At 40.5% G+C, this 121,896-nt stretch overlaps 4 protein-coding genes across 4 annotated transcripts; 2 read left to right on the top strand and 2 right to left on the bottom strand.

The window, feature by feature from the left end:
* Positions 1-249: 249 nt before the first annotated feature.
* Positions 250-18,696, bottom strand: LOC135463670 (uncharacterized). The gene is made up of 3 exons (XM_064741051.1): positions 18,094-18,696; positions 6,645-6,739; positions 250-1,817 (listed from the first exon to the last, which is right to left on the bottom strand). Exons 1-3 carry the CDS (start codon positions 18,229-18,231, stop codon positions 1,616-1,618), a joined length of 435 nt encoding a protein of 144 aa, XP_064597121.1. The 5' UTR covers positions 18,232-18,696; the 3' UTR covers positions 250-1,615.
* A 15,601-nt stretch (positions 18,697-34,297) lies between these two features.
* On the top strand, positions 34,298-44,256 carry LOC135463752 (uncharacterized). The gene is made up of 9 exons (XM_064741174.1): positions 34,298-35,217; positions 35,682-35,979; positions 39,030-39,140; positions 39,370-39,567; positions 40,177-40,443; positions 40,909-41,144; positions 42,080-42,213; positions 42,547-42,607; positions 43,155-44,256. The coding sequence occupies exons 1-9, from the start codon at positions 34,393-34,395 to the stop codon at positions 43,248-43,250; spliced, it is 2,226 nt and encodes a 741-aa protein (XP_064597244.1). The 5' UTR covers positions 34,298-34,392; the 3' UTR covers positions 43,251-44,256.
* A 1,708-nt stretch (positions 44,257-45,964) lies between these two features.
* On the bottom strand, positions 45,965-85,315 carry LOC135463763 (uncharacterized). Its single transcript, XM_064741191.1, has 11 exons — positions 85,095-85,315; positions 77,845-77,901; positions 76,577-76,636; positions 69,070-74,206; positions 65,837-65,959; positions 63,033-63,097; positions 57,874-58,002; positions 56,018-56,253; positions 49,270-51,312; positions 48,215-48,322; positions 45,965-47,940 (listed from the first exon to the last, which is right to left on the bottom strand). The coding sequence occupies exons 1-11, from the start codon at positions 85,132-85,134 to the stop codon at positions 47,500-47,502; spliced, it is 8,439 nt and encodes a 2,812-aa protein (XP_064597261.1). The 5' UTR covers positions 85,135-85,315; the 3' UTR covers positions 45,965-47,499.
* A 3,280-nt stretch (positions 85,316-88,595) lies between these two features.
* Positions 88,596-90,792, top strand: LOC135464128 (protein usf-like). Its single transcript, XM_064741620.1, has 2 exons — positions 88,596-88,715; positions 90,022-90,792. The coding sequence occupies exons 1-2, from the start codon at positions 88,642-88,644 to the stop codon at positions 90,713-90,715; spliced, it is 768 nt and encodes a 255-aa protein (XP_064597690.1). The 5' UTR covers positions 88,596-88,641; the 3' UTR covers positions 90,716-90,792.
* The last annotated feature ends 31,104 nt before the right edge of the window (positions 90,793-121,896 follow it).

Genomic DNA, 121,896 nt, shown 5'->3' with positions numbered 1-121,896 from the left:
TCTCTTAGTGGTGTGCATTTTGTACCGCACTGATTCTTCCAACTCCATGCGATCTTGACTTATACCGGGTATGTCATCATGTTTATGCAAGATTGGAGATAACTGGAGTGTCTGCCTGCAGTGCCATTGGCAGGCAATATCTCTGGTTTACCCCGGGCAGTCCAATTTTATTTAAGTGACAACTTCTTCAGTATGAATAAGTAAAATTGAGATAAAGGCGATAAAAGCAATACATTTATATATTGTATCGAAAATGTTTATTGCATAAAGTAAGGACTCTACCGTACACGTATTTACAATCCCCCAAACAAAAGCATGTGACAAGCAAAGCAAACGCGGTCAAATTCAAAATCTTTGGAAGATATGGCGTAGGTTGCCTATGTTGCCTATGCAATGGAATTCTGATATACTGCGCATGCACGTAAGTCACATGGATTAGGATTAAACAGGAACAGACTTAACCCCTTACAGCGCATGCGTCGCTCTCTATGTTCACTTTACATCACTGCCACCAATAGACAAGCTTGACCTTTGGAGCCGGTGCGACGCACGTGGGCTTTGTTTAGTCTTAACCTCATCACTGGTGTACATGCGCGGAACTGTTTAATCAGCATTCATTCATAAATTTGTTTCAGGAGTTGGTTGGAATCATTTTGTACACACTTTAGAGAAAAGGAATGCATGTGTGTATTGTATTATTATAAGCAAGGGCCAGAGTTTGTACTACCTGTACAAAATTTATTATTGGTGGCAGTGATGTAAAGGGAACGTACAGAGCGACGCGTGCACTGTAAGGAGCATGGTTCAATATTCGATCATCCAGACCATTTGAAATTGGGGCAATATGATTGGTCAAAAAAAAAAAGACCATCTGAGACAGTTATTAGTTGTTTAGGATAGGCATCATCTGCTGGTGGGGAAAACAACCCAGTGATGCTTGTTGAGAAAAGGCGAATGTACCGCAGTAATAACCACGAATAGATATGGTTTATTACCAAATCTCAAATACATGAATCAGATGATTAGAGACATAAAAAAGGCACACATTTTGGTGTTCGTCCAAAGAAACTTAAAAAAAAAAAAAAAAAACAGTGGATTTAATAGTTACTGGGCATTTTGCGCGGGGTCGTATACTGGCGTGTTCTTTCATAAACCTAGCATAATTTCTGACAGAGTATTCATGCACCTCAATAAAACGATTATATTTCCAGGAAGATCCACAGATAAATTCAGACTGTGCATTGTATATAGTTACAAAAGGTTTTATTCCCGTCTGAGATAGGGAATGCACGAGGTGATTTGGCATAGTAAATAATGTCACAATTAGGCAAATGAGGGATGGTCATGGATGATGTTAAAACACGTGTTTTGACAGACGGATATGTTCAGGCAGTGAGGTGAAGAACGAATAAATGCTTGAAATTATCCCACTCTTGGAAACAGCACACGTAGAGAAACGACGAATTCCATTGGTCATGGTATATGATATCATGTGAAGCGCCGCCAAGCACTTCCGGTATTGCAACAACCGTTATTCTGAAAACTGGAAGAAGATTATCCGAAGCGGTAATCCCGTTGTAAATCTCGCTGTTGTTTCGAACGCTCTCCGGAGGTATCAAATGTTCAACTGAACACGCAGAAAGTCCGGGAACCATATTTTACCATCCTTGTTAGCGTCTAGTTTTTCGAGGTTCTCTTTCAGCTCCCCTTCTATTGGCACGCCCAGTTCCCCTAAACCGTTGATCACATCCTTTTTGGAGGCCCAGCCGGTTTGATCGTGATCAAAAATGTCGAATATCTGTTTCATCTGCCGAATCCTGAAAAATAATGTCATTCCAAATACAGTAGTGTCACGGTTGATACTGAGGAAATAGGACTTATCTGAAAGATAAGTTATACCACAGTTAATATCACTGTTAATTATCTGGCAGTTGAACTTTAGCACTTACGGGAAAATATATACATTTCTTCACATGTAACACGTTCAAGTGAAACGTACTGGTACGTATACTGACCATCAACCCAACTCAAACCCGCACTGACGAGAACTGAATGCCGAACCTTTTCAGACATGTCAAAGAGGGTTCAATACACTTTAATGACGGATGCCCGATTTACATGTGGATTAAGACGATAGGAAACCTATGGGAAACCGATGGGAAACCGAATATAAACCACCAGATACATCATGCCAGTTACCTGACACACTTTCAGACTTAAGTCGCTGTGGGACGTACAAGCGGGAGCTGGTCTCGAACTGACGATTTGATCGGTTAAATTAAGACCGGTCGTCAACAGCGAGAGCGACGCATTAGATCGCCGAACCACCACGTAGAGTCAGACCGCGCTATCTGATCCGGCGTGTCCAGGGCCCGTATTTATCAAGCATCTAATGACTTAAGTCATAAATTGCAAGACCTTAAAAAGCCAATCTGACAACACCAACAAATTCAAATTGTGGTTGGTACATTGTTTTGCAGTAAAGAATCAGTCAAACTTCTTATTTTAAAATTCCTAGAGCAAAACATGTTAATTGTAATTGTACTTGACTTTTTGACTTAAGTCTTATGACGTTGAATAAATGCAGGCCCTGGGCATGTGGTATTTGTCAGGGCTCCGGATCACGAAGCTGTCTTGGACTTAAGTCTTATGACGTTGGGTAAATACAGGCCCTGGGCATGTGGTATCTGTTAGGATCACGAAGCTGTCTTGGACTTAAATCTTATGAGCGTTGGGTAAATACAGGCCTTGAACATGTGGTATTTGTCAGAGCTCAGGATCACGAAGCTGTTTTGGGCTGAAGTCTGATGACGTTGGGTAAATACAGGCCCTGGGCATGTGGTATTTGTCAGGGCTCAGGATCAAGAAGCTGTCTTGGACTTAAGTCTTATGACGTTTCGTAAATACAGGCCCTGGGCATGTGGTATTTGTTAGGGCTCCGGATCACGAAGCTGTTTTGGGCTGAAGTCTTAACTTCCAAATATTTTGATGCGCAGAAATTATGACTTTTACATTGGATTTTTAATCGTAATACAACGATTATGACATGAACTGTCATGGAAATCGTACGAACTGGCATTTTAATTAAAACATGAATTCAGGAATAATACAACAGCTAGGACCTAAAATCAAACCAAAGTCTAAGAAAGCTTCGCGATCCAGGGACCAGAATCGTTGACAATCCCCTGTGTTCAAAGATGATGCCGTATGTAAATGTTACAGTGCATGTGGCAGGGAACTCCACATCGACCGTCTGCACGTACCATGCAGACACTGCATAGCTGTGGCCGTGAAAACTGGAGTCACTCGCGTGGAATAATTGTTACTGTAAGCAGATAAAAGTTAAGACATCTTCCTAAACATTTAATATATCACACCACCAAAACACGTCTCTTTTAGATGCATTCATATACAGTTTCTTAGTTAATTTGTGGTTTACTTGTTAATTAATTTGGACTTTTTCACCCACCATAACGCTGGCCGTCGTCGTATGACCGAAATATTCCTGAGTACGGCATAAAATTAATTAATTTAAGCATGTTGCAACGGTAAATGTGACCGACTTAACAAAGGTTTCTCTGACTTAAAGGGGCTATCACGAAGCGATCACGAAGCCGTTAAAATTTTAATCAGTAAACTTTGTATGTTCCTTTCCGTTAGTTTAGCTGAATTTTGCTTTACAATGACTTACTCAGAATTTACGTTGTCAAGCAATATTTTGATCTTGTTACGTAAGAAATAACAATTTTAATTTGATTTGAAATTTTGACTTAAGTCAAAGAACGCTACGTGATCCTAGGGACTGGAATCATATTCAGTCGAAAATTTTGCTATTAGAATAGCCCAAGCAATTACATTTCAGAAAATACCAGCCTCATCTGTGCACATGCTACCGTTTAAAATTGGTAATAAAGTTCTTAACTTTTTTCAGTCGTTTTAGTACAATAGATTGTAAAGATACGAGTCTGATATTTACTGAAAGGCAATGATATGTGTTTTTCTCTATAATAACAGAAAAAGCTGATTTAACTAGAGGATATGGATTCGGTACCAAATCACCCAAGTCAAAACTTAAAAGTTTGATATAGTGCGCAGTTAAGCGTCTCGTATTGTGATATGCACGTGCATGCATTTGTCCTGACAAATTACTTACGTGGGAACAACCTGCGGATGGTCGTGGGTTTCCCCCGGGCTCTGCTCGGTTTCCTCCCACCATAATGCTGGCCGCCGTCGTATAAGTGAAATATTCTTGAGTACGGCATAAAACACCAGTCAAATAAATAAATCAAATCACAAATTACTCGTGTCAGGTATTCCCGCTTTTAACTCATAAGGTATACCGAAAGGGTTCTATTCACATTTTCAAAATTTTCTCTTCCTGCAGTTAAAACTGGCTTTGAGGAATCGGCCTCTGGTTTCAATGGCGTTTTATTCAGTGCCTGCTTTGCATAATATATGCTTTGCATAAACAGGCTCGTTACGCGGCCCCCAGGGAATGATAAACTGAAATAGCAGCTGTGCCATCCGTCGCCATTCATTACATGTGTGTACAAACAAGAACAAGGTACATGTGTGATTCTTTCTGTTCTGAAATTTTCTATTTTGTTATTATTAAAAGCTAGTGAAAGAAGGCCAAGGGAAAATACATTCAAATTTACCGTTAGTTTATATTTTGAGTTTTTTGTGTTACTGAATAAAATGTAGTCGGTCGTATGAAGTCTAAGCGAGGCCGACGTGTAAGCTTGAAGCCGTGTTTACCCAGTGCGATTTATTCTCGTACAGATTCCTCGAATTCAGTTAGTGGCATGAAAGTTTTTCGCAGTCACACAATGCGATTTAGCGAAAGTTACAGTTCGTATAATTAAACCACATTTAACACGATGCGTTTTATCGGAATCTCCAGTTCGTATGAATTAAAACCACATTTAATACGGTGCAATTTAACGAAAGCTACATTACGTATAAATTAAAACCGCATTTAACACGGTGCGATTTAGCGAAACCTACAGTTCGTATAAATTAAAACCCCATTTAACACGGTGCAATTTAGCGAGAGCTACAGTTCGTATAAATTAAACCACATTTAACACGGTTCGTTTTAACGAAATCTACAGTTCGCATAAATTAAACCACATTTAACACGGTTCGTTTTAACGAAATCTACAGTTCGCATAAATTAAACCACACTTAACATGGTGCGATTTAGCGAAAGATACAGTTCGTATAAATTAAAACCACATTTAACACGGTTCGTTTTAACGAAATCTACAGTTCGCATAAATTAAACCACATTTAACATGGTGCGATTTAGCGAAAGCTACAGTTCGTATAAATTAAACCACATTTAACATGTTGCGATTTAGCGAAAGATACAGTTCGTATAAATTAAAACACATTTAACACGGTTCGTTTTAACGAAATCTACAGTTTGCATAAATTAAACCACACTTAACATGGTGCGATTAAGCGAAAGATACAGTTCGTATAAATTAAAACCACATTTAACACGGTTCGTTTTAACGAAATCTACAGTTCGTATAAATTAAACCACATTTAACATGGTGCGATTTAGCGAAAGATACAGTTCGTACAAATTAAACCACATTTAACATGTTGCGATTTAGCGAAAGATACAGTTCGTATAAATTAAACCACACTTAACATGGTGCGATTTAGGATAGTTGAACGGAAAATTAGACAAAACATTATTTCATATAATTTGCAGAATTCGACAAATACCACATTAACGGGCTTTGTGAAACATCGTATTGTTCTGGTTTGTCCAAAAGTCAAATTAAAACATATTTTCCCATTAGCTATTTTCATCGACTAGTCGAATTCGACGAGTCCACATGACAAACTGCTCCGCACCAATGCGACTATAACGCTTGACCTATTTTCATTCCCCTTGTTGAAGTTCATTTTACAAGTCTCTTCGCGTGAACGGGACTATAGAGCATGTCCTATTTTCATTCGACTAGTCGAATTCGATTCGTCCATATGACAAATCGGCTTCATGTGTCAATGCCTACAGAAACCTGTTCTTTTTTTTACCACAAAAAGCGTATTTAATGTTGGTGTGGTTAGTTTAGTACTTTTCACTATAAACAACTTCACATCACTGGTATCAAACATCACCCAGATCGTCCATTAAGTTCTTCCTTGAATTCAATTATTTGACTTTGACTGCATTCAATTTAGGGGAAAAATCTAATAAAATCTGGCTTTTATTTCTTTTATTTTGTTTCACTTCAAGCAAAATGCAGCCATACATATCAGAGAACATAGAGTGTCAAAAGGAATACTTTCACAAATCTCCACACCATGAAATTTGGGGCGTTAGCACAAAACATCCGAAGACAAGATTTCAGTGCAATTAAAACCATTTTCAAAGTATGGATAATGGTTTTGAAGAAAAACAAACTAGCGACCAAAATGGCATCGTTATTTACTCAGTCACCACACTGTAGGAAGTCAGACTTTTGGTAACTGTTTCGAAAATGACGTTGACTACACGTGTATAGGTTAAAACGCTGTGCGGTGACGTCATCCTGACGTACCAGAGAAGTTCTAAAAAAGAATGCGGGCCCAGAGCTGGAACCCCTCCAGAAAAAAAGGCTGCAATCTTACTTAATAGAACTTACTGTGTTGTTGGAACGCTCAGTTGCTTTATCGCCTGGAAGTATTCCTGTTGGGTGACCACAGCGTCTCCGTTCTTATTGATCTGCCGAAGCACTGCCTACAAACATAACAAAACAAGAGTAAAATGTTAGTGAGCTGCCCGTGATATAGTAGATATAGGCACTTGCCTTTCAATCTCTAGGAGACACAGGTAGCGGGTTCAAAGCGGGCCTTGGACACGGAATTTGTAGAAAAGCGGTCGTGTGGTCATTTGCGCAGTGTAATCTTCCTTGAAGATAACTTGTTGTCCACCAGTATATGGCGCAACGCTATGTGTCAAACTCTTTCGTTGAGTGGGATACTCTTTCATTGGGTGGGATACTCTTTCGTTGAGGGAGATACTTTTTCGTTGAATGGGATACTCTTTCGTGGGGTGAGATACTTTTTCGATGGGTGGGATACTTTTGTTGGGTGGGATACTTTTTGTTTGGTGGTCAACTCTTTCGTTTGGTGGGATACTCTTTTGTTTGGCGGGAAACTTTCGTTTCGTGAGATACTCTTTCGTTGGGTGGGATACTCTTTCGTGTCTTGAGATACTCTTTCGTTGGGTGGGAAACTCTTTCGTTTCGTGAGATACTCTTTCATTGAGTAGGATACTCTTTCGATGTTTACATTTCACATAATAGCTAACAGATATAATTTTCCGAAAGAACAATGTCATGTAAACAAATGAATGCACGTTTATTTATTTTTTATTTGATTGGCGTTTTACGCCGTACTCAAGAATATTTCACTTATACGAAGACGGAGGCCAGCATAATGGTCTGAGGAATGCGCCCAGAGCCCAGGAGAAACCCACAACCATCCGCAGGTTTCTGCAAGACCTTCCCACATTCGATCGGAGAGGAAGTTAGCATGAGCTGAACTTGAGCGACAACATTAGTGAGAGGCTCTTGGATGATTGTACCGCGCTGGCAAGCTAAACATCTCGGCCACGGGGGCTCCGACTGTGAATTGTAAAGTGACCTGATTGCTGCATGTTCGATGTTTACAACAAGCACTGTTCACAGTGATGGAATAACACTGATATGAAGATTAAATTTACGTTCATTAACCTTCGTTAAAAACATAGTTTTGTTCATTTTTTCAAAACGTTAACTTAAAACGTAGCTGAATTTGAAATCCAACACAACTTTTGGAAATTAAAACTATGCATATATATCCTAAAAAGTAAACAGTTAAAATTTATTTATTTATTTATTTATTTGATTGATCCGTTACGCCGTACTCAAGAATATTTCACTTATACGACGACGGCCAGCATTATGGTGGAAGGAAACCGGGCAGAGCTCGGGGAAAACCCACGACCATCCGTAGGTTTCTGACAGACCTCAGTTAAAATTAACATACTATTAATGTTAGAATAGATTATGTGATGCAGTTACACATAATGTATTATGGACAACACAATACTCCATTACAAGTACACTAAAAAAAGTATTCTGTTGGAATAATAGAACAAATCTTTCACAGAACACTTAAAAGTTTGTAACAATAACATAATCTATTATAATAATAAATAAAAAAAAAAGAAAAATAATATTCTGTCAGTTTAACATGTTTTTTAGATTTTAGAGAGCACCTAAAATCGAATGTTTTATTACATAACAGGTATCAGCAAGACTGAGTCCGACAAATACTTGCATATAATTATCTATCATGAATATCATAGAGGGCTATTTACTGTATGGTTACTTGTCAAGATAGGTAGATAATTGTGAAATGAACATTACGGTGCCACCATTGTAGGGTTACACAGGGCACACATTACATGTTCTGTCGTGCGAACAGTTGAGAAATGGTTCGTTAGCTCAAAAGAAAAGGGAACAAACTTCCTGTATTTCAGGAATACCGGTAAAACCGTGCAATGTTATTGTACGGAACATGTGAAGATAAAACGATATTGGATTGTTAGCTCGGTTTAATGTAACATGATATCAATAAACAATGAATCACACAGACAGCTGCTTGTTACAGGGTATGCAACACATACCAGATGCTTCAAAACAACCACTTGACATTATTGCAACCCTTTTCAAAATGAACAAAATCAATGTTCGTGTATTGACATAGTCTGTGATGAAAAAATAATGTTAAATAAAATAAAGTTAAATCAGCTTAAATGATCCGATACCAAAAAGGAAAAAAAATAAACAATTAGCACCAGCATTCGAAACAATAAAAGCTTGTCGTAGGGTGCCGTACTCCATTTGCAGTTTTTAAAATGTTACTTACATAAATAGTGGGCTTAATAACTGATCTTTCCCTTATTTCATGCTGAGCAAGTTTATGGGGGAATGAAGTCTGGGTTCCTGAAGTACGCAACTTAACTTTACTTTTTTGAAGGAACAGGTACCGGAGCTCCATTGCTCTAACCAGCATAAAGGTCTTGTCAATCAACAGTGTTATATAACTCGTAACCAAAACTTCCATCTCATCCCAAGTTTAATTTTAGTTTGTCGAAATGGCTGTTCTTAAGTATTAAGCAACTTGACCGAAACTTCGAATAGAATACACACTAAAAAATTAATATGATAAATTTAACAGAAAATCTGTTGTCTGGATGATGTTAGAAGGTATTCTGTTATTGTAACACAATATTCTGTCATTTTCAATACAATATCCTGTTAGTGTAATAGAATAGGTATTTTGAATTAATAGAAGATGTGTGTTATATTTAACAGCATAATCTGCTGCAATAGGAGAATTCACCACTCAAATAACAGACATTCTGTTAAATTTAACAGATAATTTTTAGTGTAGGTTTCACATGCGCAAGTGGGCTGACGATTTGCCTCCAAACTGAAGAGTACTGGGGCACTGATTGGGATATATCGCCACACAGATATTATAGGTTGGTGACACGGTGTAAAATTATGTACTGTTAGTTTGCTCTCAGAGAGAAACGAAACATCAGAATTTTTACCTTTAGCGGATATGTAAATGTTTAGAGCTGAAACTTTCTACATAAATTCTGAGACAAATCAATACGCTCATGTAATATACGGTTATAACGCCCAAAAATGGCTTAGACATGCACTTATGTGTGACAGCTGTATACACAACTGTGACAAACTCAAAACAGTTATTTGTAATGCTGTAGATGTGCAGGACCTGTAGTGTGTACTCGTCAGAAAGATATGATATCTTTTAGAGGGTACTTATACTTTGCTATACGGGCACAATCGCACGTGTACAGTAGGAGTCCGTTGCTTGAGTACAGCGTAAAACACCATTCAAAATAGATGAATAAATGGATACGCGATATTCGAATTCCGCGGAAATCACGCGAGAACCATGGGATTTAGCGTGAATAGGACGATATATTGCGGGATGGTCTGGTCGATTAATTGCTCTCAGAATTCCGGAAGTTCTGTAGAAAGGTAAAGACACTGGCGAAATAGAGACTTATACTCAGGGAACTTCCGAAACTTGTGTATTTCACCGCACCGAGTGCCCTGAAAAACAGTGCCGTGTAAAAACACGAATGCACATACGTTTATTTATTTATTTATTTAATTGGGGCTTTACGCCGCACTCAAGAATATTTCACTTATACGACGGCGGCCAGCATTATGGTAAGAGGAAGCCGGGAGAAGCCCACAATCATTGGCAAGTTTGAAAGGTAAAACATTATTACTACCGTGTGTATCTACAAAGTATCTGAGGGCGCTTAATGACGGAATGCGTATGTTTTAGTGCGCATAAATATCAACACAAATAGTTAAAATGCATTTTCATAGCGAAAAGCTCCGCCACATCTGAATTTGAAAATTCTCTCACTATAGAGACAAAGCATTTGCGCCCTATCTATCTCAATGATAATGAATCGTTTAATAAATTTCTGAAGCTGGATTATGATCAAAATGGTTTCATTCTTAACCCAAGGTCATCCAGATACCCACCAAAATATAACTTACGTAAGTTGTTGACGGACAGACAGACAAACACATTGATTTATTTATTTGATTGGTGTTTTTTGCGCCGTACTCAAGAATATTTCACTTCTACAATGGCGACCACCATTATGGTGGGAGAAAACCGGGCAGAGCCCTTTGGAAACCCATGATCATCCGCAAGTTGCTGGAAGACCTTCCCACGTACGGCCGGACAGACAGACACATAAACGCCGGATAAATATAACCATTTGACGGCGACAATGATAAAAAAGTGGAATTGTCGTCCATGCAGAATCTCGTGGATCTCGCGAGATTTCCTTGACAGTCGAATATACGGCTTATTGAGTGTAGACCTGAGTCGTTGGAGAGTACTTCTACATTCATTTGTTCCGCTATATATATATACGTTTTCAGCCAGCGTTATGATGGGAGAAAACCGGGTGTTAAGAAGAAAGCCTATGTATACAATTGTCAGTGTGACACCCTAAATCTAGGTCTGCATCTCTCGTCTCTCCAATCGAGTACACGGGTCCTGCTTGAAAATCGACTATTATATATGGCCGAGTCAATGATAAACGTTCACTGTGTATGTTTCGCTTTTAAATAATGTAGAAATTTCCAACAGACAATATCCATTGAGCAAGCTGTGGTAACATTGCTCGCAAGTGTCCTACAATTGTATAAATAGCTTTCCGTGTAAATTTAACTTACCTAGTTCCTCTAAAACGTTTGTATCCAGTTAAGATGGCAAAATGACCCTGTTGCATCGGACAGAGGGGTGCACCTTGTAACAGGGCTTACAGGTATTCTATTTATTTATTTGATTGGACTTTTACGTCGTACTCAAGAATATTTCCGTTTTTACGACAGCTGCCAGCATTATGGTGGGAGAAAATACAGGCATAAGGTAGTACATACGTATACATCCTTGGCAGGTTTGAAAATGGCAAATGTTTTACACGCATACCATGGGTTCAATGAAAAAAATTCTCCCACTAAAATAATTTCTAAACAAATTACTGCCTCTAAAAAGTTTTTGTCAATTTAACATAACAAAAATTACACTTCTGCATACTGACACCCCGCCAGATGTCGCCACCCACAGCCCGTGTGCCATATGCACAGGTTCGTCTGACACATGTTTCAACCAAGACGGGATTATCAAGTGTAAACCGGGATTAAATGATATTTCCGAGCTTTATCGTATTATTGATGCCAGCACGTGTTGAGTGCTATTAATAGAGGTAATATATACGTGTTTACCCGGTGATTCATCGTATCACAATGACCCGCGATCGTTGACGGGTTCGACCCTTACGCAGTCCCAATCTGAACATAAGCAAGATATACAGTATCCCAAACAATAGAAGATATTCTATAGAAATGAGCCCCAACAATTAATATTTTGTATTTTTAATAAAATAAACGTTTTTTTTTCTCAATAACACGGAGATATCTGATGGAGAAATCAATATATTTATTTATTTATTTATTTGTTTGGTGTTTTACGCTGTACTCAAAGATATTTCACTTATACGACGGCGGCCAGCATTATGGTGGGTGGAAACCAGGCACAGCTCGGGGGAAACCCACGACTATCCACAGGCTGCAGGACGATCTTCCCACGTACGGCCGGAGAGGAAGCCAGCTCACAGCGACCGCATTGGTGAGGGGCTCCTGGGTCATTACGCTGCGCTAGCGCGCTGACCGACTGAGCCACGGAGGCCCCCAGAAATCAATATACGTACAAGTTTTAGTCATATTGCAATCGATCAGATGCATTGGAATCTGATGACGAGTTAGAATGCAACTTTCGTCACGTCACACATCGATCAGATTCAGGGGGCTTTCGTGCGATGGTTAACGTCCCAAGAGCCTTTCACCAATGCGGTCATCGTGCATTCAAGTCCAGCTCATACTGGCTTCCTCTCCGGTCATACGTGCGAAGGACTGGCAGCAACCTGCGGATGGTGGTTTCCTCCTACCATAATCCGGGCCGCCGCCGTATAAAGTGGAATATCCTCGAGTACGTCGTGAAACACCAATCAAATAAATGAATAAATAAATAACTGCTTCAAAGACTGAAATAAAACTTTACATATCATGTTCTGAAATACAAAGCATTAACGAATGCAACAAATCAATAAAGCAGAGAGTGATAAATACTGTGGTATCACTTGTGGTTACAGAAGCAGCTTTGAAAATACCATTGATTCATTCGCCGTCCGATGAATGTCTGCTGTCTCTCTGATTGTCTGATTGGTTCTGATTAAGATGTAACAGATGGTGCAATATGCAATTTATCGGAACTATCTGAATCGATACGAAAAGACTCCACAGTCCACAGTCAATTGTGCCTGTGAAGACATATATCATCAAACTAATTTAGACAGAATGTAAAACGGACTTGTGGAAAACGACTTGATTAATAGCTTGGGCCTAAAATGATTGATTGAATGACTGACATATTGATTTGACCTATAGTTTAACGTTATGTTCAAACGTGTCATACTTAAGCGATGAGGGGGCCCTCCGTGGCCGTGGGGATAAGGACGCCAGCGCGGCGCAATGACCAGGAGACTTCACCAATGCTGTTGCTGTGAGTTCAAGTCCAGCTCATGTTGGCTTCCTCTCTTGCCCTAGGTGGAAAGGTCTGCCAACAACCTGCGGATGGTTGTGCATTTTCCCCGGTCTCCGCCCGGTTTCCTCCCACCATAATGCTGGCCGCCGTCGTATAAGTGACACATTCTTCAGTACCGCGGAAAACAGCAATCAAATAAACCAATAAATAAATAAATAAGTTTTGGATGGTGTGAAGAGTGGTGTCCAACGAAAACGACCGGCCTTTGGTAAGTAACTGACCGACTTTACCCATATATATGATATTCGATAAGGTCAATTTGTGTTTTATGCGTCTGCTGGATTTACTGTTTAACATCGTATATACCCAAGAGTCCTTCACTTATGCAAGTATTGGTATTATATATGAGCGGTCGAGTCAGTCCAGTTATTTCTTTAACCAACATCACACCAATTGTATTTCAACTGTAAAACAGCCTATGTCATTTTCGTATAAAATTTACAGCCGACGTAACAGGTTAAATTCGCGTGGATCAGTTCCCAGGTGCACAGCAGTTGTAATATCAATTGTTCCAGAATCCACGATCCCTGTAATGCAGCGCCGGCTTTATCGCTTTATCGCGTGTTATCAGGGGAGATAACAACGGAATATTGCGTCGTGACAAAGGGCTGCATTCCACATGCTGTCCGGGGCTCTTTCAATGTCAAAGGAAGAGTATAAACGCGAGATATCGATCCAGTGTTGTTTTCATTTTAAATTGTAAACGTTCAGCTGCTGTGGTGAGATGAAATGAAAGAAAATGAAGAAAAAATGTTCCAGTTCTCAAACAGACTGGTGACTCATCCATATATAAGAATAGGCTTGTACTGCGATTACATTTGGCGTCAAATGTGTACACAGTAAGTGAGTGCTTTGAACAGAAAGACAACCGAGGCATTTCCAGAAGTCTAAAGCATCTGTGAATATTGACTACGTCCTTCACAATGTCACCATCGTATTGTGTTTGCGGACAATTTTGTATTTAACTTCATCTGCCGTATGTTTATTTCTTTATTTGACTGATTGCCGTCACTGGCCCAAATATGGTCAGAAAAGGCCACCGTAGAATACAAAGTTTCAAATGTACTTTACTTGATCCTGCGAAAAAAAAAATTCTAAAAAAATAAATCAAACTACTTTTGTGGACAGAGTTTAATGGTCATTCTCATGAAATACACTTCAAATCAATGTTTTTGTTGCCTTTTAACCTGTGCAACGGCGGTCAGCGTTATGGTAGGAGGAAACCGGGCCTATCCAAGGTGAACGTCTGCTTCAAGGGCTCATGTTAGAGTCCCGCACTTTTAGACGTAAACAGAATCACATATTCTATATAAATATCGTATTGATTTCTCCATGTGATTATACGTGCCAAGTTTACAGAGTATGTTTACCGAAACTCGTCCATGTAGTAAATAAATCATACTCACTAGTTACATTCAACTTTTAGAGGCGTGCAAAAACTCCATCCTTTAAGCAAATGGTTTGTGACTGAAGGTGAAAATTTGGGATGTAGAATTAAAGAAATGAGACAGTTAATTTACATTATAGGCCTACATTCGACATTAAGGGACGTTACACGTTATAAGGCACAGATGAACTTCGCACAAGCAAATCAATAGGGTCGTTTGAACTAGGTCGGACAGACCCTAAGGCAAACTATAGCTTAGAGTCAAGCCACTGAGTACAAATCAAACAAAGTAGGACTTTGACCTCGTTAGGCTGTGCTTTCTAAGTGCCTTTACTTATGTTAAAAAATCGCAACTGCTAATTGTCTGCTGTACTGCCGAATGGATAACGACGAATAAGATTAAAATTGCGCCTCATCAATCAAGTAAATAAATCAAATAAAACCGAGTCTCAGCGAAACCAAACACGACAAGCCCTTGTCAATTCGATGCAGGTTGAAAGAAAATGAATGGACTTTTGCGTTTATTTTTTTAACAAGATTTAAGAAAAATATTCATAAATACAATGTAGGCATACCAGCTTTCTTCATAAGCTGCAGATGTGGCGTTAAGCCATAAACACGCATCCATTCATACGCTTTCTATATGGTCTCATACATGGATAGAGTTTTCTACTCAGACGCTGTCCATATCGCACAAGTGTCAAATGTGGACGGATGGGAAAAGCGCCCACTCATACGCTGTCCATATCGCACAGGCGTGTCAAATGTGGATCCACTTGCGGACAGACACATATAAGGGCAAAAAAGCGTCTATATTCACACGCTGTCCATATCGTACACGCGTGTCCGATGTGGATCCACTTGTGAAAAGACTCATACATGGACATAAAAGCGTCTATATTCGCACGCTGTCCATATCGTACACGCTTGTCCGATGTGGATCCACTTGTGAAAAGACTCATACATGGACATAAAAGCGTCTATATTCGCACGCTGTCCATATCGTACACGCGTGTCCGATGTGGATCCACTTGTGAAAAGACTCATACATGGACATAAAAGCGTCTATATTCGCACGCAGTCCATATCGTTCACGCGTGTCCGATGTGGATCCACTTGTGAAAAGACTCATACATGGACATAAAAGCGTCTATATTCGCACGCAGTCCATATCGTTCACGCGTGTCCGATGTGGATCCACTTGTGAAAAGACTCAGACATGGACATAAAAAGCGTCTACATTCAAACACTATCAATATCGTACACGCGTTTCATATGTGGACCCACATAAGAGAACAGATTCCACCATGTATTACATGTTACATCTGCACTGTGATAATAACGACGGCCCCTCGTAAACAATCCGTTACGAAAACAACTGTTAGGTGCATCGTTTTGCTGGTCCACAAAATGGCGTCCATCTGCCCGCAGGGGACGGGAAGCTCCAGAGACGCGCATTTAATTACCATTCTCATTAACACACAGCTAGATTCCCATTTTTTTTTTCGTCACAAACTCTATTTACCGGGAATTATTTTCCCGTTGGCCTGCAACAGTACGTCGCCTATACAGTCTCTGTAAATTCACAAAGCTCCGTCCAAAATGACACTATAGACGGCACTGACCGTATTAAACAGTTTATCGTTACCCCCAAATTATTCCACTAATGCCATAACATGCATGGTACTGTTATGATGAAAAACATCAGTAAAAAATATCTAATAGAAAATAAAGAAAATCGGACTGTGTACAACTGGACGTATACAGCAGAACTGGAGGTGTACAGCAGAACAAGCCAGGTTTGGGTTTTCTGCAATTCGGTATTAACTAAATATTTGAAGCTAAACAAACTTCCCAAATAACAACTTTGAAATTAGATTGCAAATTGGAATCTTCTCAATCTTTTGCATATAATTCAACCTTCACAGCCCCCCCCCCATCCCCCTCCACCCCCTTCCCCCATCCACCCCCTCCCTCAACCCCCCCCCCCCCCCCCCATCCACCAACCCGACCACCCAAAGGTAAAAAGTTGAACGATATTTTTGTCTTCTGTCAATACGTCGTTATGATATGGCTGAAATACTGCCAGTGTTGCTCTAAGATTCGTACATTCCTTCATTCATTCATTCACTATTCATCTACTCTGTTACATTTTTATTTAAAATTTCGGCTAATTTCCACCATGTAGCTTCACTACTATTTATACGCAGGCCTAACTGTCTGTGTCCCAAGCACGACGTCCATTAACCGAATGAGTTCCAAGGCCGCATCGCATCCAGTGAAATATACTAATGTCCACTCTTCTTGTTGAAACACATGTATCAGCTGATGGTGTAAATATACACTTCGTTTAACCGCACCGAGAATACAATGGAGGAAAATGCCCTGAGGTTTACACAGCTTAATAAGCCAGAGAATATGGGTCACATCGCTTACTGAAGTCACTCTAACAACACATACAACTAGTAAGATACCGGTACCTGCATGTCCCTAAACACGATGAAAAATGAAAACGGTTGCTGAACTGCACACAGCAATAATTATATTTCCCCGGGATGTTTTCTGGGGAGAAGTAATACACATACGTCCATGCAGTTTATCTATCCCCTAAACCTTGGAACACTTATAATTGTACAGCTCGCGTGCACCTTCCGTGGTCTGTTCAACGTCGTATACAAGTATTTATATATAATTAATAAACACCATTGGTTTGTCAATATTTTTTGCACATATCACAGTGACAGGCTTTTTATTTGCTATCCATGTAACCGATGTCACAATGTGCAAATTATCGGAACAATCTAAATTGATACGAAGAGCCTGATTCTACAGTTCTGTATGTGCTGGCCTACTGCTTAAAACCTATGGAAGTGCAGAGTATAGAGTGTTTGACGCAGGTATTACGTATGCAAATTAGGCAGTAGTTTTACGATTTGGCATCCATAATTTTCCAGACGGTAGAATGAGTACTGCACAAAGTACTTATCCAATCGACTTCACACATGCCAGGTATTGGCTTGACTGAGAACAAATGAAAGTGCAGAGTACCGGTACAGAGTATTTGACGTACATGTGGGGAAACCCACGGCCAACCACAGGTTGCTGCAAAATCTTCCCACATACACCCTATAGACACACGATCCGCTACAGCTTATTAAAGACCTGATTCTTTCTCTCATCGCTTATGCGTACAGCTGTTAATGTTGACCTAGAATCTGATAATTATGGATTTATAAAAACACGTATTAAATCGAACATAAAATATGTAAAAAAAACACAGCCTCAATGAATCATTTATTACTGCCTCTAGTACCCAGACATATGTTATACACTGATATTTGACATATACGTATAGCTGTCATTCAGATTGATGCAAATCTAAATAAATGTTTGGAGTTCTCACTCAGACCTGTGGCTTCCCTTTATAACGTTTAAAATTAACCCCCCGAAAAATACACAAAAATAAAACAAAACGAGTTTCTCACCCTGGCCCGATCGGCACCTCCTGGAACGCCAAGAACTACCATCAACCGAATAAACTCGCCGGTATTTAACGTCCCGTCCTTGTTTTTATCTCCAGCCTCGAAAGCCGCTAAGAAATCCGCAACGTCTTGGTCCGCCATGTTGGTAATGTCCAAAAATTCCGCACTCTCTGGATCGTTCCAGTGAACAGATTTGGGACGCTCCGATTGCTGGCGATGTCCGCCTGTCTTTGCAGGACTGGATGCAGCCCATTGGTTAGCCACGGTAAGTATATCGGCGTCAAAAATCACTAAAATCCGGTCTCCTACCACGTTACCATAACAACCGAACCATCTGCAGCTCTCCAGTCACGCCCCCTGGTGTTCGGCGAATATTGACCTGTGATTCGTTCCGTCACTAACTCGCATCAGCCAGACACAATCCTGACTTTACAGTTGAGATGCTATTGTAACTGACAGAATAATACCTTCCTTTAACCGCTAGACTGGAACAGTCACGTGATGTGTGTCAGCTGGACAGCCAGTAGAGCGTACCTTGATAACGATGAACCAAATAACACAGACCTAGGCTATATATAGGCCTTACTTCAGGCCTACGATCTAAAACCACGAACCTCATGGGAAGGTCTGGTTTCCCCTGGGCCCTGCCGGGCTTCATCCCACTATATAATCCTAACCGACGTTGTGTAAGTGAAATATTTTTGAGTACGGCGTAAAACACCAATCAATCACACACATATATAAGTATATTCCCCGGGCAGAGCCCGCGTGAAACCCACAACCATCCGCAGGTTTGCGACGGATATCCCCACATACGGTCGGAGAGGAAGAGAATACATGTATGACATGTATGGTACAAACCTAGTGAAAAGACAGATCCTTTACCTTGAAATAAGAATTCGTTGCAGGTTGTGAACTCATGCCGGTAACACCCATGTTAAGTTACAACCTCCTAAAGATCAACCTGGATGGCCGTATGTCTTAAGCTTGCGTGGCTGATTCTCATTTCTGGCTGATAGCCTTATTACATCAGCAGTGATTACTGTCCATGTTTGTAGCTCTAACAGGAAACTGGATATCCTCAATTTGCGCGTTAAGATTAATTTTTCGATACAGGGAGCCTAGATGAACTGTGAAAAAAATTGAAGAAAGGGCTTCAAAACATGTAAAAGACTTTCTAATAGACTGCATTGGCAGGTAACTGCTTTGAATGTGTAATTTACAATACAAAGTGACAGTAGGCTATCTGGGGAGTACGGTGATTTATTTTCTCCACGTTCTATACCTGGTTTGATTTACCCATAAAACTGAAGGACACAATATAAGTGAGCAATTTTTATGTACGGCACAAAAAACAAAAAGTGCATAATTAGTTACAAAAGAATTTAACTTTAAGTACTGCATAAATCTCTGGATGTGCATAACATATGCATTTTTCAAAAAAAGATTTTATTTTTTAAGTTATAACTACTTGTGTAAAATAATTATTTGTTATTTGATTTCAAAATTTGTAATGTATATGGCTGATAAAATTAAACAAACAAAAAAACAAAATCTGGGAAATGAAAACAAGTTTATTATGAAATGAAATACATTATTTATAGTGATTGTATAATGGGTGTATTTGATTTATTTATTTATTTATTTACATGTATTATGATTGGCCAACACATGTGGAAATGCAGATTCTAAATTCTCTTTCATAACCCGCATTTCACCTCCTGCCTGAAATGTCATTTAAACGTCACTTGCTGTATTATGCATTATTCGTTGTAGAACTGAATGTACTCATGTACCCTACTTTTTCGGATAACTATTTACTCATTTTATCAATCGAGTGTGATGTAGTTGAAGTAAATTGCTAATGAGATATAAGGTCATTGACAACACGGACAGAGTAAAAATGACTAAACAATTCGATTTTTGTACCATTCTTTTTTATTTTTTTTTAAGCCTACCGATCATGCCGCCGATGGGATGAGAGGCCTATGAGAGCCTATGCCTGTGTGGTGCATAAATATGGAAAAGTGGTGTTTAAATCTGAAAAGGGGTGTTTAGATATTGAAAGTGGTGTTTAAATATGAAAAGTGGATGATTTAAATATGGAAATTGATGACTTAAACATGGACAGTGGTGTTTTAAATACATGGAAAACTGTTCAATGTATGGAAGTTTTTGGACGAATCCTTTGTTTTCATTGAGTATGTTTCAGATGTGCTTGTACAGGGTTTAAAACTTTTCTGCTAGGTTAAAAACTTTAAACGTTCTAAAGTTCACTTGTGTACATGTATATATATATATATATATATATATATATATATATATATATATATGTATATATATATATATATACGTTTACAGGCAGCTATAGGCTACTATACATGGCTATGAGTGGACAATGCAGTTTAAGCTCAGATATATAGGCCGATGTAACCGACATTTTCTTTGGGGTCATATATGTCGATCTAATGACAGCTATAACATTATAGGGCCTACCACATACACACGTACATGCTGAAGATGGCGGCCGTACTAGACAGAATACAACATCTGGCATTCAGCAAATAATGTGAGGGCGCCTCTGTGAGAAGTTTGGAGATATGTCCCAAAGTTTGAGTGACGGAGACTTTCACTCTGAGGAGTATGGAACTATGAGAATTTCTGTATTGGTAGTCGAAACCTTCCTATGTGAGGAGTACGTCCGAAAATTGAGCGCTTGAAACCTGCACTGTATGAAGTATGTCCGAGAATTTCAGTGGCTACGTCCGAAAGCTTTCGTGGTTGAAACATGCACTGTGAGGAGTACGGAAATACGTCCAAAAATTTCAGTGGCTGAAGCCTGTCCTGTGAGTTTTAGTCTATGAAACATGCACTGGGGGGGGGGGGGGGGGGGGGGGGGAGTATGTAAATACATCCGAAAATTCGAGTGAATGAAGCCTGTACTGGAGGGAGTATGGAAGTACGTCCGAAAGTTTTCAGTGGTTGAAACATGCACTGTGAGGAGTATGGGAGTACGTTCGAAAGATTTAGTCGTTGAAACATGCACTGGGGGAGTATGTAAAATACATCCGAAAATTCGAGTGAATGAAGCCTGTACTGGAAGGAGTATGGAAGTACGTCCGAAAGTTTCAGTGGTTGAAACATGCACTGTGAGGAGTATGGGAGTACGTTCGAAAGTTTTAGTCGTTGAAACATGCACCGGGGGAGTATGTAAATACATCCGAAAATTCGAGTGAATGAAGCCTGTACTGGAAGGAGTATGGAAGTACGTCCGAAAGTTTCAGTGGTTGAAACATGCACTGTGGGGAGTATGGGAGTACGTTCGAAAGTTTCAGTGGTTGAAACATGCACTGTGAGGAGTATGGAAATACATCCGAAAATTTCAGTGGCTGAAGTCTGTACTAGGAAGAGTATGGAAGTATGTCCAAAAATTCGAGTGGTTGAAACCTGTACGGGGAGGAGTATGGATATATGTCCGAAAATTTCAGTGGCTGTAGCCTGTCCTGTGAGTTTTAATCTATGAAACATGCACTGGGGGAGTATGTAAATACATCCGAAAATTTCAGTGGCTGTAGCCTGTGCAGAAAAAAGCCCCCCAAAAACAGGAAAATGTCAGTGGAAGTTAATCTCATTGTGAGGAAAATGGAAATATGACCGATAATTGTACTTGTTGAAAAAACTGGGCATCATTGAAACCTGCATGTTTTTCGAGTATGGGAGTGTGTCCGAAATTTGCATGGATAGAAACAAACGAGTAAATGGAAGATAGAATAAAGATAAAGATGAATATGTAAATGTGGGCGAAAATTGAACTGACGAGTTTGGCACTGTGCTCCAAAACTGTAGTTGTTAAAAATGGACAGAAAAAAACGGATGGAAAGACATGCAAAGGCAATAAAATTCGATACGGTACAATAAACTGCTGACTGTTCTTGTCTGTTTATCTTCTGTCACCGCGGCTTTTGTTTCTTGGTTATGTTAACGCGCATGATATTGCCGTTTTAACAAAGAAAACTCTTTCTTTTCTGCCTTGAACAATGTGGTTGCGGGTTCGAATCCAGCTCTCGCTGTTTCGGAAGAGGCTTTAAATCAGGAGGTTTGTCAGGTACCTAGAGAAGAGCGGTGGTTTAGCCTACTCCTGGTACACTGACTCCTCCACACAGTAACATGGTTGCCATCACATGAAAAATATTGACAAATAAAAATGGAATAAATAAATAAACAAAAAAGTGAAGAACGGTCCATCTGTGAGGGCCTTCTTTAATTCACTCTTCTCAAGACATGAGCTTAATTAAGTGTCATCCGTGTGACGTTTCCATTTCGTATGATAACTTATCATTCCTATATTTACTATATTCTGTCCCCATCTGCCCCAGATATGAGTTTGTACCCCCATGTGTGACATATGTTCATGTAGGCCACGCACAACAGCACGTCACGCCCAGTTTCTGTACCAATTGTTTCACTTCTGTCAAAACTAAATTATCCGTAATTATATTTCCGGATGTCAAAATCCCTGCCTATTCCATTTACTCCCATATATACACAAATACACAAACAGCGTAGTCAAGAAAAACAGTTATGGCATGTAGATAAATCGTTAAATAATTTCATGTTAAATGTTTTTATTTGTGCCATGTCGTCAATTTAAATACATGTCACGTCATTTGCGTACAGATCTTAGGCAAATACTGTGCACAGGTGCTTGTTAAATTGGATGAATCATTGCATTCAGGGTAATCATGGCAATAAATAAGACGAAATTTCACAGCGCATGTGCATGCGTGACGTCACTCTGCTTCTTGATATATCGTGTCCTAGGAATATGTTACAAGTTTTCTCAAAGAATCCTTTACCGGCCATGTTTGAAAAAAAAGGTATATATTTACTAACCAAATCTCTATTTAGCAATATTTATAGTGTTAAAGTGCTTCCTAAGTGCGACCCTTTTTATAAGTTTTAAGGACTATATTTTCGATTTTGGACTGTGACATAGAAGAGGCTGACATTTTCTTATATTTGGGTGACCGCCGTCGTTTAATTGAAATATTCTTGAGTGCGCCGGAAATCACCGTTAAAATAAAGAAATTTTTCGGGATATTATAAAATAATAGCATTGTGCCAGATATCTCCAGTATATAGGCTCATAACATCTTTAATCTTGATATCCAAAATGGTATTAAAAAGTAAGAGCAGCTACTTTCTCATGTCTGATTGGACCCCAGCTCCAAAATATATCAATGCCCATAGCGTTTGATGCATATGATATACTGGCTTTGCTATTGGCTCAGTGAATCAACTGGGCTGACTACAATAGTAACAATAGACCTCAAAAAAATTATCATTTTAGTAATGCAAAAAGTGCAGAGTTTTATGAAATTTTTACATCTTGAAGGGTGAGATAAAATATGTCAGAGTTAACATTTTCTTTAAAAAAAATTCCCTGGTTGCTATGGACTGTTTATTGGTAACTATTCCTAACTGGAAAGGTTTTTTGCCTTCAATTTTTTTTTTCATTTATCAGCAAATTTAGACTGGGGTTTAACTTTAACCAGCTACTAGGATCTGTTGGAAATGTCGGAACATGTGGCTACCGTTTTTACCATCTGAGCCAACAGGATTCCCAAAGGTAAAACCCATTAAATGGCTGCTCAGTAAATGGCTGCTCGGTAAATGGCTGCTCGGTAAATGGATGCTCAGTAAATGGCTTCTCGATAAATGGCTGCTCAGTAAATGGCTGCTCAGTAAATGGATGCTCGGTAAATGGCTGCTCAGTAAATGGCTGCTCGGTAAATAGCTGCTCAGTAAATGGCTGCTCAGTAAATGGCTGCTCGGTAAATGGATGCTCAGTAAATGGATGCTCAGTAAATGGATGCTCAGTAAATGCCTACAATACAGTATGTTTAATTCGAATTCGGACCTGCCGTTTCTTGCAGTCACAGCGTACATCCAGCATTACAGGGTCACGCTCACCTCACCTCTTATCAATGTCATCTGTATACTCTGACATTTAACCTTTTCAGGATGCTGAGTGATTTCTCGACACTTATCTTTATGCGCGTCGGATTTCCCGTCACAAGGTCCGCTGTCACACAATTCGACAATCCGCGAGTTTGCTGACTGATCTCCACAGAGAGGAATAACAAGTTTTGATAACGTTTCGTGTTACACAACAAAGGATGCGTGACCTCTTGTAACACGAGACGTTCTTGCAGCACGTGACATTATACTCCGGAAGGCGAGGGTCAAATGGCATGTTCATATACGACTGTCATTGTCACGTGGCGCTTGTGGTTGAGAGGGGAGGAATGTGGAGGACGTGTGAGGGTGCAGGATTATGGTCGTATTTACTAAGATACGAAGTATAAACCTGGGGATGGCCGTGGATTTCCCTGGGGTTCTGCCCGGTTTCCTCAAACTATAATACTAGCCACAGTGGTATGTGAAATATTCTTGAGTGCGGCGTAAACACCAGTCAAATAAATAAATAAATAAATAGATAAATAAATAAATAAATAAATAAAAAATAAATAAATACATGTATTGATAACATATATATACATAGCAATATTTTCACGTTTGACGAACAGGAACCAATATACAGGCAACGTCACTGATAATGATAACATTGGTTTGTAAGATGAAATTAATTATTTACTGTTCCAAACATCAAAAACGTTGTATAATAAAGATTTTGATAACGAAAACAAAAATGATAAAAAAAGGCATGGACATAATTTGTCTGATCAACTTCCGAAAGTTAACAAAATCAGTATGTGAGACGTATCATTTAGCATAAGTAGATATGTTTACATTTCCTACCAAATAAAGTCTGTCCAGTTTCTATTCGAAAATCGTTGCTTTCGACAACAAATGAAACAGGCAAGGCCGTTGGTACATGCACTAATGTGGAAGTAGGCTTACGAGCACTGCCCATGACAGCATGGAAGCAGACACTAATGTGAATTTCTGAACACAGACACCATTATGAATGTATGAACACAAACTGTATAATATGAAGGATTGGATGGAGAAGCTTGCATGAAATATATGGGGAGAATTAATGAACACAGACTCCAGTATGGAAGCATGCATGAACGCAGGCGCTATAAGGAGAATTAATGAGCATAAACTCCAGTATGGAAGCATGAACACAGACGCTACAGGCAGAATTAATGAACATAGACTCCAGTATGGAATCATGAACGCAGAGGCTACAGGCAGAATTAATGAACACAGTCTCCAGTATGGAAGCATGAATGAACGCAGGCGCTATAAGGAGAATTAATGAGCATAAACTCCAGTATAGAAGCATGAACACAGACGCTACAGGGAGAATTAATGAACACAGTCTCCAGTATGGAAGCATGAACGCACACGCTGTAGGGAGAATTAATGAACACAGTCTCCAGTATGGAAGCATGAACGCACACGCTATAGGGAGAATTAATGAACACAGACTCCAGTATGGAAGCATGAACACAGACGCTACAGGGAGAATTAATGAACACAGTCTCCAGTATGGAAGTATAAACGCAGACGCTATAGGGAGAATTAATGAATACAGACTCCAGTATGGAAGCATGCATGAGCGCAGACGCTGTAGGGAGAATTAATGAACACAGTCTCCAGTATGGAAGCATGAACACAGACGCTACAGGGAGAATTAATGAACACAGACTCCAGTATAGAAGCATGAACACAGACGCTACAGGGAGAATTAATGAACACAGTCTCCAGTATGGAAGTATAAACGCAGACGCTATAGGGAAAATTAATGAACACAGACTCCAGTATGGAAGCATGAACGCAGAGGCTACAGGCAGAATTAATGAACACAGTCTCCAGTATGGAAGTATAAACGCAGACGCTATAGGGAGAATTAATGAATACAGACTCCAGTATGGAAGCATGCATGAGCGCAGACGCTGTAGGGAGAATTAATGAACACAGTCTCCAGTATGGAAGCATGAACACAGACGCTACAGGGAGAATTAATGAACACAGACTCCAGTATAGAAGCATGAACACAGACGCTACAGGGAGAATTAATGAACACAGACTCCAGTATGGAAGCATGAACACAGACGCTACAGGGAGAATTAATGAACACAGACTCCAGTATAGAAGCATGAACACAGACGCTACAGGGAGAATTAATGAACATAGTCTCCAGTATGGAAGTATAAACGCAGACGCTATAGGGAGAATTAATGAACACAGACTCCAGTATGGAAGCATGAACGCAGAGACTACAGGCAGAATTAATGAACACAGTCTCCAGTATGGAAGTATAAACGCAGACGCTATAGGGAGAATTAATGAATACAGACTCCAGTATGGAAGCATGCATGAGCGCAGACGCTGTAGGGAGAATTAATGGGGAGAATTAATGAACACAGACCCCAGTATGGAAGCATGAACGCAGACGCTATAGTATGAAAGTAGGCTGTGGATGTTAGCAGATGAGAAATGATAGTTTGAAAATATGAAAGCTGACGATAATATGAAAGTATGGGCGCAGATGCCAAAATGAAAGAATGAACCCAGATGGTGATACAAAACTACGGGCGCAGGCGCCAGTAGGAGAGTACGTGTATGAGCGCGAACGCTAGTATGAAAGTTTGAAGCACATGACAGCATGAAATTATGGGTGCTGGTCGATGCATGTACATCTAGTATAAAAGCAACAATCCAGTGTCTTCTCAGGCCGTACATGAGAAGGTCTGTCAGCTACCTGCGGATGGTCGTGGGTTTCGTCGTATGAGTAAAATATTCATGAGTACGTCGTAAAAACACCAATCAATTAAATAATCCAGTGAAAATGATATGCTAGACAATGCACGACTGGATACGTTAGAAACACATCGGTACTATAGTCACACGCTGCATGTGTGGACCTCTACCGTTGATGCCTTTACATTTGGTGGAGGTATATTCACTTAGCCGGCAGAGAAAGCACATGAGTAGCCCAGCCATCTGGCTTTATGCTAACATACAGAACGCACAATGTAGTTCTACAATAACATTAATACTTTGAGTGGGAAATGAACACATCCATGACCTAGTTTCCATGGAGATCCGATTATATGTTTTCCACAGGTGTTTGTCACGTGCGCAGGTAACATAGATTATTTGTGAATATATTCACACATTGACCCTTACTCACCTGAATGACCAGGATGAAGTAGGTCACAGTCTAGTAATGAAGTATCCCAAAGGTATCGACACTGTAAAAACTAACTGGTTAATTTACTTGAGAGAATTCTGACTGATGGCAAAATAGATAATGTTATGGCTACACACTATAGTGCTACACTATTGTTAGGGTGACGAGGTATTATGTGATCGAGGCCTCTCTGGCCTAGGTGGTTGGCATGCCGCAATGACCCAGGAGCCTCTCACCAATGCAGTCGCCGTGAGTTCAAGTCCAGCTCATGCTGTCTCCTCTCCGGCTGTATATGGCCAGGTCTGTCAACAACCTGCAGATGGTCGTAGGTTCCACCTGGCTCTATTCGGTTTCCACCCACCATAATGCTGGCCGTAATATAAATATATATTTTTTTTATTTGAGTGACATTTTACGCCGTACTCAAGAATATTTCACTTATACGGCGGCAGCGAGCATTATGGTGGGAGGAAACCGGGAAGACCATCCGCAGATTGCTGCCAGACCTTCCCACGTACGGCCGGAATAAATAAATAAAGGGTGACCAATAACAAAATATTATGTAGCCTCAAGATAATGTATTCCGGCATGCATTACCCAGAAGACATAACATTATGCTAATTTTATTAAAAAGATAGGTTTCTAGAGTGTACGGATGCATTCCTACATGAGTTATTGCCATTTGATTGGTGTTTGACGCCTTGCTAAGGCTTTTTTCACTTATATAACGGTTGATGGGATGAAACGTGAGTGTTCGGAATAAACCACATTAACGGATACATTAATAGATCATTAATTAACGTGACAACGTGTATGAACATGTATCAATTTGACTCTTAGAAACTGTTGAATAATGTTGATGATGGATACATTAATTGATTCTCTTACTCTGACCCGCTTCGGTGGCCTAATGGTTAGAATATCTGCTCCGATATCAGAAGATCTCTGGATCAAAGCCTGGTTGGATCTTACCGAAGAAATACTACTTGGTTCTGCCTCGCATGGCATTCAGCACTGAAAGGTTAGAACAAGGAAACATGACTGGTTGGTCCAGTGTCAGTATAATGTGTCATGTCTGGTGTCTTCGACATGATACTTTAGTGGCATTGACTCGCCCTGCAACCAAAAGACACGATATATATATATATATATATATATATATATATATATATATATATATATATATATATATATACACACCCCTAGTAAGTCCTGGTCGTCATATGATTGAAAAACTGCTAAGCCCGACGATGAACCCCAAACATATATACATACAATCACACACTGTGACCAGCTATATTATTCTTGCCACCAAGAGTTGTCGTTCTTGTTTGGTCTCCCTCCGTGGAGTTCCCAGTTTTCGCTTATATATGTATAAAATCAACTGAAGTGAACATTGTGATGTTCATGTATTAAAATCACCTTAAAAAGGATATTTATTACTTTTAGATAAATGTCAACACCCTTATATCACACGAAGGCGTGGTAAACACTTGGGTATATTTTATAACTATCAGTGAGCGGTTGATATATACGTACTGACAATTTGGTCAGCACATATATTTTGACGTGTCAAGCGCCCGGCAGCAGAACTTTGACGTCATTTTACTGATGTCAAATGTTCCTTTCCCGACTCATCATGATGACGTCACATACAACAGACTACGACGATACAACAGAAACTGAAACATTGTAACGGCGTAGACGCTACGTTACAATCCGTTCTTGACGTATCAATGGCTCGAAGTCCTGCTTCATACTAGCGCAGAGTTACTCCTCTTTGTTCATCGTATAAATGCTGTAATTGTCGGCTCGATAAAAATTACATACCCTATTTCTTCTAAAATTTGGGACACCTGGTCTGCTCATAGTTGATAATATGTATGTATCTCTAACAGGAATATTTAGTTCCTTTTTTATCATGTGGTTAGACTGTCTAATGAACAACATACTCATATCTTTACTTTTCCAAAAACCTGTTATAGAAATGTAATATTTTACTTTCAACACTACTACTATCTGTCTCAAATTTTAGAAGAATTTGCAATTTTCCAGTTGCTGAGATGGTACGGGCCTTATTTCCTGTTTTGTTCATCTCCCCAAATTTACCTTTTATCCACCTACACACACATCAGGCAGAAAAACACCAGAACTTGTCCTACACAATGACACTGAACGAACGAAAGAAAATGTCAAAATAAAGACTTGAGCGAGATAGAGCCATTGCATAAAGTGATATTAGAAGTGTGTATAAACAATCTTCTATTCATATTAGCTGGAATACAAGGCATCGAAGAAAGAAATGGTTAATACTTTCTTTCTTTCTTTCTTTCTTTATTTATTTATTTATTTATTTACAAGAGTTCGATGCCATACTAAAGAATTTTCCATTTAAATGACGGCGGTCAATTTTAAGGGTGGAGGGAATCACCGAGATTTAGCCACATGTATCTTGCAGATATGTATAAAAAAATGTTCTGCCCAATGTCGGAATTGAACCCGCACCACGTGTTTTCTAACGATTGAAAAAACATACATCGTGATAACCACAAAAATTACAATGTTCATAGGGCCTGTACTAACCACATTCTGCAAACGCCCCTAAGATAGCGGTGTGAGCACGTCGTGTAGTGTAGGGACTGTACTGGCCAATTCTGAATGCGGCCATAAGGTAACGCTGTGAACAGAGTAGGTCGTGTAGTGTAGGGTCTGCACTGGCCAAACTCTGAATACGGCCCTAAGGTAACGCTGTGGACAGAGTACGTCGTGTAGTGTAGGGTCTGCACTGGCCAAACTCTGAATACGGCCGTAAGGTAACGCTGTGAACAGAGTACGTCGTGTAGTGTAGGGTCTGTATTGACCACGTTTTGAATACAGCCGTAAGGTAACGCTGTGAACAGAGTACGTAGTGTAGTGTAGGGTCTCTACTGACCACGTTCTGAATACGGCCCTAAGGTAACGCTGTGAACAGAGTACGTCCTGTAGTGTAGGGTCTGCACTGATCACATTCTGAATACGGCCCTAAGGTAACGCTGTGAGCAGAGTACGTCGTGTAGTGTAGGGTCTGTACTGACCACATTCTGAATACGGTCCTAAGGTAGTGATAATGAGCTTGGTTTTTTTGTAAAGCATGTACTGGGTGACATGTTCACTGAAGACGGTGTGTAAATTCATGATATGGCCGTTTGTCTTTTATCTCTGTACACGCTTAAATGATCTTAGCCCACTTATACAAACCACACTGTAACATGGGTCGATCGGGACTATAGAAAAACGCATTGGTCGGCAGTTTTATTGTGTACTTTTCTGCAGTCAATATACATACACTTGTAAGCAAAGTACTGTGCAATGAAAAAAGAAGCATAACAACACAACAGTCACACGATATTACCTATGGTCGAATAGCCTTGCATTGAGATAGCTAGTAGCGCTTCGGTCGGCGTTGCCAGGGACGCCTCGTTCGATATCTAGGTCATGCTATTTCGGATTGATCTCTCACCAATAGAACATATAGTGCCTACATGGCAAATGTTGAAGACAGCATTCAGACATGTGCATTTTGTTTACCTTGTACTAGCTATATACTACCTTGTTTTCTCGTTTGATCATTTCCTCTGGAGCTCAAATGACCTTTCAAATTTGCGGTGCCCGCTTGTGGTAAACTGAAAGAGGCAGGGTACGTATTCTCTGCTACATAGATGAATGATTCACGACGATCAGGTAAAAAAGGTAAGGTTATTACGATTAAACACAACATATATGTTATGAATTTGTTTTATTCATTTAATTATTTCATCCTTTCTAAAAAAAATGACCATACATAAGAATTTTTCATCTATTCGATGATCTTTTGTTTTGGCGGAGGAGTGTCCGGTGTAAACCACTGAACTTGAGCAGGTAACTGACGAAATTTCCTACGTATAGGCACTACATCAATAGACGGCAAGTCGTCTTCAAAGATCTTTGGACTACGGAGAGATGTCCTCATCAGACTGCCTATTGTCACCAAGTTCAGTGTGAGCTATTGAATTCACATAGGCTATTCTTTGTCCAAGGCCAGGTTTGAACCAGGGCCTTGCTTTACCTTGTCATTGGAAGACAAGTATCTTAATCACCAGGCCCTGGCCCACTCCTAAGAATTCTTATTAAAATGCTTTGTAAGGAATACTGTTTTTCCACTTAACTATTTACCTACACTGAACGAAATACTCATTGATGGAAACTCGAAGTCTGCATGTGTTGAACGTGTAGGCCTATATATACTCGAATTTCGTGGATTTCTGTATAAACAAATATTTATTGAGTCACTGTATATTTATACTTAAGTGTAAACACAAGTATCAATTAGTCACCAGGGCTACTCACCGTGACATGATGTACGTGTTTGCATAGCCACGCTGACTTCACTGCTTGGTTTCTTTTGTGTACACAAGATTTGCACATCGATTTTAAGGTGAACAGGAAACGGAAAGAAGAAGCATGAGTTTAGTGTTAAGTGTGATTACTCTGGCGATATGATATGTCACCGGTTTTGACCCTACAAAGGGAGTTTACTGCCAGCTTTAAGCAGCTGTAAAACAAATCCATAGTTTCGCTGATCTCTACCAGACCGCACTGTAACTTAACAAAACTCGTCCAGCTCTTACCTGTTACCTGAGAGGATATTTCCCACGGGGTTTTACCACCGACCTTACCCCCCCCCCCCACACCCCACACCCCACCCCACCTCTCATTCACATCCACACACATATGCTGTATGCACGTTGTACGTACCTGCATGCAAAATGAATAATAAATAAAGGATGGGTATAGCCCTTACCTTTTTAGTTCACAGAGAACAGGGACCAGAATTGGCTTATGTGAAATACCCGTATATAAACGCGTGGCGAAGTTTTGTGGAATGCCTGCATAGACTTCTTCACTTCAGAGAAAAAGTTATATTTATCAGAATGTTTCTTTTATGAAAGTCATCATTAACATGAAATAAATGATAGCCCTGTTATCCCTCGACATAGCACTGGCATTTACCGACTGATGACCACCAATTTACGGTGCACCCTGACAATTCCCACGTGGCCTGAGTTGTGGGGTATACCGCACATAAGCCACTGTTTGGAATAATCGTGGTATATAAATGAGCACCGTGTCGCTTTTAAAATGGTACTTACTGCTGCATAGCCCGCTTGGCGCTCGGCATTGATTGCAAGGAAACATGACTGGTTGACCCGGTGTCAGTTTAATGTAACTGGGTGGGGTGTCATGTCTGGTGTCTTCGGCATGAATCTTCAGTGACGGCAGCATTTTGGCAGCATGGACTCGCCCTGCCACACAAAGACACATTATATGCACACGCACCTAATGTCTAATGGTCGTCACATGACTGAAAAGTTGTATAATTAAAAAAGACATCTTATCACAGTGCTTATTTGTGGGTTCTATACGTTGAAATTTTGACAAATTTATCTTAAGATGACATCCCCCAAAAGAAGCCCTGAAAATTGCATTTGAAATTTTGACTTAAGTCAGAAATGGCTATGTGGAACCGTTCCCTAGTCATACTACTATACGTGTACTGCACATATAAAAGGCCGGAGGCAAAGAAGGGCCCAAAGCTTATTTTTAGTTTTACACTCATCAGTGCTTCGTGCAGTCTCATGCCGCCAACAGTCTACGGGAATTATCTACTATGCGGATAGAATCCATCAAAATATCAGCATTTAGATTAGTTTCTTATTTCCTGCCTAGTCTCATGCCTCCTGCCTCATTATGGGACTAAGATGACATTATGGGATAGAGTAGACACAAAAGAAGACGTGTACATTTGGGGTAAGGACATACCCCCGCCCCTCCCTCCCCGGCCATTTTCCACTCCGGACATTTCCCCCCTCCCTATATGTGAATATATATGATAAAATCTTCTGTGGTCCGTCCTCCATTATCCATAGTCAAGGATGGATCTTAATCGTTAAAGATTCAAAACATTTACAAACTGAAAAGTTTTGGCAAATTTGCAGCAGTTTTTTTTCCATATGTGGCGTCCAATTCAATTAAATCAACACTTTGTAAGACAATCAGTCGGTACAACGTAGGCCTAATATGAGAAAAGGACTGTAGATAAAATAAACGGAAAGCTTATTCATGACAAATAGATGTTTTATTATTTGCAACAACAGACAGGCGATTATTGTCTCTGAAGGGTAATCCAGCAATGCAAATAAAATGACTGTAGCCAGTATACCTGGCTTTTGGGTTAATCCCAGAGATCTGATTGGCCTAAGCGTAAAGATTAATGACTTTTACACAGCTTACTCAAAATTCTAGAGAACACAGGTCTATTCATAAGCTTTTACCACAATACTGTTTTGTTACAGAATTATTATGGGAAGTTCCACTTTGTTTATCAACATAATATCTTCACCATATGAAGACAACTGCCTGAATTTTGTTAACATATAAAAATAAAATAACGACTGTTTTGACCCCCTCATCGGCTACAGAGGCCTTAAAATCTTCACCACATGAAGACAAATACCTGAATTTTGTGAATATGTCAAAACTACTTATTTTGATCCATGGGCTATTCATTAGAAAACACCTCACTTAGAAGATCATATTTATATTTCCCACTGATCATATATACATGCATAGGGAGGGGTAATTTTCGGGGGGGGGGATGCCCAGGAGGGGAAAATGTCCAGAGGAGAAAATGTCAGGGAGGGGAAAATGTCCAGAGGGGAAAATACATGGGGGGAGAATGTCAGGGGGGGGGATGTCGGGGGGGGGGTCCGGGGGGGAGGGGATTTCCTACATTCGTATATTATGTATATGCTAGGCCCTATATATAATATAATTATATAGGTATAGCATAGAGAGTAAAACCATAGCAGCAACGACAGTGTTATCAGGGCCTAAGTCAGGGTTTTATTCTAGCTGTTCATGTAAATGCATAAATAGTAGCAATTTACACGCCCTCTAGCACCATGTCTTAAGCAGAATTTTATATCATAAGTTATGATTTTGATGATATCTTCTGACCTGTGCTTTTGGTGTTAAAATGTTTCAGTTTTGTTGTGCTCGGAACGACAACTCCGTAAAGTCAGTGATGAGCTCCTACATGGCATTGGATAACTGACATGGGATCGTCCCCTTCAGTACAGAAAGGTTTGCGTCAAAAGCAAACAAGTATAAATAAATCCAAAGATCCAGGAGAAAACAGTGATAAATTTTTGCACAATTCCAGTCTTAATAGAGATGACAAAGAAGTACAAAATGTCGAACGTGTTAGTCAGGAGTTAAAAGGAACAGCATACTTAAAGCTTCTTTCCAACATGGCGGAAACCGCAGATCAGAATGAGGCGTTAGAATCTCGCAAAATCTCACAAAAGAACGTGGACTACGAGAAACTACGAGCAAAAGATAAAGAAATGACATCACCGAAGGCAAACTCTGAAAGGGCCCTGGATGAAGAATCTGAGCTTTCTGAAAGTATAAAAAGTGAAATGCTATGCGTTGAAGTCAAGCGACCGAAAGAGAAATGCTTGCAGGTCATACGGTTGTTGAAGTCGGCCTTTGAGAAAGAGGATGAAGATCGCTCTTCTGTTGTCAGGCTGTTGCATGAATTAAGCAAAGCTTACATCGGCATCGAAACTCTGAGACCAGATATTTATCGGGTGGTTGGCAACAGCATCATGGATTTCCTGATTGACAACAACGTCGATGATTACATCTATGAAATGGCCATAGAGATTTTACCGAAGGCATGCAAACGAAAGAGTAAATCCAAAGTCTCACAAATAGACCGCGTTAGCCTGATTGTTATTTTTAACTCCCTGATAAACTTCACTGACGTCAGCGATAGAATCTGCTCAAGAGTGTGCGAGAAAACAGAATTCCTAGAAGTAATGACAGAGTCATTGGCTTACCACGCCGTTGTCATGGGAACCTGGGACACTAATGATGTGAGTAATTATTATTAATTATTATTAACTGTGTTCATCGGTCACCATTTGCCAGCTATCACACCGATGTGGTCATTTATACTATATTCTTTCTAAAGGTCGTTATTTAAGAGATTGTAACTTACAAACAAAATACAATATAAGGTTTAAATATTTGCTTTATTTTGCTGTCACAATGCATATTTTGGTTGTAGACTTCACCATCGGCTAGAACCAAATCTAAGAAAACAAAAGGGCAATATCACCGTTAAAGCTCTGGCCTCGGGATCAGGAAGCAATCTTAGACTAAAGTCAAAACGTCAGTCATTAAATTTTGCATGTTTCTTTCCGTAATTTGTTGTACAATAACTTAACCAGAATTTTCCTTGTCAAGCAACATTTTGACCTTGTAACATTAGAAACAACAATTTTAACGTGATTTGAAATTTTGACTTCGGCCTCAAAAGTTTTCCATTTTATTCTAGGGATCGTTCACAAATAATGTCTTAGGAGTGTTATACAACTGTAGTTGCTGGTACGCCAACCGGCAACATTTACGAGACGCCGGCCTCATCTGGATACTCAAACGAATTATTGACCTGGATGACTTGGATATGAAATTGACAGCTACGTTAGCCCTGGCAGGAATACTGGATGAAGAGGAAAGCAAGTTTTTTAAAAGTGAAACCCAAGCAATGGAGGAAATGTCGAAGTTATTGGGACTGGCTATGCAGGAACCGGAAAGACGTTGCGAGGGATGGTCAGCTCAGGAATTAGCCGCCGGTAAGCGTCCTACGACAGACGTTTTTTCGAAAGTCAGATATAGGCCATTATACAATAACTCCACTGTAGACCGTCTGATTTGAAAGGGCTGAAGACGATCATGTGACATCCGCTAATTTTTAATAGTGAACGATCTCGTGCTAATAGTGAACGATCTCGTGCTAATAGTTAACGATTGCGTGCTAACAGTGAACGATCTCGTGCTAATAGTGAACGATCTTGTGCTAACAGTTACTGATCTCGTGCTAATAGTGAACGATCTTGTGCTAATATTGAGCAATCTTATGCTAACAGTGACCGATCTCTTGCTAATATTGAATGATCTCGTGGTAATATTAAACGATCTTGTGCTAACAGTGAACAATCTCGTGCTAATAGTGAACGATCTTGTGCTAATATTGAGCAATCTTATGCTAACAGTGACCGATCTCGTGTTAATATTGAACGATCTTGTGCTAACAGTGACCGATCTCGTGCTAATAGTTAACGATCTCGTGCTAACATTGAGCGATCTTATGCTTATAGTGAACGATCTCGTGCTAAAAGTGACCGATCTCGTGCTTATAGTGAACGATCTCGTGCTAATAGTGACCGATCTCGTGTTAAAAGTTAACGATCTCGTGCTAACAGTTAACGATCTGGTGCTAACAGTTAACGTTCGCATACAGCGCGCTCAGAGCCAGGATATCGCGCTAATACATTTAGCCAGGAGTCTGGTGCATTTATGCTGCTGCAGTTATTTCCCTTGTTCGTTCTGTTTGGTTTTAAAGCAAATAATCAGGCGAGTCGTGTTCCTTGCAGCCCTTTACTCACTGCAAAAACTAGCAAATTTTGTACAGAAATCTTGCCTAACACCGAGGTCAATGGTGTCACAGTGGTGAGGCAGGAAGGGATGTCAGAATTTACAAAATCCCTGTTTCAACTTTTTTTGTCTCTCAGCCTAATACTTGATGCCCATGCCTTCTTTTTATCTAAAGCATGTTCAACATTATTCTAACGCCTAAACGAACCCACGTGCGTGTCGCACAAGCTCCAAAGGTCATACTCCTTACAGCGCATGCGTCAGCCTATATCTTTCGCTTTACATCACTGTCACTACTAGTAAATTTTGTACCCATACCTTGAACAACGCCGAGGTTATTGGGGTCATGGTGATGAAGCAGGAAGTGATGTCAGAAAACACAAAGAATCCGTCCCAACCTTTGTCTGTAATAATACTTTATACACATGCACTCTATTTATCTAGAGAATGTAAAACATGATTCTAACCAAAACCTGAAGCAATTTTATTGATGAATGTTGATTAAATAGCTCCGAGGGAGGAGACAAGTGATGAGGTTAAGCCTAAACAAGCCCACGTGTGTCTCACAGGCTCCAAAGGTCAAGCTTGCCTGTTAGTGGCACCGATGTAAAGCGAAAGGTGGAGATCGGCGCATGCGCTGGGGAGGAGTATGTCCAAAGATCATGTTTGCCTCGTTTTGGCAGTGATGTTAAGTGAGCATAGAGAGCGGCACGTGCGCTGTAAGAAGTTTGCGGGTGATGACAGTCCAGCTGGCGAAGTTCAAGTTAAGTGACTGGAAGTGCATGTGCAATTATAATTAAAGACATAGAGCATAGAGAGTAAAACAAGGGCAGTGAAGACAGTGTGACAGCTGGCAAATGGTCACACATAATCAGTGAAATACGGCCTCTTGTCAGTTTAGCCGTCACTAGCTATTCATAAATACAGTGGCCATTTACAACACCCCCTAGCACAATGGTTTAAGTAGAATTAGGTAAAAAAAAATGCAGTGATGTTAATTGCAATTTATTATATGTCACTGGTCTAGAATTACTAAAAATGTTGCCTTATCGTCACATTTAACCTACAATCACATTAAGACAAAAAGACACCAAGTACAACTGTTTTTCTGTATGATGAAACAGGAGATGCGTATTTAGGCGTGCATTACCACAATTTGTTACATGCGGCTCTCCTTAGCATTATACAAAAGAATGGATACTAAGAAAAAACTGCGACGTCGCATTTTTGACGAGTCATTATTTTGTTTTAAGTTTTATTTGTTACTTTCAGGACAAAATTCACAAGTAGCTGGTATATATACACATTTCAGGCGCACAAACTTTTTACGTATCCTGGAAATGACAAATAAAACTTGTAGAAATATTGAAACGTCAAAAATGCGACATTGCAGTTTTTTCGGAGTATCTATGCTTTTGCATTATGGCAAGCTTATTGGTGAATCAACACATTTTTGTTATCTCTCGATAGGTGATATTCAACTCGTGGTTCGCATTCTTTAAGTATCTCCTATATCTTGAATAGCGACTCGGGTTTCCCTGGGTTTTGCCCGGTTTCCTCCCACCATGCTAGCCGCCGTCGTACATATCCTGGAGTACAGCCCAGAGCCAATCAAATAAATGAATTGCAAATCGTGATATTGCACTCCCAAACATGCCATTTTATCTTTATAGTGTAACGCCAATAAAAAAAAATATGTGTGACAGTATAAAGCTCATTCGTTCATTTCGTTAAAGCGTTCTTCTCCGACAGCCGATTAGCTTCTCAGTAATGACGTCCCAAGTTCGAATCCAGCTCTCGATGGTTAGAATGGCAACACAAAGCCACAACGTGTATTAATTTGGCCAATGCATGAAGAACCGTGGTGATTTACACTTGCCACTGTGGTTTTCTCCGTCCACTAAACATTGGTATATAAAACAATAGGTCTAATCAAATGAAGGTGTGCGGGACGTGACCGAGTTCATAGTTCGACGGAGAGGAAGCCATCATGAACAGCTTGGAGGTCAACTCACAAGCAATTTGATTTTCGCTGCCACTAGTTTAAATGGACGTGCAATCAATATTTCTGATATCGTTGGCATGAAACAAAGCGTTTTTACGGTTGTTATATACCCTTCCACCCTCACAATGCGCCCATCACACCTCCACCACGCGCCCACCACACGCCCACCACATCCCCATACCCACCCCATCGGTCCCTTCCCTTATGACGGAGTTTGAAGTGCTAATCTGTCTTTGTTTTCAGCATGCAGTCGACTTGCCGGGAATGACGTCAACAAGGCACTTCTTGTCAACGCTGGTATTCTGGATCACTTGGCAGAAATGTGCGAGTCTGGTAACGAGCAGGAAAAAACTGGTACGAAATCATAAAAGTAGATTTAAAGCATGTATTAGCGAAAGACTGTTATTGTGATATAGGCCTAAACAACATGTAACGTCACGAGTTTTATGGCCATTTTGAAGACATTAAATTCACTTACATGAATGGTATAAGACTAAAAACGCTGATGTCGTCTGGTGTCATGTTGAGGTCTCTTTAATATGGGCCTATATATGTATATTGTTCGCATGCTTGTCTTCTGCAGAGGCGCTTGGGGCCATCTGGGCACTGGCATTTGACGAGACGAACCGAGACAAAATGGTGGAGGAAGGAACCGTAGTTGAGCTGATCATTAAATTGAAGGATTCCACTGCCGAGAGTGTGCGGACACAGGCGGGGAACATTCTGTGGACTTTGAGAGAGGAACTGGCGGAGTCATCCAACAAGCTGTTCCAGCAGACAGGTGTGCTTGTGGTTCCTCTCTTACAAATCTGCATGGCAGAACGCTGAGTCAAAAAGCAGTTACCATCGTGCATACATTACCACTGTATAATTTGCTCATTGAAGATAAAATACCACAGGGTTAGCGCGCAAGCGCGGTGAAATGACTCAGGAGCCTCTTACCAATGCGATCGCTATGAGTTCAGGTCTAGCTGATGCTTGCTTCTTCTCCGACCGGCCTGCCAACAATCTGCGGTCAGTCTGGAGTGTGAGGGGAATTCTGTGACTGTTTTCAATGGCAGACCTGAGGTTATTTTGGCAGGTGAAAATAATTCTCCGGCCGCTTGCAGAAAACGATCGTAGGCTAAGTTAATCGTAACCACATGGCCACACATACACGTCTGTCAAAGAGATATGTAACCATGGTAGTCAGAGTGTCCACCGATTTATGGGCTTTCATTTCACTCATTGATATTAAACAGTCAAAGAAGTTAATGTAAAGAGGCACACAACGAAGTGGTTTATTTTGTCTTTTCATACGTTTCTGTTAGACCCTCACTCCAATCCCCCAACCCTTTTAATCTTTTTATTGTGTAATTTTTTCATATACATTATGCAAATGCTATTTCAGCCAATGAAGTCGTTCCGAAAATTTCCCATTCCTCCGAAGAGTTGTCCTCCAACACGAAACACGTGATGATCAGCTACAACTGGGGGTCAAAGGTCACGGTGTTCAAAATCCACGAAGGCTTGGAGAGAAACGGCTTCCGAGTGTGGATAGACAGGAACGAGATGAAGGGTTCGATCGTGGATTCCATCGCCGAAGGCGTGGAAAATGCCGAGGTTCTTCTCATGTGTGTGTCTCCTAAATACAAGAACAGCAAGTACTGCAGAGCAGGTGAGTGGAATGTGCGCATGCGCGGCCGATTATGTGCATATATGGTTTTCCGCCTAATGCGGTTACCGGATTCGGTGTCCGCATGTCGGATTTTTTAACCATTCTTCACCATTGACATGTAGGACAGAAAAGCAGAGTATTGTTCCGTCGTCTGTAGTAGATGAATTTATATATTTAGCAGTGACAGCGGTTTGCTTTCGGACAGTTTGTCTGTAGTGGTGAACTTATGCATTTAGCAGTGACACGTGTTTGCTCTCCGACAGTGCCATCAAGTTTTGTGTGTGACGTTATTGTAACAAGCACTAGAAGCTAGTCGAGTGCAGTGTCACAAATGGTGAAAATGGTGAGGCAGCAACAAGCACCATTTTTTAAATCTTTGGTACTACCCAACCTGGGTTTGATCCCAGGTCTGCTGACTTTCATTACATGAATTAATAATACTTCTTGGATTGTGTTGAATTTCAGAAGCGGAGTACGCTTTCACAAATGACATCGATATTGTGCCATTGCTACTAGAATCCGAGTACAAGGCTGACGGCTGGTTGGGTCTCATTAAGGGGGCAAAGAAACACTTTGACTTCAGTAATGATGACTACTTCAGCGGTACATTCCAGGCGCTGGTAAAGGACTTAGGAATCAGAGGGAAAGCGAAGATTAAAATGGAACCCCAAATTATACCGGAAATTAGCCCAGTTCTACAGGTACGCAGAATCTTCAGTAGAAATGGTATCGATGGGTAACAATTATGCCGTCCTGTGACAACAAATACTAGCAACAAATTGGTCACAGATGACAAAACATGACATTTGTGAACCTTTTATATAACCGTGAACAGATTCTCTTCCTTTTTCTAATCCACACCCCAGGACAAACATAACGACAGTGTAATATGTCTGCACAGGCAGAGCTTCAGGATGTAGTGATTTTTGGTCCAATTATCACCACTTTTTAGGATTTTGCTGTTGTCACTTGCGTTCTTCTGTCAGAGGAGGGCAGAGTTTGTCCCTACAACTATTCACAGGTTTGTAATCATTGAGTCTGATTAAATCGTTAATTTCTGAGTGCCATTAGCATCTTGAAAATGACATAATCGCCGTGATATTATCCTCATAGAGGTTGAAGGGGGGGGGGGATATAACGCATTTAGGGAGAATGAACGAATGAGTGAATGAATGATTAAGCTTTGTCAGTATTGTTGTCAAATTTGTATTTTAGGATATGATTTTCGATGCGATAATGAGAATATTAACGTTCAAACAAAAATAAATGGACAGATATAAAAACGCAAAACCCCCAAAACAGATAGATTTTTTGAAACTGTATTATCCGCAAAACTGTGTATAAAACGCGTGAATGTGAGGTTGTGAATTGCTCTTTGATTTTTTTGCTTTGAAAAAGCGGTATTTTTTCATGCGAATTGACTCAGTGTATATATGTGTGTTGAAAGAGGCTTTGAATAATGTGGCCATAGATTCAGATATATGTGCATTTAGATAATTCTGTTCCAAAAATGCAAATCCTGAAACCTTGGTAATACTTTGTATATCGATCTGCCGGACGACTACTAGGTTTGTCCAATAAGCGTATACTATATGTCGTCATGAACTCGTCCCTATCCCTGTATGTACACCTGCAGACAAACCCTCCGGCTTTCTCCGGTGACGTCATCGACAGTGGCCACGGCATCAGAGTGAGCCGTCCGATCAGTCAGGTGGCGGAATGGTCATGTGACCAGGTCCAGAAATGGCTTCAAGATAACCAGTGTCGTGGGTAAGACGAAACCAACGTGATAATTGCTCTTGAAATACATCCTATTTTCTGCAGATAAGTATTGATCAGGTTTTAATGTAATAAACCACGGCACTTCACTAGGTACCCGAGAAACCTCCTGACGTAAAGCCTCAGCGGAACCAACGAGAGCTAAGTTTGAACCCGCGACCAGAGGTTCAGCTTTTCGGGGACTAATTAGCTGTGGTGACAAAATCATTTGAAGTAAAAATCAATGTATAGGCCTATATACATCTACGAACACCAACTGAACAGCCTTAATATCCACGGTGCATGTTCACAAACATTTATGTTCGCTTGTAATCACTTTTTCAGACCATCACTCAAAAATTTCACAGGAACGGAATTGCTGTTTCTCAAATCTCTCCGGGATGAGGTGAGTTGATGTGTCGGCAGCTTGGATCCCTCATAATTTGACTGTTTTCTCTCCTTTTATTGACCTTCACCCAATTAAAAGAAACATGCTGTAATGTGCACTGGACAACAAAATACAAAGACATAATCCCGTTTTATTGCGATGTACTGTTTTACAGGGTACGCGATAGATATGGCTAGGATACAAGGTTGATGACTTCTTTTTAGCCAATAATATTGCCTCATTTCTTGAATCTTCTGAATGACGGCGCGAGTTTCCTATTTTCAGCATTTGGGCGAAATTACTTCAGACCAATCGACAGTATCTCACTCATCTCAATGGCTGCTCCCATGACTGTTGAAGGCAAAAACGAGTTCGTTTACTAGCGATTATCTCCCTTTATTCGTTGGCTTCCGATTGTAAACATTATTCTTATTTATATACCAATATCTTCGAATCATTCAAAGTTATGGCTATTTTTTTTCTTTATACGTAAATTTCCAACAGTAATAATTTCTTGGTAATACATTTAATTGTTTTTTTGTTGTTGTTGTTTATTTTCAAACAGGCCCCAGAATATTTCTATAACTACCTGGACACGAAACTTCGAATCAGGGATCTCAAACAACTTTCCAAGTTGGTGGAGGCATTGAAGCGATTGTGACAACAATTTGATGGAGCTAGTGAAGGCGTTGAGGAGATTGTGACAATTTGACTGAGCTAGTGAAGACGCTGAAGCGATTGAGACAGCAATTTGATGGAGCTAGTGGGTGCGCGGAAGCTATTGCGACAACAATTTAATGGAGTTAGTGGAGGCGTTCAGGAGATTGTGACAATTTGATGGAGCTAGTGGAGGCGCTGAAGATATTGAGACAACAATTTGATGGAGCTAGTGAAGGCGCTGAAGCGATTGCGACTACAATTTGATGGAGTTAGTAGAGGCGCTGAAGTGGTTGAGACAACAATTTGATGGAGCTAGTGTAGGCGCTAAAGCTATTGCGACAACAATTTGATGGAGTTGGTGGAGGCACTGAAGCGATTGAGACAACAGTTTGATGGAGCTAGTGGCGGCGTTGAAACGATCGTGAGAACAGTTTGATGGAACTGATGGAGGAATTGAAGCGATGGTGACAATTTAACTGTGTCATAAGAACAGCTGTTTTGGACACTTTAAAAGTGCAACATAGCTAGTGATTTTTAATTCTATTGGCGTTCTCTCCATAGTGCTTTAAAGTTAAAGAAGAAGTAAATGTTTTAGTGTTTCAATAATTATTTAAAGTGTTGTTTAAAGTTATTTTAATCTTTTTTCTTTCTTTCCTTTTAACCGAACGCAGTTCATATTCATGTAGTTTTAAATGTTTGAATTCCTAAATGAACTTTAAGGGTCAGTTCAAAAAGGTTTTTCATTTCAAGCCCGGTGGTTGGTGTTCAAATAGATCGCTTTATGCATGAGAAGAGATTTCATTAATTGTTCACAAAAATTTCTTTCAAAGGTGAAAATAATGGGATTTGCATGGGCACTTATGCAGCAAACTCCTAACTGTGCATTTAGCTGTTAATGAGGTAATCTGAATGCGCCATTATACTTCTTCAGACTAGGAAAATGTACACTCAGTCAACACCTTTTAACTGCGCACTCAATAGACACCTTTTAACTGCGCACTCAATAAACACCTTTTAACTGCGCACTCAATAGACACCTAATTGCGTACCGATTAGACAACATACATTCTAGCCGGTCATTTAATAGAGATGTCCATGTAACTAAACTTGCAATAAACACTCAATAGACTATCTGCCCACTCAACAGGCACCTGATTGGGTTGATTCTTGGAATGTCTCATAAAATATGTCCACGTGAATGTGCACCAAGAATTCATACACGTAATGTGAAGTTCATTTTGTATGAAAGCATCAATCGAAAAACTGCAAAACATGTTTGGAATATCTAACTTGCTCTGGAGTAAAGAGATGATTTCTTCCTTTAAAGATTTGTGTTTTCATTCTATAATCAAATTATTTTAAACAAACGAGAAGAAATATCTCATGCAAGCATTTTAAGGTAATAACATATTTTTTTGTCACAGCGCCAGAGTATTGATTTATTTTTTTATCCGATTGGTGTTTACTTTTAAGCAATAGCTACAGACAGCTTAGCGAATATTTACGAACTCAAACTCGTCACTCTCTTTTTCCTTTCACCGACAGTGGACGAAGGTAACATTGTCACGATAAAGGTTGGTTGGACATCGGACAAGACGGTCGCTGATTGGCCTAAAATCCATGACATGTGCGTTGAAGAAAAAGGGCAACATCAAACAGGGCGGATTTTTTTCTTGATACAGTTAAACCTAACATCTTCATCTATCCGTTAGTCGTGTAAAACGATACCAAAGGAACCTTATTCCAAGTAGCATTCCGATCCAGCTAAGTATCCGAATGATCGAGGCTGCGACCACAGAACGAGTCAGAGCTGATTGTTGTTTAATGCATTTATTGTTGTCAACCAAAAAAAAAAAAAAAAAAAACAGGCGCTTTTCAACAAGTATAAATATATGAAGAGTAAGCAACAACACATAATACAAACTATTTACAGTTTCGCGATGACAACAGCTCCAACTTCTTAAAGAAAACAGAAAATCAGAGACAAACCTTAGTATCTGTCGCTGGCAATGAACGATTTTGCCCTCACTGAAAATCAACCGTTCATCGAAACTACACACAAAAAAACGACATTTTCCGACTAAGGCCTAAACTTAAAACGCAAATACACTATAAAAATTATTCTGTTAATTTTAACAGAAAGTCTGTTGTCTTAGTGACGCCATATTGTATTCTGTTATTATAACAGAATATTGTGTGATATTCAACATAATATTATGGTAATCTACTGGAGTCCTTATGTTGAATTAGTAGAATTATGGTGGGAGGAAACCTGTTAGAGCCCGGAGGAAACCTGTAAGAGCCCCGGGGAAACCTGTTAGAGCCCGAGAGAAACAGTGTTTCACTTTAAAGCATAGGAATTCTGACACATATAATAAATTGCTTCGTGAGAAATTTTGGACAGGTAATAGATACAGAACACAGGAAATGTCTTGTCATTGCTATAAATATATAAAATACCTGGTACAGAAAGCCATATTTCTTCTTAGAGACATACAGTTGATGAAACAAACTGGCAGATGGCAAAAGTCTCTAACCAAAGTACATAGTTACACCATGCCTTTCTTCATGACGTCCATTTCAGGGTGGGTGGGGGTTGGGGGTTGAGTGGGGGGGGGTCACCCACTCAACTGTTTCCAAAAGCAGACACTTTTGTTTGACAAACCCATAAACTCAATAATTCCCCCCCCCCCTCCTTTTCCCACCCTTACCCTTTGGAACTGTTTTCGGTGTCCCCGTATTGTAATACACAGTGATAATATCAGACTTGAAAGCCGATATAACTAAGTAGGGAAATAACTAAGTAGAGTGGTGGGACACCCAAGCGAGGCCGTTACAAGAGAAGGCGCAGTTCACAGAAACATGCCCACCATTTAGTACAATTTCTAATTCAGTTAGAAAATGTCAGATATGTGTGTAAGTTATCAACCGGTGGTCGAATAGTGGTATCCAAATATCTCCAGCATATGTATGTGTACCTATACGCAAAAGTAAAAAGTCACTTTGATGGTTCCCCTTCTAAAACATACATGTAGGCTACGTTTACCCAAAGCTTGGTCAAAGCCCATTTTACAAAATTAACATCTGAAATATCCAAACAAGGCACATGCGCAGGCATCATATCACTGATAACAGGTAAACTAGCGGACTTCATAACCGTAACAACAACAACAATACTAGCAAGGCCTCGTGCAACATTGTAATGGTCGTTTTGATGTAAGAAGCTTGAGGTGGTGCTTGAGTAAGGAATAAGCTGAAACACGGCCATCATGCTCTCCGAACTGAGTTGGGCATGACAGCCAAAAGATCTTTTGCAACAGTAAAAAAAAAACCCACTACGCTCGTTACATGACATAGTGTTTGCTCATCCAATGGACAAAAACACGTAACACAATTCTGTACACTTCCGGTCTTGTTATAAGCTAGACAATTTCGGTAAATTTACTTGTTGAGAACAAAATAAATCAGTTTTGGTCATGAAAAAAGCATAAAACCTGGGCAGGGCTGAGGAACTCATTACCTAGCCTTTGAAGGGTTTTAAGAGCAACGGGTACGTTGAATAATGAGGTTTCCGTCAAATATCTCAAAACTGCACTTACCGGTGCACCAATGATCGAAATATTATTGTGTACTATTTAAGAGTCTACGTGGGAAGGTGTGGCGGCATCCTGCGGATGGTCGTGGGTTTCCTCCAGGCTTTACCCAGTTTCCTCCCACCATAATGTTGGCAGCCGTCCCGTACGTGAAATATTTTTTGTGTATGGCGGAAAACACCAATCGAATAAAGAAATAAATAAATAAATAAATATTTAGGGACCGGGGCCGGGTTGTTCAAAAGTGTTTTAAGACTTAATACCAGATTTAACTTTAAGCCAAGTCTTCAACTGAGTAGTTATCCGAAACAAAATTGCGCAAAAGTATATTAAATATAAAGTAAAACTGCTGTTGTCACAGTTAGAATAGTTTAAAATTTGGACAACTGCATTGATCGATGAACAACTTTCAGCAAACTGGGCCTGGTTCTTCGACTGGAACTAAACCATGACGACATAACCCTTTCAGTAGATATCGCTATGGTAACCATAACTAAGTAACAATATGAGCAATTGGACATTTTAGAGTAAACACCAATGAAATAATGTCGGAAACAAAGGTGATCATCGATGTGTGGAAATGTGGGTTGGTTCACTGTCGTTTGGTTCTCCTGTTGGTGCAGGCGTAGTCAATAGCTTACCGAGATGATCAATATCTCATGCACTGCTGGTCGCTTGAATAAAGTCACCACAACCATGTTGTAAAGTCGAATCACCACTGTCTTTTCGACTTGAATCCTGCCGCGAACTTCCGGTATCAGCTGGTTCAGTAGCACTAATGACATCACAGACTGCTTCTTTAACAACGGACATGTTTTTTTCGCCAAATGGCGAAGTTTTTTCTTCTAAAACGGATTTCCGTTCAACCACTCTAGATTTCAAGCGAGTTGCCTTCGAGTCGACAGCACTGACTCGCTGGCCACAACGAGGCTTACAGGAAGCGGGTGGCGCTGCGCTAGTTTCCGTTACTGTGGACTCAGACGTCGACTTTCCGTCAACTGGTAAATGCGTACCCCTGGACTGGTTCTGGTGATGGGTTTTGAGATCGTCCGCTCTGGCAAACGTGTCTCCGCAATGCCCACACACGTAAGGTCTCTCCTACACAAAACAAAAAACAACAACACATATTAATCCACGGGGTTAACTCGACACCCTCTCCACTGTTCTTCCCAGGTCACCGATCACAAATGGCTGGAACAGTACACTAACTGTTAGACTGCTGAGAGTTGACCAAACCTTATTAATAAAGTCATGTTTGCACCTTAAAAATTATAGCTGTGAAGCTCATTGGTATCTCTATAAATGTTACATGTCACATAGCCCTCGCTTCATTCAAAGAGACCCGCACATAATGGATAAGAGCTGTACTTACCCGCTTATGAGTCTGCAGGTGTATCTTCAGGGACTGGCCATTCGTAAACCCAGCGTCACAGTACTCACAGACGTAAGGTCTTAACTCCGCGTGGGTGATCAAATGGGTCTGGGGACAAAGAAAAAAAATAATAAATCAAATAAAACGTCAGAGCAATGCCTGGTTTACGTGACCTCGTTTTAGTAACAACAATTATGGAGACAATACGACGTTTATTAAAATTTTGAAAAGCCCCTACCCGGGTTTCATCCCGGGGTCTCCCGACTTAGAGGCGAACGCTCTACCCATTAGGCCACCAAAGTGATCATTGCTACACGTATTTTTATTTATTTTTTTATTTGATTGGTGTTTTACGCGGTACTCAAGACTACTTCACTTATACGACGGCGGCCATCATTGTGGTGGGAGGAAGAGCCCGGGGGAAAAACCACGACTAGCCCTATCCAGGTTACTGGCAGACTTTCCCACGAGGAAGCCAGAATGAGCTGGACTTGAACTCGCAGCGACTGCATTGGTGATTGCTATTTTGTAAATGATACATGTATGCAAGAAAATTTACACGGTATATACACTGTAACAGGTAATATTCTCCAGGTCATTACATATATTGGCTCTTCCTGTCTTCTCCATGCTCCCAGTGTCTTCTGGATACATCTATCACTTTCAAATACGTCCATTTACATTCTTTCAAACAGGGCTAAAATGGAAGCTAGAAGTGATCATTTGGCTCTAACTGATTCGGCGTTTACTGGGCTCTGCCCTGTATCTTTCCCAACACACAAAACATTGTACAATCAATCACGTGTAATATGACATTTATATAGGCTGTGTTTGTTTGTAGATCTTTTTCATTACTTTGAATGAAATATTATCGATCAATTTATCAAACCACCAAATATCCATCCAACTAACCAGTCAATGAACCAAATATCCAACCCACCAAACTGTCGATGTATCAAATATCTAAACCACCATCCAGACAATCCACCAAATACATAAATACAATAAAGTGGTGACATTTTTTAGAGCTGCATACGAATCTAAAGTAGACTCACATTGAGAAAGTCCAGAGTCTTGAAGCCCTGTCGACAGATTCCACATTTGTGAGGGCGATCAGGGGCTGGGTTGATCTGGCTGGTGAATCTTGGTGAGGCAGAGCGCCCACACACCTCTCCTTCACGGCCCTTCTCTAGATCACTGCCGGTGCCGTAGCGGGACGGGGTCGAGCTTCCAGTTCCCATCTCCACGAAATCCCACTTCTCGGGCTTTATTTCAACCGTGACTTTGTCGTTGGAAGCCGCCTTGAACTTCTCGTAAGGAGACCGGTTAGGGATGTTGAAGTGCTCTCCAAGGGGGCTAACAGCCATGGAGGACATGCAGGTTTCACCAGAACTGGCGTTGCTTTCAACGATCATCAAGCCGCCTTCATCCTCGTTTTCGGAATCGTCTAAGGCCTCGTAGTCCATGGCACTACCACCCTCACCTTGATCCTGCGATGCTGTTCTGGGAATGCTTTCAATATGATGAAGAGTTGCTGCATTCGCAGCGTCAACCATCTGGTGCAAGCTCTCTAGCGTTCGTTCGCAATTCGAGGCATCAATCTCATTCAGGCTTCCTTTTTCGATCTGCGCGTAAGTTCCTGATGGCAGTTTTCCTACCTTTTCCAGCATGGTAATGTGCATTTTGGACCTCAAATGCTTGGCCAGATGCCCGTGGTTACGGAAGGCAACTTTGCAGTCAGAACATTTAAACGGTCTCGGGTTATCCGTGGTAGGAACACCAAAATGTGTGTTGATGCTCTGCTTTGCCAAATGGCTATCTGAGCGATAGTGCTTCAGCAGATGACCCTTTGTTCTGAAGGACACACCGCAGTCCTCGCAACGGAACCGACGCTCGAAGTAATGAATGTTTTTGTGAAGAGTGAGCTGATGTTGTTGTTGAAAAGTCTTCTTACAGATGGTGCAGACGTAGCGTCCGTCCACCATGAATGCCGTATTTTCGTTCACTTTGAAAGCAGTCGGCGTTGCTCCCACTTGAGCAGAACTGCTGTCTGCCTTCACATAAATGACGTGAGCCTGACCCTCTGGATTCTGCAGAAATTTGGATAGCATGATGGGTGACACAGTAGTAAGGCGTGAAGATCCTGCATCACCAGATGTTAATGATTGATTGGTTACTGGAACGGTATCTTGCTTACTCAAAGGAGTTTTGGCTGTGTCAGCAGAGCTTGCAGAGACAAGAGCTGATACTATCAAAGGATGGCTGCTCCTTCCAGGCAAACTCATCACAGCTGGGCTGCCAAGGGAATTGCTGGGAGAAAACACTGGTGTGGTCACCCCAACTCCAACACCTTCTTTGGAGATCGAAGCCACTGGAGAGGTTGGTTGGCTTTCCGTGACAGCGTTCGTCAAGGAGCAAGGAATGGGAATAAGCAGGGACTGTCCTTGAGATGCACCCTGGAAGAGAATGTGTTGAGTGCTGGGGGACCCATTATCTGCCGAGCCTCCTGCAACATTGATGATGTGCCCAACCAGGGAGCCAATGGATGTTCCTTGCGGAGTTTGAGCTTGGTCACTGCTTCTTGCCTGGGACTGCACAAGATGTAGAATGTTTTGACCCATCTTTGTTGGTGAGATCATCAGCAACTGGTCCTGTAAAACGCAGCTAGGTTCGGTCTTGGGCATACCAGAATGCCCCCCACTCACTAGAGGGAGCGTCAGTTTTGTTCTGTCTATCGGGGTACAGTCCTCACCAGGAAAGGGATGAGTGAACTGGAAAGGGGGGACAACTCCAGCCAAAAAACTGCCTGCAGCACCGCCAGATGTAACAGCTATTTTGATTGGTTCCTGTCTTATTAACTGCCCAATGATTGGTCCAACTGAGGCAATTGAGGTGGAGATGGAGTTTTTTGTGCTGTGAGAAGTGGATGAGGCTAAAGCTGAGCCTGCAAAGCCAGGTTTTAAGCTGTCCGAATTTTGTCTCTTCACAGTTGTTTCTCTGGAAAGAACAGTCTTCGGCGCATGTAATCCTAGAATGTTGGGCCTGCTTGAGAATTTCTTCCCAACAGGGTGAATTGGGACATTGCGGCCTTTCACATTCTGCAACACAGTAGAAAATAATAATGAATCACATGTATTACAACATTCTGATAATGTGGTATTACATCAACTGATAATGTGGTATTACATCATCTGATAATGTGGTATGACATAATCTGATAATGTGGAATGACATCAACTGATAATGTGGTATTACATCATCTGATAATGTGGTATTACATCAACTGATAATGTGGTATTACATCATCTGATAATGTGGTATTACATCATCTGATAATGTGGTATTACATCATCTGATAATGTGGTATTACATCAACTGATAATGTGATATTACATCATCTGATAATGTGGTATTACAACATCTGGTAATGTGGTATTACATCATCTGGTAATGTGGTATTACATCATCTGATAATGTGGTATTACATCAACTAATAATGTGGTATTACATCAACTGATAATGTGGCATTACAACATCTGATAATGTGGTATTACATCAACTGATAATGTGGTATTACAACATCTGGTAATGTGGTATTACATCATCTGATAATGTGGTATTACATCAACTGATAATGTGGTATTACAACATCTGATAATGTGGTATTACATCATCTGATAATGTGGTTTTACAACATCTCATAACAGGGTTTTAAATGAAATCCTTTATTGTCCTTTAAAACCATACTCAAGAATTTTCACTTAAACAAGGACGGGGCCTCCGTGGCTCAGTTGGTTAGCGCGCTAGTGCAGCTTAATGACCCAGGAGCCTCTCACCAATTCAGTCGCTGTGAGTTCAAGTCCAGGTCATGCTGGCTTCCTCTCCAGCCGTACGTGGGAAAGTCTGTCAGCAACCTGCGGATGGTCCTGGGTTTCCCCTGGGCTCTTCCCGGTTGCCACCCACCATAATGCTGGCCGCCGTCATATAAGTGAAATATTCTTGAGTATGGTGTAAAACACCAATCAAATAAATAAATAAATAAATAGATAAACAAGGGCTGCTTATTCACTTAAACAAGGGCTGCTTATTCACTTAAACAAGGACTGCATTAAAGTGAATGAAGAACAGAATTCAACACATCAACTGACATCTTAATTACATGCAATACTCAATCATATTTCAGTTTTTTTTTATTTTAGATGGTTTTCAGAGGTATTTGAATCTTCTTTCTCAAGGGATAGTGCCTTTGTACATCAACTTATTTATTTCACCTCCGCTGGATTTGGCTCAGTCCATTTCGTGGTATCATATTCATGTGAAACAAACTCAGGACTGATGATCGATCAAAGGTGAGACAGGGTGACGAAAATCTAACCCTGTCAAGATATGCCCAGGAGTTCATTTGTGAAGCTTCAATGAAGTTGCTTACATAGTTTTGGGGCAAAAGAAGGAAAGTATCTGTGCAATGGCAGGCCGAGGGGACCATCCATCATGTTTTACTGGCGTGCCCGCGGTGCACCAGGACCACCCATCAAGTTTTACTGGAGGTGTCCGCAGTGCACCAAGACCATCCATCACGTTTTACTGGCGTGCACGCGGTTCACCGAGACCATCCATCATGTTTTACTGGCATACCCGCGAAGCACAGAGACTATCCATCACTTTTTACTGGCGTGCCTGCGGTGCACCGAGACCATCCATCACGTTTTACTGGTGTGCCCACGGTGCACCGAGACCATCCATCACGTTTTACTGGCGTGCACGCGGTTCACCGAGGCCATCCATCATGTTTTACTGGCGTGCCTGCAGTGCACTGAGACCATCCATCATGTTTTACTGGCGTACCTGCAGTGCACCGATATCATCCATCACATTTTACTGGTGTGCCTGCAGTGCACCAAGACCATCCATCACATTTTACTGGCGTGCCCGCGGTGCACCGAGACCATCCATAATGTTTTACTGGCGTATCTGTAGTGCACCAAGACCATCCATCACGTTTTACTGGCGAGTTTGCAGTGCAACGAGACCATCCATCACGTTTTACTGGTGTGCCAGCGTTGCACTGAGACCATCCATCACGTTTTACTGGCGTGTCCGCGGTGCACCGAGGCCACCCATCACGTTTTACTGGCGTGCCTGCAGTGCACCGAGACCATCCATCAAGTTTTACTGGCGTGCCTGCAGTGCACCAAGACCATCCATCACGTTTTACTAGCGTGCCTGCAGTGCAACGAGACCATCCATCACGTTTTATTGGCGTGCCTGCAGTGCACTGAGACCATCCATCAAGTTTTACTGGCGTGCCTGCAGTGCACTAAGACCATCCATCACGTTTTACTAGCGTGCCTGCAGTGCAACGAGACCATCCATCACGTTTTATTGGCGTGCCTGCAGTGCACCGAGACCATCCATCACATTTTACAGGCGTGTCCGTGGTGCACCGAGGCCATCCATCATGTTTTACTGGCATGCCTGCAGTGCACCAAGACCATCCATCACGTTTTACTGGTGTGCCCACGGTGCACCGAGACCATCCATCATGTTTTACTGGCGTGTCTGTAGTGCACCAAGACCATCCATCACGTTTTACTGGCGTGTCTGCAGTGCAACGAGACCATCCATCACGTTTTACTGGTGTGCCAGCGTTGCACTGAGACCATCCATCACGTTTTACTGGTGTGTCTGCGGTGCACCAAGACCATCCATCACGTTTTACTGGCGTGCTCGTGGTGCACCAAGACCATCCATCACATTTTACTCGCGTGTCCGTGGTGCACGGAGACCATCCATCACATTTTACTGGCGTGTCCGCGGTGCACCGAGGCCACCCATCACATTTTACTGGCGTGCCTGCAGTGCACTGAGACCATCCATCACGTTTTACTGGCGTGCCTGCAGTGCACTGAGACCATCCATCACGTTTTACTGGTGTGCCTGCAGTGCACCGAGACCATCCATCACGTTTTACTGGCATGTCTGCAGTGCGAGACCATCCATCACGTTTTACTGGTGTGCCAGTGTTGCACTGAGACCATCCATCACGTTTTACTGGCCTGTCTGCGGTGCACCGAGACCATCCATCAAGTTTTACTAGTGTGTCTGCAGTGCACCAAGACCATCCGTCACGTTTTACTGGTGTGCCAGTGTTGCACTGAGACCATCCATCACATTTTACTGGCCTGTCTGCGGTGCACCGAGACCATCCATCAAGTTTTACTAGTGTGTCTGCAGTGCACCAAGACCATCCATCACGTTTCACTGGCGTGCCTGCAGTGCACCAGGACCATCCATCATGTTTTACTAGCGTGCCTGCAGTGCATCGACACCATCCATCACGTTTTACTGGCATGTCCGCGGTGCACCGAGACCATCTATCACATTTTACTGGCGTGTCCGCGGTGCACTGCTCAAAGACAAAATATTCCTTCCTAATTTTGCAGACATTGGAATTGTTAACCCTGAGGATCCTGCTTTGTGCACTGCAAAATGCAAGTTTAGTTTTTAAAGCTGTGGGGAATTATTTATGTAGGATCCACAGATTTTAGGCCATATTATTCTGGCTTTAGTTCCCTATGGATTGACCACTGTTGATTAGAGCAGCCTAAATCCCTGAAACACATCTTACTGCCTTGGTGCATATCATTCCATGGAATGTATTGTTTTAGGCCGTACTCAAGAATATTTGACTTATACAACGGTGGCCAGCATAATGATGGGAGGAAACCGGGCAGAGCCCAGCGGAAAACCCATGACCATCTGCAGGTTGCTGTCAGACCTTCACACTTACCGCCAGAGAGGAGGCCTGCATGAGCTGGGCTTGAACTCACAGTGACCTCATTGGTGAGAGGCTTTCGCGTCATCACGCTGCACTAGCGTGTTAACCAACCGAGCCATGGAGGCCCCTCCATGGAATGGTGTCGCCATGGTAACTAATTTTTTATGTGTTTAAAAAGGAAAGTAATTTGGCATATTTCAATAAAGGGACATAACTCAGAAACATCGTCCCGCAGTGCTCGCGTCTCATAGACTTTCAACTCATAAATTATGGCCACTAAAATTTTATAAATGAACATTATGTTATATTAACCCCGAGACAGATGTCACCACAACTATACTACGCTCAGACCAATCCTGGTTGAGATGAGAAGAAACATCTTGTTGAAGCCAAAGAAAGGTATGTACTATACACAAGTGAGCATTAATTTAGCAGTGATAACGGGCAGGACCATTCAATATGTTAACACCTTCACAAGCAGCGTCCAAGATGCGTTAAAACATACCACTAGCTGCTGATTCGCGGCAGCGCTTCTGTTCGAGCTCTCTGCCTTACCAGCACAAGTTTACAGAAACTCCGCGTGATGTATTACAGTAAAGAACAAAAGAGCACATTGCCTGGACAGACTTGATTTAGGTAGGCAATTTCTGATTACTGGGGATATTTGTTCATTTATTTGATTGCTGTTTTAGTGTAATACTCTGGCTTACATGTGTACAATGATGGCTGGTATTATGAGCGGCGGAAACCAGATTGTGTAAATTTAATCACAAACCAGTGGCACATTCCTGACAAAATTTCCCACATCTGATGCATGGGTATGCATCCATACGGGTAACAGAGAGGTGGTCACCGTTTCAAAGAACGTTACACTGTGGAAACTGCCACAGACGTGTTGTTGACCACTGTTGTTACCAAGGCCCCATGAAGAGCGAGAGCAGAGGACCATACAAATTCATTACCCGATGGCCGGGATTGATCCCACACCTAGTGATGGGAATATTTAACATAGACTGGTGACTTACCCTTGGGACATCATCACCAGAACTGGACTTGTCTTCTGAGTCACTGTCTATGGTGATCACTTGAACAGGCTCTGCAGCCTTCTTCATTGGCTGCCTCACTGTGCCTTGAGCTGGGACTAGAGTATGCTTTTGTAAGTCCCCAGCTGATTGGTCAGATGAACACATGGCTGTGGTTGGTTGAGCCCTACTGGTGGTCCTTGTCATCAAAGCTCCAATCAAAGAGTCTAACCTTCCTCCTGTTATCATACAGAAAAACAAGCAAATTCCGCAAAATTTACTTCCCATGCTAAATATGCAAAGGTTAGGCACAGATCAAGTTATTCCATAGAAAACAACGACCAATCAGAATCACAAAATCCTTTAAAATATGCAAAACTCATTCAAGTACTGATCGTGCTGGTTTTCAAGCCTGATCAGGGTCTCCATAAAGAGAATGTGAACATAAAATAACATCAAAATACAGAAATATTTGCAGGAGTTGTAGTGCGGTAAACAAAGTCGAAAATGTCAGCTGGAAATATGAATGGACAAACTTGACTGTCAGATCATCATTAACAACCTTCACCCTGCACAAAAGCGTCCCATAAGTAAGGTTAAAACTATCAGTTTTAGAGTTCAAACAAAAAACCAAGGTAAAAACATCAGCACAGGAAAATTGAGGCACAATATCTCTCCCACCCCTCAAAAGATTTTACAGTTTGGATGCATTTCAGATTACTAACATCTTACAAGCACCCAGAGTCAAGGTTTAAACATGTTTTTAAATCACTACTTTCAATCTCTGAATTTTTTCTTTTTGGTCTCAATTTTGCTAGGGTGTAAAATTCATGTAAAATATGGTTAACAGAAGCCATGCAGTTGAGACTAGCTCTGTAAAAGTGTAGCCCTGGCGTAAATATATGAATGTACTTTGGTAAGTTATGCAGGCAAACTCTTTCACATGTCGGGGCCTCCGTGGCTCAGTCAGTTAGCCCGCTAGTGCAGTGCAATGACCCAGAAGTCTCTCACCAATGCTGTCGCTATGAGTTCAAGTCCAGGTCATGCTGGCTTCCTCTCCGGCCATACGTGGGGAGGTCTGCCAGCAAACCTGCAGATGGTCATGGGTTTCCCCTGGGCTCTGCCCTGGTTCCTCCCACCATAATGCCGGCCGCCGTCATATAAGTGAAATATTGTTGAGTACGGCGTAAAACACCGATCAAATAAATAAATAAATCATTTACATGTCACATGTCAGAAGCCAAGTGGTCAACAGCAACCTGCATGTAAGACTACACGAAAGGGCACCATGGACAACACTAAGCAATGGTGAACTCATACACCTCCTTCTGGTCTGGATCAAGAAGAAGCAAAGCTGTGAACTCACTTGTTCTGTCCTTTATTACAGTGTTTGCATGCCTCTACAATATATAAGTACAGGCAAGTTAGAGAGGTCCAGCAGACTACATGCAATCTCATTAGCTGTGAACTCACTTGCTCCGTCCTTTATTACAGTGTATGCATGCCTCTATAATATATAAGTACAAGCAAGTTAGAGAGGTCCAGCAGACTACAGGCAATCTCATCAGCTGTGAACTCACTTGTTCCGTCCTTTATTACAGTGTATGCATGCCTCTATAATATATAAGTACAAGCAAGTTAGAGAGGTCCAGCAGACTACATGCAATCTCATCAGCTGTGAACTCACTTGTTCCGTCCTTTATTACAGTGTATGCATGCCTCTATAATATACATGTATATGAAGTACAACCAATGGAACAACCTACAATCAACTAATCAAGAACCAGTAAATTTTAATACACATGTTAAAGAAGAAGATATTGATAGTGTTCCATACATACTGCCCCAAAATATCTTACCTTTACCAGGTGTGTCATCTGGAGATGATACTTTGTTCGACTCAGTCTCTGACATCTGCTTAGAGAGGTCCAGCAGACTGCGTGCAATCTCATCGTCATTCGTTAAGGAATCTTGAGTCTTATCCCCACCTACAATGTAAAAACAAGGTAACTGCTTTGAAGGATCCAGCGTAGTGTTTGCTAGCTCATCGTCAGAATCTCAAGTCAACTTTTACCCCCAACAGCAAAACCAGAACAAAGATCTGCCTTCTTGAGGTTCAAGTAAAATTATGCACTATGTTCATTCATTTGTCAATATATGTGCTGAGAAAAGCTTGTTACTCTATGAATAGTCTCATTGGAAAAAATATATTTTTCCAGTATAAGACACAACAATTTAAATTGCAGAATAATTTTTTTTTCAATGTCAGAAGATGGTATAAAAATAAAATTAAAACTTGAAAAATCATCTAATTTGTGGAAATTTCGAATATCCCAGCAGTTTTTCCTGCGATGAAGACGTATTTACAAGATCGGAAAGCCTTGACAAACAGGAAATCACAAAAACAATAAGATAGGACCAAAGATCGGATTGGTTTATTTTATCCCTTTTTTTTTTTGTTTATTTCTCATTAATTCTTGCCCCAAAAAATCATGAATGAATTGGTGTCGCCTGTGACATCAATTCATCCGACACATTACATGTTACCTTCCAAGCAAAACTCAAAACATATTTTCCATGTTCAACAGAAGCCTCAGAATCTGGCAAAATTTTGCATCTTAGACATGGGTGAAAGTTCCTCACTTATTTTCAATGATCTTTTTTCTAACATTAAATTTTTAAATTATTTATATGTAATTGTCTCATTAGAGAATGTGACACATACATGGGTGGTCATCTTGCCGATAATAACACCGGATAGCTGTTTCCGCGCGCGTGCGCATGGTTGAGATTTCATCGCTGCTGTACAAAGAAATCGCTGTCTTTCGACATTATGACCCTCGGCAGTCAGACACAGCTCCGCAAAATCCATGTATTTCATTCCAATCATTGTGACATCTGAGAGCTTACATGGTTTCAAGGCCAGTTTCAAGTCAAAAACTTTCAAAACTACACTTGAAGAAATTGGACTGGAGTTGAATTATGGGCCATCCATAGGTATAAATGTTGTAATGTTGTACCACAGGTATAAATGTTGTAATGTTGTACCACAGGTATAAATGATCATCTGAAGGCTGTAATGTTGTACCACAGGTATAAATGATCATCTGAAGGCTGTAATGTACCATAGGTATAAATGATCATGTGAAGGCTGTAATGTTGTACCACAGGTATAAATGATCATCTGAAGGATGTAATGTTGTTCCATAGGTATCAATGATCATGTAAAGGCTGTAATGTTGTTCCACAGGTATAAATGATCATGTGAAGGCTGTAATGTTGTACCATAGATATAAATGATCATGTGAAGGCTGTATTGCTGTACCACAGGTATAAATGATCATCTGAAGGCTGTAATATTGTACCACAGGTATCAATGATCATGTGAAGTCTGTAATGTTGTACCATAGGTATAAATGATCATGTGAAGGCTGTAATGTTGTACCACAGGTATAAATGATCATGTGAAGGCTGTAATGTTGTACCACAGGTATAAATGATCATGCGAAGGCTGTAATGTTGTACCACAGGTATAAATGATCATGTGAAGGCTGTAATGTTGTACCACAGGTATAAATGATCATGTGAAGGCTGTAATGTTGTACCATAGGTATAAATGATCATGTGAAGGCTGTAATGTTGTTCCATAGGTATTAATGATCATGTGAAGGCTGTAATGTTGTACCATAGGTATTAATGATCATCTGAAGGCTGTAATGTTGTACCACAGGTATAAATGATCATGTGAAGGCTGTAATGTTGTACCATAGGTATAAATGATCATGTGAAGGCTGTAATGTTGTACCACAGGTATAAATGATCATGTGAAGGCTGTAATGTTGTTCCATAGGTATAAATGATCATGCGAAGGCTGTAATGTTGTACCACAGGTATAAATGATCATGTGAAGGCTGTAATGTTGTACCACAGGTATAAATGACCATGTGAAGGCTGTAATGTTGTACCACAGGTATAAATGATCATGTGAAGGCTGTAATGTTGTACCATAGGTATAAATGATCATGTGAAGGCTGTAATGTTGTACCATAGGTATAAATGATCATGTGAAGGCTGTAATGTTGTTCCATAGGTATTAATGATCATGTGAAGGCTGTAATGTTTTACCATAGGTATTAATGATCATGTGAAGGCTGTAATGTTGTACCACAGGTATAAATGATCATGTGAAGGCTGTAATGTTGTACCACAGGTATAAATGATCATGTGAAGGTTGTAATGTTGTACCACAGGTATAAATGATCATGTGAAGGCTGTAATGTTGTTCCATAGGTATTAATGATCATGTGAAGGCTGTAATGTTGTCCCATAGGTATTAATGATCATGTGAAGGCTGTAATGTTGTACCACAGGTATAAATGATCATGTGAAGGCTGTAATGTTGTACCACAGGTATAAATGATCATGTGAAGGCTGTAATGTACCACAGGTATAAATGATCATGTGAAGGCTGTAATGTTGTACCACAGGTATAAATGATCATGTGAAGGCTGTAATGTTGTACCATAGGTATAAATGATCATGTGAAGGCTGTAATGTTGTACCACAGGTATAAATGATCATGTGAAGGCTGTAATGTTGTACCATAGGTATAAATGATCATGTGAAGGCTGTAATGTTGTACCACAGGTATAAATGATCATGTGAAGGCTGTAATGTTGTACCACAGGTATAAATGATCATGTGAAGGCTGTAATGTTGTACCATAGGTATAAATGATCATGTGAAGGCTGTTATGTTGTACCATAGGTATAAATGATCATGTGAAGGCTGTAATGTTGTTCCATAGGTATTAATGATCATGTGAAGGCTGTAATGTTGTACCATAGGTATTAATGATCATGTGAAGGCTGTAATGTTGTACCACAGGTATAAATGATCATGTGAAGGCTGTAATGTTGTACCACAGGTATAAATGATCATGTGAAGGCTGTAATGTTGTACCACAGGTAAAAATGATCATGTGAAGGCTGTAATGTTGTACCATAGGTATAAATGATCATGTGAAGGCTGTAATGTTGTACCACAGGTATAAATGATCATGTGAAGGCTGTAATGTTGTACCATAGGTATAAATGATCATGTGAAGGCTGTAATGTTGTATCACAGGTATTAATGATCATGTGAAGGCTGTAATGTTGTACCACAGGTATAAATGCTCATGTGAATATAAGCGTCAAGTCCGACATTCCTAAACCATTTGTAGTCCGTAAAGGGCGTTCCAAGTCGATAATCGCAAGATCCATTTCCACAACAACGTTTAACACTAACTCCCGAAGACAAAGGTATGTAAGAAATTATACAAATAAGACATAAAGCCGGTAACACACAAGAGAGAAGCGATCATCAGGTTTCAATGATGCCGGGCAGACAATGAATATTCCAGGCATGAATTCCATATCAAAGTTCAAATTCGTAGTCCATGAATGAGTTCCATATCAAATAACAGCTAAACAAGTATCTCAGTCGCGCTTTCACTGCAACTGTTCATAAAGGCATCATGCTGATGTAATTAGCATGGCTACATTTACGGCCCCTAGCCTCAGGTTAAGCGGTATTAGATACAGTTTGAAGGCTGTAATGTTGTTTCATAGGTATAAATGATCATGTGAAGGCTGTAACATTGTACCACAGGTATAAATGATCATGTGAGGGCTGTAATGTTGTACCACAGGTATAAATGATCATCTGAAGGCTGTAATGTTGTACCACAGGTATAAATGATCATGTGAAGGCTGTAATGTTGCACCACAGGTATAAATGATCATGTGAAGGCTGTAATGTTGTACCACAGGTATAAATGATCATGTGAAGGCTGTAATGTTGTACCACAGGTATAAATGATCATGTGAAGGCTGCAATGTTGTACCACAGGTATAAATGATCATGTGAAGGCTGTAATGTACCACAGGTATAAATGATCATGTGAAGGCTGTAATGTACCACAGGTATAAATGATCATGTGAAGGCTGTAATGTACCACAGGTATAAATGATCATGTGAAGGCTGTAATGTTGTACCACAGGTATAAATGATCATGTGAAGGCTGTAATGTTGTACCACAGGTATAAATGATCATGTGAAGGCTGTAATGTTGTACCACAGGTATAAATGATCATGTGAAGGCTGTAATGTACCACAGGTATAAATGATCATCTGAAGGATGTAATGTTGTACCACAGGTATAAATGATCATGTGAAGGCTGTAATGTTGTACCACAGGTATAAATGATCATGTGAAGGCTGTAATGTTGTGCCACAGGTATAAATGATCATGTGAAGGCTGTAATGTTGTACCATAGGTATAAATGATCATGTGAAGGCTGTAATGTTGTACCACAGGTATAAATGATCATGTGAAGGCTGTAATGTTGTACCACAGGTATAAATCATCATCTGAAAGCTGTAATGTTGTACCACAGGTATAAATGATCATCTGAAGGCTGTAATGTTGTACCATAGGTATAAATGATCATGCGAAGGCTGTAATGATGTACCACAGGTATAAATGATCATGTGAAGGCTGTAATGTTGTACCATAGGTATAAATGATCATCTGAAGGCTGTAATGATGTACCACAGGTATAAATGATCATGTGAAGGCTGTAATGTACCACAGGTATAAATGATCAACTGAAGGCTGTAATGTTGTACCACAGGTATAAATGATCATGTGAAGGCTGTAACGTTGTACCACAGGTATAAATGATCATGTGAAGGCTGTAATGTTGTACCACAGGTATAAATGATCATGTGAAGGCTGTAACGTTGTACCACAGGTATAAATGATCATGTGAAGGCTGTAACGTTGTACCACAGGTATAAATGATCATGTGAAGGCTGTAATGTTGTACCACAGGTATAAATGATCATGTACTTTTGATCATACCTCATATAACACATTATGCACATTCACACTGAAGCACCAAACAGCTATCTGGCTCACAGAGCCACAAACTCAAAAATAAAAATGACTAAAACAGTTCTAGTGGAGACAAACCTTGTGGCTGACTTGCAGACCTGGTTTTGGTGGCCTTGCTCGGGAAACCATACACAGTGCCCAGGCTGCAAGTAAAGCAAAGCTATCATGATACAATACACACAGCAGTACAAGCTGGGGGCATTCACCGCCTTTCTGCAGCTACAAGTATTTGTTTATTTAATTATGTGATTGGTGCATTACGCCGTACTCAAGAATATTTCACTTATACGACGACGGCCAGTATTATGGTGGGAGGAAAGCGGGCAGAGCCCAGGGGAAACCCATAATCATCAATAGGTTGATGAAAAACCTTGCCAGTTATGGCCGGAGAGGAAGCCAGCATGAGCTGGACTTGAACTCACAGCGACCGCATTGGTGAGAGGCTCAAGTAATGAAGGGATTATTCTTCCAATCTCAAGTAATAAAGCAATTATTCATCACTTTGAGGCAGCCCTAATTTTATTTTCATTTGGTTTTCATTTTGAATATTTCACTTATACGCCGGCCAGCATTATGGCGGGAGGAAACCGGGCAGAACCTGGGGGAACCCACGACCATCCGTTGGCAGGTGGCTGGCAAACTTTCCCACGTACGGGCAGAGAGGAAGACAGCACAGGCTGAATTTTATTTTGTATTTTATGGGCAAGCTGACAATAAAAAAATCCAAAAATAAAACTGAAAATCGACGTTTCTATTTTGTCTGATCTTGATGTTTTTTATAATTTGCATGATTTTTCATGGCATTTGGATCATGTAGATATACACGTCTTCTACTGCCACAAATTAATCCGGTAGTCCACATATCCCACAAATGAGGTGATTTTCAAGTTTTATTTTTATATGTGATATTGAAAAAAAGCTTACTTCGCTCGTTAAACATCAACTTATGAAATTGGTGTGGCCTTGATCACCATTTCTTGCACTGTACATGTTGTAAAAATATTATGATAACATGCAAGTTTACATAGGTAGGTATAAAACTGTCCTAAACATGTTTAGCGGCACCCAGTCATTGCCCCACAAAGCCCTTCCCCAGAACCACCACATAGGTACTCTCTGTTTGTTACCTATGACAGTTCTTTTAAAATGAGTAATTTTACACAAACTTTGTTACTGATAACATAGAACTAAAGAATTTATTACCTGGACTGTCAAACTCACACAACCGTACACTACACAGTGTGTTCTCAAAAATGTTTATTGCTATGTGTCTATCTATACCCAAAGTCAAATGTCTGTCTCATTAACTTCTTAATGTGATACATTTTTAAATTTTTTTTTTTTTTTTTTGCTTTTTTCAGTTAGCGCTGGACGTACCACTGGGCATTTATTGTCCGTTGACCACAAATTTTAAATCTCACCCTTAAATTACCACAAGGTCTGGGTTATAGGGTTAGGTAGGGTTACATCAGCTATTTTGGAAACATTGTTATAACAATCTTTGTGTATCTATATATGTATACAATGTTCCAATATTACAACTGTAGGGAAACACTAATCAACTTCAGCACTGAATTTATTTTTTTATTTGTCATGATGAACAATATTTTCAGTAGGATGATGCACTGTGTCTGTATGAAATGAAGATGCCTTGGCTCTGGTGTACTACAAGATTTGTCTCCCTTTTTAAACAACCACTGAAGCATGTTGCAGAACATGCTAATAGCTATGAAAACTAAAATTCATGTTCAAGTGTATTGAGATTAGTTTAATCTTTGTATCGAACATCAGGTTTGGATCTGTACTGGATTATCTCCCTTCGAACATCAAGCCCAGCTGTTCGAAAGTGCCTTATGTATGTATGTATGGTTGGGGTTAAACGGCGTACTTTAAAAATTTTCATTTAAATCGTTAAATTGTCATTCAACGACGAGGAGTCATTAGGTATGTGTACATATACCATGTCTTCTTATAGCACAGCAAATCCATACCGCCAAAGTGCAGCCACCACTGAAGCATCATGCCGAAGACACCAAACATGACATTTCACCAAGCCACATTATACTGACACCAGACCAACCAGTCATGTTCCCTTGCTCTAACATCTCACTGATGAACCCCACACGAGGCAGCAACAAATGACGTTTATTAAGTTTTTGGTATGACCTGACTCGGTTTGATTCCAGTTCTCCTCATTTTGAGGAAGACGCTCTAATCGGTAGGCCACCAAAACGGTCCGAAAGTGTACTAGCTAATGCTGGTGTTAAGCCATATTTTATATTGAAAATTTTAGCCAACCACAGCAGCCAATGCAGTTGTTCAAAGTAAAAATAGAACAGCACCAGATGTAAGTTCATATCAATTACATGAGGGCTAAGTACAAAATTGAAAACATGGCTAAAGTTACACTGTAATTCTGGTATTAAGACTTTTAGATCAACCATGCCCAGGGGTTCTTGAGTTATTTTCAAGACACAAACACTAAACCTATAAACCTTATACCGTGAATCAAAAAATATGTGTAAATTCCTGCCTGATGAAAATATTGAAAAATTCCAGTACGCAGTGAGATATATACCTCCAAAATATACAAGTAAAAAACTGATAACCATCATATGAGTGAAAATTCTTGAGTAAGGCATTCAGCAATAATCAAATAAATAAAATTTACTGTAAGCAATGACTTTTTTATTTGACCTATATCCCTTGGTACTGGCCTAAATGGCTCACTGCAGTATTCTTCAGTAATGCTTCAAAACATCAATCAAACGAATGCATAAATAAAAGTGTAAGTTTGAGTGATCATGTGTAAATTTACTATTACCAAAAATAAAAACCCCCCAAAAAAAACCCCCAAAAAACAACGCACCATATACACCCACCTTTTTCCTATTGGAAACTCTTTGCTGCTTTGGATCTGTACAAAAGCAGGGTTATCTCCCTTGGAAGACTGGACAGCCACAAATGATGGGGTGGTCCCAGAATGGACGGGTGCTGTACAAGATCTTAAGATAAAAGAAAAAACAATATATTTGTACCTGTATCAGGTAGGCATAAAAAAATGTGCCATACTTTGACACTCAATATTTCCGAAACCCTCTTACTTCTGCTTCTAAAAAATTACACACTCAAAAACCATTATGTCCTAAGTATACAGACCAAATTTCAATTTCATCCTTTAAGATTTCTGTCCATGGGACCAAAATCACGACAGAGTCAAAACACATGTTCCGGACATTTCAAAATGATGTTCTACCTTGTTTTATTTGAAAAGGTGATCAATTCCTTGTCCCCTGCAGAGAAAGCCATCTTGATTCAGCAAAACGTGTGCCCATCTGGCTGAAGGGTTTCTCTGGCACTAGAGGCGAACAATTTTTCCAGACGACACTTGATCGACGCGTGTCACGTAGGTGCAGCGCGCGCTCTGCTCATGACACTTGACAGGTGATGCAATGTAGGTCACCAGAACGTGCGTTTTTGAGGCTATGTTTTCATTTTAACCCTGTGTACAGACTACTCTAGCTATGACCTTGAAAACTGGTCAGTATATTAACAAAATCATGCAATTTGAATGTCTAAAGTTTGCCAGGGTTTGAACAAAGGATAATGGAGCAATGCAGCATCAAAGTACGACCCTTTTTTTTTTTATATCTACCCGATATGTATCTAGGGATGTTGAAGTGATACAACATGCACATAGCATGGGAATGAGCGCGACTAGCTACTGAACACAAAAACAAACGGTGAATGCTAAATTCAAGAAATAAAGCATGAATCAGTGTGGCTTAAAGGTGGAGAAAATACCAGGTGAACTTTAAGTCACAGTGAAAAGGTTATTTGGAACTATAATCTTGAATATAATTTTTCCTTTTTCTTTACAGGGAAAAGGACATTTGAAAATAATTTTTATGGTACATGTTTGGTTAATAAAGCTCTAAATGATTTTTTTTTTTTTCACTCAACAACTATGTTGAAGGTGGAGAAAACATAAAACGAATGACAGATGAAAGAGTGCGAAAAGTTATTCCTAAACGTGGTCTTCAATATTTTTTAGCAACATTTCCTTAAGGACAAAAAGACACTTCAAAACAATTTTAGTATGGTGGGTATTTGGGAACACCTTTTGGTATTTATAGTTTTTGTTTAATAATGTCAACAATGAGGATGTAACACAGGTTTTATAAATACTTTTGCACTAGAATTTGTTTTTTCCAGCTAACAAATGTATTAAACCTCAATTTGGATCATATTTATATTTTTAATGTGTCCATAAATATTATCATAATTTAGGGTAAATGCATATGTTCGGATATAAACAACAAATTTACATTCAAATAAATTTATTAGACAAGCATCACATAGTTATTTAGAACATTATTATGCAACAATGATAAATACTAAAATTTGGTCCCAAATACCTGCCATACAAAAATATTTTCAAATACCCTTTTCTCGTGAAAAAAAATCCAAAAAAATATTAAAGTTCATATTTGCAAATAAATTTTGATGCTCTTTCATCTGTTTCTGGGAACATTTTTATGTTTTCTTCTCCTTTAAACCACAGTTTTAATCACATTTATAGTTTCAATATGTTATACACATTGCCATGATTTACATTAAACCACGTGTTTGGATATGTAACAAATTTACTTTCAAATAAATTCATTAGACTTGCACCACACCACATTATTTAGATTTGATTTTTGATTTTGATTGATGATTTACGCCATACTCAAGAATATTTCACCTATACGACGGCGGCCAGCATTATGGTGGGAGGAAATCTGGCAGAGCCCGGGGGAAACCCACGACCATCTGCAGGTTGCTAGCAGACCTTCCCACGTACGGCCGGAGTGGAAGCCAGCATGAGCTGGACTTGAACTCACAGAGACCGCATTGATGAGAGACTCCTGGGTCATAACGCTGCGCTAACCAACTGAGCCACGGAGGCCCCCCACATTACTTAGAAAGTTACTCTGCAAAGACAGTATGTACCAACAGACGGTCCCAAATACAAACAATACTTTCAAATACCCTTTTGTCCTGAAGAAAAAATTCATCACAGAACTAAAGATCATATTTAAATATAACTTTTTTGCGCACATTCATCTGAAACTTGCATCATTTGTGTGTTTTCGTCTCCTTTAACACCATACTGAGAGTATTACAGCCTTATCCAACACAGAAATGGAGTAGAATGAATTGTCATTATCTGTCTCAAAGCAAAACATGTGGGATTTATTTGTTTGTTTATTTATTTATTTATTTCTTTATTTAAACAGTTTATGTTTCATGGTGTACAGTACATTCATGGGTTTGGCATGGTTATATCTAGAGCCATTTTAGTTTCACAAAATGTTTGACTTCCCAAACTCCTGGGGGCCTAAACTAACAAAGTTATATTTATAAAACTATTTAGGATATTCTTATTCTTTGTGTGGAGACAAATTTCTTAAGGTCTATTTAATTTTTCCTGAATAAGGCAAAATCTGAATTATTTCAATTTTAAAAAAACGGTATTTCTGTTCAAATGACATTTAGCTCAATGCAAAGTAATCCTGAATGCACCTTCTGACTTTTTGTGGTTATGGTTTTATTTATTTATTTCTTTGAACAGTGTTTTACAATGTACTTAAGAATATTTCACTTATATGACTATGGCCAGCATTATGGTGGAAGAAAACCGGGCAGGGCCTAGGGGAAACCCACAGCGAGATCTGACAGAATACTGCAGTGGAAGCCAGCATGAGTTGGACTTGAACTCACAACCACCGCATTGGTGGGAAGTAAATTATTCCACACTTCCTGATCTGCAGAACAAAAAATCTATCTCTTCTATTATGAAACCAGAAATGGCACCATGCCCAAGACACCAGACATGACACATTACTCAGTAAAGTTAAACTGACACCAGACACGACACCATACAAGTTACAGTACGTTCATCGCAGACCAATCAGTCCTAAGTTTCAACATATTAAATTTAGACCCCCAACGATGCAACATCATCATCAACAAAATCATCAACCATCCATCAATACATTGTAAAGCTCACGTAATCACAAACACCTAATGCCTAAAGCAAATCACAATACAAACTGTCTTAACTACTTACAGGTTTTCCTTTGCTGACATTTTGCTTGTCCCTTCAAGCACAGCCTTCTCTTGCAGTTCTGGTTTCAAGAGGATATTTGCCTCTTTGTTAGTATCTTGATCCGTTTCCATGGCAGTCCCTTCTACATCTTCCTCAGGATCCTCGTCTTCATTTTCCTCCTCTTCATCGTCGTCCTCATCTCCTCCCAGAGAGCTGTTGTCATCTTCCAGGATCTTGGCTTTCTTAGATATGGCTGTTTGCCTTGCCAAGGCTTCTTCGTCAATCTGTGAGTCATCAACAGTGGTAGGAACCGGTAAAATGCCCAGCTCCAGGCACTTCTTCAAATGTGCCTTGGATTTCATGTGTTTAGTCAAGTTTCCTTTAGTTTTGAAGGAAAAATTGCAGTGTTTACAGTAGTAAGGTCGGAAATCCGTGTGAGTGCGGATGTGCTTCTTTAACATGCTTGGTTTCTTGCATCGAATCCCGCATTCTTCACACACAAACTTTCCCCGTCCTCTTCCCCGGATGTAGGTGTAATCCTCGTTTGACTTGAACCCTCCTTGAAATACCTGCACCTTTACCACATCCTTGGAATCAGAGCTGTTCGTCTCATTGTTGTCATGGTTCTCAACAGTTGCCGTTTCTTCCGTTCTGGCCACGCCGGAATCTATGATAGAAGGAAATAAGGATGTCTGTCTCACATACGTTTGCTCTTTGATGCCATGTTTGGAATAGAAATCCCAGTAAGTGCTGTGAGTGAGAATTCCACTGTTAAACTCAGGTGACACAGACTCCTTGTACACAGGGTTGCTGGTGTACCTCGACGCATACAGATTAAGCAGCATCTTTGGCGTCAAACCAAACGGATTTGAATTCTGGGGTGCAACTCTCCAGTTCGAGTACATGGAGATTTTCTTGTTCGTCCCCTGACGCACGTACATTGGCTGTAGCCGCTGAATACAACAATAGGTGGCGTGAGTGCTCCCTCTCAAGGATGGAAACGAGTGGCCATACAGATACAACGGTGTGACGGGTTTTTCCTGGGTAGATGAGGACAACCCTGAACTTGTTGAGGTTGGTGTTACCACTGTCATTGTTGCAGTACTACCTGATGAGCTGGCAACAGTTTGTGCATCCCTCCCTTGATCGGCTGACAAATCAGCCACACTGTTTATTCCAAAAATTCCCTTGGGCGACACGGGGGTTTTTAAGACTGGAATTTTAGCTGGAGAACCAGGTACGATGGATTTCCCGAAACAGGATGACAAGTTATTGGCTTTCATGTGAAGATGATGTGTGGATGGTCCTATTGTTGCTGGACCAGAAATAGCGGGCAGCGTTATACAAAACCCGGGGAACGGTTCCAGAGATATGGTGGTAGCAATGATTCCACACAGAGGTGCTCTAGTCAATGGTCGTAAAAGAACGCTGCTCAGCTGAACGGGATTTATTACAAGTTGAGCTTTTACAACTGGCACAGAAACTGACTCTGTCTTATTACTAAGTTCCAACCCTGGTTTCATCTCACCATCTCCAACTATCGCTTCGCAATCTCCTTTTTCAGAAATTTGCTTACCGCTGGATTTCGATTCTCGGAAAAGCAAGTCAGAAGCATCACCTCTTTCCCCAATAGGAACACAAGGAGCAGACTCTGTGCGCAGAAGAAGGGGCCTTTTGTCAACAGCGTTCAGCAAACCAGCCTCCTTCAACCTCCGTTTTTTCAACGGCGCCCTTTTATCTTCAGAACAGTTATCACCGGTCTCTGTAGGTCTGTTAGCCGCTACTGACGGAGTTAAGCCTGTATCCATATGCCATGGGGAAGTCGTTCCAGCTTTCACAGGGGAGTTATTTCCCCTTTCCTGCGACAGCATTCTCTCAACTGACATGGATCGTTTCATTAATAGTTTTCCTTTCAGCTTCAACTTTAGTAGGCAAGTACTGGAGTTTGGGGTTCCTGGGGTTTGAGGAGTCTGTGGGGTCCCAGATGTGGACATTGGGGTCATAATAGGGGAGCTTGTGGCGGCGGCTGCAGCAGCAATGGCTGTGTTCAGACGCAGCTCTTTGCCATGCTCTCCACGGCGCTTTATAGAAACAAATGGCTGTCCAATTTTAACTGCATCCATTTGAGTAGTTGAAGGACCAGCAGCCTGGAACTGTTCACCAAAAGGTGCCCTTGTTTGTTGCAGACTTGCAAGAAGTACCGGATTCGCAGCACTAGTCAAAGACACTGACACTGGATTTCCTGTTTTGCTATCTGTCACAGATTCTATCTTGGTTTTATCATGTGAATGCATGTGGCTCAAAGTCTCCTTTACAGTATCCTTTGAGAGACTTCTCGACAACTTGCGCTTCAAAGTCCTATGTGGATCCTTGCTGTCCTTTTTGCCAACAGAGGCACCATCTTCAGAAACGTTACTACTTGGTGGGAAGTATTTAGCAATTATTTCCTCACGTAATGTAGATTCTACCAAAACGGGATTTTCTGCAGAGTCTGAATTTGGCTTTTCGGATATACTTAAATTCCTGCAGTAGCACAATTTGTGCAGAGACAGTGTCTGTGCCATTTTGAAGGACACAGAACACTTGTCACACTGGAACGGTCCATACTGGTCAGGAGCTTGGACTGGGTCACCTACTTGTCCCTTCTCTGGTTCAATTTCTGCATCTGACGTGAATCTGCTTTGGTCCACTGAACTGCTTCTAGCTACCAGGGCTGGAGACATTATTGGTCCCTTTGCAAGCAAGTTTTTGATAATGCTCCCTTCATTTGAGGTAATGATTTGAAAGGTTGAGGTGGCTGAAGTCTGGTCCATGAGCGTTACTGTGTTTTGGTCAACATCACCAGGAAACTGTACCCCCGGTTGACCAATCATTGGAGGCGTTGTCACTGTAGTAGTGCTGGAAACAGCCGACAGTGAGGTGGAATCTTTAGCGAGTCTTATTTGGATTTTAATCTCCTGGTTAGAGGAGCTCGCTTTCACCTTTGCTACAGATTTAGAAGCAGCTTTCGAAGAAGAATTGATGTCAACACCACTGCTTTTGTTCCCTGTTTCACTCACAGATCCTTGTCTCAAAATTTGAAGAAATGGTTGACTTGTCGTTGGTTTTGAACATTTGACATTATCTCTTTGATCGAGCAACTCATCCTTCGCTGTAGATGTAACCACAGGGTCTACAGCTTGATTGGTCACTTGAGCTTTAGTAGACACAATGGTATGCGGGACCGTTGACAATTCCTGCTTTCCAGACAGCATGTTGACCTCACTGTTTTGTCGAGATAATCTCTTGTGCCTTGGAGGATCAGCCATAGGTGTGTCAACTATAGCGGCATTTTCTGAAATGAGCTGCTGGATTCGCTCTTTTAACATCTCGTTTGTTAAGTTTTTGGGATCCACACCTAACGGTTTTGGTCCAGAGAGTACATCATGAGTAGTGGAGTGGCCTGCCACTGAAGACCCTTGCGGAGCCAAGGGTAAAGTAACAACTAAACCAGAACCTGCAACGTGCTTGGTGTTTGGAGATGCAGGCCTTTCCAGGCTTACATTTTCTTCCGACAACACTGCTGACTTTGTAAGGGTGTCAGGCTGCTCTGTTTGCTGGTTCTTGTTGGGCCCAGCTGGCATCTGGATAGTAACATGGACAGATTTATCTGGCATCAGCCTAACTGCAGTGGGTACGACTGCTCCATCGTTTGTTGCACTGGCAACTCTGTCACTGATTTCCTCTAACTCTCGGAGAGCCTTTGTAGCGACCAGTGGCTCGCAGTTTGGATGTGGCAGGCATATTATCTCTGCGCTGTTACTGACCTCCGAGGGCACAGGGATATCTTTGGGAGCGCTGCTCAAAGCAAAACTGGGTGAATCTTTTGTTGACTTTTGTGATGTCAAATTTTCTGGTAAAGAAGGCACAACAGATGTGGCGGATTTTGGAAGTGCAATTAGATAGGTTTTTACAATAGCTTTTCTGTCAAGGGAATTGCTACTTTTGTCAGATTGACCTCCATTTGCTTCAAAGCCTGGGGCAGCAGTGTACACGGAACAGGGGGCTGAAAGCGAGGCTTCAGCTGGTCGGGACGTCTCTGGTTGATATAGCACAGGAGGCTCACCTATTTTCACCACCTGAGAGGAATCTAACTGAGGTAAGAAAACCGGTACATGTATCTCAGTATCTGATGGTTTTGGATCGGCAATCTGAATTGGAGCTTGTTCATTTGCATGCCAAAGGATGATTTTATCAGAGCTTGTGTCCAGTATGGCATACTGCTGCTCATTGGACTCGATGCTAACTTCCTGTCCAATGCTGCCATCAGAAATTAGGCTTACATAGGTCTGTTGTTCATCTACTTTCTCTTGTCTTGCTCCTGAGGCATCCGAGTCGTTTTCCGCCAGCTCTGCTTCACTTCCTGTATCATCCGACTCCACCCCCACATCTTCTGACGTGCCGTCCTCTGCCGTCGCATCTTTGAACACATTTTGTAAATTTGATGCAAGACCAGCTTTCAGCGCGTGTGCTCTTGATTTGCAGTGCTTGTACAAATTGCTTTTTGTTTTGAAGCTGAATCCGCAGGCGGCACAAGGGAAGGGCCTCTCCCCCGTGTGAGCACGGATGTGCTTCTGCAAGACGCTCGGCTTTGCACATCCTCTTCCACAATATGGACAGATGTGCTTGCCAAGTTTGGAGGGATGCTTTCTCTTTCTCCCGACATTTCCGGCCGCTTCGCTTGGACAAGCTACACGCTGTATTAGCTTATCCACCACCTGTTGGTGGGATTTGAACGAGCGTGGTTTGAACGTCCCATAGCTAATGGGATTAGGTTCAAACTGGTCGTACGTCTGTTTCGTGTACACCAGTTTCAACCCTTGCTCCTCCAAGCTGTCAGATTTTAGCTGGTACTTCTCCACACCTTTCTCCGAAACAGGAATCACGACGACTCTCTGTGTGGTCTGATCGTCATCCTCATCGGTAGTGCGGACAGTGATGGTCATGTGATCAACATCTCCGTCCCCTAAGGCACTCTCGCTAGGGCTAACACGAGAAATATTCTGCAGTTCATTGTCAGTAACTTGGAAGAGAGCTTCCAAAGACAGGTTTCTTTTCTCAACACTTTGGTCGCCCCCAGAACTCTGGTTCTGGCTGCTCACGCCTTTCTGAACACTTCCTGTTAATAAAAGGAAAAGTATAACTTACATATAAAATTATCAAATTACATAATCACATTTATAGTAAGCGAAGTTCAGGCCGTCAACAAGTAAAACAAAATTAAAAGTCATATTCCAAAATATCAATTACATTAATAAAAGTAATGAGCATTAAATTTAATCCTCTCCACTCGTACGTGGGAAGGACAGCAACCTACGGATAATCGTGGGTTTCCCCTGGGGCTCTGCCCAATTTCTTCCCAGCATGAAATTTAAATATTCTTTACTTCTGCATAAAACACCAATCAAATAAATAAATTAATTAAATTTAATAAAATTTAACACTGACAGATCAACTGCAGTCTTAACATTTCACCTGAGAAAACTCATTGTTTCTGGAAAATATAGATCATCAAATATTACTTTTAGTGATAAAACTTACATTTTTTCGAGCAGGATACTATCCTGAATTCTATAAATTTTCCATGTAAAAGTCTTTTCTAAGACTAATAGAATCAAGCAAAATAAGTAAACAGACACATATTTCTGATCATTCCCCCAACCTTCAGCTGATTTGAAAAAAAAAAACACTTTCAAAAGTTTTGTATTATTCAAAATTAAGAAAAAAATTGTAAACAAATCAGAGCTGTTTTTCCCAATTTTTTTTTTAGCAATTTTCATTTTGATTGTATTGTAATTTAACAGTCCCTCAGATATTTCATACCCATCTTGGATTTTCCAAAGTGATCATTTAAAATTAAAATTCTTAAAACGCTGATGTCAGTTTTACTGATACCTTTAAAACTAGAAAAAACATCAAAAATTTCACCACACAACCATTTTAAAAACAGAAAGGGAGAAAATAAACCTCATGAGACAAAATGCATTATTAATTCATTTGCAGATTAATTTTAAATAAGAAATGTCCTGCCTCAAGTAAAAATGAGAACAGTCTATCCTAGTTACTCAAAATGTTTAAAAAAAAAAAAACTATAATGCTCAATGAAAACAGAAATTGGTATTTTATAGTTTCTGACCTGAGCATAACCTGCAAGAATGAGCTTTTATTTATTTATTTATTCATTTGATTGGTGTTTTATGCCGTGCTCAAGAATATTTCACTGATACGACGGTGGCCAGCATTATGGTGGGAGAAAACCTGGCACAGCCCGGAGGAAACCCACGACCATCCGCAGGTTGCTGGTAGATCTTCCCACGTACGGCCGGAGAGGAGAATGACATTTTTTCTTTTCCTTTACATTTTGATTCTCCATTTCTTATCATTCCTATCATTCAAGGCAAAAACCATTTTCGAATTGTAGACGCCTGTTTTCTTAGTTCCCACTGATTTAGTCAGACCTGAGGGGATCTGGTGTACTGAAATTCTGACAAATGATAAAAACTCCAGAAAAATTGAATAAAAACTGTCTAAATTGTAACTATCTGCCACACGATTTTCACCTGACATCTGGATCACATTGCTTGTTTAAAAACAGCTTCAAAAGTATTAATATTACAGCTATTGTAACACATTGAAAAAAGCCTGGTTGAAACATTAAAAAAATTTATATGAAATATATTATGTGTTACTAAAAAATGTTGGGTATATTCTGTATAAATGCAGCTGAGTTACTTAATATCCAGTGCCTTAATAATAAGATGATAACCAGTAACACCCAAGACAGTTGACATACTGTTGCACAAATCTGAATGTAAATTTCAAAATGTCCTCTCCCAACTTCCCCCCTCCCCAAACCAGATTCATGTGTGCGTGTTCATAAATGATTACGTTTTACATTGCACTTAACAATTTTTCAGTCATATAGCGATGAAGAGTCATTAGATCTGTGTACATATATTGTGTCTTTTTGTGGCAGGGTGAGTCCATGCTGCCGAAGTGCTGCCACCACTGAAGTATCATGCCGAAGACACCAGACATGACACTCCACCCAGTCACATTTTACTCTAACCTTTCAATGCTAACAAGCAACAAGTAGCATTTTTGAAGTCTTTGGTATGAGACAACCCGGGTTTGATCCCAGCTCTCATGACTTCGATTTATATTATTTATTTATTTGATTCATGTTTTATGCCGTATAGTCAAGAACATTTCACTTACATGATGGCCAAAAGCATTATGGTGGGAGAAAACAGAGTGGAGCCTGGGGGAAACCCATGACCAACCCACCAATGTGATCCCTGTAAGTTCAAGTCCAGCTCATGCTGGCTTCCTCTCCGGCCACACATTGGTAGGTCTGTCATAATGCTGGCCGCCATCGTATAGGTGAAATACTTTTGAATACAGTGTAAAAAACAAAAAAGTCAAATAAATAAATGAATAAATAACACATGAATATCACCATTATTGTAACAGACAATGCTGGCATTACCTGTGTCGCCGTCTGGTCCTGGTGAATCTTCTGTCTTTACTGTCTCACTGTCAGCTGAGTCTAAAAAAAACATAGCAACAGATCTAATTTGTTTGGGAGAAGAAAACACAATGAAAAAAAAATGAAAAGAATGTCAGCGCAAAATTCTTCGCCGGAAAGGTGTCATATGTCTCAAATTAGGAAAGGATCTGTAGGGGTGCCAGAACCCTGACATCCTAACCCCACCCCTACCTCCACCTGTCCCTGAGGGGCAGGGGTGGGGTTAGGGTACTTTTATCAATCACAGAGCAACCTAATGCATTTTATAGGTACATATATATGTACCTGGAAGATATTTATGATATCTTTTATAATATTCAATTCTGGCCTCCGTGGCCAAGGTGGTTAGCATGCCAACGAAGTGCAATGACCCATGAGCCCCTCACCAATGCGGCTTTTATGAGTTCAAATCCGGCTCTTGCTGGCTTCCTCTTTAGCCGTACATGAGAAGGTCTGTAAGCAACTTGTGTATGGTAATGAGTTTTCTCTCAGCCCTGCCCAGTTTCCTCCCATCATAAGGCTGATTGTCGTCATATAAGTGAAATATTCTTAAGTATGGCGTAAAACAACAATCCGATAAATAAATAAATAAATAAAATTCAAGTCAGATTAGATATTAAAATGACCTTTCCCTGCCTCCCAGTTCCAGGAAGTACGTGAAAGGTGTAACGTAGTGAATACTGAAATGATTGCCATAAAAAATTAAGAAGGTACACGTTCAAATCATAGGAAACATGTATGAAATAGCACAGAAATCTGTGCACAACATTCTCAAGATCTGTGGAGACAAGTCACAGCTGTCGTATCTTTGTTAATACAGATGCATGAAGTTTATTTATTTATTTATTTGATTGGTGTTTCACGACGTACTCTAGAATATTTCACTTATATGACGGCCGCCATTGGGAGGAAACCGGACAGAGCCCGGGGGAAACCCATAACCATCCGCAGGTTGCAGACAGACCTCCCCATGCTGATGTATGAAAATTACAGATGTACAAGTTTACATCATAGCAAAGATGTGCAAGCATGCAAATTTTCACATAAATTGGTTCAGCAGTTTTGGACAAAATTGGTCTACAGACACACGGACACATGGACACACAGTCAGACATCTCCCCACTCCCCAGTCCACCCCAACTTTGAGGGAGTAAAGTTACACAATTCAACAAGAAGCATGACCTTGAACATTACAACTTATTTTGATGAATCTCTTCTTTTCTTTTTACCTGATAGTTTAGTCTTCTTTACTGGTGCCTCGAATTCACTCTCCTCAGCAGCTGGCCCTGCAAGTACGCAAAATGGTTGTCCTCATTAGAATAAACTTCCTGCGCACAAATATTAAAGCAAGCACAAGGGTTAATGTCATTGTCGTAATGTCAAGGGTTAACTGTACTGTACTGTTTTGCATGTATGAATGTATCTACCTTCACTTTTCAAACTATATGATGCCTTATCTTCTTTTATACATAGTGATGTATTTTTTGACTGAGTGAGTGAGTGAGTGAGTGAGTGCTTGGGGTTTAATGTTGTACTCAACGATTTTTCAGTCATATGACAACGAAGGAATCCTTATGGTGTATGTAGTGTGCCTCCTTGTTGCAGGACAGATTTCCACCGCTCTTTTATCTCGTGCTATTTCACTGACATGACTTACCGAAGGCAAGTAAGCCGCCCCGCCCGAGCCATTATACTGATACGGGTCAACCAGTCGTGGCACTATCCCCTTCATGCTAAACGTCAAGCGAGGAAGTTACAACTTCCTCTTTTAAAGTCTTAGGTGTGACTTGACCCAGGATTGATCCTGGATCTACCGCTCCCGAAGCAGATGCTCGACCAACTGTGCTATCCAGTTGTTGCCCTATCCCCTTCATGCTAAACGCCAAGCCAGGAAGTTACAACTTCCTCTTTTAAAGTCTTAGATGTGATTCGACCCAGGATAGATCCTGGATCTACCGCTCCCGAAGCGGACGCTCTACAAACTGTGCTATCCAGGCTGTTTTTTTTTGATTGAACCCTGAAGTACATGTTTCCTATATATTGCTTTCTCTGTGAAGGCCTAGGGGAAGAACAGTTTCATTGTAAATGGAGCAAGCTACCTTCGATAAATAAAGATATTATTATTATTATTATAAATATGTATCCACCAAAAACTAAAACTGCTCTATAACTCGGACTCAGAAGTCATGATTGCCTTTCCATATATGTTTTTTAATTTGGTCAATATTTGGCCGGGTAACTCCAGATCTTGACAAAAAATGTATCCCTCTTACACACTTGTAAACAGGAGAAAAACATCATTTGGGGAGAGTCCACAAATTTCATGTCTCAGGCCGGCATTGAACCCACACCTTGCTTTGTTAGGGTGAATGAAAGGCAAGCACCATAAAGGGATGCAGAATCGACACTGATTGGCCCACAGTTGAGATAGGCTTTCCTGGGTTAAATCTTGCAACCTTGGTCACGCTTGAATAAATGTACCATACCTAAAATTCAGCTTAGGCAAGGCATAGCCTGGACTTGTCTATCTAAAACTGCCCTTTGCAACATGTCCATGTACCCGGTATCTCATTTGGCTATCTAGTTAAAACATCCATGCAACAGCCGTACATGGGAAGGTCTGGCGGCAACCTGCGGATGGTCGCAGGGTTTCCCTTCAGGCTGTGCCTGACTTCCTCCCACCATAATGCTGGCCGCCGTTGTTTAAGTTAAGTATTCTTGAGTATGGCGTAAAACATCAATCAAATAAACAAAACAAATAATCACCGAAACTTGATTAATTTATTAGGACTGGTACTTATTAGTTCAAAGCTAATATAGCTCAACGCAAAATTTCAACAAAATCTCTGCATAACTTTGGTTTGTTAAAAGTTGATGACAAACGGACAAATGAATCTCCCAGCTAAAAAAAAAAAAAAAAGAAAAAAAAGAAAAAAAAAAAACACCTAACGGGGGTTCAAATTCCAAAGATAATAACAACAGTAATGAATCATGCAAGTTTTAAAACTGAGGCAAAAGGTTGCTTATAAACTACAGACAAATGTAGCGTGTTTAGACCTGCAGGACTGAATTTATCCATAACCAGCTCAATGACGTTTTGTAAAGAGTGTTTTAAGAGGCGTCTGCTATCCGACGGAACTGCGTTGTACTAAATATAACCTAAAGATTTTGCAAGATGGAAAGTAGGTCAACTTAATCTGCGCGTGAAGGGACGAGCCAGACTGGGTTGATGGCGGGTGAGTCCACAATGTGCAGTGGAGGGGTGGAAAGGTGTTGGCAAACACAATCTTTTAATACATTCGCATGGGTAATGATTTTCTTTAAAAGGATTTTTGAAACAACCTGTGAGTCAGTGTGCTCGACAATGGCCGGGTAAAATTGTGAACTCCCAGCAATGTACATAATAAACGCAGTGGAATAACACGAAGAGCTTCGGTTGGAAAAACACGCATCCTACATTCGTACAATTAAGTTAAAAACATGCTCAGCACACCTGTAAGCTTGCAAAATACAAACATAAAAAAACTGAATTTGTTACACTTTTGGTGTGAATTAGGCATGCGTTTGTTTTGCCAAAATTGAAATTGAAGTTAGGAATATAAACTGGCATTTTAAATGCTTCTCTAGCGCAGCGTAGTGACCCAGAAGCCTCTCACCAATATTGTTGCTGTGAGTTCAAGTCCAGCTCATGCTGGCTTCCTCTCCAGCAAGCTGCGGGTGGTTGTGGGTTTCCACCGGATTTTGCCCGGTTTCCTCCCACCATAAGGTTTGTCGAGGTTGCATAAGTCAAATATTCTTGAGTACGGCTTAAAACACCAATGAAATAAATAAAAAAATGCTTCTCTTCAGTACATTGTACACTGGTAAGCCTCTTGAACGTTTATCTTCACTTTCACAGGGTTTTTTTTTTTTTTCTTTTTTTTCAAATTTCAAAATAAAGTTGACAGCGTTTAAAGTGTGCCAACAAAACTCTTGAACAATAGGAATAAATTTATGATAAATTTCATGCACACCTAACTCCTCCCACATTTGAGTCTTCTAGGTCAAGAAAAATATTATTAATGATCCTTTGAAATGAAAGCTCATTTGTATGCCTAGACAATGAAAAAGTGGGGCTTTTGAAAGTTAAAAACTGATTAAAAAAATACTTTAGTTTTAGTACCTGTATAGTATATTAACAGTCTCATTTCAGGTGTGGCTTCGTTTTTGTAATCTAGCGCAGCGTAATGACCCAGGAGTCTCTCACCAATGCGGTCACTGTGAGTTCAAGTCTAGCTCATGCTGGCTTCCTCTCCAGCCGTACGTGGGAAGGTCTGTCAACAACCTGCGGCTGGTCGTGGGCTTCCCCCGGGCTCTGCCCGGTTTCCACCCACCGTAATGCTGGCCGCTGTCGTATAGGTGAAATATTCTTGAGTACGGCGTAAAACACCAAGCAAATAAATAAATCATTTTTGTAATCAACATTTATTATTTTACTGTACATGTGTATTGAGATTTTCAGTTGCAATCACAATCATTAGTCAAATGTAATCAACCAGTTCTGTGGCCTAATGATTAGAACATCTGCCTCGAAGTCAAGAGGTCCTTGGATCAAACCCAGGCTGGGTCATCCTTGCTGACTGAAAAATTTATAAGTACAACGTTAAACCCCAAGCATACATATGTGCATACATACACACATACATATGTAATCATAATTGTGTGTCAAGATGCAATCATGGTTCTGTGTTCAGGTGCAATCATGATCCTATCTTCAGATGCAACCATGACTGTATGTCAAAATGTAATCATGATTCTGTGTTCAGATGCAATCACGACTATATCAAAATGTAATCATGATTCTGTGTTCAGAAGGAATCATGATTGTCAAAATGTAATGATGATTGTGTTCGGATGCAATCATGACTATGTCAAAATGTAATCATGACTGTGTTCAGATGCAATCATGACTATGTCAAAATGTAATTATGATTGTATGTTCAGATGCAATCATGACTGTGTGTCAAAATGTAATCATGACTGTGTGTTCAGATGCAATCATGACTATGTCGAAATGTAATCATGATTGTGTTCAGATGCAATCATGATTGTGTTCAGATACAATCATAACTGTATGTCAAACTGTAATCATGATTGTGTGTTCAGATGGAATCATGACTGTGTCAAAATGTAATCATGATTGTGTGTTCACATGCAATCATGACTGTCAAGATGTAATCATGATTGTGTGTTCAGATGGAATCATGACTGTCAAAATATAATCATGATTGTGTGTTCAGATGCAATCATGACTGTATGTCAAAATGTAATCTTGATTCTTTGTCCAGAAGATAAATTTAATAATTAGATCACATTTTAAAAACATTTTTTTTTCAATGTGTTTCACTGAGAGCTATGCACTGATCTGCATGATACATAGTTCTGCCCTCACAATAGCCCAGCCTGTCAGAGTATAGGCCTACAGGAAAACTTATGATATACTATTTTTATCTCATAGGAATAACCTTGTAGAACTGAGGGCCTTTATTGATCGATTCGTGTAGGCAGTTACATGTACAGGCCAGTGAGTTCTACTGAAATCTATTAGTTGACAGTGACTCATCGGAATAGTCCATATCAGGAGTGTTCCTGGAGAAGGGGGGGATGTGTAGATACATGTACATGACATATATGCTTTGTATATGACAAAGCTCTTAGGGTCTGCAATACTGTGCCTCATGCATTTGAAACACAGATGTGATATAATAGTAAACGATGTAGAAAATATTATAAATATATGGCTGAATACAACCTTGCAAAAATGGAAGGAAATAATCAACATAAATTTAAATCTTCTTTATGTGTCAGGCACCTAGCTAGAAAGCAAAAGGGGCAGGTTGCAAAGGTATATTTTAAAAACAGGGCAGGGTGCACATTTAGGGGCAGGGTACAAATTTAGGGGCATGGTGCACTTTCAGTGGCAGGGTGCACATGTAGGGGCAAGGTACAGATTTATAGGTAGGGTACATATTTTGGGACAGAATGCACATTACAAGGCAAGGTACATATTTAGGGGCAAGGTACACATTAAGGGGCAGGGTACACATTTAGGGACAAGGTACACATTTATGGCCAGAGTGCATATTAAGGGGTAGGGTGCACATTTAGAGGCAGGGTGCACATTTAGGGCCAGGGTACACATTTTAGGGGCAGGATACACATTTAGGGGCCAGGTGCATATTTAGGGGCAAGGTACATATTTAGGGGCAGGGTTCATATTAAGGGGCAGGGTGCACATTTAGGGCCAGGGTACACATTTAGGGCCAGAGTACACATTTAAGGGCAGGGTACACATTTGGGGGCAAGGTGCATATTTAGGGGCAAGGTACATATTTAGGGGCAGGGGTCATATTAAGGGGCAGGGTGCACATTTAGAGGCAGAGTGGCAATTTGTACCCCCTACCTGTGCTGAGGAAAAAATGGGCTGCCCAGTGCACATTTCACGGGCAGGGTGCAGGACCTTTCTGAAAAAGTCTAGCTAGGGGTAGATGTGTGATGCCTGTACATGTCTGATCAAAACTTGTTCACTCTCAAAGCAAGTATTATATTATATAGTACACCTACCAGTGTGCTTGGATAATAAAAATGTTCCAAAAAAATAGTACTATTTATTTCATTAACCATACTGAAGAAAATTTCACTAATTTAACAGCTGTATAAATGGCTGTAAAAAATAGACATGTAGCATGGAGGAAACCACAAACAGCATGGAGGAAACCACAAACAGCATGGAGGAAATCGTAATCAGGAAGCTTACACAATTTGAAAATGCCGGGTGTATATCACTAGAGGAAACCATAAAAAACATAGAGGAAACCATGTACAGCATGAAGGAAACTTAATACACAGCATAGCAGAAACTGAATACCAGTACTGCATGGAGGAAAACTGAGGACTTTGTTAGGAGAATGGTGACACAAATCCAAACATGTCACTGGCAGGTTAATCAAAGGTCTATATCTATGTCCACGGTTTCCTCTGGCCATAATGTTGGCCGCTGGCGTATAAGTAAAATAAACCTGCGGATGGTCATGGGTTTCCTCCAGGCTCTGCCCAGTTTCCTCCCACAATAACGCTGGCCACTGTCATACAAGTGAAATACGGCGTAAAACACCAATCAAATAAATAAATAAATAAATATAAGCAAAACATTCTTGAGTACAGCATTCAACACAAATGAAATAAATAAATAATTAAACACATCTATGGTTTTTGCCAAAACAAGAACATTTTAGAGCACAGAGACGTACTTAATGGGTATATTACACGAAAAAACAGCAAATAATAGAACCTAAGTTAAATCTGTGATTTTGATTGTCTCAATGTGCAATCTTTGAACTGCATTATCCTGATTGTGCAGCAACGAAAAAATAAAAGTTATCAAAGCATATGTGTACATTTGGTATAGTGCTATGCTTTCTTTAAAAAAATGTAAGTGTATATAACAACCCAGTGAGTTAGGGTCGGTGGAGAAAGGAGAATCGGTGAATTCCAGAATGGGGCTGGAGAAAAAAAAGTTGATATTTATCATAGGGCAATCACATGACTGACAAAGTGACGGATTACTGGCTTCAGTGCTACACTATATGTAATGTAATCTTGATCCCTGTGCTAACGGAATATCTACCTCCCACATTTCCCTTGACACAGAAGGTCCAGTGAGGACCAGTTTACTTATACAGACAACTCCTGACCTTGTGCCTGAGCAAATTTGTTATCATTTTTGCATGATTAACTCACCGGCGCGATATACATGTACATATAGCAAGCGCTGATCATGCACTGCGATCAATATTGAATTTCTTGGTGGATTTAATATGTTTCCCAAATTTTCCATGGTCAAAGTATATTTTCATCTTTTTTTTTTCTTCACTAACGAACATCGAATCAGATACCGTATCTACGAATTTTATGCAAATTTGCTGAGCTCGATTTCGAGACAACATTTATTTTGTACACATTGAGATGTCTGAGCCCCTGTCAAATAGTGGACCCGTCCAGTTTCCCCAGGCCGCCATGTTTGCGTCAATTTCACAACCGGGACAATCCGGGCCAATTAGACATTTCCTCACTGAAATGTGCTTCGACAACTAAACAAAACACGTACAAGTCCGCCGAATGAATGATATCAGATCTGGTTTGAGTCTGTTACTGACTGTCATGGCAGCAATGCCGTGCTGAATTCCCGGTTGAGCCAGACGACCCTAGCTGTTGCATACGTAATGAGCCGAGCGGAGGGTAACCCCTTTTATACCAGGCGGAGTTCCCCCTAAAACCCAACACCCACCCCACGCAAACCCACCGGGTTATCCTCTCACAAAATCACCATAAGCACACGTACCATGCGTTAGTTTGTACTAGTGTCGGACATAACGGCTGCGAGCTTCCCCCAGAGCTAGACACACCTGGGTTTTTTCCCCATATCAATCGTTCCACTTACTGTTGTGTGAAGGCGAGAGGGTCGCCCTACGACGTGGCATCCCCAACTTGTCGAGAAATTCCCTCGCCCAACCACCGGGGAAATCCTCAGTTCTCTCCCAATTTCATCACAGACATCGCTAGAAACGATAACCTCGTCGCCTCTTCGTGTCGACGGTGTCGTTAAATAAGCAAAAACTCGTACATTATGCTAATAAATCGTGTAAAACTCCATCGCCGTTGGGGAATTTCTTCCTCTCACAAAAGCTAGGGAATGACGTCAGTGGAACCCCGCGCAATTGCAATGAAAACGAGGCTGGCGGAAATCCCAAGCTCGTTTAAATGTCACGGACAATCTATGATACAACATTATGCACTTAAATTTAGTGTCAGTTACCCGGACATTCCGCATTTTAATGTAAGTGTTTAAACAAGGAAGAGTTGGGATAAATTGAGAAGAAGTTTTGTGAATAATGACGTTCAGAAACATAATGTGTTAAACCAGCCCGTATGTACACGTACCGGTACTAAATATCGTTTCAGAGGCCTAAATGTTTATGTAGGGTGTAACTGGAACTAACACTATTCAATCCATCACTCACTGTGTATCGGCCTACAAATCTATCTACAGGTGAAATCCCCATTTATTGAAATAAATATTGTCCAGCGTCGATTCAAAAACATAATAATTAAATCATGCATCATACCTAAAATCATATAGAGACTTCCGTGGCTTGAGGCCTATTTTTGAACTGCCGGTATTTCATATTTTTTCCCACGTCATGGCCCAAGCTCTGGTTTTGTGACCATTTATACTAAACTTCCTAGTTGCATATTTTTAATGCACACGTGATATGTAATGCAATAATACAGATTTGAGGGAAAATGTTTTTTTATAGCAAGGGAGACAAACCTTCCTTCCATTTACAGATTCAAGGGCAATAGACGTGTTTGAGGTTGCCTCCCCCAAAAGTGAAGCGTTCTTGAGCATGTCATTCAAAATAGTCAAATAAATAAATAAATAAATAAATAAATAAATATATGCGTGAATAAATCAACAAAATATGAATACACGTATATGGATACGTTGCTGTCCCGTGCACTGGGTGTATAAGCTGGCAGGAGAAACTCTATGGGCAGACATAGCATACTCCTTACAGCGCATGCGTCGCTCTCTGCGACCTGTACGTCTTTTCGCTTTACAGCATTGGCACCAACAGAGAAGCTTCTCCTCTGGAGCGTATGAGATGCACGTAGGCTTGTTTTGCCTTAGCCTCATCGTGTGTGTCCTCCCACGGAAATATTTAATCTGCATTCATCAATACAATTGTTTTAGGTTTGGTTTAGAATCTTGATGTGCATACTCTAGATATAGAGAGAGCATGTGTATAAAGTATTGTTGAAGACAAAAACTGAGACGGAGTGTTTGTGTTTTCTGACATCACTTCCTGCCTCATCACCGTGACCCCAGTGACCTCGGCGTTGTTCAAGATTTGTGTACAAAATTTACTAGTGATGGCAGTGAAGTAAAGCGAAAGGTAGAAAGCGACGCATGCGCTGTAAAGAGTATGCTATCTACCATGGAAAATACATGTAAGTCGATTAGCAGGCTTTATACTCTCAAAATATAATCTGCTAAATTTAACAGAAAGTCAGTCGCCTGAATGATATGCTAGAATGTATTCAGTCATTGTAGCAGATTATTTTGTTAAATACAGCACACATATTCTATTCATTTAGCGTAAAGATTATATTAAGCTGAAGAGTATGGCACGTTATGTCAAAAGCACAGAATACATAGCATCACTCAGACAACAGATTTTATGTTAAAACTGGCAGATTTTTTTTTGAGTGTAGGCTTTTGTATCTCCTCATAGTTAACTCTAAGCGATGAAAGTTCAAGTTTATCAGGTCAAAGATCTTATCATGACCATGCAGATTCTACCGGCGTCTCCACGTGTCGGATTTGGCTTACATGTATGTGTGTAGGTGTGGGCACATTTGCACTGCGATTGCGCGGTGAGCATAAGTGACTGCCATGATAACAGTGCACATGTCATCCCACGTTCTAACTCCTATACCATGGTGGCTTTTAAAAGGATTTTATTTACATATAGTGTACAATTATTATTCAATCACTGGGCCACAAATTTATTAAGTGCAGCCATGCTGAGTTGATGTGGTAACCAGTTTCTTATAATATTTTTTATCGCTCAGTTTCAGCAAATCGATGATGTACTCGATCAATCAGCCATAAATGTCAAGAAAAAAAAAAGTCAAAACTATAAAAAAGACATTGTAAACATCAAAATAAAATTGAAGCCTCTTTGATGGAAAAACAATAACTGTTTTTTTTTTCTTGAAGTAAAAGCACGTTTCACATTATCGACTCGCATTGTATGTAATATTATATGTGAACTACCAATACATTATAATCAAGGGATCTTGACCTGTTTCCTTTTGGCGTATTATACATGTATATAGGCATTATAGGCCTAGATGCATTCCCCAAGGAGCCTCTCACCAATGCGGTCGCTGTGAGTTCAGATCATGCAGTCTTGGGTTTCCCACCGGTCCCTGTCCGGTTTCCTCTCACCATAATGCTGGTTGCCGTCGTATAAGTGACATATTGTGGAGTACGGCATAAAACACGAATCAAATAAATAAATAAATAAATAAATAAGTTAAATAAATAAGTATAGATGCATTCCACATGTGAACACGTGTATAAGCTATTCTCGCTTAAACGGTGATACTAACATGGTATTATATAGCCTGATGAATTAGACGGTCTATGCTAGCGTTTAGCATACATCGTCTAATTCATTAGGCTGATTTTTGTACGTTTTTGTGGGGGGGGGGGGGGGGTGTTTTTTTTTGTTTGTTTGTATGTTTTTTTTCTTCTTGTCAAATAAACACAAATCAACAGTATATAATTAACTCCCACGGTAATCCAAACTGACTTAGAATTAGACCGTTTCATTTTTTCGCTGCCATGCAAGGATATACATTTCACTTTATGATACATTTTTTGAACGATATAAATTAATCACTTTTACTGAAAATAGATCAGCTATTGATCAGTAATTTTAGCCTATTTACATCTAGATAATGAATTTTACATTAGCCTATTTACATGCACATGAGCCTATTTACATGCACATGAGCCTATTTACAAGGTACATTAATATCCACATGTAAATAGGCTCACGTGCATAGAAGCCTAGTACATAATGCTGACAGCACCGTCGTATAAGTGAAATATTAATATTATATATATATATATATATATATATATATATATATATATATATATATATATATATATATATATATATATGTGTGTGTGTGTGTGTGTGTGTGTGTGTGTGTGTGTGTGTGTGTGTGTACGGCGTGAAACACCAATCAAATAAATAAATAAATGAGATTGTGATCAAATAGATTCGCCCTATTATGTTCTAGGAAATGTACGAGTGCACGACTTGCGCGTCATATTGTACGTCGGTATTGGAGTCAAGGTCGGTATACCCTTCTGTTGTGTTTTGTCGGTTTGTCCTCGGTTAGGGAAGATGCAGGCTGCACGCCTTGTCTGCAGTTTGCAGCGGACTGTCCGTGGACAGGTGCTGAGATTTGCACCACTCAGGTAAGTCTGTAGATCACGTGACCTGTCCACAGGTTCGCCACAGGCGGTATCGGCAAGACTTGATACGTTTTACAACATCGTTCATAGGGCACTTTGATATCAGCCTGCTCTATTTAGAGATGGCAGATGTAAATATCAGTAAGCACAATGTGTACTGCAGGCTTTCAGGTCAGGTCGACTCAGCCAAAGTGTGTATATGATGTGTGCTTGAGTGACATATGATAAATACATCTGCTATTCTCCTGATACGCGAGCCTCCTTGGCTCAGTTGGTTATCCCAGCGTAATGAATCAGGAGCCTCTCACCAATGCGGTCGCTCAGAGTTCAACTCCAGCTCAGGCTGGCTTCCTCTCTGGCCGTACGTGGGAAGGTCTACCAGCATCCTGCGGATAGTCGGATTTTCTTGAGTACGGCGTAAAACGCCAATCGAATAAATATGGGTGTTCAGGACCTTTTCTCTTACATGATAACTGTCATGTAGAGAGCCATACGACGTAAACACCGCCTTCACCAGCTATACTGACTTCTCTTCAGACTTTAAGGTGCAGATGAACTACATGTAGCAAGAGCTGGATTCGAACCCACGACCTCAGTATCAAAGGCCTGGCGGTCGTTGCGACCCATGACTTTAACTTTATGAGCCTGTGAGAGCCCTGCCAGTAGGCCGTACCTGTACGTCTTTTCATTTATTGCAAGTCAACACATAAATAAACAGATAATTTCCATAGCCCACATGTTGAAAATATACAGGCCTATACTATTCTATATATGCCTGTTTTAATAATTACCTCAACAAATACTGAAATTTGAAATTTTATTAAATGTGTTGCAGATGAAGATAAAAGGTTGGTCATAGACCACAATATATCAGTATTACTATACAAATCACTGCAGTGTTAACTGAATACGGAGGTATAAAGAACGAAAGATACAAGTCTACACGTAGTTATAACTTCTTGAGTTCCCTGGGCAGCCCACTTCAGTCTGGTTAATGTTATATGGTAGAAAGGACGCTTTAAAACATGAAAAAGAAAGGACAACCTGAAACATAAAATGCTTTACTAATGCATGAGAATAACATGTATTGATACACAAGAAAATAGGGCAATGTTCGTGAAACGTTCTACTGTTGGAGTACTATTTCCTGGGGATGGCACAAACATAGTAGCTGAAATGTAGATGAATTCTGACTTCAATTCCTGAAGTTAGTTTCCTTTCTTTATGCCAAACTGGGCCCAGATCCGATAAACCACAAACCCCTCATATAAAAAAACGTCAATAATTAAACTATAATTTGTCTTTTCAGATGCATTCACCAATCCAAAATGGTATCTTTCGACTCTGCCAACAAAGCTGGTCGTTGCGAAGGTTTTCTACAGGGTGATCCGAGTCAGACAAAAGCAGGACTGGTTGTTTTGCACGAATGGTGGGGTCTCAATGACCAAATTCAAGAAGCGGCCGCAGAAATGGTGCTCGAGGGTAACCTCATGACGCTGATTCCCGACTTGTACCGAGGCGAAATAGCCAGTGACATGATAACCGCCGCTGACCTGATGACGTCACTCGATTGGCACGGCGCCATGGATGACGCGGTAGCTGCCGTCAAGTACCTCCTCTCAAACGGCTGTTCGAAAGTAGGTATCACCGGGTTTTCAATGGGAGGGGCGTTGTCCCTGGCAACCGCTGCAGTATCTCGCGAAATTTCGGCAGCCTCATCATTTTACGGGATCCCTATTCTCAGCCTCGCAGATCTGTCGGCAATAACAGTTCCTGTTCAATGTCATTTCGGTGAGCTGGACGAAATTGCAGGATTTTCCTCTTTAAAGGACGTTGAAATTTTGAGAAGAATTCTTAAAGCCGGTGAAGTACCTAACGACATTTTTCTGTACCCGGTCGGCCATGCCTTTACAAACCCGAACAGTGACACCTACGTCGAGTCTATTAGTCAACTGGCCTTGCACCGGCTTGTGACTTTCATGAAAAAACACTTGGCCACGTGACAGGATAGGTCGTCACAGTAATAAATACTAATAAAGACCTACATGTGTACATGTACATGCAAATAAATATGTGCGTTTATAGTGTTGCAGTAGTCGCAGTATTGTACAGAAAATGTGAGAACCTGCATGTTAATCCAATATTTATTATACTCTAAGTAAAAACTCACTGAAAGGCCATATTGTAAGCGTCAAAGCCGGGTCATGGCTATAGATGAGTGCGTGATTAAGATGCTGGCCTTCCAGTGTTGAATCCAATATCAAGCCTCGAGAATGATATCTTGGGAGATTCCATCGCCTTCATGCACTGTTTCCAGGTTCTTATTTGGATTACACACGATCGACAACATTCCTAAGGTCGTTTAGATGATCTTAGATATACGAGACTTAATTGAGATTACTCGCCTTCTATCATTAAGGTCATTTATAACATAGGTCTACGCATTTTGAGCTCGCTCTGCAGGTGAAAGTGAGAGCGTCACATGCGGGAAGCTTACTTATTGCCTAATAATTACCCCGGTTTCTTCGAGACAGAAAACTGACTGACTGTACATGTCAGCGAAATTTTCTTGGTTACGGAAAACTTAACTTTTGACTCATGAACAAAAACAAAAGTTTTTCCCCATGGTGTGATACGGTTCTGTCTTTGCTGGGAACTAATTCACAGTGTTATGCAAGCAAATTCACAGTCGAGTTGATTGTGTTTAGAAATATAGGTAAAAAAGTCACAAAGAGTTCATTAACAGAAGACTTTAGGCATGAGTTCGAAGAATGTACGATCTTACACGGATTTTTTATTTACGGGTTTGTTATTTGATGTGTTGATTGTATAACTTTTCACCTTATCCGAGAATGCTTCAATTATAGGTATTAAAAAAAAGAAAAAAAAAAGGAAAAAAAAAACAACAAAAAACAAAAAAAAAAAAACAAAACAAAAAAAACAGGGCAGTACCTTAAGAAAAAAGAACAGCACTTTGCCAAATATCTAAAAATCTCCTTTGAAACTGCAACCCTGCAAACACGGCGCCAAACGCCTACGTGGTCAAGGTCTGATTCTCCATATGTCTGATCTGTAATTGCTGTAGTAATTTTGGCGGACAAGCACATGAAAGTCAACGAATAATTTAAATTGTATCACTTTGTTCATGCGTCTTGGCTCCTTGGATATAAAGCCATTATGCATGTAGAAATTTACAGCTGAAGCTTTCTCTTCTGTCATTTATTTATTTATTTGATTGGTGTATACGCCGAGCTCAAAAATATTTGCCAGCATTACGGTCGGAAAAAAACGGGCGGTGGCCGGGGGAAACCCACGGCCATCCGCAGGTTGCTGCCAGACATTCCCACGAACGGCCGGGGGAAGCCAGTATGAGCTGGACTTGAGCTCAAAGCGACCGCATTGGTGAGATGCTCCTGGGTCATTACGCTGCGCTAACGCGCTAACCAACTGAGCTAAGGAGGCTCCTCTATTCTGTCATTGAAGGCCTGTGCATAAATGTTGTATATATACGTATCACTTTTCAAGCTTGACATTAACTGAGAAAAAAAAGTCACATGAAGCCAAGAAAAAACATTCAGAAAGCCAGGATACCTTTTAAACCCTGCCTTATAAAGTCGCAAAAAGAGTAGCAGAACTAGGATACGAACCAGCGACCCAAAATGGTGAGACATAGAGCCCCGTTATACTGGAAACCACAGTGCCTTTATCTGTTTGAGGGGCCTTCTTGGCACGTGTGTTCTCAACCGCGATTCACGTATGATTTCGCTTTAGTTGCTTAATGTTACGTAATACGATAGCTTTACCACTCTAATTCATACTAACACTTGCTGTAATAACATCCACTGTACTATGGAGGATGCCTGAGAGATCTTTGCAGAAATACGAATTTTGGACTCACAAAATATGACAAAACTGACCACAATATAAAGTTTATGTTTTACATATGGAGACAAACGTTAATTAAAACAAAACTTTGACAGCACGTAGAAATACACACATGAAAGTTTCACTAAATATATTTTTTCTGGTTAGCATTGATCTTCATACTGTAAATTAAAAACATATAGTACCTCGTTTGAACGAAAAATTGGGGTTAGTAGTATTGAGCGTTGCGAACGTGTCGTTTCGTGGAGGAGCAGTTGAGGATGGGGAGCAGAGTCAGGGGTGTCGTGTCCGCGCTCTGTCGTTAAGTCCGCGCTCTGCCTCCATTCGCGCCAACACTGAGAAGAGTAGAGAGTATAGTATAGTGCAGCAGAGTAGAGTAGAGTACAGTAGAGGGTATACTATAGCATTGCCTTGTGTACTGTAGTATGTGGTGGGTCAGGCTGGCTGACACACCACATACAGTAGGGGTGGAATGAACTCAAGGGTCCGCTGACGACCCAGTTGTCTACTTTTGGATCAGAAAATCTCGAAGCTTATAAGAAACTTGGAGGGGATCAGTGTGATGGTATTTCGCACATATCTTCAGCATCTGTATTTTCACCAACATCCACATATTTCAGCAAGATATGTAACAGCCATTTCTTAAACGGTTAAATTCAATTATTCTTTATCAACTAATTCGCCACGGTATGGCTGAAATATTGCCGATGTGGCGTTAAGCCATAATCATTCATTCATTCATTCTTTATCAACTAATCTTAACACGCATATATACAAGACAACCAATTGACCATCAAAGAGAAAACGACAACTACCAGGTTATATTAAAGAATTCTTTCTTTCCCTATGTTTTATTCTTTTCTATCAAAAATCTGAAATATGAAAGGATATACCGAAACAGTTTCTACAACTGAAACTGGCAGTACTTGCTATGGGGAACCTAACAGAACCCATACGTGTAAATGATAAATACATGATATTGAAAGTAAATGAAAAATGGGTGCACTGAACAGCTAGTTTGACTTTGAAAAGCCAGGTCAAAGCAGGTGTCAAAATATCCGGCTGTATTAGTACAGATGTGCTTTCCAAAACATCTGTAATCAGAGGCCAGTAATGGTGATAAATGCACAGATATGTACACTCACAGGGACAGACCCTCAACATGAGGCAAAAATGGAAATAAATGCTTACAGCAAGCCATTTAAAATACAACAATGGTTTTCCAACACAAACGTCAAAAGTACACAATACATGGGTCTCGCACACAAAAAAGTTACAACCACTGTTTGTCGTAAGAAAAAAAATAAGATGTGAGACAAGAACTATTCTTCTTCCAAACTGAAAATTTCAAGCAAGCTGTTTTCTTAAATGCATTAAAAATAGTAAAAAAAAAAGATGAATCTTTTAACAGCAAGGAAATGAAAACAACCAAAAAAACTACTTTTAAATGCTTGATGATAAAGAGTTCCAGTTAAATCAATGCGAGCAGCGAAGTCCCATACAGTTAATGTTAGCACTAATACCCAAGTAGGGCATATATGAAATTGCACCAAAAAGAACAACTTCTCTTCAATAATGGAAATATACACCTCTGAAAAATGAAAATCAAAACGAGTTCACAACATAATGAAACGATCAGTCAGTCCTTTTAGTGGTAAAACTCCTACCACTTGTGGTAAACTGGGTAGCAAGGCATGGTAATAATGGTAAGGAAGTATCGCACTGTGCCCGCTTCATGCCTCTCCGTCTGGCAATGACAATCACATGAACACAATGGGCATGACGACAGGTAATCTACAAGCTTTTCAACACTGTAGTAATCGCAGCTTTCCTCTAAGCTGCTCATTTCGCTCTCTCTGTCTTTGCAGTTCTGTCAACAACCAATTTTCCTTTGTATTCAATTCATGAATGTGGTCAGCAACTTTTTTCAATATAACCACTTTTGGTACCCTTTCCTGTTGCATGAGCTCTGGAACTGCGTCCCTTAATTCGAAGAAGCTGGATTTCAAGGCCTCCCTGGTGTGTGCGTTATCCCCGACCGCCCCACGTATCACATGACCGAAGGCATCCTGCAAAACGTGCATACCATACACCGACAGCGTCTCGCCATTATTCTTGCATAACACACAAATGGTGTTTTTTGTAGGTTTGACCTTTCTCTTGATTCTTTTATTTTCCATTGTCCCCACAGGTTCCGCCTCCTGCTCCAAGAAACACAGCTGGAAAGAGTCACTTTCCTCTGGCCGATGGAGCAAGTGATTTCTTGAAGTTGCCATGTTTAAACTGAAATAAGAAAGAACATAAATTGAAGCTGGTTAAGTAACCAAAGCAATGTCCATATGTTCAACATTTTACAGTGGTATAGTAACGCCTGATTGAATTAGAGCTCTGACATTCCTATGTTTTGCTCCATAAAATTCAAAGGGAAGTAACTCATTATACAATGATAATACACCCCCAGATTTATTCCCCTTGTTAAAACTGTCCTAAATGTTTCGCTCCATACCAAACATGTTTGAGCCTTGTCATCAATGCTTTAAGAATCAAACCACACAGGACAACAATTGCGGACCAAGAGAATGGCTAGAACATTATATCCAAATCATTTTGAGACTTCAGGAGATAGAAGAAATCTGTTGAAACATGACTCTCCTTGCCGGGTGAATTAAACCCATGTGAAAAGTCATGTTTGCCTGTCAAGCCCATGTACACGACTGTCAGTTACACACAGTAGTTCACATGACCAGGGATCACAAGATGTAATCGACCAAACAAAACTATTCGGTACATACTTGGACAAAATGATAACTTCTCTGTGTGTGAAGAAACAACAGCTTCGCTCCGAATTTGCCTCTTAAACCCCAAGTCTGGCGACTCACTGATATCGCTCCGTCGCTTTGACCTTCCTGCAAGGCCGCTTTTATGCACCTTGGATTTGAAAACTTCTGGCGATCACTAACAATATCATAAGACGCAAATACTTCAGCCATTCAATTAATAGCACAAAACATGACCGGTCAAAGTAGAAATTAGGAGTAACTCTTCGTTACATGCAGTTTTTTACATTCTGTCGCGCAAGAATGTAGGTAAACCGGCCCAAAGGCGCAAAAATTAGGGGGCGTGTTTAAAGTTCCGCCTAAAGAAACGGTACTATGCTATGCAGTGTAATGAATACCAGACAAAACAATATGAAATTATATATACTTGTAACACAAACAGGTCCCTTCCGATAAAACATTACACTGTTGCAAATATATTATCTCGGTAAACTAAACATGATAAACTGCAATTTTTACAGTGCACATTACTAATAATATAGGGCCTACATGTTTATTTCCGTCCTTGGGCCTGCATATTTACATGATTCTCCCATGGAAGGACAAATCATCTACAGTGTAATTTGACAAAAAAGTGGACTCATTTATCTCCACACACAATCTTTTTTTTTCTGATTTAGTGACTGTGTTTCAATGCGATGACGTTGCAGTTCTGTTCAGCCTAAAAAGCAGAATAATTAATATATTTGTACAATATATGCACTCATCGATGTTGAGTTATTTATTTCATTATGGTTTATAGTCAGTTCAAAATTATTTCACTTAGGACGGGTTGCAAGATTCATCATTGAAAGAAAGATAAGTAACCGTTGTAACCATCGACTTTGGCGCGTTACTGACATTTCCCCCAAAATAGACGCACGCCTTTTTTCTGAGTCAAAGGCCTGATCAAAAAGTGTATGTGTACATGTAAATGACATTGATTTCAATCGAAAGCAAGCCAGTGCGGATAGGTCGGCAAGTTCACCACTGAGGCCCAGTAAAAACACGGCTATTTCTTTCCACCGTCAGTTTATGTACATAACACCAATGTATGTATGTATGTATGTATGTGTGTGTGTGTGTGTGTGTGTGTGTCTTCCAAAGGTGGATATCGGGGACATATACTATTTTACACACTTTTCAACTGGCGACACACCTCCTACTGGGGACGTCCCCGGTTTACATTTTCACCGTTTTGTAACTTTGGCCCGGTTCTATGCTGTGTAACGAGTTCATTAAATCGTCCCCAGTTGGTCTATGTTGCCAACAATGGTATATTTGAGGTCCCCGGTACTGTGGTGTGCATTGAGGGTAAACAGTCGAACTTTAGCTTGGTTTGGAGTTTTGCCCTTCCTGAATAAGAGACTTAAGTTACAATCTGTTTTGACTTTTTCGATAGTCGAAATGGGACATCCACCTGCAACTGTGTTTTGTCAGCCAAAAGAATATTTTAACAACACGATTATCAGTTGATGTAGTGTATACTACTGTACAAAGGCGACGATGTCAATCGTTGCACAATTTTGGGGACTCGATTGATTTTGGATGGTAACCGATTTGAAAGTTGCTCTTCATTCTGTGAAGTTAACTTGCCGGCAAATTAAAGTTTGTACATGCTAAAATAAATCATGCTGCGTACATGGTTATATCACACCCATTCTGAAGGTCGATGTATTTCAGATCATCCTATCCGTGAACCACGTATATCACGAAAGACCCTGAGATGTTCGAAAGGGATGGTCTGAAGATCTGCCCCTCAGGTTTATGTTGTTGAAAGGCCGAACTTATTTATGGGCATTATTGTCGCTCTTTATTTACTAAACCCAGTTAGCCATGTGTAACATCAGGATGACTTTTGACAGTTAGAGGGGGCACAAGTTGCACCATTCTGAACTTAACAAAACCCTGTATTATCGGGGACAGCGTCAGTGGTGTACCTATGGGGTAAGTCTCTTCATCATTCAAGTGGGGACTAACTACACACAGGTTTGTCTTTGACATAACCCAGTGTGATCGGGGACAGTGCCAGCGGCTTACCTGTGGAGTAAGTCTTTTCACCATTTTAGTGGGGACCAACTACACACAACGCCGTCTTTAACATTACATAGTCTTATCGGGGACAGTGCCAGTGGTGTACCTGTGGAGAAAGTCTTTTGATCATTCAAGTGGGGATAAACTACACACACGTCTGCCTTTGACATAACCCAGTGTTATCGGGGTGTTATGTCCGTGGTGTACCTGTGGAGTAAGTTTTTTCACCATTCAAGTGAGGACCAACTACACACAGGTCTGCTTTTAACATAACCCAGTGTTATCCGGGACATTGTCAGTGGTGTACCTGTGGAGTAAGTTTTTTCACCATTCAATTGAGGACCAACTACACACAGGCCTGCTTTTAACATAACCCAGTGTTATCGGGGACATTGTCAGTGGTGTACCTGTGGAGTAAGTTTTTTCACCATTCAATTGAGGACCAACTACACACAGGTCTGCTTTTAACATAACCCAGTGTTATCGGGGACATTGTCAGTGGTGTACCTGTGGAGTAAGTTTTTTCACCATTCAATTTGGGGACCAACTACACACAGGTCTGCTTTTAACATAACCCACTGTTATCGGGGACATTGTCAGTGGTGTACCTGTGGAGTAAGTTTTTTCACCATTCAAGTGGGGACCAACTACACATAGGTCTGCTTTCAACATAACCCAGCACTTTCGGGAACAGTACTAGTGGTGTACTTATGGAGCAGGGCGCACTTGCACGAAGGCCCCTTAACCTAAGGTAATCGTAAGTACCTTGGCGACGCATGTTTCAGAGATATGTTGCTATGGCAGTTAAGGTAATGTTAGGCTAAGGGAGCTTTCTGCAAATATACCCTTGTCCTAGACCATTCAGGTGGGGATCAAACCCCACACAGGTCTGCCTTTAACATAACCAAGTGTTATCGGGGACAGTGTCAGTAGTGTACCCGTGACTCCTGATGATGGCAAAATAAAGAGCCGAAATATTGAGGCTAGGAATGTTTCGTTTTCAGATAAAAATTACTCGTGTATTACGGTAAACTTGTCAGTGGAACTACAGCTTTTTGCGAACGTGTAAGGGCTTGCAAACGATTAAACCGGTTATCTCCTTATACCGCTTTGTTGTCATATGCAGCAATTGTAGGCCCAGCTTAATACGCATGCGCGCCCAGTCAGCAGTCAGCCAGTTCAGTTTTCTATTTACTTAACATGATAGTTGAACATTATCAGCTTCTCTCAGCTAAACGCCTCAAAAAATGTCAGGTGCCGTAATCGTATTATTTAGCATAAAGATTTTAAAGTAACATATCCAAAAGTCAGATTCATCAAATTTGTTTTAATTAGTTCCATATGCACTTTAAAGTGAGACCCTACACTACATTTTTAATCACAACGTAATTTAATGTTATTTAATATTTTCACAACCTTTAAAGTTGTTGATGGTGCCAATTCGTAGTCCCAAATACATTCGCCGTGATACGTTTAATAGTGAAATAAACCGTTGAGTTAAACCACAATCATTCATTCATTCAAATGGCGTGATCGTAGTATATAGGCCAAGTTTTATAAGTAACATATCAAAGAGTCAAATTAATCGGATACATTTTAGTTAGTAACATGTAAAGGGATATATCCTTCCTATAAGTTCAGTCTACTTACACTAGTGCGGGAACCGGCCCGGATAGCACAGTTGGTACAGCGTCCGCTCCGGTAGATCAAGGATCAATCCTTGATCGAGTCACACCTAAGACTTTAAAAGAGGAAGTTGTAACTTCCTCGCTTGGCGTTCAGCATGAAGGGGATAGTGCAACGACTGGTTGACCCGTATCAGTATAATGGCTCGGGCGGGGGCGGCTTACTTGCCTTCGGTAAGTCGTCTCAGTGAAGCAGCACTAAATAAAAGAGCGGTGGAATCCGTCCTGCAACAAGGAGGCACATTACACGTACATGCACCCTAATGATTCCTTCGTCGTCATATGACTGAAAAATTGTTGAGTACGACGTTAAACCCCAAGCACTCACTCACTCATAAGTGTGGATTGCTATTACATAGGCCACAAAGACACCGATTTATCGTCATTTTGTATTATCCGCGCCAAAGCTTATCCGACTATTAACAACCTTGTGTCAAAAAGCAATTTGGAATACTGTGCTCGGGTTAAACAAACAAAAAAACAGAAAATGTTCAGAAGAAATAACAGTGTTTAGGTTATAGAGGTAATATTAAATACACTCTCAAAATTATTGAGGGAAATTCCCGGAAGTTGATTTGTAGTTATGTAGCATGGGTTATTCAGACGAATAATCCCATCTATATCTGCATGATTGTTCAGGAATAACATGATTGTTCAGGAATAGCATGATTGTTCAGGAATAACATGATTAAGGACCTGAATGTCAGGATTATTGGCCTGAATAAATGCAGGCTATCTAACAACATGTGCAATGCAATTTCAGGCAATTCCCCTGTATTTCAGGTATATTTTCTGAATATCAATGAAAATGTGTCCCTCAGATAACCACTACAATTTTTCGAAGCATAGCGTCGTTGGAAAACAGGCGAAATATTTGAAACTTTTAACGTTGAACAAGTGCGTACAAGGAGGTACTGACCTCAATAACCTTAGGCCTACAAGCGAAATTTTATTTCATGTTGCTGACTGAGAGAATTTGTAAACTTTAAGTTTGTCGTATTAAGGTAAGAAAGTCAAGCTTTTCACCATCTGCCCAAAACTTATACAATGGGGCGTATTCCGTGGCGCTTATGAAAGTTTTAAGCGGACACTGAAGAAATTGATCTTTTTAGACATTTGTTCTACACACATAGTTCTATTAACCCACAGGCCTATCCGTCTTTCTTACAAACATAGGCATATTTTACCCTATTTGTTAATTTAATACCGTGTCAGTATTTAATATATTTACAAATACGTTCCAAAGTATATCTTATCGATATTATCTTAATGTTTTAAAAATTCAATAAATTTTAATAAATAATCAATTAATTTTAATAAATAATATTTTTTAAACATGTACCGTGCATGTTTTACAGCCTTTATTTATTCCTGTTGATCTATATGCCCCCTATACACCTCTAGGCCTATAGGCCTACCGTATTTTATTATTATTTATTTGTTCACCACCCTGTCCTGTAAGCAGATCTTTGTGTCCTGTTTGGCATGAAATTAATGACACTGGATCTGAAACTGTACAGAGCCGTCTTCCGGGGTAACAGGTCCTACCGGGGACGTCACCTGTAATATTGAAAACTGCTTCAATTTAGCAATATTACATGTGTGTAACTCTCTACTGAAAAAGGGTAAAATCAGCTTTGTCCAATGGGTAGAAAGACGAGAGAAAGACAACACTGTCACTGACGTGTTACTAACTGTGCGTGGAGTTGTGAAAATCGTCTTCCACATGGTTTAATCATTGTGTCCCCATTTCATCGGTTTGACGTAACGTGACCATGTCGAGTAGTTTTGTGACGTGCTCAAGTCGTTTTGTTTTAGTGCTGTTTTCTGTGCGACAGGTGGCGCTGTTTATGTACCTTACCAATTACCAGCTGCAGACAGAGGTCGAAGGCGAATGGTAAGGAGCAAGTTTTGTGTTGTTTAGTTATATGTGTCTAAAGCTATAGCCTTCTGAGGTTATGAACAGTAGATGTGGATCCCTGTACAGTTTCAATGGCGCTGTATAGTACCTAAAAGCATTCCACTGTTGACTGTCAAAAAACTATGAACATACAATATTCTATGATTAAACCAGAAAAATGTACAAGAATATCAGCAGAGTCAAAAGGGCTCCAAACTACTCTGAGTGGCATACTTACAATAATTCTAAATTCAAAAAAATACACATCGCCGGAAAATAAAATAAGACCATGATCACGCTTTGGACAATATTTGAAAGGCGGGCATGTCCCCGCTTTTTCATCACAGCTCAACGATGTTCAGTACACGTTGAGTACATATATAGTGCTTTGCACTCGGTGATATTCAGCTTTACCTATATGACAGTTTTCTGTCACAAGACTTCTGCAACATGGTGTAAATTGCGCTTTTTCGCATTTTGATGGCAAGTTGCGACAAAATTGTAAGTCATACTAAAGAAACAAGCCCCGATTCATGATCAGGACGTCAAACTACGTCGGGTAGCATGCCGTCAACATTTCCACCTTCATCCTGGTCATAAACGCATTTAAAATGCATTATATAACATGGGGACGTCAAAGTGCCAAATATAGTAAATCAGCCTTTGGAAAATATTTCAAGCACTGCAATTCCCACATTTATTAAGACTCTTCGACGATTTTCTGCACACATATAGTACACATATAGCCCTTTGCACCTAGCCATTTTAAGCTTTACATCTATAACCATTTTGTGTCATGTATTGTGCCAAACGGAGTATATCCAGCTTTGGACAATATTTGAAGGCGTGCAATGTCCCCTCTTTTTCAACACGGGTCAACGATGTTCAGAAAATGTAGGGTACCTATATAGCGCTTTGCACTCGGTGATAATCAGCTTTACAGCTATAGCCGTTTTGCAGCTTCCCTGTAGATGCTGTATTTTGGGGGGTAGCTCAAAGATTTGTAGCACACATAAAGAACATTTATAGCACTATTCATTGGGCAATCTTCAGCTTTAACAGTTTTCTGTCAAGTCATTTGCAAAAATGGCTGAAAATGTGAGTTTTTGCACTTCAATCGCAATTTGCGACAAAAGTAGGCATCGTAGCAAAAAAATAAGATCAGATTCGTAATCAGGATGTCAAACTAGGTTGGGTAGCTGGCTGTCAACATTTCTACTGTCACATTAGTCCATTATGCATTTATAATGCATTATATAACATGAGGATGTCAAAGTGCCAAATATCGTAAATCAGCCTTTTCAACAATTTTTCAAGCTCTGCAACTCTCACATTTAATAAACCATTTGAAAGATTTTCCACACTCTCAGAGTCCACACACAGCCCTTTGCACTCAGCCATTTTCAGCTTTGCAGCTATAGCCGTTTTGTGTCACATGACTTCCAAAAATGGGGGAAAATTGCAACTTTAGGCAATGTTTGTAATTTGCAACAAAAATATGCACTTGTGGAATAAAATAAGACCAGATTCGTGATCAGGACGTCAAATTACAACAGGTAGCATATTTAAAAGACTCAAATTCAAAATTTTTGATGTGAGATGACGTCACTTCCGTTTCCGTTTTTTTCCTGACATATTGCATTCTGCATCTGTCAAAATAATTCACAGGCAACAGTTGTTCCATGTAGAGAATGTCAGGTCAGTCGGATGTTAAGTTCAGAAGAAAATGTTTCCCAAATCTTTTACTCGCAACCCAACATGGCGGCTGGGTCATGTGACCTGAGACACCTAAACTTTTATTCGTATAAAAGACAGTCCCCACTCCTACTACCTAGTTAAATTTCACACATTTCTGCCATGCTAATTTAGCCACAGAAGTTTTTCAATTTTGAAACTTGTAAAAATAGCCATTTTCGTTTTGGGATGTACTACTTCCGGTTTGCTGATGTCACTTCCGGTTATGTCATATTTCTCTTCATGCCTTGGGATGATGTTAGGCCTTAAGACTGCGACTCCAGCTTCATTGGTTATGGAGATAACCACATTTTCAGTTTTGATGACGTCACTTCCGGTTTCCCAAAATTAGCATATCTGGACTCAGCGTCCAAAACTGCATCAGACAGGACTATTTGTACGACATCATCTGTAAAAGTGTGGAAGAAGTTATTAGCAAAAAACAAATTGTTTGCTCGCATGACATATTCACCCAGTAGCGAGCTTCTACAATTTTCAACGCACCAAGTTTTCACGTACATCCTGAATGTACCTAGGCTTAGTGCAACTACAGTTTAAATTTCAGATCAATCCCATCAGCTGTTTTGCAGAAGATTTTTAAAGGTTTTGAACAAAATCCAATATGGCCGCCAAGTCACATGACCATATCGGCCCAAATGATTCGATGCACAACTTCAAGGTATGGAGATAAACATACTAAAATTTCATAAACTTTGGCCCAATCGTTTTTGCTAGAACGGCATCACAGATTTGCCGAGAATAATAATAATAAAAAAAAATAATCCTAACAGATACAATAGGGATTCAAGCCTGAATGGCTTGAACCCCTAATGAGAATATATATATAATTTTCACCATATGAAGACATCTGCCTGAATTTTGTGCATATATAACAATAAAAAATCGACTGTTTTGACCCCCTCCTGACAGGTTTACAGAGTCCTGAAAATCTTCACCACATGAAGACAAATACCAGAATTTTGTAAATATGTAAAAAAATTGTTTATTGTGACCCCTGAACTATTCATTATAATACACCTCACTTAGAAGATCATATTTATGTGTCACACTGATCATATATACATATAGGGAGAGGAGGGGAAAATATCCGAAGAGCAAAATGTCAGGGAGCGGAAAATGTCTTCGAGGGGAAAAATCGGGAAGGGGGGGGGGGGGGGGTGTAAGTTGTCAAGGGGGGAAAAATGTCCTACATTTGAATTATGCAAGTGAAGGTCTGGTTTTGTACGTGTAACTGTAGGGGAATGTTGTGGTGTACCTGTAGGATGTATCGTAGGCTCTAGTTCACATTTGTGTATTATTGACTTATTGACTGTAATTTTTTGTATATCTCCTGCTCAATAAGGTTACATTGCACGGAGAATGCATATACAAACATAGACATGTTCAAATAAGCTACTTTTTCTAAAAGCAACTGATGTGATAAAATAGGTGAGGAACCCTATAATAGAATTAGCATTCTTGTATATATCATAACCACATTGAGACTTTCAAGTGGCTCGTTCAGAACTCATAGCAGAATAATGAGGCTGTAGCCCTAATGTGAACATTGTAAGGCTCAAGGCTAAGAGTTCAAATGCTGGCCTGTCTGTTTAAGAATTGGGATTACTGTTAAAACATAGGATTACACTCCTTGAAGTGAGAGGCCTGAAGATGACAATGTTATGCTGCAGAAATGTAAGGCAATTTAGTGCAGTTAAAATACATGGGGGCCTCCGTGGCTCAGTCGGTTAGCGCGCTAGCGCAGCGTAATGACCCAGGAGCCTCTCACCAATTCGGTCGTTGTGAGTTCAAGTCCACCTCATGCTGGCTTCCTCTCCGGCCTGCAGATCAACCTGCGGATGGTCGTGGGTTTCCCCCGGGCTCTGCCCGTTTTCCACCCACCATAATGCTGGCCGCCGTCGTATAAGTGAAATATTCTTGAGTACGGCATAAAACACCAATCAAAAAAAAAAAAAAAAAAAAAATAATAATAATACATGTAGTTGAGGTTTGGGTTGAATAAACCCTTGACCACCCTGTCAGATATATGTGTGTGGTAGGTTATACATATACATGTAGAATGCCACTGTACTGAAATCAGACTATGTACTACATACACAGCCCAGTCTGATTTAAATTTCTTCAATAAAACTGTTTCAGTTGTAAATATTCAAGTTTGTGTCCTGTATGTAAGCCTTTCTATTGGTTAAGCAGTGTCCAGTTGCTAAATAGATGTACATCAAATTGGTATCACTGACCATGAAAGAGAAATTTCTTGAACCTCATGGCCAGAGTTAAAGTGTAAAGTGTACAGGTAGTGTGGTGTAACCTGTGAAAAATACAGCACCACAGTTTGCCAACATGAGTGGTGTATACCACAGTCTCTTCCACATCTATGGTGTACACCAGAGTTTTGCCAAGCTTAATGCACATTCATGGCTGATGTACCTTACATATTGGTAGTGGTTTGGATAAAATCTGGCTGTGTAATCTGTCAGATCTGTCTGCTGATTGTATTGGTATGTATTCTTTTCATGCATGAATTGTACGAAGGAAAGCAGCTTCTACTAGAATACAATCGTGATAGGCCTGATCATGTGGTCATGCTCTTGAGAAGGTTGAGTGAGTGAGTGAGTGAGTGCTTGGGGTTTAACGTCGTACTCAACAATTTTTCAGTCATATGACGACGAAGCATGTGCGTGTAATGTGCCTCCTTGTAGCAGGACGGATTTCCACCGCTCTTTTATTTAGTGCTGCTTCACTGAGACGATTTACCGAAGGCAAGTAAGCCGCCCCGCCTGAACCATTATACTGATACAGGTCAACCAGTCGTTGCACTATCCCCTTCATGCTGAACGCCAAACGAGGAAGTTACAACTTCCGTTTTTAAAGCCTTAGGTGTGACTCGATCAAGGATTGACCCTGGATCTACCAGTCCCGAAGCAGACGCTCTACCAACTGTGCTATCCGGGCCAGTTTGAGAAGGTTGAATCCTTGTATAAGTTTATCACCTGGACTCGGTTTCTGTTTTGAAGCATGTTGTCTGCACTGAAATGTTAGCTACAGATGAGGGGCTGCTTGATTTATGTAAAGCTTGTCTTGCATTTTACAGATAACAGAACGTGGTAAGGGTATGCGTTTTACTAACAATACTAAGAACTGAGCACTGCTCACATATTTAGAAAGTCAAATTGTAATTTGTTTTAAGAGTTTAAGCTAAAATGTTAGCGTTTTGTATACAGAAGTAGGAAATTTAAAGATATTAATCAAGTTAAAAAGCAGTTATGCCCAGATGGTCAACTTAGACTTCTTGTAGAAAAATATCGCATTCTGTGTTACTTCTTGGGTTTATTTTCTGTAACAACTGCATGTGCAGCAAATGTTGAAGTTGATTTATTACTTTCAATATTTCTGAATTTTTTCAATAAGTGCTAATCATAATTTATTATGTGTAGTAATTTTGGTTGAGTAACACACTTTAATTATTTAAGATTCCATACTGACTGTGTTCCTATTACCGACAACTTTTCTGCTAATAAACCTAAACTCTCTTGACACTTTACATGTATACATTTAATGTCTCTATCGTCTGTAAATATCTGTCTTCAATTCAGTAGTTCCATCATCAGTGAATGCCTATAAGTAAAGCTCATACTGTCTACTTTTTGTATACTTTCAATTTGCAGTTTTTCCTGCATATTTTCACTAAGACATTCTGTGGTGGAGGTAATATATTTAACGAAATTGTGTATAAGCAAAGCAAACATTCCCCCATAATGTTTCTGAAGATTAACTGAATAAGCCAGCTGGTTTCACAGTTTTTTTAGTGAGTAATCCATCAGCTGTTCTGGGCTTCTACAACTTTGTGTTATGAACAGGTCCTTATTTTCCCGGGGTATAGAGTTCACGATGTTGAGGAGAAGGGCCAGTGTTATTCTTTCACACTGTCACACTAAACAAATCTGTTGTGTTGCACTTTGTGAAATGGTTTTCCCTCATTTCAGATAAGACGCATGATAAATGTGCTGAAACTGGTGACACAGTGGCATGCAGCCTCCCATCGGAAAAGCTGAAGGAATGTGTTTTGCTAGCTGACAGTTTCCTCGGTAGGTAAACATGTGTGTTCAGCTGTTTGTCGTTGTGTCCACACTAAGAAGTTGAAGGCCTTGTTCGAGATCAGTCATTACTACCACTTCATGATTTTGCGCCACAAGACAAGACTGCCCCCATTTGTATGCTTTGAATTTACTGTCCTCATTTGCATAGTGTGAAGTCCATTGCGGTTTTAGAAACCCAACAGTTCATGGTTTTATTTCACTGTTTACAGCTTTGTGTTATTTAAGATGTCCATATTTGGCTTTTGCAGAGTTCGTGGCCTTTAGGAGATGGACCAGTGTTATCTTTTCACACTGTCACACTGAAGAAATCTGTTGTGTTGCACTTTGTGAAATGGTTTCCCATCATTTCAGATAAGACACATTATAAATCTGACAAAGCCTGGACATGGGCTCGAACCAGGGATCACCATAGTGCTGGTGTATATTTGCTGGCGATTAGATGTCTGACTCTGGTGATAGGTTGTTGGAGTTCCAGTTCGAGTTCCGGTCAGATTCTCAGAACTAAATCATTGTTATACTAAGAAAGTTCTATCCCAAATATCGAGCACTCTAAATTTTATGAGGTTTTGCTACACACAACTGCAAGGTAAAAATATTTTCTCAGACTTAGTCAGTCAGTGGTATTATTGCTTCCCAATGGTATTATAATTAAGCAGCCTTAGGAAGTAGGCTCGTGTTTTGTCGGGTTTTCGCCGCCGAGTTTTGTTTTGGGAATGACTTGGCTAACTCAAGGAGTAGGATTATGATATTTAATACATGTTACCTATAACCCTGGGTTTTGTGCATATGGTATTGAGGTCAAAGGTCAAGGTCACTGAAAGGTATAATTAAGCCAAGCCCCCGAAAAGCCCCAGTAAACTCAAATGTACATGTAGTTATGCTGAGACTAATCAAATAAATTTAATGCTAATTTAATAAATTTAATTATTTGCCTAAAAAAGGGTACTGTTTTTGGAATCTGTGTGTATTTAAAACCAGATTTGATGTGATGATGTGATTTCAGATCTTGAAGTACCTAGGAGAAAAAGGAAGCCCAAAACGGCAAACGGTATGTTCCCTTCACTAATAGTTATCCCTAAGAAACGTTCATTTGCAGCCATGCTGTGACGTAGCCGGTGTGTTGCTAATTGTACCCTTTTTCATGGAGTAAAAACAAAGGCACTATTCAGTTTGTGGCAGCTTAAATAATAAACACAGTCGTAGAAGATAGTATGTATAATGTATGTGAGAAACTGAATGCACAGAAATGCTTTTAATCAAACGGTACATTTGGCCAAAACCCTATATTAGCTTTTCAAAAAGGTTCTTTTCTGCTTAAGTATGAGTTCATTCTTTATGGGGATGTGAGGAACTGTGGTTGTGAGGAACTGTGGTTGTCAGCATTTGGTAAGCCCTCTTTTGTTAACCCTTAGAGAGCGGGTCACAAATATAGTTGTTCCATTACCAATGACTTTGTATTATTACAACACTGTAATGGTTAATTCTGGGTTGGGCGGCATAGGCCTTAAGATATGGATTTCACTTTTTGTCCCCACGCTTGAGACTTAGAGATGTGCTTTGTGCGCCATTCTGTCGTACATCGGTGCCTGGACAACAACTCGAGAACAGTTTAACTGATTCTCTTCAAACTTTAACAGTGCATTGATATTAATAAAGGAAAGGTGGGGATTGCTTTTCTGGTTCATGCAACGGACAATATGGCCATAAAGGCCATCTTTAATTCCCACCCCCTAAACCTTGTCCATGTTGAATTTCTAGCCTTTAAATATTATCTAGTACGACGTTAAACCCCAAGCACTCACTCATTTAAATATTATCTGGACAATAACTTGAGAGTGCTTTCACCAATTCCTTTCACACTTTAACTGTGCTTTGACAGCAGTGACAAGACAATTGCAGCTGCTTAGTATACATATACCTCAAACCTGGCCAGTATAGGCAGATAAACATTTTAGTTCCTAAAGTCTTCTTCAGTTATTAACAGACAAATGCTTTACATCATTCTTCTTCTAAGGCATCCAGTCCTTACACATTAATCCTTCTATTCCTTACACATTAATCCTTCTATTCCTTACACATTAATCCTTCCAGTCCTTACACATTAATCCTTCCATACTCAGTGTATACACCTTGTAGAATAAATGTATTAAAAATCAAAAAATAGAGTCTAAATCATTGGAACTATTTTACTCCTTTTACAGAGGTAATCTCCACTTCCACATCTATTGATGACTGACAACAGGTGATCACTGAAGACCACCTACAAAGCTGTATACACATATTTTGCCTTCCTACGCCATTGTTAGGAGGGGGACATTGATATCTATGATCTGTTTTTAACATACAACATTTAAATTAGGCGTTTATAACTCTAATGTACTCTAGTTGATGCAACCGGCCCGGATAGCACAGTTGGTAGAGCGTTCGCTTCGGGACAGGTAGATCCAGGATCAATCCTTGATCGAGTCACACCTAAGACTTCGCTTGGTGTTCAGCATGAAGAGGATAGTGCAACGACTGGTTGACCCGTATCGGTATAATGGCTCGGGCGGAGCGGCTTACTTGCCTTCGGTAAGTCGTCTCAGTGAAGCAGCACTAAATAAAAGAGCGGTGGAAATCCGTCCTGCAATAAGGAGGCACATTACACGTACATGCACCCTAAGGATTCCTTCGTCGTCATATGACTGAAAAATTGTTGAGTGCGACGTTAAACCCCAAGCACTCGCTCACTCACTCTAGTTGATGCAAGTTTTTGGACTAGATACGTAAAAATTTGTTTTCAAGAACCTTAAGATCCTTAAAGTTTTAGAAAGTTTCATAGCCTTCAAAAATCACCTTCATACCCTTTTGAAAAAGTTTTGAAAATCACTAATGGTGGATCAGTCATGAATAGCATTGCTAATTGCTGGAGGAAATTTGACAGTACACGTACCTGTACGATGCAGTGTTAGGGGTGTAGGCCTCTCGGCTAGAAATTTTAGCCATTACTCATGAAGAGTTCCTCAGTATCATGACTATTTCGAATGTCATTTTGGATTGAATAGTTTCATTTTATTTTTGCATTGGTGCGTTCATGTAATAATTAATAAAAGTAGTTATTTAATGATAATAGGTCATCAAATCTGTAGTAATTGAACATTTTTTTTGCTAACAAATACACATGAACGCTGCGTTTTCCAACAGTAGTTACACATATGTTTAAGCCATAGGGTCAGTACCACTTTCGGACTTTTTACCTCACACCCAATATTGGCCTACGGTCGCTGTGAGTTCAAGCCCAGCTCATGCTGGCTTCCTCTCCAGCCGTACGTGGGAAGGTCTGCTAGCAACCTGCGGATGGTCGTGGGTCTCCCCCGAGCTCTGCCCGGTTTCCTCCCACCATAATGCTGGCCGCCGTCATATAAGTGAAATATTCTTGAGTACGGCATAAAACACCAATCAAATAAATAAATAAAATATTGGCCTAAGGGTATTGTTGTAGGGGTGTGCCTGTCTGCCCTCTGTTCTTTTAGGCACATTATTTCCTGAACAGTTTATCTCAAATTCACCAGATGTACATTTGACTTGCACTTTATCAGGCCTCGGACCCCCATTAATTTTCCATAAGCAACAATGTTAACGTCTAGCGCTGTAGCTCAGTCCCAAACATTCCATGGCCAATAAGCCTTGGTGCATACCTGGCCCAGCCTGTGAGAAAGAAGCCATAAAAATCTTGACATAGGTTGACCGTCAAAATCTGGACCTATCCATGCCGGCAGCTGGGAGGCGTGCCTAGCAACGCCAAGGGGACGTCACTCGCAGCCTCATCCCTACCTCACACCTTGTGTCCTCTCACCCAGAATTTCAAACTTTCAGCAATAAAGCTCATACCTCCTCAAAGTTTAGACAGTTTCCAGCATTTTAATACCAAGCATGCACCTGTGCACCAAAAATGGACGCCTGGGAGCAAAAAAAGACTTTATACCCTAAAATTCACAGAACTACAATCGTCCCTACCGAAAAACGGAAGTTGTAATGGGGGTCTGTGTCCTATCACACCAGCCAACTTTTTTCAAAATCAATAATTTTTGCACCACATAATTCCTGACACTTCTGAACCTCACAGGCAAAATTAGGGCTTGATACATGCAGAAACTTTGGAGTTGGATGAATTCAAGTTGGGGTACCCCCATCTTGGGCATGTGTCTTTTTTTCAGGGTAAAAAAACTCTGAAGTGTAAACTTTGAAGCTTTGCAGTGCATAAACCGTTCAAGATATCTCCATCAGATTAACTGCTTTGGAAAGACAAGATGTTTATCTGCAAGAAAAGTTAAAAAAATCACATTGACAGAGCACTTTAGACTTTTCAAAAGCAACCATTTAGAGAAATATACATTTTTAAGAAGACTTTTCTACTCAGAGCAGCTTTAAATATCAAAGTTACAAGCCAAAAGTATCAAAGCATACATCAAAATATAGGCAATTTATCTGACAATTAAATGTCAAAGTATAAGACATTTACTTTAGCAACTACGTGAAAAAAATTGACTGACAGTGTGGTAGGGGGTATCAAAGCGGATTGTCACAATTTCGGAACAATCATTTGTGACGAAAATCAAAGCAACAATAATGCCTCAAGGTGATGAAGACCTACTCACAGGCACTTTTTCAGTGGACAGGACTTAAAAAAAGACTTGTATCCCAGTTCCCCACTGAATAACATGATGAAACCCTTTAAAAGACCACCCAGCCAGGCACCCCCCCCCTCCCCCATGACTGCTGATTGGCTGACCAGCTCACCATGCAAAAACCTCCCAGCACCATTGCTGTTGTCTCACAGCAGGTTATTACTCTGCACAGTCACATCAAAGGGTGTCACATTGGCATCTACAATATATAAACAGAGAGGAAAAATATGAATTTAACATTTCCAATCAGGCAGCCATCAAGTACACCTATATTGGCAAGTCTGACAGTTAACAAGGCAAACAATCTACCCCAAAACACCATGAAGGGAGACAGAAAGAGGAAACAGTCTAGATTTCAAGCTGGAAAGGCCCAGGATCGCTCAAATAACCTGTCAGCAGTTACAGACATGCTGAATCCTCTGCCTGGGTGTTCCTTGATGGACACAGATTTCCAGCCCAATCAGGAGGCTGTAAGAACACACCAGCCTGACACAAAGAGAACACAGCGGCCAAGGTAGATTCCATGGCAGGATCAGACAGAGATACACATGAGTGAGAATGGGCTGCTGAAGGAATGCGACTCATAGATATGCAGAAAATGGTGTGTATATGGAACAAAGTTATGCTTGAGCACAGTGAGACCAAGGACCACTGTCCACTGCCCAGGTTAGAGATAGCTGCAGAGAAAAAGTGGGGTTTAGCCTGGGCGTTCAGTTTTAAGTGCTGTGACTGTGACTATGTATCTGGCTGCCACAAATTCTACAAAGAGGTAGAATGCAACAAACCTAGCCAAAAAGCTGCGGCGGTGAACCGAGCTCTTCAAGTAGGCCTCCAGGACACACCAATGGGGAACACTCGAGCCAGACTCCTATTTGCAGCGATGGATGGATGTGCCGCCTGCCACTCGTAGGAACATGAATCGCACTGCAAACCATGTCGCATCTGCAATCGCAAAGCTGAACAGAGAGGATATGGCAGATAAGGTGGAAGAGGTAAAGGCATACAAAAGGCAAAGAGGAGAGGATGACAGCACAATAGATCTGGCCACAGACACTCGCTACAACAGCATTACCATAACCAGTCCCAAGAAACTGGGCCAGAATGCTTCACAAGCCATTTCCCTGGCTGTGGAGACATCAACAGACATGCAATACATTGTCTCTGCAGCACTGAAGAATAAATTGTGTTGGACTGGGTCCTGGCTGAGAGGAAAAGGCTTCCAAGTAAAGTGCCCTGGAGGACATGAGGAGTGCACAGCGAACACAAACCCACATGCCCCCTAGTCCGAGTATAATATGGGGAACAAGATTGGTGAGGGATTGGCGAGGCAAGGTGTTTTAGCCAAACACGTAACCACGGATGGTGACTCCAGGTCAGCCAAGGGAGTGGAGGACGGCATCCGACTGGTCGAGTCACTGTGGGAGGTCGAACGGTTAGCAGACCCCACGCACCTTGGTAGATCCCAGTTCAAGAAATGTAACCAGGCTAAGTTCAGCGATGCCATGTTCGAAGGACCGGGCAGAATGAGGGAAGCCAGGAAGAAAGTACAGAAGGTGTTGAGTCAGGATGTTTAGGCCAGGTGTAGCTTGATATTTTCTCAACTTATGTCTGAGCACATTGGTGACATGAGGAAAATAAAAACTTACCTACCCAGGGTTGTGGATGCAACAGTCAGGTGTTACGGTGGGTACTGTTCCAAATGCCGCAGAAACAGTGTGGTTTGCTCCGGAGGGGAAACCAGCAGCTGGTGGGAGAGGTCCCTGTTTTTATCCACCAGTAAACTCTGCCCTTTCAACATGGATGACAACGACAGGAAACTATTGACCGAAGTACTGCACATGAGGTTGAGCGAGACAGCCGTCGCCAGTCTCCGGATGAGCACCAGCACTCAAAAGTGCGAAGCTGTCAACAGATCACTCAGTGTCTCCTTGCCCAAGAATGTAAACTACAGCAGAAATATGGAGGGAAGGGCGGCGTCCACAATCCACAGACTTAACAATGGCCAGGACAAGTCCACGGCTGCCAAACTCCAAGCTGTCGGCGCCAGTATTTCACCTAGGAGCGAGAAAACAGTACAACAGATTGAAAGGGTGAACCAGTACCACAAGGTTTATGAGAAGCAACAGACAGTTAAGGGGAGATCACTCCGCAATACAGCCAGAAAACTCCGAGAGCAAATTGAGTACAGGCTTTCAAATCCAGAAGAGAAAACTGACTATGCCAAGGGACAACTGGACAACACCCCAACAGATCACACATACACTAGATATTTGTAACCGCAAGATTTGTATATAATTTGTCACTGCTGTTGTCACTTATGAAAGAAATTAAAAAATGATAACAGAAATTGAGCAAAATCAGAAACACATCTGTTATTTATTATTTTTAATGAGGGGAAACCAACCTGTTCAGTCTTAAATGCAGCATGCACCTTGCATACTGCCCATGGCCGAGACAGCGCCCTACATTGCAGCAGCGCTGCCTGTTATTGTTAATACAATGCGGTTAAAAGCTTATGTGGTCCACATTTACACAGCCTGTGTTGTGGCACACATGTGAACAATCAAGCTTGGGGTCTAAATGTGACAGCCCCTGTCTGGCCATATAAACAATGTGTTTCTTCTTCCATCGATGTGTGACGGGGTCTTTGTAGGAGGCAAGGCCATATCGACCATCCCTCGTCAATGGTCCAGTCCACACTCGACAGGCTGCGTTTTCGCTATAAACACTGTAACTTTCAATTTTTGCAGCAATTTCTGCTCTGAACGTCTCCATTTTCAAGCATAAGAATACTAGAACGTTGCATGTTGTTCATTTCAGGATGCGTATACACATGCTACCCTACACTGAACAGCATTTTACTGATTTTTCATCAAAATGGATATTTTCAAAAAATAAATAGCCCCAAGAAGCTATAAATTGGCTCAATCAATGCAAAACACATCACAGACATACCCACCAAAAATTATCAGGCTGCTGCGAAATCTAAGCGCATAGTGACATTTTTCACATTTTGGTGACTTCGTCAGTACAGGCCTCGGACCCCCATTAATTTTCCATAAGCGATAATGTTAATGTCTAGCACTGTAGCTCAGTCCCAAACATTCCGTGGCCAATAAGCCTTGGTGCATACCTGGCCCAGCCTGTGACAAAGAAGCCATAAAAATCTTGACATAGGTTGACCGTCAAAATCTGGATCTTTCCATGCCGGCAGCTGGGAGGCGTGCCTAGCAACGCCAAGGGGACGTCACTCGCAGCCTCATCATTACCTCACACCTTGTGTCCTCTCACCCAGAATTTTAAACTTTCATCAATAAAGCTCATACCTCCTCAAAGTTTAGACAGTTTCCAGCATTTTAATACCAAGCATGCACCTGTGCACCAAAAATGGACGCCTGGGAGCAAAAAAAGACTTTATACCCTAAAATTCACAGAACTACAATCGTCCCTACCGAAAAACGGAAGTTGTAATGGGGGTCTGTGTCCATCATGAGATAGAGCCCTGTTAATGGCTTCCAGCGGTTTCCTTCTTTTGTAGTCTGACTGTTTGTTCTGTAGGGTATGAACTGTGTTCCATTGGAGTTGGTGTTCTGCATGGGCTCTGATGTGGTCACTCAGGGCTGATTTTCCATATAATTTTTCTACTGAGGCCTTGTGCTCTGCAATTCTGATATTGAGTGTTCTACTGGTTTCTCCAGTGTATTGGCATTGACAGTCACAATTAATGCTGTACACAGATCCTTTGGTTTCTTCCCTATGGGTTGGCTGTTTCTTTCCATTGGCTTTGAGTAGGGTTTTAAGGTTAGAGGTAGAGGTAAACGTGGTTTGTAGAACACCAACTGCAATGGAACACAGTTGGTCATGCAATTTAGCCATTATTTTCTATCCTTTAGGAGTACTTATCAGGTCCGTTGGGACATCCTGTGATATTTTAATGAGCAGCTTAGGGCTACAGTTTCTTAGTTGTTTGATGTATTTATTATGTACTGATAATTTTTAACAGGAAGCATGGCCACCAAGAGACAGGCTGCAGCCAAGAAAGCTGCAAACGAAAGGAAAATAAATTATGAGCAGGCGTTACTGCATATTCAAAGTGGATTCGACCGGGAGGGATTTGAAGTCCGCTTCATTAACCACACAGGTGGCGAGCACTCACTCATACGCATTAAGATTCAGTACAACACAAAGACCTAAGTGCTAAGAAACTCAAGCTTTAGTTTTTGATATACTGATATGAGAGTTATAATTCCGTATAAACACTGATAAATGTCTGAAATGCATTGCCTGTTGTACACTTCTGGTCACTATAGTGACCACATATAGCACTGTGCAGGTGAAATCTTTCAAGCATGCTATATGACACTCCTAACAACATGTTAGATAAATCAGTGGCCACTTCTTGTGTATTCTCTCTATATATGTTATATATTTTTCATCAGATATTACTTTTGCTTTTTAGGTCGGGGTGTTTTTGCTACTAAAGACTTTCCCAAGGACTCATTCCTGCTTGAATACAACGGAGAGATGATATCGTTTCGGGAAGGAATTAAGAGAGAACAGCAGTATCCCAACAGCCTTGGGAGTTTCTTATATTTTTTTACGGACAGGAATAAAATGTTATGGTGGGTTTCTGTCTTTTTGTTGGGTCTACACATTCTGTACTAAAACATGTTTAGCCTCACAGGTGATCATCCTAATTAACTTAAAACTATATCACCTTTCATGTTAGACCGGCCCGGATAGCACAGTTGGTAGAGCGTCCGCTTCGGGACAGGTAGATCCAGGATCAATCCTTGATCGAGTCACACCTAAGACTTTAAAGGAGGAAGTTGTAACTTCCTCGCTTGGCGTTCAGCATGAAGGGGATAGTGCAACGACTGGTTGACCCGTATCAGTATAATGGCTCGCGTGGGGCGGCTTTATTTGCCTTTGGTAAGTCGTCTCAGTGAAGCAGCACTAAATAAAAGAGCGGTGGAAATCCGTCCTGCAACAAGGAGGCACATTACACGTACATGCACCCTAATGATTCCTTCGTCGTCATATGACTGAAAAATTGTTGAGTACGATGTTAAACCCCAAGCACTCACTCACTCCTTTCATGTTACATTACATGGGTGATGGATATGGCAACCGGAAATATTTTCACTTTAAGATATCTCATATCTCATCTCAACATGCATTTATTAGGCTCAATCCAGGTAAAAAAAAATATATATTATCAAAAATATGAATCTATCATTGCTCAAATGCTGGCATAAACAGCTTCTGCTTTAGGGAGATAAGTTATTCAAAATGATAATAAATGACAATTGTTTATTGCGTATGTTTTCATCTGATCCGGCACTATATTCTTCTGTTTAGTGTTTGGCGTTTCTTTGTAATTACTTTGATGAGACTTTTTCAACAATGGCCAGGTTTTGTTCTTCAATCAACAACAGTAGTATTGACTAATACAAGGTACAGGAGTGTGGTTTTAATTGATTTATTTCTGATTTTTTTTTTTTTTTTTTTTTTGCAGTATTGATGTTACTTTCGATCCGTTCGAACTCAATAAGGGTAGAATGATTATTGATAATCACAAAAACCCTAACGGCATTATGAAAGTCATTGAGTGGAGTGGATCCCCGCATCCGACTTTGTTTGTGGCCAAACCTATTAAAGGCTGGTGAAGAAATTCGGTTTGATTACGGAAAATCAAATCTTCCATGGAGAAAGGCAAGTTTTTTTCGTGACCCTTCCATATAAAGTCTCTATACATGCTTAATTCGTGTTATATGTTCGTAATGACATTGGTCTTATTAAACTTCTTTTTAAAAAAAAAAGACAGCAAAACAATCCTTACAAACATTGTAAAAGTCATCTGCTCCTTCCTTTTAACTTAACTTGACCTTTGAAGTCTAACTTTGATAAAGTTCACGATTTTGTATTTCTTTATATCTCTGTCAACAATGATGTATATTTTAATTTGCCTTCTTATGTAAACAACCATTTTTTCCATGTAGGAAGAGACAAAGAAGCGGAAGTTGTAAGTCTTTGAAGTTTAAAACCTGATCTTATTTTACTGGGCTTTAAGGGAGATTGAATAGTCCTTGGCTAATTGTACAACTGAGGTTAAATAAACTGTGTACAGGTATTATTTGCACCTGTTGTATAGTGAACTTACTGCAAGAAACTTATCGCTTTTGCATTCACAAAAAAAAAAATGTTTAATTATAAAACAGTTATGATTGCCTTGTTTAGATTAGCCTATGGTAAACACTCAGTAATAATTTTTACAGATCTCTTTGTTATCAAATGCTAGGATCTGTTCAGATTTATTCTATATTCATTACCTGACAATATCTGTTTTTGAACAGATTTTACATCCACAATAACTTGAAGAACTTTTAACTTGTGTTTTCTACTATGTTTCAGACATGACTAGACTAAATGTGTCAGGTTAAGAACTGTAAGCAGTTTTAGCATCATGTTTCTTTTGCTAAGGAATTAACTGTATTCTGACTAGATTCTTTTTACCCAAACACAGTTTGTTTTTTTTTTGATTGGTTGTTTTGCCCCGCACTCAAACAATATTTCGGCCATATGACGGCAGCCAGTATTTTATGGTGGTTGGAAATTGGGCAATGTCCGGAGGAAACCCACGCTCTTCGGCAAGCTATACTGGCAGGCTTTCCCACCTAAGGCCAGAGACAAGCTGGCAGGAGCCGGAATCGAGCTCGTTACCTCATTGTTGAGAGGCTACAGTGATTGCCAGGCAAGCGCCTTACACCACTCGGCCTCTGTGCCTCCCCCATCTCCACCCAGTTTGTGTTTAGAAAACAGCTTATTGTTTTAAAGATTATAGTATAGCAAGGAAAAGCGACATTTTTTTTTTAAAAAGTTTGAGATTTAACCCTTTCCTTGTTTGACCAAAGACGCATTCCTAACCAATTGGTCACCTGTTCCCCAATAATTTAATATTTACACTTTTTCATTATAATTGAAAAATGAACATGATTTTTCTAGTTCTGAAGATATATAACAAGAGATAATTTTCCATCAAAATCCTTTTATTCAATATGATAAAATTTATTTTCAAACTGGAGTTCTCAGATAGCCCAATTTATCATTTAAAATGTGAACCAAGATGAGATTACCTGAGCCATGCATGTAACCTATCTTGTCTTCTTCCTCTGTTTGTTTCTGAAAAGAATGTGTGATATGTAAACTAAATTTGTTAAAAAGCATTAATCTGTCTGCTCATAATAAAAGCATTGAAGAGTGTACTGTTTACCACATATCAGAATTATATCTAAAACATACTTAAAAGGCTGCTAATAGAACATGAATCATTTCAGTGGGTAGTAATTGAGATCAAATCACCATATTTTGTGATATAGGTATGAAAATATAATAAATAAATAATAATAATATAGTATCCTGATGTACACACTCCCAGGGCCTACAGGTCCTCCCAACTATAGAAATGGCGGATATAGTATCCTGATGTACACACTCCCTGAGCCTACCGGTCTTCCCAACTATAGAAATGGCGGATATAGCATCCTGATGTACACACTCCCAGGGCCTACAGGTCCTCCCAACTATAGAAATGGCGGATATAGCATCCTGATGTACACACTCCTTGAGCCTACAGGTCCTCCCAACTATAGAAATGGCGGATATAGCATCCTGATGTACACACTGTCTGAGCCTACAGGTCCTCCCAACTATAGAAATGGAGGATATAGTATCCTGATGTACACACTCCCTGAGCCTACAGGTCCTCCCAACTATAGAAATGGCGGATATAGCATCCTGATGTACACACTCCTTGAGCCTACAGGTCCTCCCAACTATAGAAATGGCGGATATAGCATCCTGATGTACACACTCCCAGGGCCTACAGGTCCTCCCAACTATAGAAATGGAGGATATAGTATCCTAATGTACACTCTCCCTGAACCTACAGGTCCTCCCAACTATAGAAATGGAGGATATAGTATCCTGATGTACACACTCCCAGGGCCTACAGGTCCTCCCAACTATAGAAATGGAGGATATAGTATCCTTATGTACACACTCCCTGAGCCTACAGGTCCTCCCAACTATAGAAATGGAGGATATAGTATTCTGATGTGTACATTCCCTGAGCCTACAGGTCCTCCCAAGTATAGAAATGGACGATACATTAGCCTGAGATCTGTCAGCAACGTGCGAATGGCCGTGGGTTTTCCCCAGGCTCTGCCCAGTTTCCTCCCACCATAAAGCTGGATGCCATCATATAAGTGAAATATTCTTGAGTACGGCGTAAAACACCAATCAAATAAATAAATCAAATACATTGTCCTGACACCCACTCCCTAAGCGTACAGGTCCTCCCAAGTATAGAAATAGCGGATGCTTTGTCCTAACACACACTTCCCCAGTCTACAGGTCCTCCCAAGTATAAAAATAGAGGATACATTGTCCTGACATACACACTGCCCCAGCCTACAGGTCCTCCCAAGTATAGAAATGGAGGATGCATTGCCCTGACATACACACTCCCACAGCCTACAGCTCCTCCCAAATATAGAAACAGAGGATACATTGTCCTGACATACAAACTGCCCCAGCCTACAGGTCCTCCCAAGTATAGAAATGGAGGATGCATTGTCCTGACATACACACTTTCCCAGACTACAGGTCCTCCCAAGTATAGAAATGGAGGATACATTGTCCTGACACACACACTCATTCAGCCTACAGGTCCTCCCAGGTATAGAAACAGAGGATACATTGTCCTGACAGATACACTCCCACAGCCTACAGGTCCTCCCAAGTATAGAAATAGAGGATACATTGTCCTGACATACAAACTGCCCCAGCCTACAGGTCCTCCCAAGTATAGAAATGGAGGATGCATTGTCCTGACAGATACACTCACCCAGCCTACAGGTCCTCCCAAGTATAGAAATAGAGGATACATTGTCCTGACATACACACTTCCGCAGCCTACAGGTCCTCCCAAGTATAGAAATGGAGGATGCATTGCCCTGACATACACACTCCCACAGCCTACAGCTCCTCCCAAATATAGAAACAGAGGATACATTGTCCTGACATACGCACTTCCCCAGCCTACAGGTCCTCCCAAGTATAGAAGTGGAGGATGCATTGCCCTGACATACACACTCCCACAGCCTACAGCTCCTCCCAAATATAGAAACAGAGGATACATTGTCCTGACATACGCACTTCCCCAGCCTACAGGTCCTCCCAAGTATAGAAATGGAGGATGCATTGTCCTGACATACACACTTCCCCAGCCTACAGGTCCTCCCAAGTATAGAAATCGAGGGTGCATTGCCCTGACATATACGCTCACCCAGCCTACAGGTCCTCCCAAATATAGAAACAGAGGATACATTGTCCTGACATACACACTTCCCCAGCCTACAGGTCCCCCCAAGTATAGAACTGGGGGATACATTGTCCTGACATACACACTTTCCCAGCCTACAGGTCCCCCCAGCTATAGAAATAGAGGATACATTGTCCTGACATACACACTTCCCCATCCTACAGGTCCCCCCAAGTATAGAACTGGGGGATACATTGTCCTGACATACACACTTTCCCAGCCTACAGGTCCCCCCAAGTATAGAAATAGAGGATACATTGTCCTGACATACACACTGCCCCAGCATACAGGTCCTCCCAAGTATAGAAATAGAGGATACATTGTCCTGACATACACACTTCCCCAGCCTACAGGTCCTCCCAAGTATAGAAATAGAGGATACATTGTCCTGACATACACACTTCCCCATCCTACAGGTCCCCCCCAAGTATAGAACTGGGGGATACATTATCCTGACATAAACACTTTCCCAGCCTACAGGTCCCCCCAAGTATAGAAATAGAGGATACATTGTCCTGACATACACACTGCCCCAGCCTACAGGTCCTCCCAAGTATAGAAATAGAGGATACATTGTCCTGACATACACACTGCCCCAGCCTACAGGTCCTCCCAAGTATACAAATGGAGGATGCATTGCCCTGACATACACACTTTCCCAGCCTACAGGTCCCCCCAAGTATAGAAATAGAGGATACATTGTCCTGACATACACACTCCCACAGCTCCTCCCAAATATAGAAACAGAGGATACATTGTCCTGACATACACACTTCCCCAGCCTACAGGTCCTCCCAAGTATAGAAAGGGAGGATGCATTGCTCTGACATACACACTCCCCCAGCCTACAGGTCCTCCCAAGTATAGAATTGGAGGATGCATTGTCCTGACAGATACACTCCCACAGCCTACAGGTCCTCCCAAGTATAGAAATAGAGGATACATTGTCCTGACATACAC

This window comes from Liolophura sinensis, chromosome 3 (assembly GCF_032854445.1).
Source record: "Liolophura sinensis isolate JHLJ2023 chromosome 3, CUHK_Ljap_v2, whole genome shotgun sequence".
Classification (NCBI taxonomy): Eukaryota; Metazoa; Mollusca; class Polyplacophora; order Chitonida; family Chitonidae; genus Liolophura; species Liolophura sinensis.
Note: the sequence above shows the minus strand (reverse complement) of the source record. Positions and strands in the feature narration are given on the sequence as shown.

Bases quoted from the DNA above. Each gene is read 5' to 3' on its own strand.
- LOC135463670 (XM_064741051.1), bottom strand. From the start codon at position 18,231: ATGGCGGACCAAGACGTTGCGGATTTCTTAGCGGCTTTCGAGGCTGGA. The intron at 6,740-18,093 runs GTGAGAAACTCG...TTATGTTTGTAG, and splicing joins GAGGTGCCGATCGGGCCAGG to GCAGTGCTTCGGCAGATCAA. The intron at 1,818-6,644 runs GTAAGTTCTATT...ATTATTTTTCAG, and splicing joins CTGAGCGTTCCAACAACACA to GATTCGGCAGATGAAACAGA.
- LOC135463752 (XM_064741174.1), top strand. From the start codon at position 34,393: ATGGGATCGTCCCCTTCAGTACAGAAAGGTTTGCGTCAAAAGCAAACA. The intron at 35,980-39,029 runs GTAAGCGTCCTA...CTTTGTTTTCAG, and splicing joins AGCTCAGGAATTAGCCGCCG to CATGCAGTCGACTTGCCGGG. The intron at 39,141-39,369 runs GTACGAAATCAT...TGTCTTCTGCAG, and splicing joins TAACGAGCAGGAAAAAACTG to AGGCGCTTGGGGCCATCTGG.
- LOC135463763 (XM_064741191.1), bottom strand. From the start codon at position 85,134: ATGCCACGTCGTAGGGCGACCCTCTCGCCTTCACACAACA. The intron at 76,637-77,844 runs GTAAAAAGAAAA...TGTTTTTTTTAG, and splicing joins AAAGAAGACTAAACTATCAG to ACTCAGCTGACAGTGAGACA. The intron at 56,254-57,873 runs GTAAGATATTTT...GTATGATAACAG, and splicing joins AGATGACACACCTGGTAAAG to GAGGAAGGTTAGACTCTTTG.
- LOC135464128 (XM_064741620.1), top strand. From the start codon at position 88,642: ATGCAGGCTGCACGCCTTGTCTGCAGTTTGCAGCGGACTGTCCGTGGA. The intron at 88,716-90,021 runs GTAAGTCTGTAG...TTGTCTTTTCAG, and splicing joins CTGAGATTTGCACCACTCAG to ATGCATTCACCAATCCAAAA.